General features: G+C 41.9%; 17 protein-coding genes and 1 long non-coding RNA gene across 25 annotated transcripts in view; 12 read left to right on the top strand and 6 right to left on the bottom strand.

Annotated features, from left to right (window-relative positions):
- Positions 1-2,644, top strand: part of LOC115589131 (uncharacterized) — an 11,635-nt gene extending 8,991 nt beyond the window's left edge. Inside the window, exons 7-9 of the mRNA XM_030429858.1 lie at positions 1-176; positions 1,268-1,603; positions 1,693-2,644. The exon at positions 1-176 is cut by the window's left edge and continues 148 nt beyond it. Of these exons, the coding sequence (XP_030285718.1) occupies positions 1-176; positions 1,268-1,603; positions 1,693-1,745 (565 nt within the window). The 3' untranslated portion in view covers positions 1,746-2,644. The remainder of the gene's footprint in view (positions 177-1,267; positions 1,604-1,692) is intronic.
- Positions 2,645-12,362: 9,718 nt separating this feature from the next.
- Positions 12,363-16,450, top strand: LOC115589130 (uncharacterized). 2 transcript variants are annotated; one of them, XR_003985484.1, is made up of 6 exons: positions 12,363-12,770; positions 12,871-12,972; positions 13,147-13,467; positions 14,906-15,241; positions 15,331-15,526; positions 15,630-16,450. XR_003985484.1 is itself a non-coding variant. In XM_030429857.1 (5 exons), the coding sequence occupies exons 1-5, from the start codon at positions 12,626-12,628 to the stop codon at positions 15,414-15,416; spliced, it is 990 nt and encodes a 329-aa protein (XP_030285717.1). In that variant the 5' UTR covers positions 12,363-12,625; the 3' UTR covers positions 15,417-16,450. The 2 variants fall into 2 exon arrangements, 1 of the variants encoding a protein (XP_030285717.1); XM_030429857.1 differs by having other exon boundaries at positions 15,331-16,450.
- A 3,894-nt stretch (positions 16,451-20,344) lies between these two features.
- Positions 20,345-24,585, top strand: LOC115589137 (uncharacterized). Its single transcript, XM_030429865.1, has 9 exons — positions 20,345-20,486; positions 20,575-20,622; positions 21,298-21,495; positions 21,687-21,834; positions 21,927-22,053; positions 22,221-22,384; positions 23,078-23,222; positions 23,337-23,452; positions 24,089-24,585. Exons 3-9 carry the CDS (start codon positions 21,442-21,444, stop codon positions 24,133-24,135), a joined length of 801 nt encoding a protein of 266 aa, XP_030285725.1. The 5' UTR covers positions 20,345-20,486; positions 20,575-20,622; positions 21,298-21,441; the 3' UTR covers positions 24,136-24,585.
- Positions 24,586-26,114: 1,529 nt separating this feature from the next.
- Positions 26,115-29,449, top strand: LOC115589138 (uncharacterized). Its single transcript, XR_003985487.1, has 9 exons — positions 26,115-26,290; positions 26,379-26,426; positions 26,874-27,070; positions 27,253-27,400; positions 27,493-27,616; positions 27,887-28,049; positions 28,346-28,490; positions 28,616-28,731; positions 29,305-29,449. It is a non-coding gene; the product is annotated as an uncharacterized LOC115589138 (long non-coding RNA).
- A 3,012-nt stretch (positions 29,450-32,461) lies between these two features.
- Positions 32,462-39,562, bottom strand: LOC115589217 (mucin-5AC-like). The gene is made up of 3 exons (XM_030429999.1): positions 39,431-39,562; positions 36,752-38,597; positions 32,462-34,894 (listed from the first exon to the last, which is right to left on the bottom strand). Exons 2-3 carry the CDS (start codon positions 38,544-38,546, stop codon positions 33,609-33,611), a joined length of 3,081 nt encoding a protein of 1,026 aa, XP_030285859.1. The 5' UTR covers positions 38,547-38,597; positions 39,431-39,562; the 3' UTR covers positions 32,462-33,608.
- Positions 39,563-40,406: 844 nt separating this feature from the next.
- On the top strand, positions 40,407-43,133 carry LOC115590587 (toll-like receptor 3). The gene is made up of 3 exons (XM_030431992.1): positions 40,407-40,499; positions 40,606-40,681; positions 41,725-43,133. Exon 3 carries the CDS (start codon positions 41,766-41,768, stop codon positions 43,005-43,007), a length of 1,242 nt encoding a protein of 413 aa, XP_030287852.1. The 5' UTR covers positions 40,407-40,499; positions 40,606-40,681; positions 41,725-41,765; the 3' UTR covers positions 43,008-43,133.
- A 150-nt stretch (positions 43,134-43,283) lies between these two features.
- Positions 43,284-45,742, top strand: LOC115590588 (toll-like receptor 13). The gene is made up of 3 exons (XM_030431993.1): positions 43,284-44,258; positions 44,589-44,706; positions 44,802-45,742. The coding sequence occupies exons 1-3, from the start codon at positions 43,454-43,456 to the stop codon at positions 45,043-45,045; spliced, it is 1,167 nt and encodes a 388-aa protein (XP_030287853.1). The 5' UTR covers positions 43,284-43,453; the 3' UTR covers positions 45,046-45,742.
- A 530-nt stretch (positions 45,743-46,272) lies between these two features.
- Positions 46,273-51,587, top strand: LOC115590586 (toll-like receptor 13). Of its 2 annotated transcripts, XM_030431990.1 has the most exons (5): positions 46,273-46,368; positions 46,498-46,552; positions 47,368-49,918; positions 50,951-51,068; positions 51,164-51,587. In XM_030431990.1, exons 3-5 carry the CDS (start codon positions 47,443-47,445, stop codon positions 51,405-51,407), a joined length of 2,838 nt encoding a protein of 945 aa, XP_030287850.1. In that variant the 5' UTR covers positions 46,273-46,368; positions 46,498-46,552; positions 47,368-47,442; the 3' UTR covers positions 51,408-51,587. The 2 variants fall into 2 exon arrangements, with proteins under 2 accessions (XP_030287850.1, XP_030287851.1); XM_030431991.1 differs by lacking the exons at positions 46,273-46,368; positions 46,498-46,552 and having other exon boundaries at positions 46,568-49,918.
- Positions 51,588-53,714: 2,127 nt separating this feature from the next.
- LOC115589040 (toll-like receptor 13) lies at positions 53,715-60,997 on the top strand. Its single transcript, XM_030429715.1, has 6 exons — positions 53,715-53,788; positions 53,920-53,974; positions 54,745-57,295; positions 57,626-57,743; positions 57,839-58,087; positions 60,936-60,997. Exons 3-5 carry the CDS (start codon positions 54,820-54,822, stop codon positions 58,080-58,082), a joined length of 2,838 nt encoding a protein of 945 aa, XP_030285575.1. The 5' UTR covers positions 53,715-53,788; positions 53,920-53,974; positions 54,745-54,819; the 3' UTR covers positions 58,083-58,087; positions 60,936-60,997.
- Position 60,998: 1 nt separating this feature from the next.
- On the top strand, positions 60,999-62,981 carry LOC115589041 (tripartite motif-containing protein 16-like). The gene has a single exon (XM_030429716.1). The coding sequence runs from the start codon at positions 61,107-61,109 to the stop codon at positions 62,472-62,474; it is 1,368 nt and encodes a 455-aa protein (XP_030285576.1). The 5' UTR covers positions 60,999-61,106; the 3' UTR covers positions 62,475-62,981.
- Positions 62,982-65,880: 2,899 nt separating this feature from the next.
- Positions 65,881-77,602, top strand: LOC115589042 (protein phosphatase methylesterase 1-like). 3 transcript variants are annotated; one of them, XM_030429718.1, is made up of 14 exons: positions 65,881-66,127; positions 67,349-67,538; positions 67,640-67,697; positions 67,961-68,012; positions 68,683-68,837; positions 68,960-69,050; positions 69,164-69,229; positions 69,316-69,460; positions 70,952-71,069; positions 71,229-71,273; positions 72,407-72,471; positions 75,299-75,366; positions 75,457-75,487; positions 77,394-77,602. In XM_030429718.1, the coding sequence occupies exons 1-13, from the start codon at positions 66,099-66,101 to the stop codon at positions 75,476-75,478; spliced, it is 1,104 nt and encodes a 367-aa protein (XP_030285578.1). In that variant the 5' UTR covers positions 65,881-66,098; the 3' UTR covers positions 75,479-75,487; positions 77,394-77,602. The 3 variants fall into 3 exon arrangements, with proteins under 3 accessions (XP_030285578.1, XP_030285579.1, XP_030285577.1); XM_030429719.1 differs by having other exon boundaries at positions 67,340-67,538; positions 69,316-69,439; XM_030429717.1 differs by having other exon boundaries at positions 65,883-66,127; positions 67,340-67,538.
- A 1,007-nt stretch (positions 77,603-78,609) lies between these two features.
- Positions 78,610-96,778, bottom strand: LOC115590445 (RING finger protein 150-like). Its single transcript, XM_030431807.1, has 6 exons — positions 95,808-96,778; positions 89,416-89,666; positions 88,901-89,055; positions 87,965-88,061; positions 85,809-86,073; positions 78,610-85,260 (listed from the first exon to the last, which is right to left on the bottom strand). The coding sequence occupies exons 1-6, from the start codon at positions 96,256-96,258 to the stop codon at positions 85,142-85,144; spliced, it is 1,338 nt and encodes a 445-aa protein (XP_030287667.1). The 5' UTR covers positions 96,259-96,778; the 3' UTR covers positions 78,610-85,141.
- Positions 96,779-97,942: 1,164 nt separating this feature from the next.
- LOC115590444 (type II inositol 3,4-bisphosphate 4-phosphatase-like) lies at positions 97,943-114,767 on the bottom strand. Of its 4 annotated transcripts, XM_030431803.1 has the most exons (27): positions 114,640-114,767; positions 113,960-114,162; positions 113,090-113,214; positions 112,920-113,001; positions 111,943-112,167; positions 111,006-111,053; positions 110,171-110,268; positions 109,943-110,065; positions 106,445-106,524; positions 103,948-104,041; positions 103,738-103,807; positions 103,456-103,603; positions 103,119-103,249; positions 102,868-102,975; positions 102,636-102,744; positions 102,210-102,375; positions 101,932-102,120; positions 101,529-101,673; positions 101,212-101,414; positions 100,958-101,081; positions 100,721-100,847; positions 100,182-100,322; positions 99,863-99,960; positions 99,467-99,564; positions 99,215-99,369; positions 98,736-98,989; positions 98,258-98,383 (listed from the first exon to the last, which is right to left on the bottom strand). In XM_030431803.1, the coding sequence occupies exons 2-26, from the start codon at positions 114,072-114,074 to the stop codon at positions 98,767-98,769; spliced, it is 3,225 nt and encodes a 1,074-aa protein (XP_030287663.1). In that variant the 5' UTR covers positions 114,075-114,162; positions 114,640-114,767; the 3' UTR covers positions 98,258-98,383; positions 98,736-98,766. The 4 variants fall into 4 exon arrangements, with proteins under 4 accessions (XP_030287664.1, XP_030287665.1, XP_030287663.1 ...); XM_030431804.1 differs by lacking the exon at positions 98,736-98,989 and having other exon boundaries at positions 97,943-98,383; XM_030431805.1 differs by lacking the exon at positions 98,736-98,989 and having other exon boundaries at positions 97,943-98,371.
- A 4,312-nt stretch (positions 114,768-119,079) lies between these two features.
- LOC115590447 (histone H2B-like) lies at positions 119,080-120,849 on the top strand. The gene has a single exon (XM_030431809.1). The coding sequence runs from the start codon at positions 119,099-119,101 to the stop codon at positions 119,465-119,467; it is 369 nt and encodes a 122-aa protein (XP_030287669.1). The 5' UTR covers positions 119,080-119,098; the 3' UTR covers positions 119,468-120,849.
- A 235-nt stretch (positions 120,850-121,084) lies between these two features.
- LOC115590446 (histone H2A-like) lies at positions 121,085-122,760 on the top strand. The gene has a single exon (XM_030431808.1). It carries the CDS (start codon positions 121,133-121,135, stop codon positions 121,508-121,510), a length of 378 nt encoding a protein of 125 aa, XP_030287668.1. The 5' UTR covers positions 121,085-121,132; the 3' UTR covers positions 121,511-122,760.
- Positions 122,761-123,997: 1,237 nt separating this feature from the next.
- On the bottom strand, positions 123,998-124,502 carry LOC115590448 (histone H3). Its single transcript, XM_030431810.1, has one exon. It carries the CDS (start codon positions 124,456-124,458, stop codon positions 124,048-124,050), a length of 411 nt encoding a protein of 136 aa, XP_030287670.1. The 5' UTR covers positions 124,459-124,502; the 3' UTR covers positions 123,998-124,047.
- Positions 124,503-127,248: 2,746 nt separating this feature from the next.
- LOC115589210 (E3 ubiquitin/ISG15 ligase TRIM25-like) lies at positions 127,249-129,337 on the bottom strand. The gene is made up of 2 exons (XM_030429989.1): positions 128,218-129,337; positions 127,249-127,641 (listed from the first exon to the last, which is right to left on the bottom strand). The coding sequence occupies exons 1-2, from the start codon at positions 129,240-129,242 to the stop codon at positions 127,638-127,640; spliced, it is 1,029 nt and encodes a 342-aa protein (XP_030285849.1). The 5' UTR covers positions 129,243-129,337; the 3' UTR covers positions 127,249-127,637.
- A 4,278-nt stretch (positions 129,338-133,615) lies between these two features.
- Positions 133,616-135,419, bottom strand: LOC115589226 (tripartite motif-containing protein 16-like). Its single transcript, XM_030430017.1, has 2 exons — positions 135,310-135,419; positions 133,616-135,261 (listed from the first exon to the last, which is right to left on the bottom strand). Exons 1-2 carry the CDS (start codon positions 135,417-135,419, stop codon positions 134,088-134,090), a joined length of 1,284 nt encoding a protein of 427 aa, XP_030285877.1. The 3' UTR covers positions 133,616-134,087.
- Positions 135,420-138,655: the final 3,236 nt, after the last annotated feature.

The following is a 138,655-nucleotide window of genomic DNA, read 5'->3' as shown; positions in this document are numbered from 1 at the left end:
ACAGCATTGGATTTACAGAGGCCGAACAGAGATGAAGAGAATTCCGCTGAAAACTAGAGACTTCAGTCTGACCCTGAAATACCCCACAGACATGGACAGACACGTTTACACCTGCACCGTCTACAGCAGGGAGGGAAACATCTTGATGAAGAAACAAGTGGTGCTCAAGGTGAAAGGTGAGTACTGAAAAACTGTCATCTATAAAGGACTTTTATATTGAACCAAAGCCACCTTTCCTGATCCTGTAAGTGTTTTAGTATCTAAACAGAACACATGGAGGACTCAACCTCTGACCTACGACCTCTGAGCAGTGATGGACTGGGAGCAAAAAACGGCCCTGGCATTTTCACCCACCAGCGGCCCACGGAATGGGGGTGCGCGCGCCCACGCGCACGCGCGACTTTTGACGCACGTAAAGAACAGGCACTTTTGATAGCCCCGGTGATAGTAAACGTAAATTCCCAAACAACTACACCCCAATACATAAAACACATTAACAAATCATCAGAGCCGGCCGCTCCATAATACAAACGTGTCTTACCGTCACGCAGTCATCCATGTCTACCTCTTCATCTTCCTCTTGCTCATATTCCTCACTGTCCTGTCTTTCTCCCTGGTGTGGTGCTAACAGTATTAGCGCTAGTGCTAGCTGAAGCTGCACTTGATTTTAAAAAACAAATCAGTCGGTTTGCAGCATTTTTTACCATCAACCAACAGTGCTCTCTGAGATTTCTCTCTTTTTCTCCGCTCCCACCTTGTGTCGCTTGATACCTCGATTCATTTTTTTGCTAGCTTAAACTCAGTCAACTTCCAACTTCCAACCTTCAACTTCCAACAACCACACTCAGACGGTCCACTCGATTCAGTCTTGAAATTCCCAGAAGGCATTGCTTCATTTTAACTTTCGCAAACTACTATTCAAATAAAAAAATGCAGGTAATTTGTTTTATTTCAAACCATGCATGTTTTTGAACATCTGAATAAGACATTTCGTGATTACGTGAATAAATGTAAATGTCACAAGATGAAACATTACTGTGAAGTATAACATGGACAAAAAAACAATCACGACAGCATCAAGATTTTGATCATTTCCAACAATTTATAAACCTGGTTTTAATTCTTATAGTTCTGTCCTCTGTTACCTGCTGGTCTCATCTGGTTCTGTCCATCAGCTTTCTGTACAATGTTGTAATAATTCAATAAATATATTAAAAACTGTTTCTGCTGTCTTTACAGCTGATGTTGTGGTTGGTTGTCTTTTCAGTCTGTCAGGTGGAGGTGGAGGAGGGGGTGGAGTCTGTCCAGCTGCCCTTCAAAACTACACCTGACCTGCCTGATGATACTGAAGTGAAGTGGAAATGTTATGTTCCCTCACCCACAATGACAGTCCACGTGTATCAGAATGGCTCAGACCAGCCTGAAGAACAGAACCAGGTTTACAGAGACCGGACCGAGATCAAGAAAGACCTGCTGGAAAATGGAGACTTTAGTCTGACCCTGAAAAACCCCAAACACACAGACACAGGGACATACAGGTGTAAAGTCTACAACAGGAGAGGAGAAATCCTGAGAATGAAAACAGTGCAGCTTAAAGTCAAAGGTCAGTATGAAGATACAGGTCAGAGGTCAGTCTTTGGGTTTGTTTCTGGTTGTTTGTCTCTGTCCAACTGTCCTCTGTCTCCTCTGCAGAGAGAATTCAGATTAAAGATGAAACAATCAACATCAGGACCAGAAGCAGCTAAACTGATCCAACTCCTCTGATCGGGGATCAATCTGTTTGATTGGTCTGTCGGTCACTCTGACTATTGATCTGATCTGATTTTGGATCAGAGAGACAATGAAGGTGAAGGAGCTGATGGACGATGGATGACAACATGACGCTGTATCAGCTTCTATACAATCACTATTGGTTACTGTTGATATCTGTGTGTGATGTCACATGTTGATCAGCTCTGTGATTTGGACTGAAACATGTTCTTTTTTTTTTTTTTTAGACTTTCATTATCCATAAAGGCCACTCCAGCTCCCTCTGGAGGAGACACTTGACACTAATGTTTAATTGTGTCACTATAAAACTGCAATACTATTATATTGCAGTTTTATCAGTTTCTATCAGTCTCTTTATCGGTTTTCCACCTTAATCGACCTTGTTCAACCATTTTTGTCAGTTCAAAAGGCTGTCACTCACTCTGAACTTTTAGATAATCTGTATTTAGTTTCTCTTTGAGACTTCTGTCAAGTAAATCTTGTTCACCTCCTTGAAATCAATCCAATATCTGTTTGAGCAAACTGTCTCAAACAGATGTTGGCTTGAGGAACAACACCTGATGCTGTGAGACACGATGTCAGTCATTATCTGGTTATTGATTGGTCTGATGATTTCACAGTAAAAGTGTGGATTCAAATATAATAACTGAGGAGCATCATCACAGAAAATGGGTCTATAATAGATTCAAAAGACATAAAACCTTTGTTTATCTGGCCAAAATGTGGCAGACTGGTACCATATTTCTCACAGAGGCTTATTTTATACCTGTGTGATGACTGAAGTGAGAGTTAAGTTACATATCGCTTAGATTAATGATTTCATGGTAAATGTGAAAATGCCAACAATAACTAATAAAACAGAATCACAACAGGACTTTTTGTTTGAGTTTGTTTTACCATCATAAATAACTAACATGGACAAATTTGGTAAAAAAAAATAAATAAAAAAAACTCAGAAATGTCGTCTTGTTTATTCAAACACTTTAGTACCTTTTTATGAGACTGAATTATTGAATTGGTTATCTTTATCCTTCTTCAATGGTGGTGCCCTGAGGTGATCTAATCTAAATCTTATTATCTATCATAATTAATAATTATCCCTGATAATCATTGATTAGCATTGATAGCCAAATTTAACCCAAAACTCCCTGTTAATGCTCCATGAGTACTACATAATTGTCCCTCATGTGATGCAGTGCACAACATTATGGTGCACCGTGTGAGGGATCAAAATAATGAGATCAACAAGGGTGATGACCCAAAAAAATCTTCATTATTAATAGAAGTCTATTGGTGCAGTAAGTCATTATCATCACCTCCCATGCAGGACAGGTGGAGGCTCTGTAGTGTTTCCTGTGATTAGAGGTCCCTCTACAGACGAGCTAACAACACTACACATTGAACAAAAGAGGCCGTGTGCCAGGGAAGACGTTTTTTTTAATACCAAGCATATTTGCTCAACAGTCACATCTATCACAGTAATCTTTGTGTAAAACCTGCTCAGCCTGTTACTTTACATTCCAACAGCTGCTTCATTGGAAGCAGGTTAAAGTAAAACTAAAGTTTTCTTTCAGTCAGTTTATCAGGAGGAGGAAAGTGTTGACTGCTGTAAATTGAATGTGTTTTTGCAGTGTTTAGTGTGAAACAGAGTTAAGAAGGACTTTTTGGTTCTGCTACTTTTTGTACTGGAGGATGAAGATGTTTGTGGTGTTTGTAATCCTCGTGCACGGTAAGGTAAATTTCCTCACTCTGGTCTGATCAGCACCTTATGTTTCTCCCCACTGAGTAAATTTCATTCAGGTTCTTTCTCATTTGTATGAAGTGTCTCCACATCAGTCCTGTGTTTTCACTGAGTGTTTGCTGCTTCCATTGAAGTCGTGATGAAGAGATGGATGTAAGAGATGTGACGAAAGACTTTTAATTTTAAGACCATGTTTAATCAGAAAACAAAGGGAACTAAATAATGAGAGAAAGATGACAGCTGAGTTGATTCTGTTTTTTGTCAGCTGTTACTGGTGTTTAACTTTAGAGATGTGGTTTTAAAGCAGCCACACAATCACAAACAAGACCAGATTTATACCTGAGTCACCTGAAGATCCATATGGAATAATGGTGCATTTATGTGGTGTCACAATAATCGGAAAATTAGCTCACGTCTGCAGAAAATTCACTTTAACGTCCCCTCGAGTCAGAGCAGCAATTTGGAAAGTCTCGGAAAATGTTTGGTACACAACTTCCTGATTTTGACGTCATATATGAAGAACCATGCTGAATGAAAGTACATTTTTGGTGGATGGTTAGAGCTGTAGATGTAGATTTATTTACTCACATGTAATCTGTAATATGGTATTAGGTTGTAACTGGTTGCTGTGCACAAAGGGAGACCTCGACGAGCAGGAAAAGATTTATGAGTATAAAAACCTGATAACAAGTCAGATAAAGCAGTATTTTATCAGCAGGCATTGAAAACTCATTAAGGGGAGGAGATGGATTAAAAAGGCTCTTACAGAGAGAATTTCTCTGGTTCAATGCAGTGAAGTGAGTAGCACTGCGCTACTCAGGTCTGAATCCTTTTTTATAACTCTTTTTTTCCTACCAAGGCATCTGAGGACTTAAAAGGCTGAAAAAGTAATTTTAGGCATTTCAGAAACGACTAATTGATGCTTTTCGCGTATGTATATTTTTCTATTCTCTTGCTAACATAAGTAACATGATCAGTCTTTTGATTTTAACTGCCTAATTATCGTGACAACCTGGCTATATATAAGATCATGTTACCGCTCACCTGTCCTCACTGATCATATCGCTACTTAAGGCGGGTACAAACTACAGGATTTTTCAAACCTTCACAGATTAGGAGACAACACACTTGATGATAACAAAAGACAGATCGCACAAGATCTCTCTCTGCTGATCTTATAGTGTGTGGTGTTCTCCGTAGTGCACACCACACACTAACCAATTCTTCAGCAGAGTATCAGGTTCTTCACGCTCAATATTACAAATCTCACGAGGTCAAACGTGACTTCAGTGTAAACAAACATGGTGGACGAACCGGAAGATGCAGTGGTGGTTGTTTTAGGCCTTTTACTGGCTGAAAAAGTCATGGAGACGGCGAGACTGTGGGCTGTATGCGTTACAGCGCGAGCTGGAGGTGAGTAAAAATTGTCACAAGTATTACAGATAGCTTTGAGAGCAGCGCTGTGCGCTCTGGCCCCCAGTACTGCGGGTAACCATGGCAACAGGTAAATACAGTTTTTCTCAGTCGCTTTGGTGCTTTTCTCACATCACTATTAACATTTGCACAGCAGTTAGTGCATTTCTCAAAACAATTAGTGCAAACTGCAAAACCTAGTGGATAACATGCAAAAGCACGTCACTTGCTCAAAATGGATAGTCCATTCCTCAAAAGCAAGTATTCATGTCAATGAAACTGCCAGTGTCATCAAAATGAGAAGTCTTGACACCATCGTTTATGAACAGGATAGTCAAATGGCTTTGTCATGTTTTCATTATGACAGTTTATTCTCTCAGTGTTTTCCAATGCAAAGAAAAGATCAGAACTCAGTGAAACTACCTGAAAATGCTCAAGACAGCACAATACACTACTTGTACAGCCATTTGAAAACTACAGTAAAGTTACGCATTGCTGTAGTTAGGGGAGTAAGTGAGTACAAGACACTGAATACGTATGTTTCACATGTTTACTGTATATGCTCTTTGCAATTCTACATCATTGTGCAAAAGAAAAATACACTACAGTCATTTATTTAGAACAAACATAAGAAACACCCTTTTGGTAGAGCTGTGCACAAATGTGAACAATGTAACAGTACATATTGTAACTGAACATAGGTAAATCATTCTGCACATCCAGACAGCCCTCTTCCACCTCTGCGAGGTTGTCTTTCAATCCTATGTGGTGCAGAGTAAAATTACAGTAATGTACAGTAAACATGAGGTATTATGAGATGTTGAATTACTGTCCAACACTATACATACCTGTTCTCCCTACGAAATGTTTGAATGATTGAATTCACAGTGATTCTTCCAACATTTGGTTGCACCCTCCGACCAGCCTCAGCCATTGTGAGGCCGTGATTGACAACATGGTCCACAACTGTAGCCCTAATTTCATTAGGAATCTGCCTATATATTTGGCCTCTTCTCCCTTTTCCCCTGTTTTGTCCCCTTCCCCTTCCTCCCCGCATCCTCACCCCTCTTCCACGATGCTGACCTTCCATTTCTGTGTCACAGAGTTGTAGAAATGGTACACACTATGTCCTGTTCGATTTGAGTGAAAGCTGAAGTTCACCTGTGAGCAATTGTTCAAATTAGGAGACATTTCCAGGAAAAAATTATAAAGAAAGGTATAAAATTTGCTTGACAGAATTTGATAGCTAGTTCACCAATTTGGTATTTAATGACTCAAGCAATGAAATGAAGACTATTAGTTTTATTGCAAACGACTATTCAGCACCCATAAGTATAGTTCATTTTGACTGACATGACATAAGCAAATGATAATGTTATAAAACAGCAGAGAATTGTATGAAAGCAAATAATACATGTCCAAAAGCATTTGCAATTTGTTCAGAGGAAGGAGAAATTGCAACTATGATGTGCACAAATGACTAAATGTTGTGGAGGTTGAACTAATAGTTATGAGAATTTTCATTCTGATCTGGAAAAGCACCAAAGCAACTGAGAAAAACTGTAAAAGGCTGATGGAGAAACACAGCTGACTCAGCTCGCGTCTTGATTGGCTGTTGGTCCGGTACACGTGACATCACAGGCTGTGCGTGCTCGGCTCCGCTCGGAACACCCCACACACTGCAGGATTTCTAGTCGCAAATATTAAACATGTTCATTATTTACGATCTCTCCTTCCGACGCCTTCCGAGCAGATCTGACCGGACAAAATCACTCTTAACACACCCCACACCACAGGACAATCAGACACGATGTCCTTTGCATACATCAGATAATCGGGCCTTTGCTGGCTTTGATCGTAAGGGGGAAATCGGGACGAAAATCGGCCCGATTATCCTGTATTGTGTACCCCCCTTTACCTGCTATACTGATCATGTGACCGTCTGCTAACTTATAAATGTAAGAGACCAAAAGTAACCATTTTGTACTGCTGTGATGAAGGTCTCAATGGCTGAAGTTCCTATGCATGTTTTTACTGTTGTTGTGATTCAACAGCCTTGATTAATTAAAGGCTTTTTAACTCATTAACCTCTTGAGTGCCTCAACCTCTTTCTATGGCTCTAAAAAAACAAGATCTTTAAATGATGAGCACCAGAGGGACTGTTTTCCACAACAGAGCAGCACTCCTTGCATCCTGTTTTTTGACTGGTGGCCATTTTCTTTTGATGTCACGGTCGAGGTTGGAAGTATAGTCTTCATCATACAGATGTGTTCTAGTTTGCAACTTGTATAAATGTAAGGAGTCTGACAAATCCTTATTAGTGAAAATCCAGAGAGACATCAGGCTATAATTCAACATAAATAAACATAGTTGATCAACCATTAGTTCCTGTTAGACAACAGCTACTGTTAGCATTCAACCACTTTCTAGCTAACAAGACTGTTTGATAGTGTGACGTGATATGATAGTAAAAGTGTGAATACGTTCTCAAATATCAACACACATCTTGGACTGCTGCTGTCATTTAACCTCTCTACCTGTGTGACCTCACAGTTTCCCAGCATGCCTCAGCTGTGGAGCTGTATGAGGGGGAGGAGTTTGTCCTGCTGCCCTGTGAGTTTCACACTTTTGATATGGACGGCCCCTCAGTGGTGTGGAGTCGCTTCGATCTCAATCCTTCAACCGTCCACAAGCGTCAGCAGGAAGGTGATGAACTTGGAGAACAAAACCAGCTTTACAGTGGCCGAACATCCATGATGGCTGACGCTCTGGAAAGTGGAGACCTCAGCCTTAATCTGACAAAACTCCACCTCTCTGACAGCGGGAATTACACCTGCACCGTCAGAGGAGCCTTAGGAGGCCAGTCGAGAGTGAGGGATGTACAGCTGCAGGTCAAAGGTCAGCCAAAATCCTTGAAACCGGCTCTAGAAACAGGTCTGAGGTCAGTACTGTAGATAAAGGTCAAAGGTCATGTTCATTATGTTTCTGTTTCCCACAGAACGATTTCCATCCTGGGCCACAGCTCTCCTGGTTCTCCTGGCTGTTGGTCTCATTGTTTTGGCAGGTCTTTTAGTGCATTTTCGGCAGTATTTCATGTCAGGTACGTCACTTCTACTACACTACCCAAAATGCCAATGGTTTTCATCTTTTTTCTTGTAACCTCGATTGCTGAGGCAGACTGTCGACAGTTCTGGGATTACAATAGAAGAATGAGACGGTGAGCTCCTGTTACCATCACAGTTCCTGCTCCTGTATTTACAGCTGGTGTTGTGGTTCATTGTGCTCTCAGACTACCAGGTGGAGGTGGAGGAGGGGGCGGAGTCTGTCAAGCTGCCCTGCAAAACCGTAATTCACCTGCCTAAAGACGTCAAAGCAGTGTGGACTGACAGTGATAATGATACGGTCCACGTGTATCAGAATGGCCACCTGTTTGACGAGCAGGATCAGGATTACAGAGACCGAACAAAGATGAAGAGAAACCCACTGAAAACTAAAGATTTCAGTCTGACCCTGAAATACCCCACAGCCTTGGAAAGTGCCTTTTACACCTGCATTATCTACAGCCAGGAAGGAAACATCCTGATGATGAATCGAGTGGATGTCAAGTTCAAAGGTGAGTTGCTGTAAGCGAACAGAATTCAGGCAGTTCCTTCTAAACATATTTGTCAGAAACATTTATAAGAAACTCATTTGTAGGCTGCAAATTTTATATTAACAAATCATCATCAGCAATAATCAGTGGGAGAAAATGTTATAGGGTTCATTTCCCACAAAGCCAAAATAAAATCAGATTGAAAATGACCCTTGGACCCTGATAGACTTATTACTTAAAAACATGAATAAATGTAAATATCACAGGATGAAACATTACTGTGAAGTATAACATGGACAACAACAAATAAATCAAGATGCCATCAAGATTCTGATCACTTCCAACAAATTATTAACCTGGTTTTATTTCTTATATTTCTGTCCTCTGTTACCTGCTGGTCTCATCTGGTTCTGTCCATTAGGTTTCTGTACAATGTTGTAATAATTCAATAAAGTTATTAAAAACTGCTTCTGCTGTCTTGACAGCTGATGTTGTGACTTGTTGTCCTCTCAGACTGTCAGGTGGAGGTGGAGGAGGGGGTGGAGTCTGTCCTGCTGCCCTTCAAAACGACAACTAAACTGCCTGATGGTACCAGTGAAGTGAAGTGGAAACGTTATGATCCCGAACCCACAAAGACAGTCCACGTGTATCAGCATGGCTCTGACCAGCCTGAAGAACAGAACCAGGTTTACAGAGACCGGACAGAGATGAAGAAAGACCCGCTGGAAACTGGAAATTTTAGTCTGACCCTTAAAAACCCCAAACACACAGACACAGGGAGATATGAGTGTTCTATCTACAACCAGGACGGAAACACTGTGAGAGGGAAAACAGTGCAGCTTGAAGTCAAAGGTCAGTATGAAGATACAGGTCAGAGGTCAGTCTTTGTGGTTGTCTCTGGTTGTTTGTCTCTGTCCAACTGTCCTCTGTCTCCTCTGCAGAGAGATCAAAGATGAAACAATCAACATCCGGACCAGAAGCAGCTCAACTGATGGAGGATCAATCTGTTTGATTGGTCTGTTTGTCACTCTGACTATTGATCTGATATGACTTTGGATCAGAGAGATGATGGAGGTGAAGGAGCTGATGGACGATGGATGACAACATGACGCTGTATCAGCTTCCATACAATCACTATTGGTTACTATTGATATCTGTGTGTGATGTCACATGTTTATCAACTTTGTTATTTGGACTGATTTTTGACTTTCAGTGTCCATTAAGGCCACTTGTAGTTCAGGGGCCGTATTTATCAAGCTTCTTAGAATTACTCCTAAGAACCCTGCTAAGAGTTGACTTATGAGTAAAAAAATTCTTCGCTGAAAGCTGCACTTAAAAGTTAGTTATCAAGCGTCTTACTCACACTTTCAGTGAAGTGTAGGACTGAATCTTAAGTGTCACTCTCAGAGCTGAATTACGACATTACTATGTGCCGTAAACGGAATTTTACGTGACGTCACTTCTGTGTCCATAGAAATGACCAATCACGGAAGGGAATCCCTTGTCTAAGAATAAAGAAATATCTTAGAAATATCTAAGTGGACAATGGGAGTGTATATTTTGACAATAATCTACAAAATAATACACAACATATTGGCAATTAATCAAAAATACATGTTTCCTTATCTTTCCAATTCATTAATTAGGCAACTAACTTGAAACTGGTGTGGGTGGCTCTATATATACTAGCCTACTGCAACCACATGCAGAAATCAACATGGAATCAAAAAGAAAATGCAATTGGCGAGAGGAGGCGATACTGTTCTTAGTGGAGCTAGTCGAGGAAAGGAAGCTCATCATTAAAGGCAAGTTCAGCCCAACGCTTACCAGCCATGATAAAAAAACAGGCATGGGAAGACGTAGCGAATCAACTATACGCTTCTCAAGCCTTCTGCCATCGGTCACCAGCTGACTGCGAGAAAAAGTGGTATAACGTTCTCTCGAAAAGCAGAACTGAAATCGCAGCTTTCAAGGCCTGCTCCATGCGCACTGGTATGTAGCGCTTCTTTTTCATTTGCTTGCATGCCACCCTATTCGCTCATATCTAATTAATTCATTTTTATATTCTTATGCAGGCGGAAGACCACCTGGCAAAGACTTGAGCGCAGTTGCAGAAGTTGTGCAGCGCATACTTGGAGAAGATAACCCCAGCATCTCTGTGTTGGACGGCGGCCAGGATCCAGCTGCGATGAAGCTTGAGTTGCTTTCAAAAGGGTGAGTTCACAAATTATTCCTGTTACAACTCTATAGGGATATTCCGCCGCAGCCTAGGTGCGTTTTGATGAGAGATACGTGCGTAATTGTTGTTGGATATTTGCCAGGCTACTGTTCAGTAAATGTCTAAAATGTGTGTTTGTTTAAGTTTTAACCATAACAACAATAGAACCATTTCTGATATTTCAGCCATATTCTTTATGTTTCAGTTTGGATCGAGATGCATTAAGAGAGTCTCCTGTGTCCCTGGGCATCTCTGACGCGCACTCTCCCTGTGCTTTGACGCGGTGCAGCCAGGCCCAAGCACTTCGTGTGAGGCAACGGGCATCAATCTTGCCTCAGTGCCACCCCCTGCTGGCAACTCCTAACCACTTAGGACACCTCTGGAGGTCTCTTAAATATCTGGGAGAGTAGGAGTGATTCTTAGACTTAAGAAAGTTGATAAATAGCTTTTATTCTTAAGTTTGAGAGTAGGACTAAATTTCACAAATTCTCAGGACTTAAGTGTAAAATGGCACTCTAAGACGCTTGATAAATACAGCCCCAGATTTATACCTGAGTCACCTGACAATCCACGAGGAACAATGGTGCATTTATGTGATGTGGCAATAACCTGAAAATGAGTTCACGCCTGCAGAAAATTCATGTAAACAAGTCTTTGAAAAAGTCTGGTACACCCCCCCACACACACACACACACACAAACCACACACACACACACACACACACACACACACACCTTGTTTGTACAAAAGTGGGTGCAAATGGGGGAAGGGAGGTCTGGCGACCCTCAACCAGAAAATTCTGAATTTGGTAGATGTGATTTCCTGTATTCTGGTGCATCTTTGGGATGTCCAGCTGGAGAAGGGCAATACCTAAATTCGTTCAGAATCATCTTGTTTTGAATTATTCCTTAATTCATTCATTTGTGTCACTTGTTAAATTTATTTAATATGTTAAAAAAAATGGGGCAAGCAGCCGTTTAGTTTGCTTATGCCTCCTGCCAGCCCTGGATGAAAGTAAATGTTTGGTGGATGCCTAGAGCCTTAGAATAATTCACGCGTTGCATTTAGATTTATTTAGTGACACGTAATCTGCAATATGGTATTAGGTTGTAACTGTTAGTTGCTGTGCACAAAAAGAGACCTTGATGAGCTGCAAAAGATTTATGGGCCTTAAACCCAATAAAAAGTCAGATGAAGCAGAATTTTATCAGCATAGAAGGTATCGAAAACTCAGTAAGGGGAGTAGACAGATTAAAAAGTCTATTACAGAGAGAATTTCTCTGGTTCTACGCAGTGAAAGCTTCCCAGGTCTGAACGAGGAACTAGACTCTTCTGGTTTTTTATAACAAGTTTTTTCCTACCTAGGCATCTGAGGACTTAAAAGTCTGAAAACGTTATTTTAGGCATTTGAGAAACAACTAATTGATGCTTTTCTGAGTTTGAAGCTTTTGTCTGTGTATATTTTCTATTCTCTTGCTAACTTTGTGATTTGTTTTCTGCTTAACATGTTCAGTCTTCTGATTTTAACTGCCTAGTTATGTGACGACCAACCTGCTCATACTGATCATGTGACAACCGACCTTTTCTGCATCTTCTGTCTGATGGTAATCCAGACCAATCATGTTACAGATATCAACACACATCTTGGACTGCTGCTGTAATATAACCGCTCTACCTGTGTGACCTCACAGTTTCCCAGCATGCCTCAGCTGTGGAGCTGTATGAGGGGGAGGAGTTTGTCCTGCTGCCCTGTGAGTTTCACACTTTTGATATGGACGGCCCCTCAGTGGTGTGGAGTCGCTTCGATCTCAATCCTTCAACGGTCCACAAGCGTCAGCAGGAAGCTGATGAACTTGGAGACCAAAACAAACTTTACAGCGGCTGAACATCCATGAAGGCTGACGCTCTGGAAAGTGGAGATCTCAGCCTCAATCTGTCAGAACTCCGCCTCTCTGACAGCGGGAACTACACCTGTGCTGTCACAGGAGCCTTAGGAGATGAGAAGAGAGTAAAGGACGTACAGCTGGAGGTCAAAGGTCAGCCAAAATCCTTGAAACCAGCTGTAGATACAAGTCTGAGGTCAGTGCTGTAGATAAAGGTCAAAGGTCATGTTCATTATGTTTCTGTTTCCCACAGAAAGATTTCCATCTTGGGCCAAAGCTCTCCTGGTTCTCCTGACTGTTGGTCTTATTGTATTTGTGGGTCTTTTAGTGCATTTTCAGCACTATTTAATGTCAGGTACGTCACTTCTACTACATTACCCAAAATTCGAGTGCTTGTCATTTTTAGTCTTGTAACTAGACCGCGATTGTTGAGGCAGACTGTCAACAGTTAGTTCTGGGATTACAACAGCAGAATGAGACAGTGAGCTCCTGTCTTTACAGCTGATGTTGTGGTTTGTCCTCCTCTCAGCCCATCAGGTGGCGGTGGATTCTGGGGTGGAGTCTGTCCAGCTGCCCTGTAAAACCATATTTCCCTTGCCTGAAGACTTCACAGCTGAGTGGACAACCAGTAACAGGGTGAAGCTCCATGTGTATCCAAATGACCAGCCTGAAGAGCAACATCAGGGCTACAAAGGACGAACAGAGATGAAGAATAACCCGCTGGAAACTAAAGACTTCAGTCTGATCCTGAAATACCCCACAGACTGTGACAGAGACTTTTACACCTGCACTGTCTACAACAGGAAGGGGAACATCTTGATGAAGAAACGAGTGCTGCTCAGGGTCAAAGGTGAGTACTGCAAAACTGTCATCTATAAAGGACTTTTATTGAACCAAAGCCACCTTCCCTGATCCTGTAAGTGTTTTAGTATCTAAACAGAAAACATGGAGGACTCGACCTCTGACCTACGACCTCTGAGTGAAACATGAGTTTAAAACTTCCTGGCTGATAAAAAATGCTGTCAGCGAAAAGAATCCAGGCAGTTTCCTTCAAAACATATTTGTCAGAAACGTTCAATTGTTAATTAAAAACTAATTCGTAGGCTTCAGGTTTTATGTTAACAAATCACCATCACCAATAATCAGTAGGAGACAATTGGATAGGGTTCACTTGCCCAAAGATTAGAGATTAAAAGTGAACCTTGGACCCTGATAGACTTATTACTTAAAGACACAAGTGAATGTAAATGTCACAAGATGAAACATTACTGTGAAGTATGGACAAAAAAAATTAAAAATCACGACGCCATGAAGATTCTGATAATTTCCAACAAATTACAAACCTGGTTTTAATTTTTATATTTCTGTCATCTGTTACCTGCTGGTCTCATCTGGTTCTGTCCATCAGGTTTCTGTACAATGTTGTAGTAAGTCAATAAAGTTATTGAAACTGCTTCTGCTGTTGTGATGGGAATTCCGGCTCTTTTAAAAGAGCTGGTTCTTCTGTCTCGGCTCACTAAAAAGAGCTGGCTCTTTCGGCTCCCAAAGGTCTCCTCAGATTTTTTTGTTGCCTAAATTAATTTATCAAAAATAATGAAAAATGATGTGTAAAATGAATTACTAATGAACAAAACATACATTTTATCAAATGTATATGATTTATTTGGCTTATTATACTCAACATGGAACAGAGTTCTACAAAAAATACCTTTTAAAGTACATAGACTTTAGCACAAACTGTGTCATAGAGCTCTGGGTTGTAGGTCTAGGTGGTTGTGGTGTTGTACTGTAGATACTACGGCAGCAGCAGCAACAGTAGACAAACTGGCAGCTTCATTAGCAGCAGGTTTACTTACTTGTCTTTTTCCTTCCAACTGCACTGATGGATGTACAGTTCTAATGTGCCTGTGCAGGTTAGAATCTGCTCCATATCAGATTTTAACCTTGCATACTCTACACTCAATTTTACTGCGTTTCCTGCCGTCACTCACTTTCTCACCTTTCCAGCGTGTTGTCTCTGTAGCGTCTGCACTCTCTCCCTCTCTCTCTCTGTAAGCCCCCCCCCCCACTCAGCACAGAAACAGACATCATGTAGTTGATCAATCATGTGCAGCTTGAACAGAAAAAATATAAAAGGAAAAAAAAAACAATGTGGCTCCAGCTCACAGACAGGAGCCGGCTTCGATCATTCACTTCAAAGAGCTGGCTCTAACAGCCGTTTCTCTGCGACCAACACATCACTATTCTGCTGTCTTTTCAGCTGATGTTGTCACTTGTTGTCCTCTCAGTCTGTCAGGTGGAGGTGGAGGAGGGGGTGGAGTCTGTCCAGCTGCCCTTCAAAACTACACCGTACCTTCTTGATGCTACTAAAGTGAAGTGGAAACGGTATGTTCCATCACCTGCAAAGACAGTCCACATGTATCAGCACGGCTCTGACCAGCCTAAAGAACAGAGCCAGGTTTACAGAGACCGGACAGAGATGAACAAAGACCTGCTGGAAACTGGAGACTTTAGTCTGACCCTGAAAAACCCCAAACACACAGACACAGGGTCATACAGGTGCACCGTCTGCAACAGGAGAGGAGAAGTCGTGAGATTGAGAACAGTGCAGCTTGAAGTCAAAGGTCAGTATGAAGATACAGGTCAGAGGTCAGTCTTTGTGTCTGTCTCTGGTTGTTTCTCTCCATCCAACTGTCCTCTGTCTCCTCTGCAGAGAGAATTCAGACCAAAGATGAAACAATCAGGGCCAGAAGCAGCTCAACTGATCCAACTCCTCTGATGGCAGATCAATCTGTTTGATTGGTCTATCAGTCACTTTTTGAATGTTGATCTGATATGACTTTGGATCAGAGAGATGATGGAGGTGAAGGAGCTGATGGACGATGGATGACAACATGACGCTGCATCAGGTTCTATACAATCACTATTGGTTACTATTGATATCTGTGTGTGATGTCACATGTTGATCAGCTCTGTGATTTGGACTGAAACATGTTCTTGTTTTTTCTTCAGACTTTCAGGTTCCATGCAGGCCACTTGTAGTTCTGATCCTTTGAGCTCAGACAGAGGTCTCATTCTGGAGGAGACACTTGATACTAATGTTTAATTGTGACACTCACTATATTCCAGTTTTTATCAGTTGCTTCAACATGTTTTCTTAAGTACTCATAGAGTTTTCCACCTTAATCGACCTTCTTCAACCATTTTTGTCACTGCAAAACCCCGTAACTCACTGTGAACATAAAACTTATCTGTATTTATTAGTTTCTCTTTGAGATTTCTGTCATGCAAAATCTGGTCAACATCCTTTGAATCAAGCCAACATCTGTTTGAACAAAGCGTCTCAAACAGATGTTGGCTTGAGGAACAACACCTGATGCTATGAGACATGACATCAGTGATAATCTGGTTATTGATTGGTCTGATGACTTGATTGATGATGAACTGAGGAGCATCATCACAGAAAATTGATCTAAAGCTGTGAGAATAATAGACTCAAAAGGCGTAAAACCTTTTGTTATCCGACTTTAAACTCTAGTTAATGTAATGCATATGTGTTCAATTTATGTGTTTGTTCATTGTTTTGGTGTTATTGTGATCTCAGGTCAGGTTATTGGTAGTTTGCGTTCCTAGTCGAATGATGCTTCACACAGACTCAGCGTCTTTGCATGCAACCAACCATCTTCTCTAACCTGGCATCATGTCACACACATACACACACACAGACTCACACACACACACACACACACACCTGTATATAGTACTGTTTGTTAGTTATGTTAGTTAAATTGTGTGTTTTCACCTTTGTGGTAAATTAAAGGCTTTTGAACCTTCGTGCTGTCTATTTAATATTGTACAGGAGTGAATTTTGCCAACTTCTACACTGTCAAGAACTCAAAAATCCTTCAACCATAACAGCTGTTATGGTAAATTTGGTTGTAGTTATTAATGTAATTATTAATCAGAGTGACAAACAGCTTTGTACCTTTTTATGAGACTGAATTATTGAATTGGCTATCTTTATCCTTCTACGAGGGTGGTGCCCCGAGGTGATCTAATGTAAATGGGATCATGTTATTCATCCTAATTATAATTTACCCTGATAATCGCTAATTATTATTGATAAAAAAATGTAACCTAAAACTCATGATTGCTACATAATTGTGACTTGTGTGACGCAGTGCACATCATTATGGTGCCCAATGCGAGGAAACAAACTAATGACCTCAACAAGGGCGACGACCCAAAAAATCAGCCCAAATTATAAGAAATTGGCTTGCATAGAAAAATAAGCTGTCCATCTTACTAAAATCACCCGTCTGTTAAGGCACAAGTATTCAAATATATTAATAGAAGTCTATTGGTGCGGTAAGTCATTATCATCACTTCCAATGTAAGTCAGGTGGACGCTCTGTAGTGTTTCCTGTCGTTCTAAAGGTCCCTCTACAGACGAGCTAACACTACACATTAAACAAAAGAGGCTGAGTTCCAGGGAAGACTTATTTTGAATGCCAAGCACATTTGCTCAACAGTCACATCTATCACAGTAATCTTTGTGTGAAACCTGCTAGCCAGCTGCTTCATTGGAAACAGGTTAAAGTAAAACTAAGGTTTTCTCTCAGTCAGTGGATTATCAGGAGGATGAAAGTGTTGACTGCTGTAAACTGAATGGCCCTCATTTATCAATCTTGCGTGAAAACGGGTGCAGATCTGAGCACAGAACTGGTCTTATGACAGGACACACATGTGATTTATGAAACGTTCATATCTGACCTATCCTAGCGTCTTCTTGCATCTTGGCAGCGCCGGCACATCAAAGGCAGTCCGTTCACTGAGGCAATGTTGTGCAAAACTGAACAGGCCAAAAAATATGACACACTTTCTCTGGGGTATACAGCAGCGTTCCCCCTGCTGGTCAGAGACAGAGCCACCTGCCCTTCAGCAACCTGAAGCAGCGCTCCACTGTGACTTACCTGGTGTTCTTCAAATCGTGAAGTTAGCTGGCAAGCTTTGCATCACAGCTGCTGGTGCTAATTAATTTGGAATACTAGCAGGACCTCGTGTCGCAGCGTGCAGCACTCAGCTAACAGAAGCTGTTCCCAGAAGAAAAGATGTTGAGGGCAGGCAGCCCCATGGGGGAAGATGGAGGGGAGCCCTTGAGGATATAAGTATTAGGAGCAGAGGGTGTACAGTAAGAGAGAGAGAACAAGGAAGGTGCTGGAGTTTTGACTGTCTGGTCAGTTGGGGGTCTGTCACCCTGACCAAAAATGGCTCAAAGCTGAACCAGCTCAAAGCTGGTGTGAAGAATGGGGAATTCTGAGAAACTGAGTTCAGTTCAGAGTCCATTTTGAAATCCACAATGAATGACTTCATTTGTGGATCCCAACACTCTTCAAACCCACTTTCTGTTCCTCCACCTACCTCGACCCCTCTTTCCTCATCCATCTACCACAATCCACTTCCCATTACCCTCTTTATACCTTCTGTCAATTCAAATATAATTACTGTCACGCTACACAATGGCATGGTTTTTGTTTGTTGTTTTTGTGCGTGATGAAATGAGGATATAACCTGTTTTAACGTAGGTGGATTGTGTAACCATAGTCGCACCCAAAATTCCTCCAGTAAAGTCCTGCCAACTATTCTGTCTTCTATCAAGTGTCAATTACCAGGAACTGAACTTCATGGGAACACCACAAACAGTTTTGCTTTCACATACCACATATTTGTGCAAGATGAAATGAGGATATAGTCTGGTTACAACAGCAGGTAGGTGAATTGTGTAACTATTGTCTCACCAAAAATTATTCTCTTAAGTCCAGCCAACTGTGTGTGTGTGTGTGTGTGTGTGTGTGTGTGTGTGTGTGTGTGTGTGTGTGACCTGATGCGAGTACCAGCAGCTGCAACGCAAAGTTTGCCAGTTGCGTTGCAGCTGCTAGTGCTAACTGATCTGGAATACTGGTAGGCCCTCGTGTCGCTGCAGTGAGGAGAAGTTCTTTGCAGCTTGCAGCTCTCAGCAGCTGTTAGGCCCAGGAGAAGAGATCTTGAGGGCAGGCAGCCCTGTGGGGGACTTGGAGAGGAGCCCTAGAGGATAAGAAGTTGAAGGAGTGGAGGGCGTCGATTGAGAGAAAAAGAAGAAGAAGGAAGGCTCTGGAGTTTTGACTCTCTGGTCAGAGGGGGGTCTGTCTCCCTGACCAATAGTAGAACAAAGCTGAAATTTGCACCTAGGTTTGAAGAATGGGGAATTCTGGGAAACTGACTTGAGTTCAGAGTCCGAGTAACCTCGATGTGCTGGAAAAGATTTATGAGCCTTAAACCCAATAAAAAGTCAGATTTTATTGGGTTTTAGCAAGTACTTGTGTTATTCAATACAAATGATATACTTTTTGGAGCACATGTATAGAATGTGTCAATATTTAAACTCTCAATAGAGAGAAGTCCTCTTATTCAAACAGTGGCCATTTTCTTTTGATATCACAGTCAAGGCAGGAAGTTCAAGCTTTACCATACAGATGTGTTCTATTTTGCAACAAGGGGTCTGACAAATCCTTATTAGTGAAAATCTAGAGGGATATCAGGCCATATTTCGAAATACACTGACATAGTTGTTAAGCCTTTAGCTCCCATTAGACAACAGCTACTGTTAGCATTCAACCCTTTCTAGCTAACAAGACTGTTTGATAGTGTGACGTGACATGATAGTAAAAGTGTAAATAAGATATCAACACACGTCTTGGACTGCTGCTGTAATTTAACCTCTCTACCTGTTTGCTGCTGCCCTGTGAGTTTCATACTTTTGAATTGGACGGCCCCTCAGTGGTGTGGAGTCGCTTAGACCTTAATCCTTGTGACACTCACTATATTCCAGTTTTTATCAGTTGCTTCAACATGTTTTCTAAAGCACTTGGATGGTTTTCCACCTTAATAGACCTTGATTAGAACAGCCGTCACTCACTCTGAACATATAACGTATTTGTCAAAAGCAAACCAGAATACTGTCTTTATCACTGTTGATGTCCAGAAAATAAACTTGTGCATTTATTTTCTCTTTGAGAATTCTGTTCATTAAATCTCATCCACAGATGGAGGAAGACGTCCTTAAGATCAGCCAACATCTGGTTGAACAAACAGTCTCAGACAGATGTTGGCTTGAGGAAAAACACTGCATGCTATGAGACACAATGTCACTCATTATCTGGTTGTTGATTGATCAGATGACTTGACAGTAAAAGTGATAATTCAAATATTCAAACTAACTAGCATCATCACAGAAAATGGTTCTAAAGCTGTGATAATAATAGATTCAAAAGACATAAAACCTTTGATTTTCTGGCCCACATGTGGCAGACTGGTACCATATTTCTCGCAGAGGCTTATTTTTTACCTGTGTGATGACTGAAGTGAGAGTTAAGTTACATATCACTCAGACTAATGGTTTCATGGTAAATAAGAAAATGTCAACAATAACTAATAAAATGGAATCACAACAGGAGTTTTGAGTTTGAGTTTGTTTTACCAACATAATGTAACTGACATGGACAACATGAGGTACAAGAAAACACACACAGAAATGTTCTCTTGTTTATTCAACAAAGCTTCACCTTTGATCACCACAACCAAAAATCAATCAACCACTACTAGCCAACCAATCACAGATGAGACTTCAACAGGATGAAGCAGGTTTCAGTCTTCAACCAATCACAGAGCTTGGAGTGAAGTCACATGAACCACTGAGAGCGTTTCAGGGCGATGACCAGAAAACAAACATTAAAGTTCCAGGAGCGCTCAAAGGTTTGATATTCATCAGTGTGACAGAAGAAAGACGAGACTTCAGCAGGATGAAGCAGGTTTCAGTCTCTGGGCTCCTCTGTAAGTGTGACTGCATCATTTATTACATGTTTCACTAAAACACTGTCAACAGCTGCACACTCATTGTATTCTCTCTCTCTGTTGTCAGTGCTGTTTGTCTTCTGCTTCTTTGTGAGTGCAGGATCTTCATCTCGTCGTGAGTATTGTTCAGCTGTCTATCTGTAGAAGTGTTTTTCTCAACCGTTATCCAAAACAGTTCAAAATGAGCTCCACCTTCACCAACAGCAGCTAAATCCAGCTATGCACTTTGTGCCACAGGAAGTTAATGAGCTAAGTTTTTTTTAAACATTTTCTCTGAGTGAAAAATTCAACAGCATCCATCGGTGGCATGCTAGCTGTGTAGCATATGGAGTGCATGGATATTAGTAGTGTTTCATGCGTATTTTATCAAAATATTTTACAAAAACACCTGGCAGGCCAACCCTCTCACTTATCATCCTGTTTTTTCAATAATACCCCTGGTGTGTATAAAAACAGAAGAATTATCTTCTCTCTTAGTGATGATGTTGAACACTAGGGGTGTACGTCTGTGGCCATAGAAACCGAACAAAACTTTATTGAAACGAGGCGTAAAACGTAAGCACAACGGAAAATCTGGGATCTGATCAAGTGGATGAAGGAAAGTTTGGAACAGGTTAACAGGTAGAAAGACTGAGTATTTTGGCAGGAGATGCGTGACTAAGAGTCGGCTGGAGAGAGAAAAAATAACATATGAAACATTGAAAAAGGAGATGATGATGTACAGGATTGATAAACAAGCTAATGTTATAACCTGTTAAATTAGTGGAACTTCTTCTCTTTCTAACATCAGACGTACAGCGACGGGAGACCAAAAAGTACGCTGGAGTCCTCCCAACACGGATGGTAATTTCTCCGACCCTGGTACGTCAGTGTGGGCGACACCGTACAGCTCAACTGTACCTCAGGCAATGACAAAGGGAACTACAGCAACACGATGGACATGCAACTGGTCTGGACCAAGATGGGACCCGGAGAGAAGACTAAAAAGGTTTGGGACGGACAAAAATCCTGAGATTAATGTCAGAATTGTGAAAAAAGGACCAAAATCAATTCATGAAGAAGTTAGCTGCACATGCTAACAAAGAAAATCTTATCTTAGATATGGATGAGCAGTCAGTCAGAGACTTCAGAAAATGAGATGTGAATCTCAGTTTGGTATATTTGTGTTTCTTCTCACAGGTCCTGTTGAGCCAGCGAGCGTCTTTAGGCTTCACCTATATGCTTGGCCCTGTTACCCATGAGCACCAGGGTGTTTACACCTGTCATGTCCAGAACAACAGGCCTGATATTTATGTTCATGACTGGCACTACATAATCTGGGTGGCTGGTAAATGCTTTAAATAATAAATGAATATAACAATGATTATGTTTTATTTAATGTGATATCATCATTGATCATCTCCATCATCCCGGATGCAGATGTTTCTCCTCCAGAAGCCTTGATAGATGTGATCAGCCACAACAGGAGCCAGTTCGTTAATGCTGAGATGTTCACCGTGAGCTGCCAGCTGCCCAACGACAACAGCACCCAGTGGAAGATGATGAGGTTGGCCTTTAACTTGTATCAGTGCATGCCTTGGTAAAAACACATCACAACTTTTGTAACAGAATAGTGCAGCAAGGACACAGCTTGTGTACGTTGGGTGGCCAAAAAAAAATCCATCTCATCCTCACACCTACGAGTTACAGAACATTCTACTTCTGTTGTCCAAGGTTTAATAAGTGGGAGGGAAATATGATTGAGTGTCCCAATCAAGTGTCTTCAGACCGCCGCCTGTCCTGCACCAGCCGTTCTGAAAATCCCTGGTCAGACATCCTGTACTGGTGTGAGAGTTCAACAGGGGAGAGGAGCAACGCCCTCAACATTTCCACCACTGGTACACACCTTATACAATCACATTTATTTAAAGAGATATTTCTCCTAACTTCTCACATGGTTTGAGTAAATTAATGTTTGAGGCCCAAAGAGGTAAATTATCCCATATCTCATGAACTTAACACAGATCTGTATCTGCTAACTGTGTATAAACTAAATCTAAACTATTTAAAATTAGCGTCAACGGGTACTTTTACTTTTAGTAAATTGAGCTGATACTTCTGTAGTTTTATAAAGGTGTGATTTTAAATAGATTTTTAACAGGTAAGGGAGTTTTATTTCTATGTTGTTGTATTAGTACTTAACTTAATTAAAGGATCTGAATACTTCCAGTCCTGGCAGAATGGGATTAGACACAGCAAAATGCATCTTTGCCATTCTGTATTCTCTATGACACAGCGACTTCTCACTGGACCAGCTAGCTAGATCTAACTAGATCAGTTAGCAAGATATCACCTCCAGTAGTGCTGGTAAATCAAAATGTCAGAATTTGCTTGGTTTCCTCTGTACTGTTGCATTTTTTCTCAGGATTGTAGCTAATTTATTCTATTAAGATTAAATGAAGGGCCAAAAAGCTCTCCAAGCTAGCGAGCGAGCTAACGGTCAGTAAACAAGCTCAAATGCCCGGTCATTAACAGGGTCACACAAGTTCGAACACAATAGAATTGTGTAAAGACTGTCTCTCTCTGTGCAGTTGTGAATAATGTCTTGGAGAGTCCACCGCTTCCTGTGTTGGAGGGGGAGGACGTGATGCTGCGCTGTTTGCACATTAACAAAACCACCAAGGAAGTCACCTCCAATCTCAGAGCCACCTTCTACAAGAACGACCGTGTGCTCAAGTAAACATTCCTCGACATGAGTTTATTATTCACATCAAACTTACCTTCATTGACATATTCCTTGAAACTTAATCTGTCACTCAGTTTCTTTTTCTCTGTGTGTTTTTGTGTCAGGTGGGGAACTGAGGGCAACTGGACTCTGACAGCAGTGACCAAAGCTGACGAAGGACTCTACAAATGTGTCATTCATGGACGCGGAGACACTCATGAGAGCTGGCTCACAGTTAAAGGTACGAACACGCTCATACTATATACATACTCTACAGGGCAACGTTTCATTATACAGTCCTCGTAATAAGTGTTAGTTTATCGGTAATGATGCCTGTACAACTTCTTGCAGATAGAATCAAATAGATGCTCATTGACATTAATCAGAAGTGTTAATTAGAGCATAATGACGGAAGGGTAAAAACATTTTTTGAGTTATATCTTTTTTTTTCTCAGAATTCTGAAGAAAAACTGAGAATTTTGAGACTAAAATACAAATTCTGAGATTAAGGTTCAGATTCTGAGATTAAAGTCTGAATTGTGAGAATAAAGTCAAAATTCTAAAATCAAAGTCAGAATTCTGAGATTGAAGTTCATGCTGAAATTGAAGTCCAAATTGTACGGAAAAATTGTCAGGGCCAGGGGTGAGAAGAAGAAATGTCAGGAGGATTATTTTCAGAATACACTTCAAGAAAAAAGTAAAAATGCCGAGAATAAAGTCGACATTTCAAGATTAAAATCGATCTAAACTACATCAATCAGCTCATATGACCTCCTCAACAAAATGCCTTGTGTAGGTGAACTGATTAAACTGCACACACACATACACACACGCACAATCCTATTTATATCTACTCTCCTAATTATGTCCGTGTCAGCTCGGAATGAGGAAGACCAGAAGAAGAAGGACTTGGAGACGTCGTAGATGTTCCGCTGCAACGCTTCACCTCCAGGCTCCAGACAGCTGCTCTCTGATTGGTCAACTCAACCTTACCTACTCTCACAACATTAGACATGAGAGGCTTCAACACTTCCTGAATGTGTTTTTGTTATTATTATAAATATCTACGTGTGGCAAACTTCATCCAGTTCTGCACATAATATTCAAGGTTAAAAATTAAAAGTGACTCTTGGACCCTGATAGACTTATTTCTTAAAAACATAAATGTAAATGTCCCGAGATGAAATATTACAGTGAAGAATAACATGGACAAAAAAAAAATCTCCATCAAGATCATCTGATCATTTCCTACAATTTATGAACCTGGTTTTAATTCTTATAGTTCTGTCCTCTGTTACCAGCTGGTCTCATCTAGTTCTGTCCATCATGTTTCTGTACAATGTTGTAATAATTCAATAAAGTTATTAAAAACTGCTTCTGCTGTCTTTACAGCTGATCTTGTGGTTTGTTGTCCTCTCAGACTGTCAGGTGGAGGTTAAGTAGGGGGTGGAGTCTGTCCAGCTGCCCTTCAAAACTACACCTGACCATGTAATGATCCCAAACCCACAATGATAGTCCATGTGTATCAGCACGGTTCTGACCAGCTTAAAGAACAGGACCAGGTTTACAGAAACCGGACAGAGATGAAGAAAGATCTGCTGGAAACTGGAGACCTCAGTCTGACCATGAAAAACCCCAAACACTCAGACACAGGGAGATTTGGTTGCTTGTCTCTGGTTGGTTGTTTGTCTCTGGATGGTTGTTTGTCTCCAGGTGGTTGTTTTTTTCTGGTTGTTTGTCTCTGTCCAACTGTCCTCTGTCTCTTCTGCAGGGAGTTCAAAAATGAAACAACGTACATCAGGACAAAAAGCAGCTCAACTGATCTAACTCCTCTGAACGGGGATCGATCTGTTTGATTGGTCTGTTTGTCACTCTGACTGTTGATCTGATCTGACTTTGGATCAGAGAGACAATGGAGGTGAAGGAGCTGATGGACGATGGATGACAACATGACACTGTATCAGCTTCTCCTTAACTCTGACTCTTAACACTTTTGGTTGCTATTGATATCTGTGTGTGATGTCACATGTTGATCAGCTCTGTGATTTGGACTGAAAGATGCTCTTGTTTTTCTTTAGACTTTCAGGTTCCATGAAGGCCACTTGTAGTTCTGATCCCTTGAGCTCAGACAGAGGTCTCACTCTGGAGGAGACATTTGACACAAATGTTTAATTGTGACACTCATAATATTCCAGTTTTTATCAGTTGTTTCAACATGTTTTCTGAAGCACTTGCAGTTTTCCACCTTAATTGAACTTGTTCAACCATTTTTATCACTGCAAAAAGCCGTCAGTCACTCTGAACATTTAAATTATTTGTATTTAGTTTCTCTTTGAAACTTCTGTCAAGTAAAATCCTGTCTATGTCCTTAAAATCAAGCCAACAGTCTCAAACAGATGTTGGCATAATGAACAACACCTGATACTATGCGACACGATATCAGTCATTATCTGGTTATTGATTGTTCTGATGAATTGACAGTAAACGTGAGAAATCAAATATTTAAACTGTGGAGCATCATCACAGAAAATTGATCTAAAGCCGTGACAATAACAGATTCAAAAGACATAAAACCTTTGATTCTCTGGCCCACATGTGGCAGATTGGTACCATATATCTCACAGAGGCTTATTTTATACCTGTGTGATGACTGAAGTGAGAGTTAAGTTACATTTCGCTCAGATTAATGATTTCATGGTAAATGAGAAGATTACAACAATAACTAATAAAATAGAATCACAACAGGAGTTTTGAGTTTGAGTTTGTTTTATTTATTAACATAATGTAACTGACATGGACAAAATGAGGTAAAAGAAAACACACAGAGAAATGTTCTCTTGTTTATTCAACAAAGCTTCACCTTCGATCACCAGAATCAAAAATCCATTAACCAATACTAGCCAACCAATCACAGAGCTTGGAGTGAAGTCACATGAACCACTGAGAGCGTTTCAGGGCGATGACCAGAAAACAAACATTAAAGTTCCAGGAACGCTCAAAGGTTTGATATTCATCAGTGTGACAGAAGAAAGACGAGACTTCAGCAGGATGAAGCAGGTTTCAGTCTTTGGGCTCCTCTGTAAGTGTGACTGCATCATTTATTACATGTTTCACTAAAACACTGTCAACAGCTGCACACTCATTGTATTCTCTCTCTCTGTTGTCAGTGCTGTTTGTCTTCTGCTACTTTGTGAGCACAGGATCTTCATCTCGTAGTAAGTATTGTTCAACTGTCTATCTGTTGAAGTGTTTTTCTCAACTGTTATCCAAAACAGTTCAAAATGAGCTCCACCTTCACCAACTGCAGCAGTAAAATACAACTTTGCACTTTGTGCCACAGGAAGTTAGTAAGCTAAGTGTTTTTGTTTTTTTTTATCTCTCTGAGTGAAAAATTCAACAGCATATTTAGCAAATATTTGTATCATGCTAGCTGTGTAGCATATAGAGTGCATGCATATTATTAGTGTTTTAATGCGTCTTTTATCAAAATATTTGACCACAACATCTGGCAGGCCAACCCTCTCACTTATCAACCTGTCGGCTGGAGACTGTAATACATAAAAAAATAAACACTGAGAAGAAGTCATGATGTACAGGACTGATAAACCAGCTAATGTTATAACCTGGTAAAACAGTGGAACTTCTTCTCTTTCTAACATCAGACGTACAGCGACGGGAGACCAAAAAGTACGCTGGAGTCCTCCCAACACGGATGGTAATTTCTCCGACCTGGTACGTCAGTGTGGGCGACTCCGTACAGTTCAACTGTACCTCAGGCAAAAACAAAGGGAACTACAGCAACACGATGGACATGCAACTGGTCTGGACCAAGATGGGACCCGGAGAGAAGACTAAGAAGGTTTGGGACGGACAAAAATCCTGAGATCAATGTCAGAATTGTGAAAAAAGGAACAAAAACAATTTGTGAAAAAAATTAGCTGGCCATGCTAACAGAGAAGATCTCATCTTAGATATGGATGAGCAGACTTCTGAAGATGAGATGTGAATCTCAGTTTGGTATATTTGTGTTTCTTCTCACAGGTCCTGTTGAGCCAGCGAGCGTCTTTAGGCTTCTCCTAAATGCTTGGCCCTGTTACCCAAGAGCACCAGGGTGTTTACACCTGTCATGTCCAGAACAGCAGGCCTGATATTTATGTTCATGACTGGCACTACATAATCTGGGTGGCTGGTAAATGCTTTAAATAATAAATTAATATAACCATGATTATATTTTATTTAATGTGATATCATCATTGATCATCTCCATCATCCCGGATGCAGATGTTTCTCCTCCAGAAGCCTTGATAGACGTGATCAACCACAACAGCAGCCAGTTCGTTGATGCTGAGATGTTCACTGTGAGCTGCCAGCTGCCCGACAACAGCACCCAGTGGAAGATGATGAGGTTGGCCTTTAACTTGTATCAGTGTATCCCTTTGCAAAAAGAAGCCAAAATTTCTGTAGCGGCAAGACTACATTAGACTAAAAGTTCCCACCAACAACAGCAGAAAAATTAGAAGCAAGCAAGGACACAGCCTGAGAACGTGGGGTATACACTCAAGACCAAGTGTTTGGCCTCTCAGAAAGATGTCATGCTGCTTGCGTAGCCAAAAAAAACCACCCGTCTCATCCTCACACCTACGAGTTACAGAATATTCTTCTTCTGTTTTCCAAGGTTTGATGAGTGGGAGGGAAATATTGTCGAGTGTCCCAATCAAGTGTCTTCAGACCGCCGCCTGTCCTGCACCATCCGTTCTGAATATCCCTGGTCAGACATCCTGTACTGGTGTGAGACAGGAGAGGAGAGAGGAGCAACGCCCTCAACATTACCACCACTGGTACACACCTTTTATAATCACATTTATTTAGATTTCAGATGTCTATGAAAGAGAGATTTCCTCATAACTGGGCCAGCTAGTAAGCTATAAGTTAGCAGGATATCACCTCCAGTAGTGTCATTTATTCTATTAAGATTAACTTAAGGGGCAAAAAGCTCTCCAAGCTCACAAGCAAGCTAACGGTCAGTAAACAAGCACAAATGCCCGGTCATTAAAGGGGCTCACACAAGTTCACACAAGATAGAATTGTGCCTTTCTATAATGCGTAAAATTAAAGACTGTCTCTCTCTGTGCAGTTGGGGTTACTGCATTGGAGAGTCCGCCGATTCCTGTGATGGAGGGGGAGGACGTGATGCTGCGCTGTTTGCACATAAACAAAACCACCAAGGAAGTCACCTCCAACCTCAGAGCCAACTTCTACAAGAACAACCGTGTGATCAGGTAAACATTCCTCAACCTGAGTTTATTATTCACATCAAACGTACCTTCATTAACATATTCCTTGAATCTTAATCTGAGCATGAAGTGTCAATCAGTTTCTTTTTCTCTGTGTGTTTTTGTCTCAGTTGGGGAACTCAGGGCAACTGGACTCTGACAGCAGTGACCAAAGCTGACGAAGGACTCTACAAATGTGTCATTCCTGGACACGGAGACACTCATGAGAGCTGGCTCACTGTTAAAGGTACGAACATGCTTATACTCTATATACATACTCTGTTATTGGTAATGAGGCCTTTTAACTTCTTACAGATGGAAACTAAGAGATGCTTATTGAAATTATTTAGAAATGTTAATTACGGCATAATGACGGAAGGGTAAAAACTTTTTTCGTTATAACTTTTTTCACAGAATTCTGAAGAAAAAGTGAGAATTCTGAGACAAAATTCTAGATTGTGAGATTGAAGTCTGAATTGTGAGATTAAAGTCAAAATTCTAAAATCAAAGTCAGAATCCTGAGATTAAAGTTCATTCTGAAATTGAAGTCCAAATTCTACAGGAGAGTATCAGGGCCAGGGGTGAGAAGAAAAAATGTCAAGAGGATTATTTTCATTATGCACTTCAAGAAAAAAAAATGAAATGTTGAGAATAAAGTCGACATTTCAAGATTAAAGTCGATCTTTTGAAATATCATATTTATATACGACTGCCTCATCAAAAAGCCTTGTGCAGGTGAACTGGTGAAACTGTATGCATATATAAACACACACACACACACACCTATTTATATCTACTCTCCTAATTATGTCCATGTCAGCTCGGAATGAGGAAGACCAGAAGAAGAAGGACTTGGAGACGTCGTAGATGTTCCCCTGAAACCCTCCACCTCCAGCCTCCAGTCAGCTGCACTCTGATTGGTCAACTCAACCTTACCTGCTCTCACAACGGGCCCGGTTCTAGGCATGGGCACGGGGGGGCAATGCCCCCCCAAATGCTTTGGCTGCCCCACCAAACCGACCCCGCTTCATTCCGAAAAAAAAAAAAAAAAAGTATATTCAAATATATAATATTGTAACGTATTCCCATAAATGCTGCTCAGAGTAATCACAGTCCACGGCTCTTCTGCCAACAGAGCCGGTGTCTCTCTCTCTCTCGTACCGTGCATACAGTCAGTAGCAGCTTCTCTCAGTTAGCACTCCAGGCTTGTTAGTTGTTAGCATGTCGGCTAGCAACTGCTTGTAGTAGCCTAGTCCCATCGGCGGCTGCTGCAGAGTTTGTCTCTGTCCCGCTCCGCGGCATGGGAAGCGTCACACGGGCAGGCTACGTACCAGTTGTGAAGCGGGTTTCAACTTTCAACCCTTGCCAGCCCCGCTGTTAGTCCTGTTGGCCCACGAGCCTCACCCACCCCCGCCGACAGGATTAAACAACACACGTTAGTGAGAGGGGACTCCATAACCTGTAAATTCAGGTTAGCGCCGCCGGCCACTGTTTAACGTTACTTCCTGGGGCCAGAGCCTCCAACAGCGGCGACTCTGAGGCTGCTGGCATCTGGCAGGGAGAAAGAGGGAACCCAGGCAGGCACACACGACTTTCCAAAGCGCGAGAAAGTGGTGCACAATAATATAGCATCAACCAATCAGACAAGATTTATTTATTTATTTTTATAGCGCTGTTTACAAAATTGCTTTGTCACAGATTATAAGGAAACTTACATTTTGCCCCACCACCAAATTTCCCAAACCTCCCGTCATATCTACCACAATGAATTTGGGAAATTTGGTGGTGGGGCAAAATGTATTTGACAGACTGACAATCTTAAACATTGGCAGATGCCAGAGGAACCACAAGCCCTTATGGGCCGGCTGACTAATCACTCTGTTCGCTGTCTAGTGTTATTCAAAAGCTAAATGACAATTTAGTCTCTTCAAGTCCTCCACACCTGCTATGGCAACAATTTGATCACTATTTATATACCACATAGAAGTCTCTATATCACAGTCATGGTTACCTTCTACAGTCACAAACTTTTACATCAGTCTGCATTCTTTTGTAGCGAATTCCTTATCCAGATGTTCAAAAACGTGCATGGTTTGAAATAATACAAATCTACTTCCATTTTTTTATATGATTATTTGTTTGCAAAAGTTAAAAATGAAGCAATGCCTTCTGGGAATTTCAAGACTGAATCGAGTGGACCGCGTCTGCGTGGTTGTTGGAAGTTGGAGATTGAAAACTGGAAACTGACTGAGATTAAGCTAGCAAAAAAAAGAATCGAGGCATCAAGAGACACAAGGGGTGAGCGGAGAAAAGAGAGAGAGAGAAATCTGAGAGCACTGTAGGCTGACGGTGAAAAATGCTGCAAACCAACTGATTTGTTTTTAAAATCAAGTGCAGCTTCATCTAGAAGAAGTAAACATGGATAACGAATGATGGCAAGACATTTTTATTATGGAACGGCTGGCTCTGATGATTTAGTTTTTTTTTATGCATTGGGGTTATGCATTCATGTGTCCATGTTTTGGTGCACTTGTTTATAGCATCACTGGGGCTCAAAAGTGTGTGTTCTTTCTGTGCGTCAAAAGTTCTATCTGCCAGTTGCGCAATATTTAGGTTTGGATCCATTTAATATTAGATAACTAATTCTAATTGGGCATTGATAAAGTTGTCCTACATCGGGGAGGTGGAGGTGGGCTTAAAATGTAAAATGCCAATTACATTGTAGCTTCAAATTGAAATAGAAAATATGTTAGTAGACTGACATCAATAATTTGTTGGCCACAGAATTTGTTTTCTTCGTCAATCCAGAAAAATAATTCCCGTTAGAGCTTTGCCGATGGAACCACGGCGAATCTGCGATGCTTATGTCTGGGTTGGCATCATAGACTGGTAGGCATACAAAAAAAACGTCATCTCTATGGCACTCAAAACAGTAGCAGTTGGTGACCCATCAACATTTCTTACTGCCCCCCCCAATCAAGGCAGTCTAGAACCGGGCCTGTCTCACAACATTAGACCTGAGAGGCTTCAACACTTCCTGAATGTGTTTTTGTTGTTATTATAAATACCTATGTGTGGCAAACTTTATCAAGTCCTATACATAATATTCAAGGTTAAAAATTACCAACATTTTAAATAATTTCAAGGACTGTTTATTAACCAATAGAAGCACCACACTAGAATGTGTGTCTGTGTATCCTTAAGTGTATCTGAGCCTGAATAAAACATGGCAGAGACTCTGTTGTTAACATGAGCGTGACTTTAATGTTTCTGAATAATTTAGAGAAGCTCCATCAACAACACGAGTTATGAAACAGGGTCGAGATGGAGGAACAGGAAGCGGCAGGAAAGTGAGATGAGGGAGAGGGAAGGATGGAGGACGAAACAGATGCAGGAAGTGCTAAAAGTTTATACGTCAGACTGGTTTTATAAGTAGGACATGAACTCCCAGCGTGGACGAAGATATGATGACATGAGAGCGACAGAGCAAAGAAAAACAGAAGAAGAACATTGATGTGTAATTAACGTTGTTGCTTACAGTTTTTTCAACCAACATGTGCTGTTACAACATGGCAACTGAGAAATACAAAGTAGAGAATTAAGAAAGACTTGATAGAACCTGTCAGTGTAACCTCACTGCTGCATTAATTTATGTGACAGAAGGGAAGTGACGGAGAGGAAGGAATGAAAGACTCGAAACACCAGAGAAGCAAAGGTCAAAGAAAGGAAAGCCAAAGGAAAGGAAAGGAAAATACAAAGGAAAGGAACAGAAAAGAAAGGAAAGGAATGGAAAGGAAATGAAAGGAGCAAAGAAAGGAAAGCAAAAGAAAGGAAGGCCCAGGACAGGAAACGAAAGGAAAGGAAAGGAAAGGAAAGGAAAGGAAAGGAAAGGAAATGAAAGGAAAAGACAGGAAAGGAAAGGAAAGGAAAGGAAACACGTCTTTTCTATTCCTTCCCTCTCCTCAGGACAGGAAAAGAAAAGACAAGAAAGGAAAGGAAACAACAGGGAAGGAAAGGACAGGAAAGGACAAGGGGTGAAGGAAGTGAAGTAACTTTCCACCTGATAAATTTGCAAGAACAATTAAACACACACACACACACACTCTCTGTCTTGGCCTCCCGAGTGCTTGAGTGGTTTGTGCGACATTTCATTTTCATGAAAAAGGAAGTAGATGAAATATTTACCAGCAGTGAGGAGCAGGGAGCTGCTGTCCTCCTCACTACTCTTCAAAGAGTCGAAGTAAACTCTCACTCTCATGAAAGTCTTCTTGTCTAACTCTCGAAAAGAAAGCAAGAAAGTATCATTCATAAAATGTTTGAACAATGTTTTAAAGAACATTTACGTTGCCCTGTAATCTCACTAAATCTTTGTATTAAAAACCCATTTCCCTTTTTAAAAATAGCCCCATTTATCTAACAGAATGGATCCTAAAGCTGTCGTAACATGAACTCCCTGTTATTTAATTGTTTTACTTCTGTAGAATAAATGCTCCTCTCTGTTTGAATTGACAAACGTCTCCCACATTTGATCATTTCAGAGCCTTTAAAAACTAAAAATTGACTTAAAATCTATATATTTCCCCTTCATAGGACGTGAATTCGATTGCTCTTCTGTGTGAGGAAGTATTAAAGATACAATATCTGACTTTATCACATTAAGACATTAACATTTTCACATTGAAATGCTTGTAAAACAACTAGAGCTTTGTTAGATGTTCTGTTTAGTTGCGCGTCTACATTATTGCAAATGTTCACGACTGTGTTCACAGAGAGATTTTACTTGGTTAAGAAAATATCAGATGAGACATCAGAGACCGAGGAAGGAAGTCAGTGAATGTGACTAAAGGTGGATAAAACTTTAAAATATTATCTCATGTGTGCATATTTATGTCTGATATGATGGTGGGCGTGGAACCACCATCTTAATGATCCCATTATACTTCACAACGTCATCAAACTTCACCTTTCCATATTGTTTTCATTGAGACAACCCTTGTGCCAGAAATCATATTAATCAGAGCAGGTATATACGATGCAACACATGCAGACCTGTCAGACGAAACGTGTGCAGTACACAGTATAAGTGTATTTACAATTGTGTTGTCAAGATTTGAACTATCTGGACTAGTCTGCCACAGCCGGCGCCTTCCCGCAGCATCCCAGAATCCCTCCTCGCCTCTTCTTCCTCTTCTTCATCTTACAAATTCCGGTGCTGCTGTTGGAGCAGATGGACTTCCTCAGAGTGGTGATGTGTTTCTGCTGCTCCCGAATCTTTGTCTCCAGGTGGGACTGGATCGCCGAGCCGAGGCACTCCAGGTCCACCGTGGCGCCGTACACCTCCCACGTCATCCCCTGTTTGTCCCACGCCACCTCCTGTGGCCTCACCGTCTCATCCTCTTCCTCCTTGTTTTGCTCCCTTGTTACTTTGTCCTCATCCTCCTCCCAGATGCTGTCTGCACTCGCGTCTCTGTCTTGGCTTTGTCCGTGTTGAAGCTCTGATGTGAGGGCTGGGTTCTGCTGGAAGCTGTATGTACGTAGGCAGGCGGGGAGGGAACTCGCCTTGTCAGACACAGCAGAGGGAAGCACCGACTGGCTGCGCAGCTCTATGTCGATCTTGCAGATATGCTTGAGTGGTTGCTCACCGTCAGGGCCGCAGCACAGCAACGGGACCGTCGGTGAGGTCAAACTACCTGACTGACCGCTAGAAGAGCCAATCAGAGAGGAGGTGGGAGTTCCCCTGAGCAGGCTGGAGCTGGTGGATGCCGAGCGCTCGACCACCTCCACCTCCACTTGGACACCCACCTCTCTCTGCTCTCTTCCCTGCAGATGGAGCCCCTCACTGGGGTTGGTCATGGTGGCAGTCTCCTTTAGGGCCTTGGAGCTCGGTTGATGAGTAGACATCTGAGGAAGAGGAGGCAGAGAAGAAGAACTCCCGGGACCATCTTTCTGTTTAACCATCTCCTGCTTCTTCTTCTCTTCCTTCTTACTCTCTACACCCGTTGCCCTTGACAACGTGATGGTGCTACTAGCGGTGGTGGCATTTGTGTCTCCCAGGTGACTTGGTTTGCTCAGCGGGCTGTGCGGCGCCAACCCTGCCTTATCAGTCAAATTTACCCCTCGCACGGCCCCCTGGGATACCCCCGATCCTCCTGCAGCTGTTGCTCTGGTCTCCGGCAGTTTCACGTGCTGCTCCTCATTGGCAGCACCTGCTTTCAACGATGTCTTAGTGATCGAATCAAAGGTGAGGCCCCGAGTAAGACTGGTATTATGGGGTGTCTCTCTGAGGTTAGTTTCCACAGCAACATATCCAACTGCCACAGGCTCTGGTGTGGATCCTCCCTTCATTGTGATGGCAACAGTGGTTCTGTTTTTGGGGCTGGAGCTGGACAGAGGAGCCAGCAGACCAGAACCTGCAAACGGGAAACAAATCTTAGCACAGCAGACTGAATTATTATTGTTTTGAAAAATGACATAATTTTTTATCCATAATTTACACAGCTGTAATGACTACAACTCAATTCTTCGAGGCAACTCCAGCCATTAAAGATACGTCCATTAATGCTAATTCTGCTTCTGTCAGGCTGAGGTAAGTGTCTGACAACATTATGGAAACAATTCCTACAGAGAGAGACCTTTTTGGTAAATAATAGGATTGTTTTTGTAGCCAGGAACACAAGTCTCGCTGGTGAGTTGTTACTGGAAGATGACATGGAAACATGAGAGTAGTCGTTTAGAGTTTACTTAAAGGTCCACTTCGCAAGAAAGTTGATTTTTTGAGTTTCATTTCCAACTCGTCAAATACTAATGCTTTTGGATTGTAGGTTGGTTCGGTCAATATCCCAAGACGCCAGTATCTGACAAGTTCGGAAAACCAAAGCATCAGTGTTTGATGAGATGTGAATGAAGCTCAAAAATCTACTTTCTTATAAATTGGATCCTTTAAAGTGAAACTCTCGCCAAAAAGCAACCGAGGCTTTATTTGGGATTGAATATGAGTCAAACCTTCATGTGAAAGCATAATTACGACGAAAGAGGCACTTTTAAGATTTACTGTAGTTTTGGTTTTGGGTACGTTCATTTTGAACGGGAGTGCATGGGGCAAGACATGCTAGCATCAAAATAGCTATTTTTAGAACACTAAGAAGGCTCGACACAACATGAAACTTTGCTCATAGCATCACTAGGGTCTCTACTCATGAACAAGAGCATTGAGAACATTGTTTGTGTACACAGAGTTTACTAAAAAGAAGGTTTTTTAACTACTCACGGCAAAAAGTGTCGATCCCTGAGTGTGACCTGACAGGCGCGCTTGAGGAGCGGTTCACCATTACTCTCCTGCCTGTCAGGTCGCACTCGGGGATCGAGAAAAACCTTCTTTTTAGTAAACTCTGTGTACACAAACAATGTTCTCAATGCTCGTGTTCATGAGTAGAGACCCTGGTGATGCTACGAGCAAAGTTTCATGTTGTGTCGAGCCTTCTTAGTGTTCTAAAAATAGCGATTTTGGTGCTAGCATGTCCTGCCCCATGCACTCCCATTCAAAATTAACGTGCCCAAAACTGAAACTACGGTAAATCTTAAAAGTGCCTCTTTCGTCGTAATTATGCTTTTACACGAAGGTTTGACTCATATTCAATCCCAAATAAAGCCTTGGTTGCTTTTTGGCGAGAGTTTCACTTTAAGGAACTGCCAACAAGGATTTGTCTCCAAAGTCATGGCTTAGTCATTATTGTTTGTTTTCAGAGATTTAGAACAACAACCTCGGCCCAAGTTTTGGTAAGTATGAATCATTTTACACACCTAAACATGTAAATACTAGAATGGCCTCTCGCCAGGTTCAACAGTCCCCTTTTGTGCTCATTTACAAATCCCAGCCACCTAAATACGCTGAATCCATTGAGTAGTTTTGTGTAATCTTGCTGACAAAACAACCAACCAACATTTGTTCAACACAGATCACTATAAAGTTCATTCTTGACTTAAAAATAATAGCGAGATGAAATATTCTTAAATAAAGGTCCACTGACAAGACTTTTCTGGAGCTTTACAATCATATGACTTTCACACTAAGGTGATGTAATGATAACCAAGTAAACTCTATAGACTGATGAAACCACGAGATGCAGCTGAAAGTGGACTTTGAGTTGATATTTCCTGTTGTCATATTTATATCTTGTTATGTGAACAGTGTCATTACTTGAAGAACTGAGAATCAGCTGATCTCAGTTTTGGATCATTGATTGATCCGACTCTGTGAATGTAATTACCTGGAGCAGAACCAGGACTCCTCAGGACCTCCCTGTTTGGTCCAGCTCGAACAGAACCAAGAGTTTTACCAGGACCAGACCCAGGACTCCTACTTGCTGAATTTGGTCTAGGAGAGAGCAAAAAATCTGCCAGAGCTGTCTTTGAACTCGATCGAACTGGTCCAGGTTTGGAAGAATCCGAACCAGCTTTAGGATCAGGACTGGGTTTGGAAGTGGAGGTTGTGGTGTTGAGGTTGTTAGACAGACCAGTTCTAGAGGACGATGGGGAGACAGATCCAACGAGGGCCATGTTGGAGCCAGAGACCAGCAGAGATGGTTTAGAAGTTGAACGTGTTGGACCAGGTTTAGAACTGGAGAGGGCATCAGAATTAGAGCTTTGATTTAACTCGGGAATCTGCGTTTTAGGATCCAGGTTGTCCTTTGACCCCATTCCAGATTTAGAACCCACAACTGTCTTTGGATTTGGACTGGTTTTGCTTTCCTTGATTTCTGTTGTAGTTTTAGAATCAAGGCTATCTCCGGAACCCATCCCAGACTTAGAATTGGGACTGGCTTTGGAATTGGAGCCAGTTTTGGAGTCTAAGCTGTCTTTTGATCCCAAACTGGTTTTGGAAGCAGAGCCACTTTTAGAATCCAGACTGTCTTTGGAGCCCATTGTGGTTTTCGTGATGGGACTGGGTTTGGAATCTGAGCCAATTTTTGAATCAAGACTGTCCTTGGTTGTTGTCACTTTAGAATTTGAATTGGATTTGGATCCAGAACCAACACTTGAATCTTGGCTATCAAGATTTTCCTTAGAACCTGATGCATTATTGTTTCTGGTCCCAGGGGCTTTCCTCTGAGTGGACGGTTTAGGACTCAGAGAACTAGGTTGAGGGGTCTTGTTGCTGAGCAGAGCCACATCAGCCCTCTGATTTTGAGTTCTTGAGTCATTTCTGGTCTGCTCATTCGACTTTGTGCCTGCTGGGGCTGGTTTTGGGGTTTTGGCCGTCATTGTTGGGGTTCGATTGGCCGATTTTGGGCTGATAACGTTTGAATCTCCTTTCTGATGCTGGACTCTCGGGCTAACAGGAAGATGAAGTGTTTTAGGTGACTGTGTAGCGAGGCCAACTTCTTTTTCACCCTCTTCTTTCCTTTTTGTTAGTATTTTTGGGCTAACTGTTACTTTATTTGTAGTCTTTGTTGTCACTTCAGTTGTCAGTGTATGTGGTTTGGGGTTAGAGACACTTGCAGATTCCGCTCTTGATATTTGTATTTTGACTCTTTCAGTCGTTCTGGGGCTGTTGGCGACCATCGTTTGTTCCAACCGGTGGGGTTTTGGACTTACAGCCATGTTGCTGTGCGTGTGCGTCTTGGGGCTGAGTGTCGGAGTGTGTTTGGCGTTGGGGGATTTCAGCCGATGCTCGCCTCTGCTGTTCAGTGAAGCCTCGACTGTTGGTGAGCGAGACAGCGCTGGAATTTTGCTTTTTTGCCGTGATGGATCATCTCTTTCCCCTGGTGACATCACAGGGCTGCTTGCTGACTTGCCAGTTTCCATAGTAACTGCCCCTTTTGCCCCAGGTTTCCCACCTCCTTTATTCCCATCGTCCTTTTTGTTGCCTCCATGCAGCTTTGAGGTCTCCGTGGAAGGGCGGGGGTTTCTTGGCAAAGCCAGGTTGAGGTTAAAGTTAGGCTCCATCCCCCAGTTGGCATTGGGATCTGTGTTGCCAAGGGCATCTGCAGGCTCCTCCTCCCCTAGAATCGGGCATTCGGATTCGTCCTTCTTGCGCTTGTGAGCATTTGGGGATACTTCCATGGTGTCAGAATTTTGTTGATTTTTAGAATTTGGTGCAGAAAGAGTTAGAACCTGATGGACAGATGAAACAAATAAACAACACAAGTCAGGAATATTTCCCCGAACATGTACCACTCATCAATCCAGATGAAAACAATGACTTGATTTTATTCCGACCAGTGTTGGGTAGCTTTACATTACAAGATCACTGCCCTTAACAATTTATTATGTTGTAGCGTCATCTACTGTGAACTACATGCTTAGTCAAAACTAAGTTTGTGCATTTCTCATGACAACAAGAAAGTAATTTGCGTACTGTCTGTCTGACACTGGTTCAGGTTTTTTTTTATTTGTCATGCTCACACCAAAGTACATTTTCCTGCCTGCTTGATATCAACTCAGTCAACGGTGATTCTGATCTTTCTGGCAGCTATTTTCTGCAAAACAGATGAATCCTCTCGAGATCAGATTTGCTTTTGTCCTGCTGTGCCAGACACATCCACATTCATGGCAAGATATGCAAAATGTCAGTGATGCAATGAAGCAAGTGTTGAAGATGGAATGAAGCAAGGGTCGAAGAATAACTGATCAACTATACTTAAAATACTATAAATCCCCTTCAAGATAATACATTTATTACAATCTTTAAAATGTTCTTAGTTATGGCATCAAATTATAATGTTATAATATTTTCCATCAGGATTATCAAAATACATCTACCTGTCTATCGATCTATCTTACAACAGCATTATCAAAGACATATTTTAGTGATTTAATAAAAGATAAAATATCATTAAGCATAACACAATATAAATTTACAATAAAAAACACAAATCAGCATCAGGTCAACTCACTACAGTCATACCACAGTTATCTTAACCTCATTGAATTGATTCTCTTCATACCTGTTCAGAGTCCACGGACAACAGCGTCGGTCGACAGCAACGTGATCAACGCTGGAAATCCCATCATGGTGTATGGAGACCGCCTGCCAGGTCAGAGAGGAACGCTTCAGCTGCTCCCTCTCTTGTAGCTCCTCGGTGCTCTACCACAGGACGTATTTATGAATTAATTAAAGAAGGAGTGAGAGAGGGGAGAGATTTCCATCCTCTTCTTCCTCTTTATGCGTTCGTCTTAGGTTGTTCCCATTTTTCTTCCTTAAACCAACTCCTCCATCCGCCTCTTTGTCGTCCTACTTCCTCCTTCTGAAATCTCCCCCTTTTTCTTTTCCTTTCAGTCCTCTTCTTGTTTTCTATCCTCTTCAGGCATTCACCTCCTTCTTTCATACACAGAATGAATGGGATCTTAAAAAGATGACAACTTTCAAAACAGTCAAAAAAAAGGCCTGCATAGTATCAAACCATCTCTCAAAATCACTAAATGTTTGTTTAATTAATTTACTACAACACTGGGGTCGGTGAGATTAGAGAAACCGGCTAGACTTTTGTAGTTATCCAAGAAAAGAAAATCACACCTCCTCCCCTCAGGCCTTTTTTATTTTTTGATGGAGCATTTGATTTATTGACTGCTGTCCCAGTGTTAAGAGATTTTCTACAAATATACCAAAAATGCTTCTAAAATTATAGTCTACACTAGCTTTTTAATTAATTTCCTCTGGAAAAAGGTCCATTCCTGTCTTGATGTTGGCTCTATTGCAATTGATCTGCTTTTTTGACAGAAGGAAAAGACACAATCAAGATGCAGAAACTATTTTGATAGTGATAAAACCCATCGACAACTTGTTTGTACTTTTTAATTAATTGATTAAAGTGTTCCCTCTATGCTGCCGCCGCCTTCATGGTCAAGAGTTCCTCTATTTTTGTTGCCTTACATGTCAAAGTTAAAAGTACACAGCACTTCCACATTTCACTTCTTGTTAGCCCAAAGTTTAAGCTGACCAGAGGGAAACTGGAGTCCGATAGTCACCTGAGTCCTTTTCTGTCAAACTGATGAAACTTGGCTGAGAAAAGATCTGTAAGCGTCCGGTAACATACAACAGATACTCAATACATTTACATTATTTTTGTCTGCAGCGTCAAATTAACTCTTAATTTTTTTCTCACTACCTCCTTGATGTCAGGATAAATTCATCCATCAAGACTGGAGATTGTTTTGGACCTTGAGGATGTATTTGTGATCCTCTCTGTGACCAAAAGGTACGTAAAGCTCTTCAGTAAATCATACAGAGGCAGAAGTATTCAGATTACTTAAATAAAAGCAGCGTTTGTTCTGCATTCAAAATCTTAACCTTAAGTAAATAAGTGTTATCAGTAAAAACTCAGAAACTCAGAAAAAAAGTCTAATGAGTGCTATATTATCAAATGCACTCATTTATACACTTTAAATATAATTTAACGCATTTAATGTAAAATATGAATTAGCAAAGTGACCAGAAACAAGTTGTCAAGTACTATAGTACTTGCTGTATTTAGAGTACTTGAGTTGATGTCCATGATAGGTAATTTTTGTTAATAATTATCAAGGTTTAATGATGGCACTTTTGGTTAGCAGCTTTTTGTTGGAGCTGTATGTACACTGATCTGATCATAAAACATTTTTCTGTCTCTTTTGCATATATTTTTTGTATCTTTAGCCTATTTTTTTCTGCTGCTGTAACATGAAACTTCTCTGCGGGGATAAGATAGGTATATCAAAGTAATAATGTAAAGTCAGGAGGTTAAGTCTGATGGATCTGACAAGAATTACTCTGTTAAAGAAGCTTAGAAACAAGATCTGCAGCCTGCTCACAGCTCTGTGAGGCTGTAGTTAGACACAGTGGTGCTTTGAGCTAAATGCTAAGATCAGCATGCTAACATTCTCACCATGTTAACATGCCAATTAACCACTATTTTTAGTTTGGAGAATAAGAAATACTACATGGTCCTCAAAAGGGGTATTGAGTCATATTACAAGTGCGTCCTCTACACTTTATCTTTGACGGTTCATATGTAAACAATACTAGAAATAGAAATATGTAAAGGTACATGTCTTATACTCCTTCTCCTCTGGCAAACATATATGTCTTTGCAAAATTGATTAACATTAAGACAGGACAGGATGATTGAAAACTTTGATTTTTTTCTGACAAAAAGCTCATATTAACCAGTTCTCAATCTCATTGAGCATCTGTCCAATAACAAGTCCAAAGAAATTGCCACTAGATTGGCTCAAAATTACTTTCTTCTCTCATCTTCCTCAGATGTGAATAGTCTCCACCTCCAAGTGACTGAAGATAGGGAAATGAAACAGCCAAACTTTAACATGAGAGCTACAGGAAGTTGTTCTCTGCTCCTTGTGTTTCTTTTCTCTTGCCTGCTTCATCTTCATCCTTCACTGACTTTCTCACTGAAAAACTGCATGATTGTCTTTCCTGAAAGTCCAAATAATCTGACAGTTACATGCATCAATCGTGACCTCACTGCTGTTCCAGATGACATTCCAAGAAATGTGACATCAATAGATCTCAGCACAAACCAGATTTTAAAGATCACCGACACAGATTTGAGATGTTTATCAAAGCTCATGTACATGCAAGTTACCTTTAACTCGATTTCACACATTGATGATGGAGCGTTTGTCGACTTGATTGAGTTAAGGACCCTGAGCATGCTCAAGAATGAACTCACAAACCTGACAGACAACATCTTTAAAGGGCTCCGCAAACTGGTCACACTTACTCTGTCCAGTAACCGTATCTCATATATATCCCCGGTGGCCTTTCAGTCCCTGGTCAGCATACAGAGCGTAGAGCTCAATAACAATCGCCTACATCGAATTACAAACATTACTCCAATCTTAAAACTACCAACTTTACATAAATTGTCCATTTCTTGCAACAAGCTCACCTCTTTTCGATCAGATGACATGCATCTTAATGTTTCAAACCTGAGGTCCCTGGAGCTAGATATGAACCCAGTGAGAAAGTTCAGCATTAGAAAAGATATCTTTCCTCATCTGCAGTTTCTCAACCTGGGCAGTTCTGGACATGAGATGAAGTGGGACGTAGCAAACAAGACCTTTCTGAGGAGTGTAAGTAGTTTGTCACTGAGTCATGCTGATAAAAGCTTTCAGCCATACAGCGCAGTACTGAAGACCACTGAATCACTAAAAATACTTCAGCTAGAATTCATGAAGACATTGATAGAAAAAGGTCTCATAGATGTTGCCTGCCAAATCCCCTCTCTAAGACTTCTTAGTGTATCGTTTAGTGATATTCACACCATCAACGATACGCTGCTGCGATCTTGTTCTCAGGTAACTGAACTTGGTTTTTCTTATGATATCCTGTCAGAGCTGTCTGAGCATTCACTCAGATCAATGACACAGCTCCGACTTCTGGCACTGAACAATAATGCTTTATCTCAAGTGCCACTTGCCCTCCGAGGACTCTCCACACTGGAAGTCTTGGATCTGAGCGCCAACAAGATCACTGAGCTTGACTGTCACGACTTCCTGGATTTAACTAAAACTTACAAAACTTAACCTCGAAAATAATTACATTTCAAAACTTCAAGGATGCGTTTTTCAAAATCTGACCAATTTGAAGGTCCTTAATATTCAAGATAATTCTGTTTTCAGTTTTGACAGTGCCTTCAAAGTTAATTTGCACAAATTAGAATCTCTGAACTTGCACAATAATCGTCTTTCAGGTCTTCAATACGGTGCCTTTAGGAATCTTTCTTCCCTTTGTGTTTTGGATTTAGAATCAGAAGCACCTTACATTGTACATGACGGGGCTTTTGAAGGACTTGGTAATCTCCAAACTCTCAGTTTTTCCGTTCGTGATGTCTATGACGAGCTTTTCATTGGAATGCCACAATTAAAAAATCTGACAGTACTTTTCAACTGGAACCAGAAGAGTTCAGGACAAAACGATGATCCAACTTTCTCAAATTTACCCAATTTGAGGAGGCTTGTACTCAAAGTTTATGAGGAACCTCTTGAAAGTTTTCTCACCAGATCTGCTCAAAGGTCTGAATTATCTGGAATACTTTTGGGTTGAGCAATTACAAGTAAACTCATTGCACCCAGACACATTTAAATACACTCCTAAACTAAAGGATCTTCATATAGTTGACAGTGATCTCTCAGATTTAACCTCTGAACTGTTCTGGCCAATCCCAAACCTGCAGACGCTCGATCTCTCCAACAATAACTTCAGGTCTTTGGATTTCCTGGTCAGGGCCAACCTGGCAGCACTCAGCTGGCTAGAAATCAGTGGGAATGAGTTGTCAACTATAAACGAGACAGTCTTCCAATCCCTCCCTGCCTTGACGTATCTTGACATGACTGGTAACCCTTTAACATGTGAATGCTCTAACGCTGGCTTTAACCAATGGGTGCAGAGCAACAAACAGACACAGGTTGTCAACGGCCACCAGTATACTTGTGCCTTTCCTCTGAGCCAACAGGGAAACAAGTTCCTGGACTTTGACACCCACTCCTGTTGGATAGACGGCAGCTTTCTTTACTTCCTTTCCAGCACTTGTCTGGTAGTGTTTACTGTGCTCGCATCCTTCATCTACCACTTCCTCAGATGGCACTTGGCCTACTCCTACTACCTCTTCCTGGCCTTCCTCTATGACAAGAGGAGGAAGGCCTCACCTCACCGCTATGATGCTTTTGTCTCCTACAACATTCACGACGAGGCCTGGGTCTACAAGGAGATGCTTCCAGTCCTGGAGGGGGAGCAAGGCTGGAGACTGTGTCTGCATCACAGAGACTTTGAACCAGGTACAGACACAATCTGTCTTTAAGCTCTGAATCTGTCATGAAACAAGACTGATCACAGTGTTTTGCCCTGGTCTTGTTCTCTTTTCTCTGCTTCCTGTCTCACTTTCCTCTCCAGTGTTGTCTTCTTCCTCTTAAAGTCATTTGCAAACTTTGACTGTTGCCACGTTTTTCATAGTTCATTCATAGTTACAATTTCACATCCCCTTTAGGGTTCATCTGAACTTCAGAGTATGACAACAGGATGTTGAGTTCACACTTTCAGACAGAAAGCAGTACCGCCTTAAACAAAAGCACAAAAACAAAGGGCATCTTTTGCTGTTGTTTTCACAGGTAAGCCCATCGTGGAGAACATCACAGACGCCATCTATGGCAGCAGGAAGACCATCTGTGTGATCAGCCGGCACTACCTGCAGAGTGAGTGGTGCTCCAGAGAGATCCAGATGGCCAGGTGGGGGCGCCGTCTCTCTATCTGCACGCTTCAAGCTCTCATCTCACTGATTCCCAAACTGATTCCAGCTAATTTCCTGTATGTGGTGTCCACAGCTACCGTCTGTTTGATGAGCAGGAGGACGTGTTGATCCTGCTGTTCATGGAGGACATCCCGGCCCATCAGCTGTCTCCGTATTACCGAATGAGGAGTCTGGTGAAGAGACGCAGCTACCTGAGCTGGCCACAAGCCGCTCAACACACCGGAGTCTTCTGGGAGAACATACGGCGAGCTCTGGACACAGCTGACAGACCCGCTGACAACAGGCACCTCCTCACCGGACGCCCAAACTACATTTAGTGATGGTTTCTATTTGACTTGGAAGTCCAAAAATTACAAATGAAAAACAATAATGTTTTTGTTTAGAACGTCGAAAAAGAGCAAATTAAAAAGGATTCAAAGTGACATGTTTAACATGTAAAGACCATTTAAACTTATAAAAACAGTTTTATGTATGAGTTTCTAATAATGTCAGATAAACTAATACATCAGTCACAGGTGGCCTTTGCCTCCAGAATATCTTGTATATACTTTTACAAGTAGTAGACAATTTTTACATAATTAGATCTGGAAAGACCTACATTTATCAAGCAAGGAGGGGTTTGATCAATTATGGGAAATGTACAATCCAGAGCTTTTATAACTCAACAGATGCTAGAAACTAAAATGTATAAGTAAGTCTAATTATTTTACGTTCAGCAAAATGTAATCGCTTGTTAACTGCTATATTTTTTGCTTTACTTGCAATGAAATTGTATTTTTAATCTGTAAACTGAAATCTTGTTAATTCTTTAATGATAATTGTAACAAACAAGATTTCACTGTGCTCAATTGCAATTCAGTCTTGTTCCTTCAGCATGTATTGCTCATCAAACCAGTACAAAATGATGACTTGATTTATTCAAATTCAATTTTATCAATGTTTATGTTGCTAATGGTGAGATAACCTTTGTTGTAATGCCTACTCTGAAATAAAAGAAGTTCTTAAACCTTCAAATGTGTTTTCCTACTAAAGATCGACTTTGTTACTGACAATTCTGTTCTTTTCAGCAGCTATTCCCTGTCAAACAGACAAATCCTCTCGGGGTCAGAGTTTGCCAGTTGCTTTTCCCCTGCTGTGCCAGACACATCCACATTCATGACTGGATTTGTAAAATATTACTAATGGTTTACATGATTTTACTTGTCTGGTACACAGGTCTGATAGCGTTCACACCAAACACAAAGCCTTGCATAGCTTGCATGACTTTGTGTTTAGTCATTTGTGTTTATTCGCCACAAACTGCCGGAATACTTTACTGTAAGATAACAGACGACTGCACGTACAAACATTTGTGTGTCAGCATATTTGAAGGTTTATGACTGAACTTAAAACAACACACATTAAAGACACATACACTTTTTTGATTATGAGAACCCTGTAATCAACTTTATGTCCTTTTTTTTCTCAAGAACTTAAATGTTTGAGCAAGAGTGAGGTCATCATTGTGATGATGCAGCTTCCTCTTTTTCAGTTTCCTTGAAATACAAAATTAGACACGCAGCTCTTCAACTTTACCCCTCTCAACATTCGTCAGTCTCAAGTGTTAGCTGTTAGATTGAGAAACGTTATGGAAGAGGCTGGTAAGTATGCTGTACGGAACCAATGTCATGTCATGAGTCAACATGTGGTTAAATTATATTTAAATTTTACCTTTTCGCTAACAGTTTCATGTGACTCACATTTGTAACTTGCTCTTTCCGTACTGTCAGGGTTTACTTCATCCACCAACATAACTGGAGATTGCTTTTGACCTTGAGAGTGAAGGTACGTAAAGTTTTTCATTAGAGGAAGCAAAGTTTGAAGAAATATTTAAATCCTTTGAACTCTGATGATGAATTTTATTTTCTAAAGTATAGATATGAAATGTTTTATGTAAAATACTTATCAGATAAGTGACAAGAGAGCAGCTGTGAAGCACTTGATTTTCTTCCAAAATGCAGTAGATCAAAAGTAGCTCAAGGAAATACTCACGTACTACAAGTTCTTGTACTTAAGGTACTTGAGTTGTTGACCTTGAACAACAATGGTTGCCACTTTTGTAAAAGCTAGCAAAATCAGTGCAATGTTGGAATGTATCACTTGTTTTGCTGTACATGTCTTACTTTTCATAATGGCACTGTCAGTTAGCAGCTTGTTGTTCGATGTCTACCTACACAGGTCGAATACTTTATTGTTGAAAATCTGGTTCAGAAGTGTTTAAAATCGTGAAAAAATATCTGTGTATTAATCTGAATTGCTAAAATCAATTTGTCCAGAAACACAAAACAAGGTGACATCTTCTAGTGTGAAACAAATTAAATTGTTACAAACTTGCAAATTCCTGAACCCAATTAAAAACAGGCTCACTGGGTATCACAGGGATAGAAATCCTTGAAGTGGACACAGTACAAAAATGTACCTATGAAGAAAAAAATGTGAATTTAACATTACAGCTGGTGAAAAGTAAAACAAAATTAGCTATTTTCAAAACATCATTAAATGATTCAGTAAAGAAAGGTTGTGAAAGTCCCTTAACATGGTCAAAAACTTACTGTATGAGTGATGCTCTCGTCCTTACTTTGTTCTTTCATACTCTTCAGGTGTGCATTGTGAAGAAAAAAAATCTTCACCTCTAAGTGACAGAAGAAAGTAAACGAAACAGCCAGACTTAAAACATGAGAGCTACAGGAAGTTGTCCGCTGATCCTTGTGTTTCTTTTCTCTTGCCTGCTTCATCTTCATCCTTCACTGGCTTTCTCACTAAAAAACTGCATGATTGTTTTTCCTGAAAGTGCAAATAATCTGAGGGTTTCGTGCAAAAAGGGTGACCTCACTGCTGTTCCAGATGACATTCCCAGAAATGCGACATCAATAGATCTCAGCACAAATCAGATTTTAAAGATCACCGACACAGATTTGAGATGTTTATCAAAGCTCATCTCTTTAGAAGTCTACTATAATTCAATTTCATACATTGATGATGGAGCTTTTGTTGACTTGGTTAAGTTGAGGACCCTGAGCATGAGTAACAATAAACTCACAAACCTGACAGACAACATCTTTAAAGGGCTCAGCAAACTGGTCAAACTTACTCTGTCCAGTAACCGTATCTCATATATCTCCCCGGTGGCCTTTCAGTCCCTGATCAGTGTACAGAGTGTAGAGCTCAATAACAATCACCTACATCGAATTACAGACATTACTCCGATCTTAAAACTACCAACTTTACACAGTCTGTTCCTCGGGCTTAACCAGTTCACCTCTTTTCAATCAGATGACCTGCCTCTTAATGTCTCAAACCTGAGGTTACTCATGCTAGACCTGAACCCACTGAGAAGTTTCAGCATTACAAAAGACATCTTCCCCTATCTGAAGACACTCGACTTGCGCAGGTGTAGCAGCGACATGGAGTGGGACGTAGCAAACAAGACCTTCCTGAGGAGCCTAACTAGTTTGGCCTTGGCAGGAACTGATGTAAGCTTTGAGCCGTACAGTGCGGTGCTGCAGACCACTGAATCACTACAAACACTAACACTGTATTCAGTGAAGACGTGGATAGACGAAGGTCTCGTGGAATTTGTCTGCCAGATTCCTTCTCTGAGAGCTCTGTTTGTGACAGCTAGTGATATGGGAACCATCAACGATAGTCTGCTGCGAGCTTGTTCTCAGGTAACAGACCTCACTTTGTCTTCTAATCACCTGTGTAAACTGTCTGAGCATTCATTTAGATCAATGACACAGCTCAGACTTCTCTCACTGGACGGTAACGATCTGTCTCAAGTGCCACTTGCCCTCCGAGGACTCTCCACTCTGGAAATCGTGGATCTGAGCTTCAACTTCATCAGTGATCTTGGCTGTCACGACTTCCTGAATTTGACAAAACTTACAAAACTTAATCTCAAACACAATCGCATTTCAAAACTTCAAGGATGTGTTTTTATGTATCTGACCAATTTGAAAGTCCTAAATATTGAAGATAATTCTGTTTACAATTTTTACAGTGCCTTCAAAATGAATTTACATAAATTAGAATCTTTGAATTTGCACAATCATCATCTTCTAAACATCATGCAAGGAGACTTTATGGGTCTGTCTTCCCTCCGTGTTTTGGATTTAGAATCTGATACATCTGCTTGGGCAGACGATGGGTTTTTCGAAGGACTAGATAATCTCCAAACTCTCAGTGTTTCACTTGGTGGTTACCGAAAAGAGCTTTTCATAGGAATACCACAATTAGAAAATCTGATACTCCATCTTACCGATGACGGGAACCAGAAGAGTTACCAACAAAAAGATGATGCACCTTTCTCAAATTTACCCAACCTGAGGAGGCTTATAATGAAAGTTTACGACCAACGTCAAGAAGTTATCTCACCATATCTGCTAAAGGGTCTGAAATCACTTGAGTACTTTACAGCTGAGAAGTTCTTCATGAGCTCATTGCAGCCAGACACATTTAAATACACTCCTAAACTAACGGATCTTCATATAGTTGACAGTCATCTGTCAGATTTAATGCCTGAACTGTTCTGGCCAATCCCAAACCTGCAGACGCTCGATCTTTCCAAGAATAACTTCAGGTCTTTGGATTTCCTGGTCAGGGCCAAACTGGCAGCACTCAGCTGGCTAAAAATCAGTGAGAATAAGTTGTCAACTATAAAAGAGACAGTCTTCCAATCCCTCCCTGCCTTGACGTATCTTGACATGATTGGTAACCCTTTAGCATGTGAATGCTCCAATTATGGCTTTATCCAATGGGTGCAAAGCAACAGCCAGACACAGGTTGTCAACGGCCACCAGTTTACTTGTGCCTTTCCTCTGAGCCAACAGGGAAACAAGTTCCTGGACTTTGACACCCACTCCTGTTGGATAGACGGCAGCTTTCTTTACTTCCTTTCTAGCACTTCTCTGGTTGTGTTTACTGTGCTCGCATCCTTCATCTACCACTTCCTCAGATGGCACTTGGCCTACTCCTACTACCTCTTCCTGGCCTTCCTCTATGACAAGAGGAGGAAGGCCTCACCTCACCGCTATGATGCTTTTGTCTCCTACAACATTCACGATGAGGCTTGGGTCTACAAGGAGATGCTTCCAGTCCTGGAGGGGGAGCAAGGCTGGAGACTGTGTCTGCATCACAGAGACTTTGAACCAGGTACAGACACAATCTGACTCTAAACTCTGAATCTGTCTTGAAACAAGACTGATCACGGTGTTTTGCCCTGGTCTTGTTCTCTTTTCTCTGCTTCGTCTCTCACTTTCCTCTCCGGTGTTGTCTTCTTCCCCTTAAAGTAATTTGCAAACTTTGACTGTTGCCACATTTTTCATAGTTCATTTTTAGTTAGAATTTCACATCCCCTTTAGAGTTCATCTGAACTTTAGAGTGTGATAACAGAATGCTGAGTTCACACTTTCAGACAGCAAGCCGTACCGCCTTAAAGGGATAGTCTGGGTTTTTTGAAGTGGGGTCATATAAAGTACATATCTATAGTCGATCTGTTTCCTACAGTAATCACCGATCAGCGCAGCTTCAGTTTGGAGAAGTAGAGTGCCGCTCCAGCCCAGACGCTCAGCTTGGTACTGCAGTGAACGGGGTCCAGCAAAAAAGCGAAATTAACCACCTAAAACAAGACTCACCTAAAAAAATCTATATCAGGTTAAGTGTACGTTGTATAGGTAATATTCATACCGCTTTACATCGCCGTCAGTCCGCGCTTTCTTTTGGCACTACATTTTCTTAACCACAGAACCTCCGTATCCCTACGCATGAGCGCTAATGCGGAAGATCAGCTGTTGCCCAGTTACGCTAGTGCATAGGGATACAGAGGTTCTGTGGTTGAGAAAATGTAGTGCCAAAAGAAAGCGCGGTCTGACAGTGATGTAAAGCGGTGTGAATTTTACCTATACAACGTACACTTGAACTGATGTAAACATTTTTACGTGAGCCTTGTTTTAGGTGGTTAATTTCGCTTTTTTGCTGAACCCCGTTCACTGCAGTACAAAGCTGACCATCTGGGCTGGAGCGGCTCTCTACTTCTCCAAACTGAGGCTGCGCTGATCGGTGATTACGGTAGGAAACAGATCGACTATAGATATGTACTTTATATGACCCCACTTCAAAAACCTGAACTATCCCTTTAAACGAAAGCGCAACAACAAAGGACTTCTTTTGCTGTTGTTTTCACAGGTAAGCCTATCGTGGAGAACATCACAGACGCCATCTATGGCAGCAGGAAGACCATCTGTGTGATCAGCCGGCACTACCTGCAGAGTGAGTGGTGCTCCAGAGAGATCCAGATGGCCAGGTGGGGGCGCCGTCTCTCTATCTGCACACTTTAAGCTCTCATCTCACTTGTTCCAAAGCTGATTCCAGCTAACTTCCGGTATGTGGTGTCCACAGCTACCGTCTGTTTGATGAGCAGGAGGACGTGTTGATCCTGCTGTTCATGGAGGACATCCCGGCCCATCAGCTGTCTCCGTACTACCAAATGAGGAGTCTGGTGAAGAGACGCAGCTACCTGAGCTGGCCACAAGCCGCTCAACACACCGGAGTCTTCTGGGAGAACATACGGCGAGCTCTGGACACAGCTGACAGACCCGAAGACAACAGGCACCTCCTCACCGGACGCCAAAACTACATTTAGAGAAGGTTTTTATTTGACTTGGAAGTCCAAAAATGACAAATGAAAAAAAGAACGCTATTGTTTGGAACGTTACAAAGAGCAAATTAAAAAGGATTCAAAGTGACATGTTTAACGTGTAAAGACCATATAGGGCTCTATCTTAACGATCTGAAACGCAAGTATCAAACGCAAAGCGCAAGTAGCTTTGTGGGCGGATCTCAGGCGCTGTTGCTATTATGCCGGCGGGATAAATGACTCTTGCGCCCGACGCAAATTTAAAATGGGTTGGTCTGAAGTAGCTACATTAGTCATAGGTGTGGTGTGGGCATAACGTGCAATAAACCAATCAGAGCGTCATCTCACATTCCCTTTAAAAGCAGGCGCGCTTGTTCCATGGCGCATTGCTATTATAATGGCGAATTTGCCAGGCGCACCCCAGGAGCGGTTCACAGCCGAGGAGACCGACGTTCTCGTCTGGGCTGTAAAATACCAAGAAGTGGCATTGTATGGGGATGGGAGAAATCCATCCAAATTAGCTTTGGTTAAACGGCCGTGGGAGTAAATTTCCACAATTGTTTCTAAGGCTGGCATCCCCAGGACATCGCAGCTGGCCTCGGGAGCAGTGCGCACGGGCTGAGCAGTGCGCAACGGCCAGCTGATGAGGGAGCAGCGCAAACACCAAGGTGCAGAGGATCCAGACCCACTACACGCCGTGGCAGCATTGTCAGACCGGACTTCACTGTCTGGGATGTGGCAAGGTATTAATGCCCTTCTTGACCGGGTGGCGATGTTGCTGCGGCCTCTCAGGCACATCACCTCAAGTCTCCAAACGCACCACCTGCTCCTGTTGTGCCCCTTCCTCCTTCCTCCTCCTCCCCTAACTCCATCTCCGCTCCACTAGGAGCACATCGCGCATTGCCACTCCCGGACCCTCGCGGCTACGGCGGGCGCGTCGCATATCAGAGGGAAAAAGAATTAGTTCTTCTGTTTAAATCTTTTCAACTTTTTTTTGTATGGTTTGCAAAAACGGGAACTGCTTCATTGTAGATGAGAGAAGCAAAATGTATGTACGTTGAGCACACGCTACATTATGGCCAAACATGCGCCCTTAAAATAGCATCTGAATAAGCGCCACTGACTTTAGACTAGGTTTTTCCTGGTCTGTGGCGGAAGTGTTTTCTGAAACTGAATAGCACCAGTGATCGTTTGCGCCGGAACACACCTCCTCTTTTCGCTGAACCGCCCCGGGAGCGCAAAGTCATTCCCTAATTTAAGGACGCGCCTCTGTGGAGGGAAAATTCCAATGTGCGCCGAATGCAAAATAGGAATTACACAAGCGCCAGTGTACAAAGTCAATTGCGCTGAGTGCAAGATAGAGCCCTTAAACTGTCATGGGTCTATAAAAACAGTTTGATGTATGAGTTTCTAATGATGTCAGATAAACTAACACATCAGTCGTAGGGGACCTTTTTCTCGAGAATACCTTGGACACACCGATGATACCTTTGTGTACTTTTGAATCTTTAATGCAGGACTTTTACAAGTGGAGAATTTTTACATAATTAGATCTGGAAAGACATTTATCATGCAAAGAGGGTTTTGATCAATTATGGGAAATGTACGATCCAGAGCTTTTAAAACTCAACACATGCTAGAACCTTGAAGTTATGAGAAAGTCTCATTTTTTATCTTCTAGCAAAATGCAGTCACTTGTTAACTGCTTTATTTTTTTGCTTTATTTGCAAAGAAATTGTATTTTTAATCTGTAAACTGAAATCTTGTTTATTCTTTAGTGATAATTGTAACAAACATGTGTATATGCACTTAATTGTAATTCAGTTGTGTTCCCTCAGCATGTACTGCTCATCAAACCAGTACAAAATGAAGACTTGATTTATTCAAATAAAATTTTAACAATGTTCATGGTGCTAATGGTGAGATATCCTTCTTTGTAATGCCTATTCTGAAATAAAAGAAGTTCTTAAACCTCTAGATGTGTTTTCTTGCTAAAGAATGACTTTGTTACAGACAATTCTGTTCTTTTCAGCAGCTATTTCCTGTCAAACAGACGAATCCTCTCGGGGTCAGAGTTTGCCAGTTGCTTTTCCCCTGCCGTGACACATTAAAGACACTCAAATATCTTTAATGTGTGTTGTTTTATTTTCAGTGATAAACCTGTCTTTTTTGATTATGAAAATCCTTACATACATTTTATGTAATTCGTTCTCAAGAACTTAGACATTTGAGCAAGAGTGAGGTCATCATTGTGATGATGCAGCTTCCTCTTTTTCAGTTTCCTCGAAATACAAAATTAGACATGCAGCTCTTCTACTTTTCCCCTCTTAACATTCGTCAGTCTTAAGTGTTAGCTGTCAGATTGAGAAACGTTATGGAAGAGGCTGGTAAGTCTGCTGAACGGAACCAATATCACGTCATGAGCCAACATGTACTTAAAATTAAATTAAAATATTACCCTTTTCGCTAACATTTTCACGTCACTCACATTTGTAACTTGATCTTTCCTTACTTTCAGGGTTTACTTCATCCACCAACAAGACTGGAGACTGCTTTGGACCTTGAGAGTGAAGGTACGTAAAGTTTTTATTAAAGGAAGCAAAGTTTGAAGAAGTATTGAAATCCCTTGAACTCTCACAATGCATTTTATTTTCTAAAGTATAGATATAAAATGTTTTATGTAAAATACTTATCAGGTAAGTGACAAGAGAGCAGTTGAGAAGCACTTGATTTGCTTCCAAAATGCACTAGATCAAAAGTAGCTCAAGGAAATACTCACGTACTCCAAGTTCTTGTACTTAAGGTACTTGAGTTGTTGCCCTTGAACAACAATGGTTGTCACTGTTGTAAAAGCTAGCAAAATCAGGGCAATGATTGAATTGATAACTTGTTTTTCTGTATATTTCTTACTCTTTACGATGGCACTGTCAGTTAGCAGCTTGTTGTTGGACGTCTACCTACACAGGTCGAATGCTTTATTGTTGAAAATCTGGTTCAGAAATGTTTAAAATCATGTTACAAACTTGCAAATTCCTGAACCCAATTAAAAACCGGCTCAATGGGTATCACAGGGAGAGAAAACCTTGAAGTGGACACAATAAAAACATTTACCTATGAAGAAAAAACACTGAACTTAACATTGCAGCTGGTGAAAAGTAAAAAAAATATATATCTATTTTCAAAAAATAATTAAATGATTGAGTAGTAAAAAAAACCTTTATTTGTTGTTTTTAAAGGATTGTCCTGGGTTAAGAATATGCATTGTGAAAAGTCCTTAACATGGTCAAAAACGTGCCGTATGAGTAATGCTTTCTTCATTACCGTCTTCTTTCATTCTCTTCAGATGTGCATTGTTAAACAAAAATAATCTCCACCTCCAAGTGACAGAAGAAAGTAAACAAAACAGCCAAACTTCAACATGCAAGCTACAGGAAGTTTTTCTCTGCTCCTTGTGTTTCTTTTCTCTTGCCTGCTTCATCTTCATCCTTCACTGGCTTTCTCACTGAAAAACTGCACGATGGTCTTTCCTGAAAGTGCAAATAATCTGACGGTTTTGTGCAAAAAGCGTGACCTCACTGCTGTTCCAGATGACATTCCCAGACACGTGACATCACTAGATCTCAGCACAAATCAGATTTTAAAGATCACCAACACAGATTTGAGATGTTTATCAAAGCTCATGTCCGTACGAGTTAACTTTAACTCAATTTCACACATTGATGACGGAGCTTTTGTCGACTTGGTTAAGTTAAGGACCCTGAGCATGAGTAACAATAAACTCACAAACCTGACAGACAACATCTTTAAAGGGCTGTTCAAACTGGTCACACTTACTCTGTCCAGTAACCGTATCTCATATATATCCCCGGTGGCCTTTCAGTCCCTGGTAAGCATACAGAGCATAGAGCTCAATAACAATCGCCTACATCGAATTACAAACATTACTCCAATCTTAAAACTACCAACTTTACATAAATTGTCCATTGCTTGCAACAAGTTCACCTCTTTTCGATCAGATGACCTGCCTCTTAATGTCTCAAACCTGAGGTCTCTGGAGCTAGATATGAACCCAGTGAGAAAGTTCAGCATCAGGAAAGACATCTTTCCTTATCTGCAGTTTCTCAACTTGGGCAGTTCTGGACGTGAGATGGAGTGGGACGTAGCAAACAAGACCTTTCTGAGGAGCGTAAGTAGTTTGTCCCTGAGACAAGCTGATGTTAGCTTTCAGCCATACAACGTGGTGCTGCAGACCACTGAATCACTAAAAGTACTTGAGCTGAAATCCATGAAGACATTGATTGAAAAAGGTCTCATAAACATTGCTTGCCAAATCCCCTCTCTAAGATTTCTTAGTGTAATATTCAGTGATATTCACGCCTTCAATGATACGCTGTTGCGATCTTGTTCTCAGGTAACTGACCTCACTTTGTCTTATAATCACCTGTGTAAGCTCTCTGAGCATTCATTCAGATCAATGACACAACTCAAACTTCTGGCATTGGATGGCAACGATCTGTCTCAAGTGCCACTTGCCCTCCGAGGACTCTCCACTCTGGAAATCGTGGATCTGAGCTTCAACTTCATCAGTGATCTTGACTGTCACGACTTCCTGAATTTGACAAAACTTACAAAACTTACTCTCAAACACAATCGCATTTCAAAACTTCAAGGATGTGTTTTTATGTATCTGACCAATTTGAAAGTCCTGAATATTGAAGATAATTCTGTTTACAATTTTTACAGTGCCTTCAAAATTAATTTACGTAAGTTAGAATCTTTGAATTTGCATAATCATCGTCTTCTAAACATCATGCAAGGAGACTTTATGGGTCTGTCTTCCATCCATGTTTTGGATTTAGAATCTGATACAGATGCGGCGGTAGAGGATGGGGCCTTTGAAGGACTAGGTAATCTCCAAACTCTTAGTGTTTCACTTGGTAGTTACCGAACAGAGCTTTTCATAGGAATACCACAATTAGAAAATCTGACACTCCATCTTACCTATGACCTTAACCAGAGGAGTTACCAACAAAAAGATGATGCACCTTTCTCAAATTTACCCAACCTGAGGAAGCTTGTACTCAAAGTTTACGACCAACGTCAAGAAGTTCTTTCACCACATCTGCTCAAAGGTCTGAAATCACTTGAGTACTTCATGGCTGAGAAGTTCTTCATGAGCTCATTGCACTCAGACACATTTAAATACACTCCTAAACTAAAGGATCTTCATATAGTCGACAGTCATCTGTCAGATTTAACCCCTGAACTGTTCTGGCCAATCCCAAACCTGCAGACGCTCGACCTCTCCAAAAATGACTTCAGGTCTTTGGATTTCCTGACCAGGGCCAACCTGGCAGCACTCAGCTGGCTAAAAATCAGTGAGAATAAGTTGTCAACTTTAAAAGAGACAGTCTTCCAATCCCTCCCTGCCTTGACATATCTGAACCTGACTGGTAACCCTTTAGCATGTGAATGCTCTAATGCTGGCTTTAGCGAATGGGTGCAAAGCAACAAACAGACACAGGTTGTCAACGGCCACCAGTATACTTGTACCTTTCCTCGGAGCAAACAGGGAAACAAGTTCCTGGACTTTGACACCCACTCCTGTTGGATAGACGGCAGCTTTCTTTACTTCCTTTCTAGCACTTGTCTGGTTGTGTTTAGTCTGCTGGCATCCTTCATCTACCACTTCCTCAGATGGCACTTGGCCTACTCCTACTACCTCTGCCTGGCCTTCGTCTGTGGTAAGAGGAGGAGGGCCTCACCTCACCGCTATGATGCTTTTGTCTCCTACAACATTCACGACGAGGCCTGGGTCTACAAGGAGATGCTTCCAGTCCTGGAGGGGGAGCAAGGCTGGAGACTGTGTCTGCACCACAGAGACTTTGAACCAGGTACAGACACAATCTGTCTTTAAGCTCTGAATCTGTCATGAAACAAGACTGATCACAGTGTTTTGCCCTGGTCTTGTTCTCTTTTCTCTGCTTCCTCTCTCACTTTCCTCTCCAGTGTTGTCTTCTTCCTGTTAAAGTCATTTGCAAACTTTGACTGTTGCCACATTTTTCATAGTTCATTCATAGTTAGAATTTCACATCCCCTTTAGGGTTCATCTGAACTTCAGAGTATAACGACAAAATGCTGAGTTCACACTTTCAGACAGAAAGCAGTACCGCCTTAAACAAAAGCACAACAACAAAGGGCATCTTTTGCTGTTGTTTCCACAGGTAAGCCCATAGTGGAGAACATCACAGACGCCATCTATGGCAGCAGGAAGACCATCTGTGTGATCAGCCGGCACTACCTGCAGAGTGAGTGGTGCTCCAGAGAGATCCAGATGGCCAGGTGGGGGCGCCGCCTCTCTATCTGCACACTTCAAGCTCTCATCTCACTGATTCCCAAACTGATTCCAGCTAACTTCCTGTGTGTGGTGTCCACAGCTACCGTCTGTTTGATGAGCAGGAGGACGTGTTGATCCTGCTGTTCATGGAGGACATCCCGGCCCATCAGCTGTCTCCGTATTACCGGATGAGGAGGCTGGTGAAGAGACGCAGCTACCTGAGCTGGCCACAAGCCGCTCAACACACCGGAGTCTTCTGGGAGAACATACGGCGAGCTCTGGACACAGCTGACAGACCCGCTGACAACAGGCACCTCCTCACCGGACGCCCAAACTACATTTAGTGAAGGTTGTTATTTGACTTGGAAGTCCAAAAATTACAAATGAAAGACAAGAACATTATTTTTTAAATCAGTAGCATTTAAAAACAGTTGTATATTCTGTCTAATCTTTTATCTCTAGAACACTTTGGCCCAATCCCATTACCCAGTATTACCCCTACCACTCATTTTCAAGTTAATGGTTGACATATGCTGTTTTCAAGAGCCTCACTGGTCATTAGTTACATTAACGACCAGAACTTTCCAACATAGCGTCATCCTCTGTGCTGAATTCTCCTGTGTTACTGTGGCAATCCAATTATCACTATGCCATTCTGATGGAGAAAAGACCTTCACAAATTCTGGCACAATCAAGTCATCAAATGAAAATTAACACTGCTAACTAGAGGTTGCTTAGCAGTGCTTTATAGGCTAACATTAGCAACCTGTGGTCCTAACCTGCCAGTATGCACTGACACAGAGTCATGTTGGGACGATGTATTTTTGTAGGCCAACCCTGAATTTAGCATCACCCTGGTTCCCTTCCACAAAAGCCTATGAGATTCTTTTAATTCAGATGATTGTAGGAACACATTCTCTTCTCTGAATCTCACAGAGACCCTGTCTCTTTCTCAGGTCAATCGAGGTCAAGCACACATTATAAAGGCAAGAACACACCAGCCCAACCGTTGGACGTCTGAAGTGTGCATTCCGTTCAGTCATCTCATGTTTACATCTAGCACCACCCGCTTGTTGCATCTCGCGCAAGTGCAGAATGTACACGCTGCTGTGGAGCTGGCAGCACGTTGAAGCGGTGTGTTCAATGCAATTTTTCTGCCGAACGGGTCAGACAAGAGGCAACAGAGTTGTCGGATAAAGGCAGTTGGCTGTTGGTTTCAGTCTGGGCGGTGTGTGGGGGCCTTAAGGAACAGAACTGTTTCGAGAACTGTTTGTGACAAAGATGGTTATGATTGAATGTCGTTGGAATTGTAAATTAGGGAATGACGGCTGCTGTCCTTTCTCTTTGAAATCAACACATACATTCTCCAGAGGGAGAGATTTTTGAAAGCTTGATTCCTGTATCTTCCCCGTCAGGTGTCAAACTATTATTTATGGCGGTGTTGTTCTGTGTCTGACATTCCAATGGAACAGCGGTTCCTGTACTCATCTAGATTCCCTACAAAGTTTCAAATAACCATTAAACCAGGATCTCATCGTCTTAATTTTGACAAATTAAGGAACAGTTGAAGATGTCAATAAAACTAATGTTTTCCACATTTCTCTATTTTATTGTAGAGCTAAGGACAAGTTTTGTTGTTTAAAGAGTTTAATGTTTGAGGTTAAACCACAGCCTCTCCAGATGGTGAGTCCTGGTGATTGGAACAGACTTTCAGAAGATCTTTTTGTTTAAAACTCTCGTTATTTAACAGTAAAATGTCTCTGATATGTTTGTGTTACCAAGTATTAATCTAGAACTAGAGGGAATATGTACACTATATTGCCAAAAGTATTTGCTCACCTGCGTTGACTCGCATATGAACGTAAGTGACATCCAATTCTCAATCCAAGGGGTTTAATATGACGCCGGTTCCTTTGCAGTTATAACAGCTTCAACTCTCCTGGGAAGGCCTTCCACAAGGTGTGAGGTCACACACTGATGTTGGACAGGGAGGCCTGGCTCTCAGTCTTTGCTCTAATTCATCCCAAAGGTGTTCTATCAGGTTGAGGTCAGGACTCTGTGCAGGCCAGCCAAGTTCATCCATACCAAACTTTCTCATCCAGTCTTTATGGACCTGCTTTGTGCACTGGTGCACAGTCATGTTGGAACAGGAAGGGTCCATCCCCAAACTGTTCCCACAAAGTTGAGAGCATAGAATTGTCCAACATCTTTTGGTATGCTGAGGCATTCAGAGTTCCTTTCACTGGAACTAAGGGGCCAAGCCGAGCTCCTGAACAACCCCACACCATAATCCCCCCTCCACCAAACTTTACACTTGACACTGTGCATTGCACTTGCTGATGTATGGCTTGGATGCAGCTGCTCGGCCATGGAAACCCATTCCATGAAGCTCTCTATGAACTGTTCTGGAGCTAATCTGAAGGCCACATGAAGTTTGGAGATCTGTAGCCATTGACTCTGCAGAAAGTTGGCGACCGCTGAACACTATGCACCTCAGCATTCGCTGACCCCACTCCGTCATTTTACGTAGCCTACCACTTTGTGGCTGAGTTGCTGTTGTTCCCAATCGCTTCCACTGTGTTTTAATACCACTGACAGTTGACTGTTTAATATTTAGGAGTGAGGAAATTTTACGACTGGACTTGTTGCACAGGTGGCACCCTATCACAGTACCACGCTGGAATTCACTGAGCTCCTGAGAGCGACCCATTCTTTCACAAATGTTTGTAGGAACAGACTGCATGCCTAGGTGCTTACTAATATACACCTGTGGCCATAGAAGTCATTGGAACACCTGATTTCAATTATTTGGATGGGTGAGTGAACACTTTTGGCGATATAGTGTATATACAAACTTCCAGTGAAGAAGGAAATAAAGAAGCATAAAAAGTATTTTGAGTTCATTAAATGACCTCTTTAAGACTTGTAACAGCCTAGGAAGAAAATTCAGCATATAAAAGAGCCCAAAACCACGTCTGGACTCCGATGACTCAACAACAGCTCTGGAGTTACTCTGGACTACACTGAAAGCTGCTGAGGACAATGTAATGTACATTTCCAGGGTGAAGACGAGGTTAAAGGAGTGCAGAACACACTGCCAAAGTTCAGCCCGACTGTAAACGTGTAGATAAGAGTCATAAATATCTGCAAAGTTCAAGCTGCTCCCTTTCTGATGGTATATTTCCCTCCTCTCACAGATCGGCCGGTTCAGGGATTGATGGTCTCACCACGCTCCAAAGTGCAACAGCTGACGAGACAAATCGCTGCAATTTAAAGAGCCATAAAGGAAGGTTTGTTTCCTGCTCGATGCTTTTACTGGCTGTGAGGAGGTGAAACTCTTCAGACGCTCTCTGTGGTTTGAAGGTGAGATGGATGATCTCTGCTATGCTGGAGCTGAAGATGTGGCCTGTGATGTCTGCACTGGGAGGAAGCTGAGAGCTGCCAAGTCCTGTCTGCAGTGTGTGGCCTCTTACTGTGAGCAACACCTGCAGCATCACTTTGAATCAGCTGCTTTAAAGAAACACAAGCTGGTGGAGCCGTCCAAGAAGCTCCAGGAGAACATCTGCTCCCGTCACGATGAGGTGATGAAGATTTTCTGCCGCACTGATCAGAAGTGTATCTGCCTCGTCTGCTCAATGGACGACCATAAAGGCCACGACACAGTGTCAGCTAACACAGAGAGGGCAGAGAAGCAGAAGCAGCTCGCTCAAAGTCGGCACAACGTCCAGCAGAGAATCCAGGACAGAGAGAAAGACATGAAGGAGCTTCAGCAGGAGGTGGAGACGACCAATCGCTCTGCTGATGAAGCAGTGGAGCACAGTGAGAAGATCTTCACCCAGCTGATCCGTCTGGTGGAGACCAGACGCTCTGATGTGAAGCAGCGGATCAGATCCCAGCAGGAACTGGATGTTAGTTTGGCCAAAGAGCGTCAGGAGAAGCTGAACCAGGAGATCACTGAGCTGAAGAAGAAAGACGCTGAGCTGGAGAAGCTTTCGCTCACAGAGGACAACACCCAGTTTCTTCACAGCTACCCCTCACTGTCAACACTGACTGAGTCTACAATCTCACCCAGACCAAACATCGACCGCCTGCAGGCCTTTAAGGACGTGACAGCAGCTGTGACAGCAGCCAGAGATCTAATGCAGCTGATTCTTACAGAGAAATTATGTCTAAGAGCTGAGTTCTTACAATATTCACGTCAGATCACACTGGATCCAAACACAGCAAACACACATCTGATTTTATCAGAGGAGAACAGAAAAGTAACATTTAATGATAAAGGTACACCATATCCTCATCATCCAGACAGATTCACTGACACACCTCAAGTGTTGAGTAAAGAAGGACTGACTGGACGTTGTTACTGGGAGGTGGAGAAGAAGAAGAGCTGGAATGTTGGAGTAGCAGTCGCTTACAAGAGTGTTGATAGATCATTAACATCATTATCAAGTGGGTTAGGACAGAATAAGGAGTCTTGGTCATTACTTTGTTGCTGTGATGGCAGTTATACCTTCTATCATGACGGACAGCAGACTTTCATCTCCGGCCCTGTACCCTCCAGAATAGGAGTGTACCTGGATCACAGTGCAGGTATTCTGTCCTTCTACAGCATCTCATCCGACACCATGAGACTCCTCCACAGAGTCCAGACCACATTCACTGAGCCGCTCCATGCTGGATTTTATCTTTATGGTCCTGATGGAAACACTGTTGAAGTGTGTAAAGTGAAGCAGTGATTAAAGAGGCAGAGGAGAGTTTAACATCAGAGAAATGTGTTGTAGCTTCTCTCTCTTTACAGGGGGAACTGAAGTGATGTGAGCCCGGATGGTTCTGCTGATTGGACCTCTTGTGTGTGTTGTATCAGATGCAGAATGTGTAAATATGTGTGATGGTGATGAGCTGCTGAGCTGCTACGTCCTTATTGAAGCAGCAGTGAGTTCAGCTGACAGGCGTTCAGTTGATGCTTCAGATAGTTCCACTATATATTCAAGTGTGTTTTATGTTTGATCAATGTCAATGTTTTATGTTTGATTATATTTCCTTTTGAATGATTGAATGAAATGATTTTAAGCATGTCATATTCTTTCATGTAGACAAAGTCGACCTTAATTAGGCCGTGGTGAAATTGTGGGAAAGGGGAATCTCTTCACTTTATTTTATTTTTGCGACAAGCCTTTTAGACAAGTGATTTTTCACAGAAACTACGTGTTGATTTGTTTTTGATTTTTTTAATTTGCGGGATTGAATCACTGCTTTAAGTGCTTCACCTGTTATCAAAGATCTAACAGAACAAAGTTCTGTTACTTTTTTAATCTTTTTTATCATTAAGTATCATAGCATGATTCAGAGAATCATGTTAGTTAATTAAGTTAATTAATCTTTTATTAAGTGAATTACTTTACGAGTGAGAGCTTAAGAACTACCACTCGAAGCAACAAAGAAGAAACCTTTATCAAGAGCATCATCACTGATGAAGTCGTAGCAGTAATTGGCTGCTTCAGAAGCCCTACAAGCGGTTTCTAACAAAAGAAAAGAGAGACGTTGTGTGCTCCAGGCGGAGACAACTCTGCCCCCAGCGTACTTAAAGCTGACTTGCCTTTGGACCGAGAGTTCCTCAACAGAGTACCGGCCTTCCCTCTGGCTTTTGGACCGTCAGAGCAAGCCCCCAGTCAAACCCAGAACACTTGAGGAAACCAAAACTTAAGGATTTTCCGACTCCAAGACAAAGCAGGCTGAACCTCTCCATATAGTTGGATTCACACATGTGAGTTTTGAGTGGTGTCTTAAGTTATGTTAAGTTATTTTTTATCTTTTAAGCTTAAGAGAAATTCTGTTAGGGTCTTGTTAGTATTAAAATAACTCCTGTAATGTTTGAAGGCTTATTACTTTACTCATTATAGTCTCTCCATTTTCTATTATCTATTGTTGTTCATTTAAATTGTCATTTCATTTATTTACCCTTAATTATTTATTTGATAAAGATATAAAACCATTTGTCCTTGTCTGTGCAAGATGGAACTGTGCAGAATTCATTGCTTCAGAATATGAAATTGAATATATCAATTTGAAATTGATTTGAACTGTTCAAAGCTAAACTTGTCCATTCAGATTTGATTAATTTCCTCTGGATTATTCAAATAGATCAAACAAGGGAGATAGTGCCCCATTTACAAGTGTGTTATCAATTGCCAGTGATTAATTACATTTATTACTTAGTATTGTATCTCCTACATGATGATGCTTACACATTTTGTTTACCAAGATAATCTCCAAAGATGAACACCACTTTGCGATGTTTGAAGCTTAAATTAAATGTGTAGCAGTAAGAAGCTAATGTTAGGCTACAAACAGACGACATCACGGTCACATGACTTCAATGTCACCACCACTAAGAGTCTTACTACACAATTACTATACAGGTTTTCTATAAACTGATCAATGTTGTAAAGTCAGAGTTAGAATAGTGTGCAACTAAAGTTGGCCTGTAAAGACGGACTAGTGAGTAGATGAGTCTCCGTGTTCACTGTGAGGACGTTTAATGTCACCAACAACCTCTGTAGTCTCATTCAGACACTGGTTAGCAACCGCTAACTGCTTTTAACACCTGAAGAGCTTCAGAATAAAACTGTGGGACATTTAATGATGAATTTCATGTCAACAAAACCTGTAAATGTATTTCAGACATGTAACCAGAAACCAATTAAAAACACTCACAGACTTTGGATGAGGGAACTGTATGTGCAAACATGCTAACTGATCTCCGGGTTGTGGAGGAGCAGAACCAACTGCAGAAACTCCTCTGATGGACTTAAGTAACATTTCACGCGTCATCAAAGGGGAGAATGCAGATTTAAAATATGTGAAATTGTGGGACTCTCATGCACAAATCAGCAATAACAATGCAACGTAAGCGAGCTAGCTAGCATCAGCAAACTAGCTGTGATTGTTTTTTGTTTTTTTTTCTTGTTATAAAAAAATATATACCGTAATGCATGAAATTAGAAGACAGTTGTTGTACCTGGTGGTCGACCAATTTGTTTTTTTTCAGGTCTGATATTAGTAATCATGAAGACGATTACATTGAAATTAAATTGTATTTTTAGTCTGAATACAGAAATCCTCTTCCTCTGATTAACAAGATAGATTACTGACACTGTCACTTTTCATCAAATCAAATGTGAATTCTTATTCACATTCTTTTATTGTGTATATTTACAGACAGAAGCGTGTTTTTCTGAATGACAGTTCGTCTCATTTATCTACAACAGCACATTGCTGGTTACCTGGATACTAAAACTGTCTGTCACCGCCACCTGAGGGCTGTGTGTGTGTGTGTGTGTGTGTGTGTCAGAGAGAGTGATAGCGGCTTGAAATGTTCTCATCAGATATATATATTTAAAAAAAACACAGAATTCTAAACCAAATATTAAGATTTCAGAGTAAAAATCTTAAGGTAGTGAAAAATTTTTTTTGAGTGATAACATGTTTGTATGTTTTGCTCAACTCTGAAAATCTACGGCTCTTAAAAGATCTGAAATTTGGAGATTTTGTACCTGCTGTTGACATTACTAACAAATGATTAATGTTGACAATAAACTCAAACATGAAAGAATGCAACACGGTGGCTTTCAGGCGTGTCACTGCAAACTTTTTCTAATCTGGCGGCACTTTCACAGCGTTTGTTTTCATTCACAGGGAAGTGTGGTTGTTGTGGCGACAGGAAAGTGATGTGTGTCTCTAATTTTGGTGTGATCCTGCTGAAAATCAAATTTTTTTAGATGTATGCAGTTCAAATCATAACCTCCAATAATAATGGAAACCATTGATGTCCCAGACAGCAGTATAACCGTAGGAACTAAAGACCTCGGTCAGTTCTGGGCTAACCAGTGATTCTTTGGAGAACGGGGCTTCGACCACGACAACACTGACTTACTTTACCAGTGGTGACACATCACACCGTTAACTACCAGAAACTTCTCCAAAGTTCTGCCAACTTCTCCAAAGTTCTGCCGACACGTCACCAACTGATGCTGTCAGCTCATCTATGACGTAACTACGGACTCATTTCAGAAAGACAGTTTCGACTTGTCTGTCACGCCCACTTCAGCGCTCTCAGCCAACAGGACGCCGCTGCATTGATGCTACATGACAACAACAGCTGACAGGGTATTGTCTGACTGTGTGTTTGTGTTTAAATCAGCAGTCGGTCTTCTTATTTGGCTGGTGGATGTTGCAGCAGCTCTCACTGCCGTGTAGTTCTTATTGATAGAGACCTGCTAAACAGACAGACTGAATATATACAACACATATATATACAGGAGACTGAAGCCTGTTTGGACGTCTTTCTGCTGAGACAAAGCATGTGGGAGGAGAGCTTCTATACAGAGCAGTAAGTCACCTCTTCAAAACACTGGGGACACTTTTCAGGTTTTATGTGAAGTTCAGACAGATTACTGACTGAATCTGATGTTTGCAGCTGGGACTGTGACTCTTCCAGGACCAGGACAATTTCACTCTTTTGAATTGTTTTTCTGTTTCTGCTGACAATCGCAGGATATTAGACAATTGTCAAGAAATATAGAAGAAATAGCCATGATTTAGTTTTTAAAGGTGCAATATGTAAGAATTTCAGTTAAAAACTTACTTACATACAGTTCCGATGTTTTGCAACTATCTGTATGGTGTTGAAAAGTTATGCACTGAAGTTAGCATGCTAACCAGCTAATCCCCTAACCAGTCATGGCTCCTGTACTAGTGGTGTAAACACCAACATATGAGCAACAATACTCCTAGTGGGGACTGCTAGCAGAGCAGCTAACTGAGCTAACTAGCATACACCAGCTACAGTTAGAATCAGCCCTCACGATATGCCACCTTATTGTGAGTAAGCATTGGACTATATATTTGGCAGCTGGTCAATTCTGACATAATGCACCTTAAAAACCTTAAAGAGTTTGTGGTGCAGAGATATCTACTGAAGTTAGCATGCTAACCAGCTTGCCACAGTGTGTCCTGGTTGAAAGCCTCTGGGCTAGTGGTGTGAACACCATCTGCTAGCTGCATTGCTAACTAGTTAACAGCAGCTAGCACAGTTGGCAGTAGTTATTGGTTAACTACAGCTGGGACGATGATGAATTGTGATGGTGATGAATCAATGATGTTCAAAGGACAGGAAGAAGTAACAACTATGGAGCATTGTGCTCTGTTACCAACTAAAAAAGTTATTAGTTAGCTAGTTAACCTGGCTCTCTAAATTTAGATTTGTCACCGATGCATTTAGCTAGCTAGGTTAGATATTTCGCTGACCTTCTAACATTTTTTTTTTATTTATTTATTTTGTTTATTTAACAGGGGCATTGCTCGGCTCTCAGCCGTACCAGAATAAGCTCCTAGCTAAATTTCATCAACATCAAAAATACCTTGTTGTAAATGGTAAAAGATGGAACTGTCCAAATCTCAGTTCCTGTCATGCCGCTTTGCTAGTTAGCTAACGTAGAATTTAACAAGATTGACTATCTGCTGGTGTGTTTGGGGCTATTATGCTGAAAGAATACAGTTTGTGTAGGTTTTATAAAGTGTGTGTGTCTCTGTGTGTCTACATGTCGACCAGTGAGGTTGGCGGTAAGCTTGACTACTCGCCGGTGTCCTGGCAGGAGTATTATGACGAGATGGAGGACGTGAACGTTGGGCCGGCCGACAGCAAGGACGTCTTCAGGATTTATAAAGCAGGAAGTGAAGGACCACTGCTGGTTCTGCTGCATGGAGGAGGACACTCGGCCCTGTCCTGGGCCGTCTTCACTGTGAGTATCTGTACAGTCAGCTGGTTGACTGAACCCCTGACAGGTCGATTGATTAACGATGGCTACATCCTGAATAATATCTGTGTTTTTCTGTGTTGCAGACAGCCATCACCCGCAGAGTGAACTGTAGGGTGCTCGCCATGGACCTCAGGGGTCATGGTGAGTAATCTTTATCTGACAGATTCAGTCATGTTTATCCAAAATTACTTGTTTCTGAGATAGTAGATTGTGTTTGATCTGGTCTGGTGTCAGTGATCAAGGCAACTTTCTCTGCCACTGAATAGGCTAGGAGGGTTTCCCTACTGTGATATTAATTTATTTTGTCAGTCTGGCTTCTTGGTTATTCTTAGTTTTAATGTCTAATATTGAATTAACAGAGAAATTGAGTTGCGTTTTTACAAGATTTGATTTTCTTTGTTAAGGCGAGACCCTGGTTTGCCATCCTGACGACTTCTCAACTCAAACTATGTCCAGGTAACAGCACATGACAAACTCACACATACTAACAAAAATGTGAAATTTCCAGCTTCCACTTATCCTTTTACCTCGATGAATAAAGCGGTTAACACCTGTGTTTAAAACAGGGTACTTCATGAAATAAGTACCCACTAGTATGAACTAGTACTAGTCAGTCAACGTTTATCTCTTAAACATTTAAAAATTGTCAGTAGTTCTTACCAAAACATCCTCAAACCAAAACTACTGAATAGGTTGATCACCAGTGACTCCACGGCGTACCAGCTTCAAACGTACCAGACCTTTGTTGTATGGTTGCAGTTTGGTAGCTTTAGGAAGAGATTGTGGTTGGCATTAAAATAAGTATGTAAGATCCGTACAGTACATAAATTGACAATGTTAGTACGTTTGAATAACTAATGGTTGACTTTTGGTTTCACACGGGACACAAACAGTGGTCTCTTGGGGTTTTTTTTCCCCACCCATCCTCCTGACTTCCTCCTTTGCAGCTGTAATAATGAAAACAGCCACCAAAATCAAAAACAAGAAAATGTGTTTTATTGAGCAGCTTGTACAGTCGACCTATGGTTGTTGTCTGATGAGGTCAGGACTGATGACGCTACAAATACTGCCACTCCATTAACCAGTACTGTTTCTACCTGCTGCTGTCCTGTTTGCCCCCCTTCAGTGATGTAGCTAATGTGATTCAAGCCTGCTACGGTGAGACTCCTCCCCCCATCGTCCTGATTGGCCATGGAGTTGGTGGAGCGATCGCAGTGCACGCAGTCGGCAACATGGTGATCCCGACCACCGTGGGCCTGGTGGCTATAGACGTCGTGGAAGGTAAGAACATCAGAGTACGAGCAGGGGCTGACATACATACAAGATGTATGTCAGCACACATACAGAGACATACACCTTGTTTTATAATCGGAACATTTTCTTGTCGTCTTCTCCTCCTGTAGGCAGCGCAATGGAGGCACTCCACAGTATACAGAACTTCCTGAAGGGAAGACCCAAGTCCTTCAAGTCCATGGACCACGCCATAGAGTGGAGGTGAGCGTTTACATTCACACCAGGCCGACACAAACAGTTCCTTCAACCGTTGTCAGCTATGACCCAAAGATTAAAGAATTGGAGCGCTAACAAATCGTTTTTACTTTTTCTAGCGTGAAGAGCGGACAAATCAGGAACCTGGAATCTGCCAGAGTCTCAATGGTTGGTCAGATCAAAAGGTAGGCTGCCTATTGATTGGCGAATGTCTCATACTGTCTTTCCAGTGTAGTATTAGATCACAATATGTCCACTTCCTGTCTGTTAGATGTGAGGTGGAGGAGGCCGACACTCTGGAGCAGGCCAGCCCGGTACCAGACGTGGTCGTCGAGCGCAGTGAAGAGTTCTACGATCAGAGCTACGTCAACGACAAAGAGAACGCTGCCTCAGAGGTGAGCCTCAACGAAGGCCAGGTATGAAAACGACCACACAGAAACACTAATGGTAATTGACTTCCATTCATTATCAAGTATCCAACTCTCACCCTTATTTACCCTTGATGTCAAACTTTGTGTTATACTTTGTCATTATATTCATTCATTCATGTTCATTACCAAAGAACTTAATAAAATAAGTATAGATTGGGACACATTAAGCCAATCCATTGACTTGCATTCATTATAGCACCTCAAATTTTAACATGAACCAGTATCATTAAAATATTAAGTAGACTTGTTCCAACATGAATCCCAACAACTATGAACTTCAATACAAAAACATGAATAACAGCACTTCCATTGACTTTCATTAATCCTCTTGATGTCAATCTCTGTTTTGTACTGTGTGTTTTCAGGGATGTATCATAATCATTACAAAATAACTTATTTTATCAAGGTGTGTCATGAGGTATATGTAATTTGACACTTTAAAACCAATCCATTGACTTACATTGATTATGGAACCCCAGACTTTAAAATGAACTAGTACCATTATACTAGCAAATACTTGAATTCCAACATCCATTTCAATGTTCTCGAAAAACAAACATAACAGCACTTCCATTTAATTTTATTAATCCTCTTGATGTCAATCTCTGTTTTATACTTTGTGTTTGCAATTGCAATTGCCTTTAATTCCGTCATTCATCACAACAACTACGAACTTCTACCAAAAGACTCACTGACGAAAACATGAAAGATAGCACTTCCATTGACTTTCATTAATCCTCTTGATGTCAAACTCTGTTTTATACTGTGTGTTTGATGCTTTCAGGGATGTATCATATTCATTATGAATTAGTTATCTTATCAAGGTGTGTCATATATGTAATGTGACATTTTATAACCAATCCACTGACTTACATTGATTATGGAACCCCAAATTTTAACATGAACCAGTACCATTAAAATAGCAAATACATTAACTCCAACATTCATCACAGCTACGAATTTAACGAAATCACCTAAAAAAACATAAAAGATGGCACTTCCATTGACTTTCATTAATCCTCTTGATGTAAATCTCAAACACATACATAATCATTCATACCTGCAGGAGCATCATTGACTTGCATTCCTTTGCAAAGTTGAACAGTACCGTCTTAACAGGCAGATTTTCTTCGCCCTCCTAAGAAGACCTGCCATTGACTTCACTCCAACATCCCTGAACTTTTAAATGAAAACATATCTTTACATACATAAAACATAACAGCACTTCCATTGACTTCCATTAATCTTCAATCATCTAAACCCTACCTATACTCTTGAGGTCCATAACAACACATAATGTGACTGTGATTCCACTGACTCGCATTTTTTTTTGCCCACTCCACAGTATAACTTGATAACATGCACACATGACTGTCTTAATGTTTTCTTCCTGCTGTTGTCAACATTATTGTGAATGTTCAACCAACCACAGTGTGTTTGTGTGTGTGTGTGTGTGTGTGTGTGTGTGTGTGTCAGAGTGTGTATAAGTGGCGTATTGACCTGTCAAAATCAGAGAAGTACTGGGACGGCTGGTTTAGAGGAACCTCCAACCTCTTCCTGGCTTGCAACCTGCCCAAACTCCTGCTTTTGGCCGGTATGTATTAAAACAAAACACCAAAGTACTACTGTGTGTGTTCTCGCTGGTGTAAAATGTTACCTTGAAATATGATTTATTAAGTTAAGTTATTGTTTTGTGCAAGTATTTATTAAAATAAGTATTTGCACTAACCTGAAGCTGCTTCTGCTTCTCTAGGAATCGACCGACTAGACAGAGATCTGACGATCGGCCAGATGCAAGGTGAGAAGCCGACTCGAAAGTAACAACCACCATTGTTGTTAAGATTAATCTGACATTACACACAGACAAGGAAATCCTCAAAGGTTTTATTCACGTATGTTAAGTCTTGTTCAACAACTTGCTTCCACCAGCTGAGCTGGCTAAAGATGGAAGGCTGTAGCTCAGTCAGTAGAGACTTGGCTTGGGGACTGGAGGGTGGCTGGTTCAAGTCCAGCTATGGACCACAATATGGAAGTGGACTGGTAGCTGAAGAGGCAGAGCTGAAGAGAGGCCAGTTCACTTCCTTGACTCCTGCTGAGGTGCCCTTGAGCAAGGCACATATGCTCCTAGCTTGCAGTGTTACAATATATATGCAGCTAGTGATGGGTCAAATGCAGAGAATAATTTCCCCTCAGGGATTAATAAAGTATGAAAAAAAAAGATGAAATCATTTAATCTGGCATCTCTTCAAGACTTGACTCGGACCAATGGACTGAAGTTCTGATAGTGAGTCATTTCATGAGGGTTGTGAGGCTGAAAATAACGTATCATACGCTTCTTTCAACATGTAAGCTCATGGTAAAAAGTATTTGTGTCTGAAAGTTTGTTTTAAATCCTTGTGTTCCTCCTGGAGCTTCAACGAAGAGCGCAGAAATCTAACTTTCCATGAGGAAATATGACCCGACGACATTTTAAATTTAGACACAATCAGCACAAAAGATTTGCTTCCTCATCTTTGGCAGCCCTCATTTACGTTGGTTCTCGACAAAGAGGGAGGGCAACAGAAGAAGGGGTTAACGGGACTGATGGGAAATGTAGTCTGAGAGAAATGAAACGCCTCACGCAGAGAAACGCTGTGATTTTGGGAATAGTTGGCATATTTCACGCTGTGTTTCAACACTGACTGTGAGGGAAAAGGTGACAGGACGTCTTCACACACACACACACACACACACACACATTCACAGTCAGATACACACACAGACACACACACACCTTGAGGCGGCAGTTCCTCTCCAGAGACAGCTGCTCCTGTCAGTCAACGACCACGCTGGAAGTGACAGCATGGGAGTGGTGTGTGTGTGTGTGTGTGTGTGTGTGTGTGTGACAGGCGGCAGTTCACAGTGTGTACCTGTCTCACTGTTTGTCTCCAGGTAGATTCATGATGCAGGTGCTGCCCCCATGTGGCCACGCAGTGCAAGAAGACAAACCAGAAAGAGTAAGAACACTGAAACTTAAGTTTTTATATTCTACGGAGCCCCTTAAGGGACATGGGGAAAAAAAAAAATGATGGGTGAAAAAAAAAAAAAAGATGTCATTTTTGCGGGATCTCGCAAAGGTTTTGCGAGATCTCGCAAAGGTTTTGCGAGATCTCGCAAAAAGTTTTGCGGGATCTCGCAAAGGTTTTGCGAGATCTCGCAAACGTTTTGCAGGATCTCGCAAAGATTTTTTGCAAGATCTCGCAAAACCTTTGCGAGATCTTGCAAAACCTTTGCGAGATCTCGCAAAGACAATTCTCATCTTTAGCTGACAGGAACTCAAAATAATGACTATATTTCCAGCTAGAAAATGCGCATCTCTCTCCTCCCTTCATTGTTGTTTGCGTTTGTATCGCTGCGTGGTGTTACACGTGAGTTGTGCTCATGCTGAAAACGTGAATTATGGCACACGTGACATCACTCCCCGAGTCAGGAAGAAAGCAGAACTATATATTTTTACTAAGGAAAATAACAGAAATAATGATAAGTAACTTTAATCTGATTACTAGTTTGTAAATGTTGACGTGTTAGATTACTCGTTAATGAAAAAAGTGGTCAGATACCGGCATCACTGCGCAGAGAGTCTTTTTTTAAGGGGTCCGGGGAAATTTCGAACATTTTGAAAACTGGGCTGTTTAAAGATGCAATTTCAACATAGTTTGAGAAGGAAAGGAAGGCCAATCGTTGGGTCCTCATCGTCATATTTTAATCACAAATAAAGCTAATTTTCCCTCACTATAGGCCTACTGAGTATTTTTTATATATTACAGCCTATAATAAGACCTGCGCTGTGTGCATAGGCTATAAGAGCAGGTAGAACATTCCTTATTATAATTTCTTGGCTTCATTGACTATCTGCATCAGGCCTGCAGGAGGCTTTGTAGGTAATAAGAGACAAATATCGTCATTTAACATCGTCAGTAAACCCACAAACGTAATAAAAATCTGCAGCATTTAATGTTATAAACCCACAAATATAATATATTTTCCACAAACGTAAGAGCCGCCGCCTACTACAAACGTAACATGCTATTTTCTACACATGTAATAACTATTACGTCAATGATTTATTTGTGGGGACGTGAAAATCTTTATTGTAATAACTTCCCACAAATGTAATAATACAATGAATAATGGTCGGGGTCGTTGTTTTTTGTATGTTTGCCTATACACCTACTAATACTACTGACCGTGGGCGCAAAATCCAGCTGCTGACTCTCCGCTGTCACACAGCGGACCCCTGTGACCAAAGTGTCAGCTGGACTTCAGAAGGGCCAGAATTCAAAACTACTAGAGCGGCCGTAAGCTGTCATTTGGACCGCTAGATTTAAACTCTATAATCTGTCATGTAAATACCCAACTGAGTGATGAATGCATTCATGTGTCATGATATTTAAAAAAACAAAAAAACAACAACGAAATAACTCCAAAATTAACACGTTAAGAAGTTTAATTATACATTTATCAATATTCACATCATCGCACATAGTAAACTGTAATCATTGCATATTTACACAAGATTTTAATAGAGAAACACATAGAAAATTAACAACTAAAAGTAACTTACTTGACTCTGAAACATTTTATTTTAACACTTAATATATAATAAAACAATAATAGTAAAATAATTATCGAAAAAGCTGGAAACGAGCTGATCTAAAACAAACAAAGAGCCGTAGTGATCACTGGTCACATCTCCGCACATTACCTCCCCTCTCGTACAGTTACACACGGGCTTGTGGCATTTCAAGTGTCCGGTGTTTGGTTCCGTTTGCAGCGGACCGGCACTGCCTCCGTGTCCGTGTCAGCGAAGATGGCCAGTTGCGATCTTCTATAACATCCTCCTCGACCTGGCTGGGATCAATGCCCGCATCTTGTTCAAGGAGTGCTCAAAGTGATCGAAACGGCTCTTTTTCTTTGTTTGTTTTAGATCAGCTCGTTTCCAGCTTTTTCGATTATCATTATTTATTTTATTATATATTAAGTGTTAAAATAAAATGCTTCATAATCATTTATGAATTACTTTTCTTGTTCTGGGTTTTCTCTATTAAAGCCTTGTGCAATAATTACGGTTTACTATGAAATCGATTAATGTATAATTAAACTAGTTAAAATGTACACTTTGGTGTTATTTCGTTTTTTAAAAAAATATCATGACACAATGCATGCATTCATCACTCAGTTGGGTATTTATATGAGACATTATAGGGTGTAAATCCAGCGGTCCAAATGACCGCTTACGGCCGTTCCCTGCGCACTCGCCCGGCTGCCGGCTGCGCATAGAGATCGATGTTGTCCGTCGAGCTCGGAGGACGGCTTATTTTAGTACATAATCGGGGTTTTGGTCCTTGTAGCTCATAGTCTATGCTATTATGGTGGGACAGAGGCATCATTTGTGTTTGAAAAACGTTTCACTTCAGATTTATTGATCATCCATTGAAGTTCGAATCTGTGAATATCTTTCCAACTTTACCCAACGACCAGCAGTGTTGCAGCTTTTGCGGGATGTCGCAAAGGTTTTGCGACATCCCGCAAAAACTCTTTGCGAGATCTCGCAAAACTTTTTGCGAGATCTCGCAAAACCTTTGCGAGATCCCGCAAAAATGACATCTTTTTTTTTTTTTCACCCATCATTTTTTTTTCCCCCATGTCCCTTAAGGGGCTCCGTAATATTCTGAGTATTTCTGCTGTCTGTTACTTTATACTTTAATTACACTACATTTGAATATATGTGAATCAAAGTGTGTGTGTGTGTGTGTGTGTGTGTGTGTGTGTGTGTGTGTGTAGGTGGCCGAAGCCGTGGCCTCCTTCCTGCAGAGACACAAGTTTGCTGAAGCCAGAAGAGAAACCAGGAGGTAAAACATTCGGACTCTGTCTTCTGTCTTCGGTCTGGTCGGTCTGTAAACACACAACAATCTGAACCTTGTTCTCTGTTCTGTCTTCAGCTCCAACTCTCTGTCACAGTGACGTCTGCAGGTGAGACTCAAACACAAACTCATTATATGTAGCGACGGAGCTGAAGACGAGTTCACATTTATCCATTTATTGATCTAAGTAAAAGTACTGATGTTGTTCTACTGAAGCCCAGAGGAGCAAGAAGAGAATTATTTCTTATGGTGATCCATTTTCTGTGTTTATGACCCGAGAACAAAACAAAAACGTTTTGCTAGAATAAATAATTAATCATATTTTTGTTTTCCATCAGGAGAAAAAAAAAGCTTTTCATGTGTGAAACTAAGTGAAAATAACGTCTTATAGAGATTTTTTTCTTTAATATTTAGAGATATTTTATCCCAGGAAATTTTTTTTTACAAGATTTTATATATTCTTTAAAAGAATAGTTGAAATATGAAATGAAGAATTCTTGTGAGAGAAAAAAATATTTATGATTTTTTGGGGTAAAACCAAGAACATTTTTTTAAATTAAATCTTTTTTTGTTTTTTGTGAGGCTCTTTTCTACATCATAAATCATTTTTCTAAGTCTGAGCTAAAAGGTTTTTCTCTCCTGTGTTCAAGACCTGAAAACTGGTGGAACAATTTTGCCAGAATAATTAATTAAAAAATATTTTAAAAATCCATCTGGCAAAAAAAAAACAACTTTTCATGTGTGAAACCAAGTGTGATGGAAATGTTGTACTTCAAAGAGAGATGTAAACTTAAGTCCTACAAAGGAATGTTCAATGTAACTGTTTAACATGACATGTAACCTGTGACCTTGTTTTAGGCCATTTTATTACCTATGTCTGGTATTGAGTGACCACTGAAGCTTAACTCTTCCTTATCACTTCCTTCTCTGTGGAGTATTCCTTTAAGTGCAGGTCATACATTAGGAACTAATTGAGTGAAAACACACCCACAAAGAGGGATAAATACCATGCTATTCTCTTCAGATATTGAGTCTTCACTTTGTAACAGACCTGTGTGTTGCTCTGTGAATGCTCCTCTTGTACAAGATTAAAACCTTGTTTGAACCTTGAGCTGACTCCGATCTCCTTCCTCCAGTTCTAAATTATCGCAGAATTATTTTAACACCAAGTGAAATAAAATCTTTCAAGGAAAATAATAATGTTTTGTAAAAAAAAAAAAAAAATAGTCAAAGATGTTTTATGTCCTGGGAAAAAAAAGTCCAAAAAACAAATTAAATGATCAAAAAAATCTCCTGAGACAACTGTCAAATTTCAGGAGAGAAACGTGTTTTAATGAATGAAACTTTTTTTAATGCTTTTAATTACAAAATGAATAAATTTAACCTCTGACCTAAATTGTTTTCCCTCATGTGTGTAAGACCTGATTTTTTTTAATAATCTTCATAAAATTATATATTTTCTATTTTATTTTACTATGTTTTATTTATTGATAATTACTATTAATAATAATATTATAAGGGTTTTTTTCATGTTAAATTTTCTTTTGTTTTCAGGAGAACTGAATTCTTCTTCTTTCACACAAAAAAAAAAAAAGTTTGAGCAGGAGGAAAGAATGTTTTGTTTTTAAGGCTTCTTTTTCTAAATGTTTGTTATTGTAATACTCATTTTGACCACCAGAGGCTGAAGCGCTCCACCACCTCCTCATCCTGAAGCACTCATGTTGTCTCTCAGGGCAGTTTTAATTAACACAACATCCACTGAGTGGCCTCATCCTGATGTCTGAGTGTCTTCATGTTACATCACAGTTTATTGTTCTGATGGTGACGGTCGGCTGCAGCAGTCGGAGCTCAGCACCACCTTAGAAACACCATCAGCTTCATCCTGTCGCTCATTCAACACATTAACACTCTGTCCATGTCGGTCGAGTGTGTCATGACTGAAAGGATGAAGCAGGTTTATTAAATATACATATGATAATTAATTAATGTAAGAATCTGTGTTCTCTCTCTCTCAGGTTCCAAAGAGCAGCTCCAGATTCTGACCCGTCTGTCCAGAACTGCAGTCAGAACACGTCTCCAGTTTCATTTCCCTCTTCGTCCTTCAGCTGCTGATGTCTCCATGTTTAACCCTCCAGATCGTAGACGGACAGTCGCTGTGATCCAGCTGTTGTAGTTCTGTTGTGTAGGTTCTGTTATTATTAAAAACACCACATGAACACAACAACTCTCAAGTGTGTGTCACTTCCTGTCTCTGCACTGGACATGTTCTGTGTCCAAAGACTCATGAAAAAATACTCAGCTTAAAACAAAATTATATAAATGTACAAGAGATTCTGTCAAAGATTCCCAACTGTCCGGATCAAAATGATCACATGTACTGAGTCAAAACTATGATTCAAGTCAAATTATTGGTTTGTGATAATAATAATTAAAACAGGAAAATATAATGGGGACAATAAACACACGTCAATGGACGACTACGACACTGCGACGTGTCCTCATAACGTTCTGTATCTTCATCTTGACTTAAATCAATTTCTAAAGAATATAAATATGAGCGTCAATGACAAAATTCTGAATTCTTCTCACAATTCTTACTTTTCTTAAAAATTCAATTCATAAAAAAATCCCGCCCCCCAAAAAATCTTGTAACATTTTTAAATGTATTCCTTCAATATTTTGACTGAAATGCAACTTGAAAATTCACTTTTTTCTTTGGAATTATTCCTCGGTTCCTTTAAAAGTTGGAATTTTTTTTCTAAATTCTAACTTTTCAGAATAATCAGAATTCAGAGGTTTTCTTTACAAAAGTTTTAGAAGTTTTGTTAATTTTTTTTTTTTTTAAAAAGTCAACATTTTAAGTGTCTTTTCCTCTTAAAAATGTCTTTTCTTTACTTAAAATTAAGATTTCCTGCACCAAAACTTGCCTCTTTTTACCTACAAATCAGATGTTCCGCCTTAAAATTTTTAGTTTTTTGTGTTGACTTTATTCTGCTTTAATCTAAATTCACTTTTTTCCCTTCCAATTCTTACTTTTTCTCAGAATAATCAGAATACAATTTTGACTGTTTCCTTCAAAATTCTGACCTCTCTCTTGAATCTGGAAGCGGAACATAAAACTGCAGAGTATTAATATCGTAAATTAACTTGGAAAACCAAAACACAATCCAAACATTCCCTCATGTTCTTTTCTTTTAAGATATAAGACACCATCAGGCTAAAATAAAAACAAAAACTTGCAATAAAATTTTATTTAAATTCTGTCCTGCATCAGAACACGTGCAACAACTGAAACACAGAAACAACATCGTATTTACACGTGTGTATGTAGGTACTTTTGTGTTTGCGTGCACAGGACAACCACACAAACAGACGCTCTGTAAAACAATTAATATCGTAGAAACACACACGACACCGCTTCACACCCTGTTGTTACGTAGCAGAGGAGCTAACATCGCTACAAACACATCAGATCGTCTGTCGTCGTCTCTCTGGAAGGATCTGAACTTTCTGTTTCGCTCTTCGTTAACTTTCTCTCAGCGGTGATTAAAATCCTCCCGCAGTTACTGAAATTATTTAAATCACCTGTTGGGATTAAAACGTATAATCTCAGTCAGATTACGTGGTTCAGGATTCACCTGCTTCAGGAGAGAGTTCAGAAACCACAACAAAAATCACAATATATGGCAAAATATATGGCAGTCGGTCTACAAACACGTGATTTGTAGTTTAATATGGACCAGCTAACATCTTCCAGAACTTTTTGTTTTTACATCTAAAATAAAAAAAACATAGAAGAGAGAAAAAAAGTGGAAAACAACAGAAATCAGTGTGAGGAAAATAGAAGAAAAGCAACAAAAGACTCGTCCAGAACCTTCCAGAGAAACAGAGTTAAAGTGCATTATTAACAAAAGAGCGACCAATCAGAACACAGCATCCAGGGAGGAGCACTGGAGAGAGCCAATCAGACGTCATTACTGGCAGTGACACGAGGGTCCCACATCAGCTGACCGAACACCCCTAAAAAGACCTAATAATAATAATTAACATAATAATTATAAGTTCTTCTTTGATGAATTATATTCTTTTAATTCCAGTTCTGTCCTACGAAGCGTCATCACGTTGATAGAGTCAGAAACACAAAATAAAAGCTCACGATTCTAGAATGTAACGCTTCAAAATAAAAAAAACAACGCAACAACACTATACTTGAGACTGTAGTAGCTGAAGTAGCTGCAGATGTAAAAACAAACAAACAAACTTGTTTTATAAAGTGTTAACGAGGCTCCGTACAGCTCGTCTGTCTCCAGAAGTCCTGATGTCACTGTAGCAGCGACGCTAACAGTGTTAGCATTCAGCCCGTCTGAGGACGCTGCACGAGCTCCAACGTTGATGGTGAAGATAAATAACGTCTCGTCAGAAAAGTTTATGGGTCCAGACTTCTGGAGAGAGACGAGCTGTACGGAGACATTTCATGTTTGTTTGTTTGTGTCTGCAGCTGCTTCAGTTGTTTAGCAGAATGCAGCAACTCAGTTTTACTGTGAAGCTCCAGAAACGTTTTGTAGACGACGACACTTCACTTTATATCAACATGTTGAAGAGATGATGACTGGATTATAAATTCAGGGTGAACTGAAAATCTGATAAACGATCTGATTTGTGTTTCATTTTCACTGCTTCAGCTCTTTGGATATCGCAGGCTGATGTTTTATCATTTTAAACAAGTGGTATCGAAACTTTACACAACCTTGGACACTAAAGAACAATCAGTTTCTGTCTGATGACTAACAGGTTAAAATTAACCCGCTAACTGTAGCTAGCGGTTCGGGAACTGTAGCTAGCGGTTCGGGTAACAATGCTGAAGAGAAAGTTCCTTAAACTTTTAAGAATTTAACAAACAAAAGACGTCAAAGTTTTGTAAAGTTACATTTTATCTGACCACAGGCGGGTGAACATGTCAGACGCATCATATCGGACTTTAAATCACACGCCAGATTGACGTTTTCTGACAGTTTTCGCTCCTCGCCGCTTCACTTGTTAACAGACGAGCTGCTAACGACACTAACGAGGGACCGACGTGCCACAGCAGCCTCAGTCTGCAGCAGAACAAGAGAAATGGATCCAGACGCGCGTCGAGTTCAACCCGGCGGCAGAATTTGCAGTCACACAAACAAAGTGAGCGGATGAAAACAGTGCAAACATGAAAATAACACCACACTCAATTAAATCCCTTGAAAATAAAGCTTATAAACACAAAGAAGTGACTTTAATTCAAACATTATTCACTGAAAATTGGCCAAGACAAGGCGTACAAATCCACCGTCATCATTCATATATTACAGCACATTTACTCTCAGGACCCAGCAGGTTCATTAACTAGTGTTCGTTGTTCTACCGACGGAACTGAGAACTGTGAGGAAAGTGAGGAAGCAACCGAAGACGACGCTCTGGATCCTGAGAGGAAGTGAAGTCGGTGACGGGACGGAAACACCGACGGCAGCGCGGCGTCTCCACCGAGTCTCTGAGGAGGTTTGTTTCATTTGGAGGGTTGATGTCAGATTACATCGAGTCTGCAGGTTGTTTTTTAAAAACAAAGCTACATAAATGTAAAATCGTTTAAAGGCATTGATGTTAATTTGTTGTTTTGTGTCTTTAATTCAGTTTCAGAAGTCAGATGTAATGAAACACAAATCGTTTTCATGATTAATTGATTCATCGTTTAGTCTGTAAGATGTCAGAAAACTGCAAAACGTTCATCGAGTCAGAAACAACAAGGAAAAGTATTAATTCTTCACATTTAAGAAGCTCAAAAAGACGATTTTGGCAATTTTCTTCAGCTCGACGAATCAATTAATCAATGAAACATTTAGTAAAGATTAAGTTTCCATCTTCCTGTTTTTATCTGTGTTGTCAACTTCAGTTTAACTAAGAAAAATTTAAGTGGAAACATAAAAATAATAAAAATGTTAAAAACAAAAATCAAGTTCTGACTTTTCTAAAAGAAACTTTGAACTTGAAAAAGTTCAGATTTTTTTCTGTAATTATCAACGATCGCGTCGAAACAAAAAACCTTCAATATTCACAATTCAAAATCTAAGAAATTGCAAAACTTTTACTTGTTTGTGTATCAATAAAATCAAAGTGACTCAGTGAATTAATCATAACGTTCATTTTCTTACTGACGGTTTAACGGCACAAACTGTTTAATTCTTATTTTATTTTGCCAATTTTTCAACGTCAACGTTTTTCAACATTTGCTACATTTGGATGGAAACACAGCGTGACGTCTTTAAATCACTTCTTTTGTACAAAACCAAAGTATAAAAACCATCAAAATAATCTTCTTTCAATTGATTTATTGATAAATCAACTGATCATTCTCTAAAGATGAAGTGTTTCCATCTTCCTGCTTTTATGTTTCTGTTCAATTTGAAGGTGAAACAAACAAAATCAGATAAAAAAAAAAAAATTCACAGCTTGACAGACAGCTGATCAATTTTCTTGTGATCGACTTATTGATTAATCAACCGATCGCTGCGGCTCTGCAGGTTTCAGAGCGTCGGTCGTCACCGAGCTTCACTCCTCTCAGGTCGGTTTTCAACAAGCGGCGTCGATCGAACGCTGAATGTTCACCGACAAACTTTAGAGTTTAGATTCAGATCATCGAGGTGTTCTGAGCGTATGTACAATCACACAAGTAATCAACAGTTAATCTGCCCGATCAATACTCAATCACATTGAGAACCAGCAGGTGAAGCGAGGAGGGGGCGGGGTCAGTCTCTGCTGCTGGGTGTCTTCATTACAAAAATAAACGTCTCCTCTGGTATCAAAATAGACGACAATCTTTATCTCTCTTAGTTTTCGGGGAAGCTTCACGGGCGCCCGGCGACGACGTGACCGCGGCCGCACGTTCACGCCGTCTGCACGCCGGTTTGGCAAAACGGTCAGCGAAGCCGCGCGGCGTCGTGAGTCTGTGGATGCTTTTATATTTACACGCTCTGAGCTGAACTACACTCACTGCAGCCGGGAGGTGCGACTGTAACTTCTCGTCTCTCAGCTCAGGTTTGTTCACGCGGTGGAGATGTGACGGCAGCCTGTCGTGTTCACACATGCAGGTTTGAGTAACGCTGGAGTTCAGAGAACCAGCGGGTGAAAGATCTGATCCTTGATTGTCAGAGTTAAAGGTCAACGTTTGTAACAAGGCAGCACGAGGCCACGGTGACGGACGCGTGGACGGACAGGAAACACAACAAGGCAACACGATGGACGTGGACAGAGTTCCTACACGGTGGAAGACTGAGGAGGGGAGAGAGTCCGACCTCCAGCTCCAGCTGAGCAGACACTGAACGCACCACGTTCTCGACTCGTTTCAGATCACATCCCGGATGAATCACCTGAACGTTTAACGAGACGACTGTCAGAACTCGTCGTCGGTCGTCTCCACAGTCTGACGTCCCAAAACAGCCGCTAAAAAAGACTTTAATTGTAAAGTCTGATGCAAGAAAACTAAAATAAACTAATAAAGACGGTCGTGTTTTCTACACTTTCAGAAAAGAAACTTAAAATATGATTGGCAGTCTCGATGAACTGACGTCCAACCACCAGTAATCATTATTTTCTCTCGCCGGATTTTCTCGACTCGTTTCAGATCACATCCCGGATGAATCACCTGAACGGTTAACTAGACGACTGTCAGAACTCGTCGTCAGAACAGTCTGACTTCACTGTGAATGACTTCGTTCGTAAAACTAAACTAAAATAAACTCGGTTCAGTTTAGAACAGACGGCCGTCTTTTCTTTTCGATACAAACTCTCAGGAAAGAAACTTGACATATCGCAAAAATATTCACACTTGGCTGGAAAATATCTGAGATGTCGGCGTGTCGAACGTGACAAAGTGCCAAACCAGACTTAACGAATTAATCGGGTCATACATCTTCGTCCTGCAGTGTTTTATTGACTGTCTCGATGAACCGACGTCCGACCACCAGTAATCGTTATTTTCTCTTGCCAGATTTTTGTGACACTTTAAAGGAAACTCAGCCAACGTGACGTCTTGAGTTCTCTTTCTCTAACGTGGTGAGATGAGACACCTTCCTACATTTTCATTAATATCTCAGGGATTCATTCAGGGATCCTGACGAGACAAATCAGGCGTATTCAGTTGGTCTTTGAGCTCAACCCATCAATATTTACTGGACTGTTGGTGGAGGTGTGATGTTGAGGACGTGACGATCGGGATCCACCAAGATGTTTGTTTCTGAGCCGATACAACATCGATTATTAGTAACCAAGGAGACCAGTGACCGATATTTAGCTTTTTATCAGAAGTTAGAATAATGCAGTAATAATTTTAGGGTTCTTTTTTACTTTTACGTTCAAACGGACACAAAAAACAAAAAAACAACAGATTCCTCTGATCGGAAAAAATGCTTAAACTCGACCCTTGTTACGTCCGGTGTGATCGTAAATGTTCGAGCTTCCAGACGAAACGTACGCGGTGGATAAAAACGCGCGGTGTCTGCTCAGCGGAGGGTTTACGTCGCGTAAAGACAGAAACTGTTGAAAGAGGAGTAAAGATGGAGGTGAATGATTTGTTACGAGTTTCACACCTTTTACCTCAAAATCTGCATTAATGGTTGTAGTGATTTCTACATTAGGTTGAGCTCTCTCTTAGTTTATAGTCTGTACAGTCCTGCAAACAGTCGGGAGCGTTTCTGTCTGACACCCTGCGTGGAACCACATCCGAGGACAGGAAGCATCCAAAACAAATACTGTCGGAGCATTTTAAAAGATAAAGGCGCCTGGATTTATACAGACAGGCGAAAAGAGAAGAAACAAAACACTGTCGTCGCTGATCAATACTGCAGTCAAACTGTAATACTGTCAAAATAAACTGTCCGAAACATCTGTAGTGCGTGTGTCCTTTCAAAGTAAAAGTCTTCCTTTCCAAAAAACAAGAGTCAGTCACCGCAGACGTCACACGTGTCAGAAAAACAGCGCCAGAAAAAATAAGAACAGAGTTAAAGTAACCGCGTGGAATCTTTCCAGGATCAGCAGTTCTGATGTCGAGTTCTGTCCGGTTCTGTTCAGCCGCTCCACCTGAAGACCAGGTGACAGAATATTCCACAAGCGTCCCGAGACAGGAAGTAGAACAGGTAGAACTACACAGGTAAGTCTCCACTCCTGGACTGGACTCGCTCTAAAAACACACCACCGGCTTTCTGAAGCGTTTGTCGTGATTCCTCCAGGTTTTGCTGATGAAGATGAGTTTGGATCCTCTTTTTGGCTGACGTCCTCGAGGTCGACCCGGTTTGACACCAGGTGAGTTTGAGTCAGTCACAACAAGAGACGAACGTCGAGAAAAAGATCCACGATATCTGAAGATGAAGAACTTTCTCTCCGTCGCTTCAGGAGGAACGACAGCTGAGGAGACCGAAGAGAAGTCGGGTCGTCTACGTCTAGAAACAGCACGAACAGGTTAACATCCTCAGAACCACCTGGTCGGACCGAGGACAGCCACAGGTGAGACACACTGGAAGACACCCATGTCAGCCCAGGTCCGGTCCTGGGTCCAACCGGTCCAATAGGAGACTAAAAACGAAGCCAAACCAGGTCCAGATTAGAACCAACACACACGTCTGAAAGAGAAGAGAGCCCAGCGAAGACCAGAACCAGGTCCTTTGTCAGTCTGGTATAATCTGAACCTGATCTGAGTCTGTTTTGACCCCGGGGGTTCTGGTTCGGTTCTGTTGGGCTCCTCTCAGGACTTGTCCGCCAGCTGAGACTGCTCCATGGACCCCTCCTCGTCCGAGAGACCCGTTTCCACGGTGATGACCAGGGACGCCACCGAGGCGCTGCTCGCCATCGGCTGCAGCTCACCTGGAAGACAGAAGACGAGGTTCTGTTGAAGGACTCGACCCAAACAACACTTCAGTCACTACTCGTTTGGTGAAGTCAGTTAAATCTGGCTAAAAGTGACTGGAGTCAAGAACTGGATCTTTAAATATTTTTCTCCAGCTGAAAACATAAAAACAACAAAGACAGAAATTGAGATTGTTACAAAGTTCGGTTTCTAAAATCCGTCCAGAGTGAAGCCTCCTCCCAAACACGTCAATAAAGGATCTCTGAGAAAGATGATTCACATAAAAGGAGAAAAATGTTTTGTTGTTGTGACTTTTACGGAGTGTCGTGTGGCAGAATCACCACCAGGTGTCAGTGTAACATCACAACAACTGTGTGTGTGTGTGTGTGTGTGTGTGTGTGTGTGTGTGTGTTACCTGTGTGTGTTACCTGTGTGTGTGTGTGTGTTACCTGTGTGTGTGTGTGTGTGTGTGTTACCTGTGTGTGTTACCTGTGTGTGTGTGTGTGTTACCTGTGTGTGTGTGTGTGTGTGTGTGTGTGTGTGTGTGTGTGTGTGTGTGTGTTACCTGTGTGTGTGTCCGTGGTGGCCGTCACCGGGCTGTCTCTCAGGGTGTCGGGGTCCTGGTAGTCCTGCGGGAGTCCCACCCGTCTCACGCCGGGGTCCAGCACCACCGAGGAGCTGCCCTCGCTCAGCGTGCCGTCGCTGGACGCCCCCGACACCACGGCCTCCAGCGCCAGAGCCCCGACTCCGCCCACACCCACCCCACCGCCCACGCCGCCCAGGGCAAGGTCGTAGTCCAGCGGGAGGTCGTCCAAACAATCTGCGTTCAGCTGTAGACAGAGAAGAAGAAGATAAGACCAAATATCCTTTCAGTTTATAGCAGCTGAAGTTAAAGATTCTCAATTTAAATATCTTTTCAGCGGCGACGGTTCTTTCTTTGTCAGACTGTCACATCTGGATCAGTACACATCAACAGATCGCTGGTTTCATGTTCTGAGAAGCATTCAACTTGTCAGACTTTCTTTAAAGGGACGGAGGTTTTTATAACAACAGTTTAACTTTCTGCAGGTTTGTTCAAATAATCATCAAACATAAAGAGTTCAACAGGAAACAACAAAAGATTCCGTTTCTTAGATCTGCCCAGAGTGAACCCTCCTCACAAACAGTGTTGTTTTCATCGACGATGGTGAAATTATTTCGTTGACAATTTCATGACGATAACGAGACGGTGGCTAGATAAACATGGCTTTTTCATGTCTAAAACATGACGAGACGTGAATGGACGTAAACGTTAGTAGGCGGTCTGTCAGACATCTCTGCTGAATGTTGGTGTAGCAGCTGGACAGCCGCTGAGACGCGGGAGATGCAGCGTCTCTTCGGTCTCTGTCTTCTTCGTTGTTCACTTGCTGTTGTAGCAGCAAGCTAGTAACGGTCGCTACTTTCAAATTAAAAGCTCCCCGCTAAGACCCCAGTTCTAAACTCAAATAGGGTGCAATGTAAAGCTCTTATTTTGAAGACAAATTTGTTGTCACTTTTTTATTTTTTTATTTAACAATTTAAGTGTACAAAACCACAACGTATGGAATAACAATCAGCACATTTCAGCTGTTTTTTCATGAATTGATGCCAGACTTCATCATACAAGAGTGTCACACAAAAGTTGTGAAAATAGCAGATCTACAAGTTCAACACATTGCAACACATTGTGAGCTTGTAGATCTTTTTATTGACCTAAACTAATTTGATAAAAGACTATACTTCTTCGTTTGTTTTTAACTTAAACTGACTAAAACCTGTTTGAGATTTCGTCGACTAGAACTGGACCAAACTATCGCATATAGAAGTGACTAAAATTTGACTAAAACTAAAAAGCATTTTAGTCCAAAAGACTAAGACTAAATCTAAAATGGCTGCCAAAAAACAACACTGCTCACAAACAAAAGGACGTGTGAGGATGTTGGCTTCCTTTTCTTTTTCAGTACGCTGATCGTCTTTGTCGTTTGATTTCAATAATCAAAATGTAAAGCTCGTTTCAGCTGGTTCTGCTCGAGGGTTACTGCGGTTAAAGGCAGAAATATTGGGTCTGTAAATCAATCAATCGAGGAGTCGAGAGCTGCTCTAGTTGGAAAGTGTGATGAGATGACTTGTGCTGTGAGTACAAATGTACTGATTAAGATTGAGTCACTGGCTGATTGATTGAAATTGGACTATTGTCATGTGGACTGAACAGCTTCTACACTCTGACGGAGATTTTCAAGTGATGACATCAGAATAAAAACTTGTTAGTTTATAGTTTGCGCTCTTATTTTGATGCTCAAGCGTTCAAACTATGTGAATCTGTTGACTGTTAAGAGTTTATTCAAATATTAAAAGGTCTCATATTGTCTTTTTTATTATAGAACGGGTCTTGGTTCTGTATCAAACACTCAATCCAAACAGAAAACCCGTATTCAGACTCAGTCAGGACGTCTGTAACATTGTGATGTCACTGCCTCGGTTGTGAAAACACTGACCAATCAGAGCAGACTGGGCCTTAAAGAGACAGGCACTAAAACAGAGCGTTCAGACGGAGGGTGATGTGTTTTTTAAAATTAAAGTATGTCAACTTCTTGAGCAGAATATTCAACTCTTAATATATAATATCAGTGCTGACGGCTTCATCTCGCACTGTCCTGATGAACACAAGTTACAAACATCCTCCGTGTTTCCTGTGAGACTCACAGCGATGCCGAGAGCTTTCAGGATGTTCATCTTGCACATGGGACACGTGCGATGATCCAGCAGCCACGGATCCACGCAGCTCTTATGGAACAAATGTCTGCAAAGAGAGAAAACACAGAAGAAGAAATCTGTTATTCTGCTTTCACACGTTAGAAAAACTGCTGCGGGAGAAACACGTCCACATCTGCTTTCAGTTTGAGTTGTTACACAAGACCACGAAGAATCTGAGTAAACACCCTTTTTGTTTTTTTTATCTCGTGGAACACATTTTGTAATCTGGAGCGTAACAACCGCCGTCTTCAAGACAAACAGAAAGTCATTGTAGTCACAACCTTCTTCTTTCCACACGACCCCTGAAAGATTTTTCCGTCTTATCAGGTGAAACAGTTTGTCCTTATCTGAACTCTGTAAACAGAGAGCTGCTTCCATCGTCACAACGCCACTGTGTGATCACATGGAGACAAAGACGAAGACAACAAGGACACAAAGTCCCTCTGTTCACAACCAGGACCACAACCAGGACCACAACCAGGACCACAACCAGGATCAAACACTCAGGTTTTAGTTTGTGAAACCTGTTGAGGAGTCAAACACACGAGAGCAAAGTCTTCTTCCCTTTTTTTAAGATGTGATGACGTCTAAAGTTTGAATCTGATCTCAATAAAAGGCCTAAAATAGTTTACTGCTGAACCGACACGTTGTTTATTTTTACATCGTCCTCATTCTTCTGTGCAGAAAAACAGACTTTCATTCTCGTCCTCGGTTCAGTATTTATGAAGCTGTATGAAACTGGACTTTCAATGAACACAAAATGTTGGTCAGATGATGTTCGATGTTCGTCTGAAATTAAAAACTACTTTATGAGTCAACTATCTCAATAAAGTCCCTGTTGCTTCAGTCAGAACCAGGTGCAGTTCTTGTGTTCTGCGTGTTCACCTGCAGGGCAGGATGCGGACCACGTCGTTGGCCTTGTAGCCTTCGATGCAGACTGCACAGTTGTCGAAGTCGGCCTCCGTCTCCTGGTCGCCCTTCCTGATGGTTCGGACCTGCAGCTTGCTGATGGCTTTCTTCGCCGCGTCGCCGAGACGACGCTGTGGGACGGAGAGAGGAGGAGATTATTATCGATTCATTGATCAGTTGTATAAAGTGAAGTCTCATCGGAGTGTTGCGAGGAGGAAGACAGAAACCTTCGTTTTCTACAGACAAAAGAAGAAATATTCAAACAATTGTGTCTTTTCTTTTAAATGGATATAAACAGGAACATGTAAACAACATCCTGTCACGTCAAATATATTTTATATATAAAGACCAAAATCACAATCACATCGCCTCAGTGGACTTTACGATCTGTCCTCAGACCCTCGACTTGTTTGTTTGTGTGTGTGTGTGTGTGTGTGTGTGTGTGTGTGTGTGTGTGTGTGTGTGTGTGTGTGTGTGTGTTTGTTGTGTACCTGGTTCCGGTCCCGGGCGTTGGCGTATCTGAACCTCTGGATGTAGTAGAAGACGAGCCAGGCGAGCGAGATGATCATCAGCACGATGAAGGAGATGGACACGAACACCACCGACGTCCGGCTGACGTACTTCTGCAGGTTCCTCGTCCCGATGGTGATCGTCATGGTGACCGTCACGTTGCGCTCCAGCAGCGACACCACCTCGCGGCCCTTTGGCTCCGGGATCATGATGGCGATGACCTCGCCCGTACCTGGAGAGGACGGAGAAGGACCCGATAATCAAACTGTGTCGTTTACTTTTAATGGTTTATTGTCTGAACGACAGTCAGAGATCACAAACATCTGGAGCTGGAAATGTTTTAGCTGAAACACATTCTCATGTTTCTGATTGTGAGGTGAAACGTGTGTGTTTCTTTGAATCTTATAATAAATACACTTCTGTAGGCTGATCATCGATCCAGTGAAAGCTTCCCCCTGATCACCATGACGACCAGCTCCTCGCCCACGCACCAGAGACGCCTCTCTAAAAATAAACAGTAAACCCCGACACGGTGGTGACGAGTCGCTCAGCCCGAGTCCAGATTATATAAGAGACTCCTGATCAGTGTTCAGATACTTCAGAGTGATTATAGATCTACGATCACACAGCAGAACTGATCACAGACGTTCATCTCCTTGTTTTCATTCATATCAGAGCTGAAAGACTTCGTTCTTCTCTGTGCTGGAGCTCAACACACAGCAGCACATTTAACTGACCTGTTATTAATCTCTTCTGTTACAAATATGTTGAAAAATGTAAACATGTAGGAAGTAGGGCTGGGACGACGCCTCAACGTAATCGACGACATAAATTCGTCGACATGAATAATTTGCGTCGTCCCAAACAGGAAGTGGTAGTACCTGCGGAGGCTGAGAATGGCCCCTCTCACACACAGACGCTGCATTAACGTTGCAGCGGCGGTTCTTCAATTCTCCGCCATTATTCGTTCACACAGAGCGAAGCACCGCTGGAATAAAGATGAACCGCCATGTAACTCACACAGAAAGCTGCGCTGCCACTCCTAAAGAGACGTGACGGTACACGTCATGATGATGACGTCGGGGTGTTTCCCAGGTGTCCCCCTGTCAATCTAAACCCGCGGACCGTTTATAATGTGTAGTGATTGAGAACCCGGCCCCCTAAACATCCTGGAAGGTGAAAGAGTTACGTTTTCATGCTAAATGACATCATTACATAATAGCCATCAGTAAACAGGTCACTCGCGGGGACGGAGGCTGTTTTCTGGGGGAAAGTTCACGGAAGTCTCGGTCCGGAGGGCTGACGGTCGCGGTGATTTCTATCAACACAACCACGTGAGTGAGTTAAAGGTTTTTGCTGGTGACAGACTCTGTTTTTCGGGCAGAAATGTGATGAAGAGTTGGTAGGACAGGCGGGAGGACAGACGCTGCTCTGTTCACAACTGCAGTATTTTTAACTCATATAAGTTACCAACAACAGTTACAGTTACTACGTTACTTTTGTTTGGTCATGTAACGTTAAATTAATTGTTAGATTAGTCGACTAATCGAAAAAATAATCGCTAGATTAAACGTTTGAAAAATAATCGTTTTGGTCAGCTCTAGTAGGAAGTAAAGATTCATCAGTCTCGTAGAAGTCGTTTGGATTTGTTTCAAAACATAAAAAACAACCTATAATAACATAAAGTGGTTCCATGCAGCTTCTTCCAAGTCCCGAGATCCCTAAACCCCTTTTTTAATTTGAAACCTTCACCGTAGCTGCTAAGCTAACAGTGTTAGCGTGCACCACATCTGAGCTCGACCTCTCATCGAGGGTGTAAATAACATCTTTTCAGATCTTCAGGAGACTTCGATCACAGCAGACGAGCTGCAAGGAGTCATGTTGTGTTCTTCTGGCTGCTTCAGTTGTTCAGGACGACGCTGATCTATGATCTTTACGTCACCATTAAAGGTTTGGCGGTGTGTAATTTGAGAGGCGCTCCACACAGCTATGAAAGCTCAAGTGTGCGTGAGGGAGACATTGATCCCTGGGGTGTATTTTTAGGCAGAGACTGATCGATTCTGTTGTTGGCTGCTGTTTGAAGGGTTGTGAGAGTTCAGCGTCGGCCTCGAGGGAACTGATCCAACACTGGAGTCTTGTGTCGTTTATTAAACCCTCCATCTGTGACGAAGTTTCTATCTGAGTGAGCTTTAATGTGCTCAATCTGATCCAGTCACATGAAATCACACACTCGACTGTTGCTGATAAATATTACATATACTAATCAATTGTTTCCCTCCTCTGAGGTTCAGTGAGGATGTTTCCGTCGGTCGCGAGGAAAACCTCAAACGGATCAGTAGAGTCGAATCAAAGCAGCCGACACATGTTTCCTCTTCACACCTGCAGCCGGTCGTGTTCACACGTCTCCATGAATACAGACGGCGTTCATGTGCGATGTGTTTCCATCGGCGACCTCAGAGAGCAGCTGCTGACGGTCTGAGTCATCACCAGCTGCACGCGCCGACCTTTGACCTCTGATTAACATGTGTAGGCGCGAGATGTGTTTCTTAATACGACACAAACACATTCTTACTTCTGCTTTCCTCCTCCAGACTCCTCATTCATCACTTTCAGTCTGAGTTCCCAGAAATCACACCTGACCGTCGACACAGACCAACTCCTGGTTATATCAACAGAGTCTGCAGATCTAAACACACAAACCTAAACTGAAACAAACAGTTAAATGTTTATTTAGAGTGTTTTTCTTTCTATTTTTACTCAAAACTGAACAGAAAACATGGAGTTTTTCTCTCTCTGAGCTCTCGAACAGTCACGTCTCACATTTATCTCCTGATTTCAAATGTCACTCCTCTCCTGAGATATTAATGTAGGATGTTGGACTTTTGATCACTTTTTGTTCATTTTTCATGTTTTTTATTGAACTTGTTGTACTGCCAGCGTTGGGTTTGGGCGTAGATCACAACACTGTCCAGCCAAAATATCCAAATATCTGGATAGTGAGATCATGTTGTAGTTAAATAATACTGTCCATGTCTTTGTCGGCTTCCAAGATGGTGTTTTATTACTGTATTTTTAGTGTTTTAAAAAGCTGGAAGTCATTATCAAGTAACAGACGCTGCTGGGTGCTATAGTGAAATACAGAGTGGGTGCTCAAAAAGACATTAAATAAGATGTTTAGTGTAAATAATGAATTGTAAACAGAACAGACGAGTCTACAACATTCAGTCTGTCACTGGTGCACGACTCTACTAACGGTTCTTTTCAAAATAAAAGCCCGAAGATGCTGTAACAGCTGTTCGATATTCTGTATCGCAGAAATATCACATTTGACAGCAGATATCGTGATATTCAATAATATCTAATATCAGCTGAAGCCTCGTGAGCTTTAAAATCTGCCTCAGAAGTGAAACCTCGACGTGTCAGAGTTTCTAACAGAGTGGAGGTTTGTTGTTGTGAGCAGCTCTGAACTAATCTGTGGGATGAAGCCAGGAATGATAAACCCAGCTGATTACACACACACACACACACACACACACACACACACACGCAGTGGATTAACACTCATTCACAGCTGACGGGTCGGACTGGACCTGTGAAGCTCCCGGTCCTGATTCTGCTCCAGCGCCTCGTGTTTAAACTCTCCCCCGACCAAAAAGTTGCTTTTTTCATGCGTTTTATTTAAATAACTAAAACATGTTGGAGGTTCTTCTGTTAGAAAACTGTTTGTAGGCGACGTTAGAACTGAAAAACACTTTAATAATAAACTAAATCAAACAAAATAACAGACTTTTAGGCAATTTATCAAGAAAATAAAACAACTGAACAGCACATATTTTCCATATTCTTATTGAATGGATCATCGTATTTAGGTGATTTAGATTTGTGACTGTTGCAATAACTGTTTCTTCTTTTTCTCTATGGTTACTTTATTTTGACAGTTATTGACAAAAATATTAAAGAATATTCTTTGTGTGCTGAAGCCTTTCTTTGTAGGAAAACATGATCCTGAGTGAGTGATTTTTACTGTTTATGCAAAAAGAGGGCCACAACTAATGATTAATATGATTATTTATTATTTTCTTGATTAATCAGTCAGCTGTTTGGTTCCTAATATGTCACAAAATGGTGAAAAAAGGTGAGGTGACGTCTTTGTACGACTGCAGGACCTGAAGATATTCAGTTTAGTGTCACAGAGGAGGAAAGAAACCAGGAAATATTCACGTTTAACAAGCTGGAATCAGAAAACATTTACTAACTTTTCTTTAAAATGACCCCAGCTGATTAAAAACTACATCAGCTCTTATCAACACCAGATAAAATCCAAACAGATCCACGTCATCTGGGTAAACATTGGCTCCTGAACGCAGCACAGATTCTATTTCTGGGTGAAATGATTGAACGTGTCTGCAGAAAGACTCCCGGGAGGTTCAGCTCGGTCACAAAACGACCCCGGCGCTCCTGAGAAAGCTGATTTAAAGTAAACAGTTTCTCTGAGTGTGGGGACGTCCGGAGATCCTGACGGAGTCTCCAGCTGACGGAGAAGCAGCTGTGAGTCTGTTTGTTCTCTGACACACTGAATAACAACAAGCTGAGACTGGAGGAGCTACTACGGCTCACTTCACTCCGTTATGTAACTCAACACTTGATGGGAGCTGCTGACAAACACGATCCGCTCAGCCGAGCGTTTCATGTCTCCGGATGTGGACACAGTCGCTCAGGGACTCCCCTGGATGTCAGCGAGCAGGAACACGTCCGACATGTGACCGAATCAGATGTTGTTACGACACAGCAGCACAGCAGGACGCCGGTCCAGCACTGACAGAGAGCTGCAGTCAGCAGTTTGTCTGCTGGCACCAGGAACTGGTCTGATAACCAGTTCAGACAGACTGGGATCAGTTCAGGCCGCCGGCTCGCTTGACTCAGCACTATTCTGCAACTCTGCATTATTCTAATTACTGATTAATCTCCATGTGTCCATTAATAGCTCATCTATAAAAAGAGCTGACAAAATGTTCCTCGTTAGTTTCATGAGATCTTCAAAGTTGATTTTCTGTCTGATATGTTTATGAAATGTGTCGTGATGTGAGAGCAGAAGTCACATCAGTGTGACGGTCAGGTTTCACCACATTCTGACAATTTAAAGACAAAATCAGTCGATTTAATCAATTTACTGAGATGATATATGTTTTATGATGACGCAAATAATTATTAGTTGCATCTAATAAATGCATAAATCCATTCTAATGATTACTGCTCATGTAAATCAGAAAATATGTCATTATTCATTGCAACTTGTATTATATTACTAAGTCTGCTCTGCTGAATGTAAATATCAGAGCTGCAGATATCATGTATTATTCTCATTAGTGATCAGTCTGCAAGTTCTTTTAACATTCAGTTAATTACATCTTCAAATGTCTTGTTCTGTCTGACAAACAGTAAAAAAACATAAACTGGAAATGACATTAATTAAACTGAACGTTGGTGCAAAGAACCAGTTAGAACAGAACAGAACAGAACAGAACAGAACAGAACAGAACAGACAGTAACTGGGTCGCTTCACTTTAAACTCCCGCTGGTCAGAAATAACCTTGTTAATGAAAATGCAGTCGGAGAAGAATCACGCGACTGTTTGTTGTTGTGAAAATGATCAAATATTGTATTTTCGTTAATATCTAATATCGACCCGTCCCTAGTTTTCATCTGCAATCATTGTGGAGTAAATTAATACCAGCTCCTGCAACGATCAGTTGATTAGTTGTCAACTATTAAATCAAACACCAACTATTCTGATAATCAATTAATTAGTAAAATGAGTCAAATTTCTCTGATTCCAGCTTCTTTATATGTGAATATTGTTTTGGTTTTGTTTCCTACTCTGGGACAGTAAATGATTATATCTATGTTGTGGACAAAACAAGATATTTAGGGGAACAGCGATAGATATGCGTCACTATTTTCTGACATGCTATTGACCAAACAACTGATCAATTAATTGAGAAAGTAACCTACTGATTAGCCATTAATGATGAAAATAATATCATGATATGTTTAGGCCACATCGCGATATTTACCTCGATATTCTTAAATCTTAACAATAACAATCATCAGTATTAAGTATTTAATGACTAAGTGGGTAAAGGAAAGTATTAAAATGAGAGGAGAAGTCTCACAAGTTTATAAAATGGCATCACAAAACTGTAATACGGACTTTAAAACCAGTAACAGACAACACTTTTCACGATATCCACGATTTCAGGCGATATACAGCTTTATGTCACGATATCGATATATCGTGTATATCGCCCGGCCCAGTTTAGCCCGACATCTGTAACACTGCGCACTACAATAATAATAAAGGTGCACCAGTTACCTGAATGGGGCATCGTGATGGTGTCGTTAGCATTAGTCGACCCCACGTTGAAGATCACCACGGCCGAGGCGTTGTGCGCTGCTGCGTGGCGGATCTTGTCCTTGTAGGTGCAGTTGCCCCGGGCAATGAGCGCCACCCAGGCCCCGGCCTGTGCGGGCACAGCGAACCGGGTATTGGGGTCGCAGGCATGGTGCGGGGCTGCGGGCAGGACCACCACTCCCTTGGCGTCCCGCTTCGGAGAGTGCTCCCCGTACCGCCCGCACTCCGTCTTCTCGGTGCGGAGCTCCGAGGTGGCCGGGTCCACGTAGGTGATGTTGACGAAGGCGGTGTACCACTCCTCCCGCTCGGCCACGGTGAAGTCCAGGCACAGCAGGTGGACGAAGCAGAAGGAGAGCAGCCAGGTGGAGAGGGCCAGGCTGCGGCAGGCCGCCACCAGAGAGCCCGGGGCCATGGTGAGCCTCCGCGGTGAGAGCGAGCCGTCGGTCGGTCGATCCAGTCGGAGGAGCGCAGACGCCTACTCCTCCATGACACCAGCCGACCGACCTGGAGCTTTACTGAATCCGCCTCTCTGGTTAAAGTCGACGCCCTCTGCTCCCCGCTTCTCTTCTCGGCTCCTCTCTGATCTCGTCTCCGTGTTTTCAGCCGCTCCCCGCTGCCGCTCTCAGGCCGCCGAGCAGCTCTCTCACATTAGCCGACTCCATTTCCAGCACAACAAAAACACCCACGGGACGAGCCCGCGCGCACAAACAGCCGACTGGACCAACCGCCGCGAAGACGACACGAATAAATCACCCCGAAGTGAAAAAACTGCATGCAGCGAATTAACTTTTCCACAAAGTTATCAGATAATAAACGTTGAATGTTTGCAGCTAGCTAACCGCAGCAGGCCAGCTACACGGCTACACTGCTACATGCTACACTGCTTTGTTTTGACTGGCCGGAGCGGACCAGCGTCAAGCTAGCGCGGGGCGGACACAGCACTTCCGGCGGTTAAATCTAAAATAAGAGCCGTTGTTATCTGATTTAACGCTTATACTGCGAAATTATCATCCTAAATTACGTACCGCGTGATGACGTCACCACGATTTATATCAGATGTCTGTTATTAAAACGTCTTATCCAATTATATCCAAACTGTGTGTCAGTTTCGTTTTAATTTGAAAGACAGAACGTTGTATTTCCGCTGTGCGCCTGTGTGATTCTGTCTGACTTGACGCAGCTGTGTGTGTGAGGTCATCCCGAGCGGCGCCACCTGGCGGCCCGGCAGAGACACTGCAGCTGCTGCACGGCCCAACAACACAACACACTGCATGGCCTCTAATCTGACAGAAATCAAGCTTTAAACACACCTTGTGACAATGAACAGTGGTGAAAAAAGTATTCAGATATGTTGCCAAAATACCAAAAGTGAAAGTACTCATGTCTATATGTCATTTCACTGGATTATTATATCTTATTATGTTCATGTTTATATTTTGTTTACTTGACTAATAATAATGCAACATGGTTTTATGAGCTCTTTTGCCTCTGAGATGTGCTGGAGTCGAGGTAGAAAGTACCATAAAATATAAATACTTAAGTAAATATAGCAATGGTTATAATGTAGATCAAACGAAAGCTGAGACAATAAATACATTTATTTACATTTTCAATACTTGTGCTACTTTTATTTTTATATTTGTATAACTCCTGTGTGGTCATTCCACTTACTGCACCATGTATTTGCACCCTGCTTGAATCTTGTTTTGTGTTTCTTCTCATGTCATCTGAATGTTGCATCATTCACTCCTTTTGATTCGGAATCAAGAGAAACACAATTTAGTTTCTTTACGTTACTGAACTGCGATCTGTTTTAGTATTTACTGTAATGTAACTTAAAGCAGCGAACACCACAGCTGAATGTCATGAACATGTTTTTGGTTATTTTAAGGTGGCATGTAAGAATTTTAGATGAAAATATTAACCAGAATGATCAACAGAATGTGAAGAAATGAGACTTTTTGACATCGTGTTATTGATATCTAATGAAGTAACATGCTAACCAGGTAGCAATAACCTGTTCTGGTCCGACACTCCTGTGTTTGCAATGTGAGCACAACAACATCATTATAAAACACACAATAAGAGACATGCAACAAACCTTAGGCAGGGTTTTAATCCAGCATAAGAATATAATACTGCCTGGTTCTGAGAACACATGGGCCTCCTACAGGTGTGATGGTTCTGATCCGGCCCCGCATCAGTAAACTTTTGTTTCAAACATTTTTATATTTGTCATTTATTGCAGAAACGTGTTTGTAATCAAACACCTGCAGCGACAGTGAACAGCTGAGACGATCATCAGGAACATACAAACAACATTCACATTTTTATAAAACAAACACACACTTTACATGATTAAAACAAACAATCTTGAAATAAAAACGCTAAAAAAGATAAAGTGTCAGTGTGTCGACGACCCGAAGCTGCCGTCTGGAGGTCGGTACAGTTTGGGGAAGGTGAGGAGCTGAACGCCGCTGAAGGCGAACTTCCTGCTGCCCACGTTCTTCTGCACGTTCTCCATCCTGCAGCCATCCCTGCACACACACACACACACACACACACACACACACACACACACACACACACACACACACACACACACACACACACACACACACAGTAGAAAGACGTGCACACAGTCAACAGTGAGTGCTTCAACATTCTGCTGAATAGCAAAATAATATACACACACAGAAGTGCAGGCATGATAAATTAAAGGAACAGGTCACCCAAAAATAAATAATTCAGTCTTCATCTCCTCCCTCCATGATGATAGTAAGTCAGGTGAAGTCTCATATTTCTGGAGCTTCACAATAAAACAGAGTTGCAGCATTCTGGAAAACAAAACCTCCCCAGACTACAGTGGTAGTTAATATATATATATACTTTGTTCCCAGTGTTCCCAGTGTGTGCTGCTCTACTGGTATTTGGCCATCAGTATAACCAGGCTGAGGATGAGCCAAACCACCAGCAGGTGAGAGGTCACCAGGAGGAAGGCCACCGGGTACAGGTGTCGTCTGGGAGCTTTGGGGGCCAGACACAGCGGGACCCCCGAGGGAGGCTCCCCGGGCTCTAACCCACAGACTGTGAACCCTGACTGGGCATAACAGCCCAGCATCTGCCCCAAGGACAGACGAGACCTGGAGGAGTGTGTGTGAGCAAGAGAAGGAGACAGGAAGAAGAGAAAAGAAACATGATGGTGAAAGAAAAAGAAGAAGAGAAACCAAGGAAACAGGCGTAAAAACAAATGAAAGGCTGAACTGAGAACAAAAATAATAAGAGGAAAGGAAATAAGGACAAAGGAGGAAGGTGAGGAGGAAGAAGTGAGGAAGAGTGTGGTGGTTAGATTCAGGATGTAAACGAACCTCCTCATGCAGTCGAGGGCGGTGCTGAAGTGCTGCTGGCTGAGTGTGTGTCGCTCTCTCAGTAACACACACTGCTCCAGCGTCACCGACATCGCCGTGCGGTCCTTCGCACTCTTACAGCTCGTCAGACGCACGCCGTTCACCTTACGACACACCTGAACACACACACACACACAAGCATTTCATCAGGAGAAACATGTCTCTCCGTTACTCAGCCGAGCAGGTCTCGTACAGACCGTCCACTCGTCCTACCATAGCAGCGATCCACAGAACCTCCACGTTCTTCCTCTTCCTGGTTTCTATGCTGCGATCCAAAGACGACAACAGGTCCGATAGTGACTGGATACCAGCTGACACAGAGAGAGAGAGAGACAGACAGAGAGAGAGACAGACAGAGAGAGACAGAGACAGAGAGAGAGAGAGAGAGAGAGAGAGAGAGAGAGAGAGACAGAGAGAGAGGGTCAGTCTGACTCCTTCTTCTTCTTCTCATCAGTTTCTTTTCTGCATCCATCTTAAATCCTTTTCGCACAATAATTCCAAAAAAAGATTTTATGGCTTCTCATTAACGTACATCACCGCCTAACATTGGTGCATAACATACAGACTCTCCAGGGACTGAAAACACTTTAGAACAGTCCTGAGTCTCACCCGTGTGAGGCAGCGTGTCTCTCAGACTGTGACAGAACGCTCGGAGACGCTCACAGCTCTGTTGGTTCACTCTCTCCTGCAGCGAGCTGTCGCCAAACCTGAAACACAAATCAAATGTTCTGTTCTGTAAACCAGCATGTGCATTTATCCTCCAGACGAAGTGTACATCTTATTTTTCCATCACATTGGTCAAATTTTCTACCTCGATACTCTAAATCGATCACATCAGGCAGCAGTGGATCGATCACGATAGAGGCGATACTGATCAATATGTTTGTCGTGTGTGTGTGTGTGTGTGTGTGTGTGCGTGTGTGTGTACCTCTCAGCCAGACTCTGCTGCTGGTTGATTCCGATGTTGAACAGAACCGGATGAACTCGTATCAAATGTCCCTCTCTCAGTTCCCGGGGCAACGACCCGAAGGTCTCCGGGGGCAACGGGACCTCGACAACCAAACTGCCCCTGAAGAGAGATCAAGACCAGAGATCTGTTAGAGAAAGTATGGGAGCTATGAGAGCTGCTCAGTGGAAGCCAAGAAGGTTTGACCTCCAGGGGAATAAAGTTACCCAGAATAGAAACTGGGCAGCCCGAAGTGTGTTTGTGAACTCTAAACTCCACCGGTCCAGCTGCTAACTTCCTGTTCAGCCCTCTGCTAACTTAAAAGACGGAGTGAAACAATTTAATTGAGCGACTTTCCAAATGTTATCAGACTGAATGGATCAAATTCTGACAGAGAAATAAGTCATTTCAGGAGGTTCTGATGCTCAGAAAAACACGGTTAACAGACACTTCCTGGTGGCTTCACAAACACACACAGTGCTGAGGGTGTGTGTGTGTGTGTGTGTGTGTGTGTGTCTCACCATGTTCCCCTGAGCGTCGGCAGCAGGTCGTCTGGTTGTTCTGTTTTGGCCTCGGTGACAGTGAACGCAACACTGCTCAGGTCAGCCACGCCCACCTCCATGTCCTCCAGCATCCCCACCTCGTCACCTGACACACACACACACACACACACACACACACACACACAGTAAGTCTATATACAGCATGTAGAGCAGGTTAATGTGTGTGTGTGTGTGTGTGTGTGTGTGTTTGCATACCGTAAGTGCTGAGCAGGCCTTCAAACTGAGCCAGAACTCCGACAGAGTGAAGCTGCTGCAGGAAGTCCGGATCCTCCAGACCTCCGTACAGCTTCAACACGAAGCCACACACCACTGCTGACAGCTGAGACACACACACACACACACATACACACGCACACACACACACACACACACACACACACGATTGATTGATGATTGATAGGGATAAACAGGGGATCTGATCCTCCAGCCTGTAAAAAAAGATGCCTCACCGCCTGGCTGAAGACGGCGTGGCGTCTCTGCACGATGTGGGCCGGTCCCTGAGCGACTGTCCCCGTCACCGCCCCCTGCAGGACCACGAAGGTCATGGCGGTCCGGGCCTTATCCACCGCCTCACGCACACAGTCCCTGAGAGTGACCACCAGGGGGAGCAGCTGCTCCTGCCAGGAGGAGGCCGAGGAGGAGGACGGGGAGGCTGAAGGAGACGGACCACTTCATTACCACAAAATCAAACCAATCAGCGTCGTTTTAAAGGTTCGCTTGTAGTTTTGGTTAAATACTGTTGTATTCAGTTTGTATAAAGTCTCACCGGTGTTCTGAGAGTTTGTGTCCCCGGTGGTTTCCTGCTGCTCTGATGATGTCATCTCCTGTGGGCGGTCCTCCCGCCCCTGCAGCCGGTCACCCATGGCGATGATGCAATTGAGGCTCATGGCGACGTTCGCCCACGCTCTGTCCTACACAAACACACACGTGTTAATTTGGCAAACGTGGTGATCAAACACTTTGGACGGAGGCAGTATAACAAGATTAACAATAAAGTTGATTAACATCACAGCACTGAAACTTCACAGAGGAAATAATCTGCATCATAATCTCTCTCTAAAAACAAAAACAATGTGACCGATCTAATATGTGAAGGGCCGACATCAGTCACCTGATTTATCACTCTAATCAAAACAAGTATCACAACAACATCAACAAACACAACTTGCCCATTCCTCCTCGTCGTACTCGTCTTGTTGCCATAGCGAGGTCTGTCCCTCCTGATTGGCTGTCGCGCTGTCACTCAGCGACCCGTTGCTGTGGGCGTGGCTGCTGGCGCTGTCCGAGCGCTGGCTGCGGATCAGCAGCAGGGCGCTTTTCACCAGCTCGTCTTTGAGCGCGTGAACAAACAGTTCTGTCTGAGTGAGAGGGAGGGAAACACGTTGTGTCACGTCTCTGTGTCGTCATGATGTCACCTGTGTTCTTCTTCTTCTTCTTCTCTCCTCACCTGCTGCGTCAGACCGTCCAGAACCTCCTGCAGCCGGGTCACGTTCAGCTCCAGAGAGACTGACAGCAGCTCCTCAGCCAGCCCGAACACCAGAGGCTGCAGCTGGGCCACGCTGGACAGCAGCTCCCTCGCTCTGGAGCTCTCATCCCGGGAGTAAGAGACAGATCTGAGGGGGAGAGAGAGAGAGGGAGAGGAGAGAGAGAGGGAGAGAGGGAGTTTAACACGATCGTCTTCAGCTTCTCTCCTCTTCAGATCTTCCAGCTGATGTTTTCAAACCTTCTGACAAATAATGTCTGAACAAAAAGTCACGTGTGTTCTGATCCACAACACAGCGCCACTAATCCTGACAGAGATTATAGAGATTATAATCCACAGGCAACAATATCAAGAGAGCACACACACACACACACACACACACACACACACCTGTCTCTGTGGCTGGTGTGTTTGCTCAGCAGTCTCTTCAGTCCTCCGTGTTTGAAGGACTGATGGTGATCAGCCGGAGCTCCGACTGTCATCACCTCGTACCAAACACCTGGAGAGAGACGATGTTACAGAGTCACAAACACTGAAGAAATCGAGTGAAGAAATGACGGAGCGTGAGGAAAAATTTAAACAAGCGTCATAAAAAAAGAAGAAGAAGAAGAGGAGTGTGTACCTGAGCTGTCAGGACTGGTGACCTCCATCCTCTGTGAGTGCAGGTTGGTTGGAACAAACTGAAGGTGTTTGTCTGATTTACTGGTGCTGGACTTGAAACAGGACGACGCTGCAAACAAATGTACAAGAAACATAAACCAACAAACTCAAACTAATCAATTATCAAAATAGCTGAGAACTAATGAATTCATCATTGCTGCTTTCACCCCCGACAGCTAAAGTTTGATGGTTTGGCCCTTTAATCCACCTCACCTGAGAGTTTGTCGAGCTCAGCGAGCATTTCCTGATAACAGCCAATCAGGTGGTTACAGTGATTGATGACGTCATGGCGGAGCTCGTTCCAGTGAGGTGAAAGGTCACCAAGCTCCTTCACTTCCTTGATCCTGAGGAAGACGATCACAGGCTGTTTTCTTTTTTCCCATAAGCATCAACATTGTGAAAGAAGCGTCTGGATTCATGTTTTTGAGCCTCACGACAGTAAAACGAGCAAAACGACTTGTTTTCCTGTCAGAATCTGAGCCATTCTGTCCAATAAAACTTTAAAACACTCTCCGTAGCCTCTCAACAGAAGACAAACACAAACACTGACCTGCTCGTGTGCTCGCGTATGAGCGCGCTCAGTAGCTGTTTGGGTAAAGAGAACGACAGTGGCGTCTCTGACATCTGTTCCCTGACCAGCAGCCATCTTTGATCCACCGTCTGAAACCTGTACACCTTACACACCTGAGCACACAGCACTGCACACACACACACACACACACACACACACACACACACACACACAAAGGTTATATTAAGGACCATAAACATGTTTTTATCACTAAGAGCTCCTTCCCTGCAGAACAACACTGTGATGGTGTTTGTGTCTCACCTGCTCTCATCATCGGACTGTTTTCTTTGTCTTGGAAGGAGCTGTGAAGGCTGTCGCACAGCGCCAGACACTGAGGACAGGAAGACGATATACAGCAGGTGAAATTAGAAAGAAATACGTCTTTATTTCCTTCTTCTTCACCTCATTCTTGCCCTCTGTGTGTCCTGTGATCTAGAGTTGAAGGTAACTTTCTTCTTCTTCTTGTCTCACCTTGTGTTCAGGAGGAGTTTTGTCCTCGCTCTCTCCTTCCATCTGCAGACGGGACACCTTCACCTCCCCGACCTCGTTCACTCCGTCCATCGTCCTGATGAGAAGAGTGAAAAGAAGAGAAGAATAACTCGTGATGTCTGGAAACACAAACATGTCTGAATGCTCAGGAAGAGTTTTACCTTCAGCAGGACAATAAATCCTCCAGACTTTGACTGATAATAACTTTTACTTCCTCTTCATGTGCATTTTTTTCCTCCCAGCTCAGTTCCATGAACCTCAGTTAAATATAGGTTCAAAACTAACTATCCTATCTAACAAGAAATACAGCGTTATAACTAGCAACCTCAGATAACCACTTAGCTTGACTAGTAAAGAGAAAACTAGAGAGAAATATTAGCATCACTAAAAAGGTGACAAACTACATGAAATACAAATTACAGGGGACAAAATGTGGGACAAAGCTGGTCTTTGTAGTTGTGAAGGCACCATTAACCTGAAACAAGATAATTAGCAAAACCAGGCTAACCGGAAATATGATAACTACGAAGTGAACGCTAACTAGAACCAAGACAGCGCTAACGAGAACAACATAGCTAATGGGAAAAAGCTAACTAGAAACAACTTAATAACAAAAGTTAACAACAAACAACGTAATTAACAGGACAAAGTTAACTAGAAGAAGACAACTAGCAAGATAAAGCTAACTAGAAACAACGATGGCTAGTAGGACAAGGTTAAACAGAAACAAGATAACTAGAGATACTTTACTAAAGACGGGATATTGAACAGAAACAGAACAACAAGCAAGACAAGTTAACTACAGACCAGATAACCAGAACAGAAAGCTAACACGTGTACATGTATCTTTACTCCTCTACCAGCACAACGAGATATCCAACTCTGTTACGTGATGTTGTCAAAGATCATCAGCGAGACAAAGTGAAAAGAAGAGTGAGACAACACTACCTCCTGTTTCCTCTCTGAGAACATATCAAGCAGCAGCATGAAGCTCCATAACTGCCAACCTGCCCCAGAGGTATGTACTAACAATCGGACACACCTGGATGAAGCGTGCCAGCATGGACACGCCTTCTGACAGACGCTACACAGATCACACCTCACACTCCTTCTGTCCACCCTGTCTCTGTCTCTGTCTCTCCGACTATGACTCCCTGTCTCATCCTCTGAAGGTGTTGTCATGTAAAAGCAGGAAGAGACGGACGTTTCTACTCTCTGCGGAGGTGGAGCAACACACTCCCCATCTCACTTCCTCATGTGGCAACAGGTATCCAGGCAACAGACAATCAGGTGACATTGACAACTGTGTGAAACCTCGATGAGGTGACTTTCATTCATGTCACTTGGGAACAGAGCATGGAGGATATGTATGGTGGTTAAAGATGAATACAGTAAACCTTTGTGTGTTTTCAGATTCAGATTCAGCATTTAGGAGCTTTCATGTTTCTGGGTTGTCTCTTAAACAAGATGAGTAGCTAGATGAAGCTAACTAGAAACAAAATAACAACAAGGACAAAGTTTACTAAAAACAAGTGACTCGTAAGGCAAAGCTAACTAGAAACAAGATAACTAGCAAGACAAAGTTTACTAGAAACAAGATAACTAGCAAGACAAGCTAACTAGAAACAAGATAACTAGCAAGACAAAGCTAAGTAGAAACAAGACAACTAGCAAGACAAGCTAACTAGAAACAAGATAACTAGCAAGACAAGCTAACTAGAAACAAGATAACTAGCAAGACAAAGCTAACTAGAAACAAGACAACTAGCAAGACAAGCTAACTAGAAACAAGATAACTAGCAAGACAAGCTAACTAGAAACAAGATAACTAGCAAGACAAAGCTAACTAGAAACAAGATAACTAGCAAGACAAAGCTAACTAGAAACAAGATAACTAGCAAGACAAAGCTAACTAGAAACAAGATAACTAGCAAGACAAAGCTAACTAGAAACAAGATAACCAGCAAGAAAACGCTAACTAGAAACAAGACAACTAGCAAGACAAAGCTAACTAGAAACAAGATAAGTAGAAGGACAAAGCTAACTAGAAACAAGATATCTAGCAAGACAAAGCTAACTAGAAACAAGATATCTAGCAAGACAAAGCTAACTAGAAACAAGATAACTAGCAAGACAAAGCTAACTAGAAACAAGATAACTAGCAAGACAAAGCTAACTAGAAACAAGATGATGAGTAGGACAACGCTAACTAGAAATAAGATGATGAGTAGGACAACGCTAACTAGAAACAAAGCTAGACAAAGAAAAGATAACTATCAAGACAGAGCTAACTAGGAACAAAACAAGTCAGAGAAGACTACACAGAAACACAAAATTAGTAGCTAGACAACTTGACCTAGAGACAAAATCGCTAACAAGATGAAGCTATGTTAGCTAGAGGAGGAACTAGGAGCTGTTTTTGCTGAGAATAACAGATGTAAGGGTGTTTAGTGGGAGAAAATAAGAGGAGGTGTGTTACCTGAGGCTCATGGAGATGTGAGGCTCCTTGGACCTGAGCAGATCTCTGATGGAGAAGGAGGTGAAGCCCAGAAAGCTCCTCTGACAAAGAGAGAGAGAGAGAGAGATGTTTTTATCTTACATTAAGCTGGGACATTCTGGTGCTTTGGGCACATTTTACTGCTCTAATCCAGATATAATCCAGCTATGAGACGTGTCCAGACAGTGTAGGGTCGCAGCAGACTGTCTGCAGGAAGAAGCTCCTTGTAGAAACACAGGCGAGCTCGTCGCTGCCACGACTGAAGAGCCTCACGTTACATCAAACTTCAGGTTACATAAAGGGGCTGTCACACAGGTTTAATCTCCCTCTAAATGTTCTGTAATATTAATTAATAAATGTCCCATTCTGTCTGACTCACACACACACACATACTCACACACACTCGTCAAGGCCACGCACCAAAGACGGACGCAGTGAAGGCATTAAACTCATCACTCTGTTGCCATGAGGATAATCAGAAGCTCAGAGGATTACCTTGATGAGTGAAAAGCACTCATCAGCCAACAGATTCACTCACAGTCACTGAATGTTCATCAAACTGAGCTCAGACACACATTCAACTTCTTTTATTCTTGTGTTTCTCATGTCTTTATTCTATTCCGGTTAAACAACACTGATATTCGAGAGAAATTAAGCTGAAAAGGTTTTTAAGCTAATAACTTTTCTGCCTCCAGCTTCTCAGACATTGTTTCCGCCCCCAAAACAGACTCTAGTACAAGTAGAAGTACTGATTCATCTTCTTTACTCCAGTAAAGTAATAGATTACAGGCTCTGACATGTACTCAGAGTATCAGAGTAAAAAGTCTCCCTCTGAAGGACATTTGTGGTAAAAGCTAACTGAAGCTCACGTCATATTAATAGAGTTCAAAGACTATTAAAGTTAAAGGTAGAATCAGTAGGATTTGTCCCAGCTGTTCCTGAACGCACCACAAAGACAGTTGATTGTTGAGTCTCATTCCCAGGACGTCAAATAGACACATGTTGGGTTGGTAAAGCGTCCCGAGCAGCAACAAAGAGAGAAAATCAGAAACTCTCTGCAGATACGAGACACTAACACGCCTTTTCTCCTCGTTCCAGTCTCCCTCTCTGTCTGTTTACGGCTTCTTACATCTTTGTCTCGTCTCGTCTGCCGCAATATACTGATAATAATGCATAATTCACCTCGAATGCATCAAACTAAAGTGACGAGCGCGTAGAGAGAGAAAGTGTCAGAGAAATAAATACTCAAGAAATACAGAAGTACTGAAACTACAAGAAGAAGTGTTTGTTACATCCCCTCTCTGATCTTCTGTGAAGGGAAACTTCACATCTTTGTGTTTTGGACTGTTTATCAAACTAAACCAGACTTCTGAGGGAAACTTTTGTGGCCATTTTTCCTTTTACTGACGTTTTACAACAAATTATTGATCAGTAACAAGAATTATTTGTTACCGTTGGTCAAAAAAAGTCATTTCGTAGTTTGACAGAGGAGAAACTACGAATCACTGATCAGCAACACATTCTGCTGTGAACGTCTCAGCTGTCGTCAGCGAGACATCCTCAAACACAGAACCACCGTCAGACAGAAGGAAACAAACAAACAGGATGTCGAGATGTTAACACCACACACACCACACACACACACACACACAGACACACACACACACACACACACACACACACACACACACACACACACACACACACACACACAGTTGCCTCATTTCCTCATTTGCAGTTGAAGGTTTAGGTAACACACACGCTCAGTGAGCTAATCCTTCCCACTGAGTTCTTGAACAAAACAAGAGGCTTTAAGATTAAATGTTAATCCCAAACAAACCTACACACACACACACACACACACACACGCACACTCTCTACCTGTCCAGCAGAGGAGCTGTTCTCTCCTGGTGGACAGAAACATTTGGTGCAGGTGATCATCGCTTTCTGCATCTCCGGAAATTAATTAAAAAAAAAAAAAACTGAAAAAAACAAAGAAACAAAGAAAGACTTCCTTCCTGTTTACTTCCTGTTGTGTTTCCTGTTTTTTTTTTACATCAGCTGATGAGTCATGTTAATATGAACGTCACACGCTGCCGTCTGCAGGTTTCACAGCCAATCCTACAAAATAAAAACAGGCTCTTCTTTTTACCTACACGGAAAGTTTGAACAAAAACTGCTTCACGTAACCAAAACACCTCGATAACTAAAAAAGTTCTTAAAAATAAAAAGAAGGAAAACAGACGTAAAACCAGTAAACCAAGCACACTATTTAATACGTGTGTTAAAATGATAAAGTGTCAGAGAGCTTAAAACTGTAAGATGCATTAACAAATCGTCCTACAAAGTGCAGCTGTGCTTTTACATTAAGAAACTCCAATTTAGAGAATCAGAGTTGGACATGGATTTTATTCTTTTATCAGTCTGAAAGTAACTGCTACTTTGTTCTATAAAGTTTGTCCGATCCGTCGTGAGCTGATCTTTGTCCTCCTCTCACTGCTGGTTGCTTTTATATGAGTCTTTTAACCGGCAGTTATAAACAACTTTATATAGTTAAATTAGAAAATGTTGACGTGGTCTTCAGGAAAAGACGACGAACAGAGCGAGAGAGACCACTGAAATTCTACAGCACCATTATAGACACACTGCTTTCAAAACGGCACTTTTCTTGTGAATTATCATATTTTTCGTTGAACAAAATAACAAAAAGTTCTCAAATCTAAATCTTAGCTGCACCTGAACGCACTGTCGGAATTAAATCTTATTCTACGATCTCAGAGAGTCAAACAAACGACCGAGCGTGAAGTGAAATCTGTCGCCAGCTGCAGCTAAAAGACGGCTTCTCCTGCTCTCTTCCTGCCACATGATGGATTAACAGACAGTAAAAATGCAGACGAAGAAGAAAGAAAAGCAACAACCGAGGAAAAAGACGAATCCGGACAAAATAATCCATTAACGGTGAAAAATCCTGCAGTCGTCTCGTCTGCAGCAGACTAACACACACCGGCCCAGCATCTCTCCGCTCCCTCCATCACCTTTTCCTCCGCCTCTTCGGTCATGGCCGACAGGATTAAAACCCCGCTGGCATCATGGGAAATATGCAGATTAGCGAAGCGCCCAGTGGGCAGGTCGGGCCGAGGGGCACAAAGAAAAGAGAGAAAAGAGGAAAAAAAAACGGAAATAACCATTTAACTAAAAATCTCTTTCTCTCTCTGGCTGTCCTCGTTTCACCTTCTCTCTCCGTCTCTTTGTGTGTGTGTGTGTGTGTGTGTGTGTGTATGTGTGTGTGTGTGTGTGTGTGTGTGTGGAGATTAACTGAATTGAGAGAGAGAGTGTGTGTTGGAAATCTACCACCACTGGTATTACACATGAACACATCCTTTGCTCTAATCCTCTTATATACACTATTTTTTCAGACACACACACACACACACACACACACAGACACACACACACACACACACACACACACACACTCACTGCGGTGTGTGTCGTCGGCTCCTCTGCGTGGTAAACGGTAACTTTGATCCTGCTGTGATGGTAGAGAGGACAGTCGCCACAGAAACTCACTGATGTCAGAAACACACCGCCATCATCCGCCCCCTGAAACACACACACACACACACACACTTTTAAATACAGCCTGATGTTACTAAGTCCTATTGTGTGTGTGTGTGTGTGTGTGTGTGTGTGTGTGTGTGTTAGTACCTGCACTGCCTCAGCACAGCAGTACTTCCTGAGTGTGTGAGTGTGTGTGTCGATCACTGAAACTTGAATCTGGACTCTGGCTGCCACGGTAACCACACCTACAGAGAGAGAGAGTGTGTTGACATAGGAAAGTGTGTGTGTGTGTGTGTGTAGAAGTACTAATACTACAGTGTAGAAATACTCTGTTACGAATGTATAACGTCCTGCATTCAAAACACCTTAAAAGGGGCATTCTGTAGTTTTAGAGAAGAAATTCAAACTCAGAATTTTAATATTTACAACAAACTTTTCTCCATCAGTGAATGAACAAAACTGTTCTCAGAGGAAGATAAGGTCCCAGAACACTGATAGAAACTAGAGAGGTGGCAGGGTCCGCCACATATAAACAAAGTAAAACAGTATAAAGTGTTCTTAAAGGTCAGTATGTTTACTCAGTCATGTAAACAAAGAGAGTTTGTTTATTTAGTTTGTTTAGACAGAAAATAATGAGTCAGGGAAGAACTTTCTCAGCTGAAAACATCAGAGTGCTCCTTTAAAGGAAAACCAGTCATCATACTGTTACACTTCGGATGATATTCGGCGGACCCTGCCACCTTTCTAGCTTACAAACTAGCCGTGGGCTAACTGGTTAGCATGCTAAATCCTATATGTCTCTGCAATGCATTGAAAGACGTCTTCGACATAACAACGACACTGTTATTTCTTTATATTCTGTTGATGATAACAAACTGATACTTTCCACCATTGTGTGTGTGTGTGTGTGTGTGTGTGTGTGTGTCTGTGTGTGTGTCTGTGTGTGTGTGTCTGTGTGCTTGTGTGTGTGTGTGTCACATACCGACCCTCAGGTGCAGTGGAGTGACTTTAGCAGCAGGTTCAGCTCCACCTTGTGGCAACACAACAACATTACATCAACACACAGGCTGCAACACTGCAGACTGAACTCTGATCAAACATGTTGAACAGTCACAAACAGTTTATACGTCGACGACTGAAGGTTAGACAAACATCTTGTAACTTTAATCAGCCTGCAGCAAAATGTTTGTTCACTGCAGTGTGAACCCATCAGTCAGCTCGTGTTTGTCTCAACATGTTTATGAAGGTTCTCAGTCATCGAGTGTAACAGACACAGTCGTCTCAGCCTGAGCAGGAGCTGGTTTACACACAGTAACCCACTACTGTGTGTGTGTGTGTGTGTGTGTGTGTGTGTGTGTGTGTGTGTGTGTGTGTGGTTCAGCTGGCACTAACTTTTCTTGTTTTGTGTGTTTACTTCTGCAAAACCCAACAGGAAGTAGATTTCGTCCCCGGCTGCACATGTGGGATGTTTTCTAAACTCTAGAAGTGACTGCACTGTTTCCTGTGACGCCTCTAAAAATATCTGCAACACTTTTTACACACTCAGAAAATAGAACTGCAGTCAAGGTTCACTTACTTCACCCGCAAACATAAAGATTAGAATACATACAAGACAGACTATTCTAACTGAGTAACCTTTATTACTCCTTATCTGTTAAGTCCATTATTAGACACATAAACAGATATTATCACTATATAACCACATGCTACAGCTTCACTGCATGTAGCACCAAACTGACTGACAGCTGTTTAAATGAAAGAACTACGACTGGATGACAACTACATCTTAATTATTGATGTTCTCAGAAGAGTTTTATTAGCAGGCAAAGAAGAAAACTGATATTTAAAGTTACAATCAGCTGATTGACAGAAATAATAACACATAAAATATGTTTTCTAATCTTTAAACTAATACTGACCTGCAGCTGCAGCGTCCTCCAGGCTCTCATCTCCCCCACAGACAGAAGCCGTGTGTGTGTGTTGTTGGGTGCGCTGGGCAGTGTGTGTGTCGATGAGTGTGCGGAGGTGTGTGATGCGTCGTCTCAGCATCTCGGTGTTGGCGTCTCGCAGGACCTCCAGCCAGGAAGTACAATCTGCAGAGCTGCCGCACTCGATGAACACGCGGGGGTCGCCGCTGTCAAAGCCTGGACACACACACACACACACACACACACACACACACACACACACACACACACAACCACACACTTGCTTAAAAAGGTACACTATGTAAGAATTCTACTAAAATTATCAACAGAATGAGAAGAAATAACAGTGTGGTCAGAGATGTTTATGAATCATGTTGCAGACACATCGACTCAAGTTAGCATGCTAGCACACAGTGCGGGCACAGGCAGCTAATAGGACCACTAGCTAAAAAGCTAACTGAGCTATCTAGCTAATGGCAGCTACAAACAATAGAGAATTGTAGAAATCAAAAGGGAACAGAGGATAACAAGAAGAACAGCGAAAGAGAGGAGAAAGAACCAGAACAAAACCAAAGGGGAGAGTAGAGAGGGGAGAAGAAAGAACAATAAAGGAGAGCAGTGGAACAAAAGAGAACAGCAGAGAAGAGAAAGAAACAGACGAGAACAAAATGAAAGAGAGCAGAAAGGAACACAAGGGAACAGAGGAGAACATGAGGGAACACATGAGAAGAAAGGGAAGAGAGGAGGGTAAAAGGCAACAATAAAGGAGCGTATGAGAACAGAACAGAGGGGAGCGGAAGAGAACAATAAAGGAACAGAGAAAAGAACACAGAACAGAGAAAAAGATAAAGGCATGAAACCGAAAAAAAACAAATGAGAGCAGAAGAGAATAAAACACAACACAAACGAGAGCAGAGAAGAAGAGAAGAGAACCAGCAGACATCAGAGTGTCGGTGTGTGTTACTCACTGACAGCCAGTCGTCTGTCGTCATCAGGAAGCTTCATTACTTCACATCTCTCCAACAGCAGAACCTCCTCCAGCTTTCCACCCTGCACACTCACACACACACTTTGGGTTGATGTTCTCTCATGTTACAGAACACAAACACAGGTCGCGCCCCGTCTCCGCCTCTCTCACCTGCTTGTTGAGGATGAAGAGCAGGTTTCCTCTCAGCCGGCAGAACTTCTTGCCGAGATCTGACACAGAGGAGGACGTTAGAACACACACAGAGGAACCTTCACGTTCTATTAGCGGCTGTTCTTCTGTCGCACACACAGACGTTCCAGGAAGTAAAGTCAGAGTGAGTCAGGGGACGGATATAGACGGAGACGGTGAAGGGATGAGGGCTGCCGAGGAGCCGTGGAGCAAGGCCACTGAGAGTGAGGGGAGAGAAGAACAAGGGAACAAAGGGAACGAAGGAGAACAGAGGAGGATGGAAAAAATACAAAAGAAGTCAAGAGAAGAGGAGACAACACAAAAGAGGATAGAGGAGAATAAAAAAGACAAAAAAGAAAAGAAAAAGAACAGAACAAACATTAGAACTCGACAGAACAACAGAGAACACAAATACAAGAGAACAAAAATGAACAAAGGAGAGTGGAAAACGCAGAAGGAACCATGGAGAACAGATCGGAGGAGGAAGAACGACAATCAAAGAGAACCACTCAGAACAGGACAGAACAAAAGAGAAGAGAACACAGAAGGAAATCGAGGGGAGAGAGAGAGAGCCGAGAAGAACAGAGGAGAAGAGAACAGGACAGAACAAAAGAGAACCAAACAGAACAGAAAAGAACAAGAGAATGATTGAGAACAGACGAGAACACAGAAGAATAAAGGAGAATGAAAAGGAACAGTAGAAAACAAAACAACAGAATGAAGTAGAACAGATGAGGACGACAAAAAACAAAAGAGAACAAAACACAGAGGAGAACCCAAAGACAACAGAACCACAGAGGGTAAAAGAGAAGAGACGGGGACACGAGCAGAACCGAGCAGAGCGTGTCGGACCTCTCTCCTGTCGTCCCACTCGCAGCGTTCCCTCTCTCTGGAAGTTTCCAGATGTTTCCTCTCTGGACAGAAACAGCAGCTGTCTGTGGTTCACCCTCAGCTTCATCCTCCTCATCTTCACTCATCTTCCTCAGGACACATCAACTGTCTGCTGGCTCCATCATCATCATCACCACCACCACCACCATCCTCATCCTCAGGGTCTGAATACAGTCACAGAAGAGTATAAATACATGTATATGATGACAGCATTATGAGCATGTTACCAAGAACATGGAGGATATGTCGTCACTGTCTGTATATGAAAGTATGATGAGAGTATTCTGTCTGATGAAGGTTACAGTAACTAGCAAGAAAACAAATACACGAACACTAAGACAAGAACAAAACGTCAGAAACATACTCATTACATTATGAAACGACACCGGCGGTGGACGCTGCAGTCAGTGTGAGTTTAAATTAAAGTAAATTAAATTAAGTAAATTAAATAACGTAAAGTTTAAATGAGCAGGACTCAGATCCCTGACAGCCGTTAGCGTTCAAACCGTTAATGCTAGTCTGTTGACACAAGTGAAACCTCGTTTAAAACAACCTTAAACGTCATAAAACAGCTTCATATGACACAGAGTGTACATAATCCAACATTTCTGACACTGTAGAGGTTAAACGGCAGCTCTTACCGGCAGAAAAAGCAGGTTTCTGGGCTCAGAATCAACTTGTAACCGTAGTTTGGTCTGAGAGGAAGCCATAGCGTGAAAACCGCTGGACTGCTCAAGTCTCGCGAGAAGTGCCTGTCCTCCCGTTGCGCTGCTCACGGAGCACCACAAGATGGCGGATTTGTTCAGTGTTGTCCTTCGTTTTGTCTGTTTCAAAGTTCATCGATTACAGTGAAAAAGGTGTCATATTCCTTGTATATGTGCACATGTCTGCTCAGTAAAGATGATTCTGAGTCTGAAATATATGAAAGCAACAACTTTTTGGCGGTTCAATGTGTAAATTAGTCCAAAAATACACAGTTAGACAGACAAGTACTTGTACTTTACTCGAGTATTTGCATTTTCTGCCACTTTATTCTTCCTCTCTACAACCTTCTGGAGGCAAATATTGTACATTTTACTTAACCTTACTACATTTATTTAATAGCAGAGATGGAAAGTAACGAAATACATTTACTCAAGTTACTGTATTGAGTACTTTTTTGTGTATTTTGTACTTTTTAAAGTCGTTTTTTAAAATGGGTAATTTTATTCTTACTTGATTACATTTTGAGTTAAATATTGTACTTTGCTACATTAAAAATACCAATCCGTTTCTGAGTAAAAGGAGACAGTGGACCTAGAACCTAGAACTCATAAATGACAAAAACCCTCGGCCACCTTTAAAAGAGTGTTTTTCCTTCAAAAAACAAGAAGCCAGCAGCGTCGTCATGCAGTGAAGATGTGGCCTCAGCTGCAACTCACTGTGAAAATCAACTGCTGCTCAAACCAAACACCATGTTTGTAGACTAATGCTCTTAAGCAAATGGTTTTACAAAAACTTGCCATTTTGTGTCCCTCAACAGAACTGCTCTGTAGATCTGAATAAACAATAAACATTATATATATACATATATAGTTTAATTTCTTTGATATGTCTAGTGACATAAAATAATAATCAATAGTTTTTAGAGTTTTAAATCCTTTTTGTGCAAAGCATCTTGCAAGAAATGTAAAAAGGTCCTGTCCCACAGAATGATTTTTCTACCTTCACTATGAAGGCCAGAAAAGTCAAACTGTCATATAAAAACTTTATCTTATATAAAGCCTCAAGTGTTGTTTCATTACTCATGAATGGGTTTTATTCTTAATATGTGTCAAATGTTGAAGATTTACACAATTTACTCGGTCCCTGGGTTTTTTGTAAACCCTGTTACTGTCAATGAAAACACCTCTTCAGAGATTATGGACTGTTCCAAAAGTCGCATCCTTCCAGGAGTTGAAATCACCTGCCTGTTATTAAGTTGATGGTGAAAAGACAAGTGAGTGTCTTCTTCTTTTAATGAATTTTCTTTGAGTTATGCAGAGGGGGACAGAGGAACAAGCTCATTGTGTCAGTCCTGTTACCACAAAGCATACTTTAAAATGTTATTTGTTGGAAATGTCATGAATGCACACTATGTGGAGTCATGACATTTACCACATGGTCAGTTATGGCTGCCAATGACATTTTTCGTCATCCCTGTTACCATTCTGTTGTAACAGGGATGGCGAAAGTATATGCTTCTGTGTGCACATGAAAATATACTTTTCTTTCCAAAAGTATTTACATAATTTACATGTTTTTGCAGGTTTCATACCTAAATATCATGTTTTTCTATTTATTCTACTGGTAGGCGGGCTACAGTTATCCTGCCTCTGACCTGACACCACACCAAGATCCAGAAATCAATCAACTCGAAACAGAAACATGCTCCTGAACACTTTCTGGAGGAATTACTTTTTCTCTGAAACTTTGTCAAAGTTCATCTCAAATCCTTCTAATTCATTTGCAAACCTGCCTCCGACCTAACCCTTCCCCAAGGTAAAAGAAAATGTCAATACAAATATGTCCCAATTAACTCAAAGTTCTGAAAATCTCATACCCATCTAGGAAAGGTGTGGATTCCTCTGACATTTGTCACTGTATTCCACTACAGTTCATTTCTGAGATTGTTGATACGGAGGTTGTTCAGCTGTCGCTCGTCACAGAGTTTCACCGCTTTAACTGGGAGCCACTGATTACACTGTGGGGCACAGCAGATATAACATTAGGCCAAACATGTTCAATACATCATTTATTTATGATTTAATTTCAATGTCTTCATGTTTTGAATAAAATAATCGGAATACATTTACATACAGAGCATCATCATCATTTTTCACCATCCTCAATAAATCTGTCTCCAAAATATTCAGATTAGTCATGTTTAATGAAAGATTTATGAATGTCCCATTATAACTTGATTATAACCATAACTGTAACTTAAACAAGCAGTATAATCAATACAGTATAATGTCAACCCTGTTACTTGTATTTTATTCTAATATAATGTAAAAAATGAAAAGACAAATGTAAAATCAACTCATTTTATATGTTAAGTAAAAGAGACCAGTAATCCACTCAAACAAACTGGGGTATTATTATTTTGTTTTCATAACTTTGTCTTGAAACAGAAGCTGCTGTGAGAGAGTCAGTTGTTAATGAGTAAATTCATTCATGGAAAAAAGTGAAATCTTCAATATTCTCACTTTGTAAACACACTCACTGTAACAAGGGGGATTGTATCTTTCACGGATCTGTTTTACATTTGGATCTGAAACCTTTTCAAACAGTAACTGATATGTCAGTAACAGGGTTAAAAAAACACATGTATGTTGTTTATATGTTAAACTAAGATGGCCTGAGATGGCACGGCACATTTTTCTAAGAGATATACTTCATCCAGAAAGGGCCTTAAAGACGTTTAAAACAGTACATTGAAAATCAAACATTAAGAACGGTAAATGGCACGTTTTCGTATACCGAGCTGGGACTGAGCCTTTTTAAGTCTTTAAGTTCATAGCAGCTGCCACTGAGTTTAACAAGTCAGGAGTTTATTTAAACATGTTTTATCAGTACTAAGCGCTCAGCCTGCCATCAGAACATGTTTCTGACACATAGATTTGAGTTTTGTGTTGATAATTTATGATGATTTCACTTGATTTGATTTGTGTTAATGTTGTTGATGTGTTTGAAGAAAAGAAGGATGACACTCAGAAAACACAATTTATTGCACTTTCACTTGAGGTATTGTTTGAAAATGTTTTCTGGGATGGTCTGAAGTAAAAGTGGCACATTAAACCTTAACAAGGGTCTTTAATGTGCTGTGTTGACAACTTAATATTGCTCTTACATGTATAAAGATTTTTCTTTAATTAAAAACGAAATAGTTCTGGATTTATGAGCCCTTGTCCTGTTTTCACTACATGCCCGGCTGGTTTTATCATTTTTTTTAAATGTAACTAAGTAACTTTTACTAAAAGTAGATTTTAAATTAACTACTTTTTACTTTTACTTGAGTATATTTTGAGACAGGTCATGTGCTTGACTAATATGTCATCAAAGTATTGGTACTTTTACTTGCGTTCAATATTTTATTATTTTTTCCACCTCTGTTTAAGATACTAATAACTGTATCAGAGCTGAAGCAGCACTTTTAAATTTAATCAACACTGACTTTGAAATGTTGATTATGCAAATCCTAAAACATATTAAATTATAGAGCAGATTCTGTACATTTAAAGATATGTATAATTTACTTTCACTTGTACTTTGGATACTGAGCACAAGTTTATGGCAGCAGTTGTGTTGTAACGGTCATGACACCTCCCACCACACCCAGAGAACGGTTTGTTTTGGAGGGCAGATAACAGACTGAAGGAGGCGGGTTAAAACATTTGTGGTTTCAGGGCCGTTGTTCTTATCTGTGTCACCTTTTTTAAATAAATTCAATATGTTCTGACTTTTACTCAAGGACTATTCATATGGGAGACTTTAAGTTATACAAGTCATCATTTTACACCATGTCTTGTATTCAAATATCGGGGGAACATTTAACATCTCTGGCCTTTTTTTTTTAAATTTTCACTTTATTCTATATTTTTAAGAACAGTCATTGATGAAGCAGCACCCTTAAACAAAGAAATAATAATAAAACAGTAACAAATTCACAAAAAAAACTGATAAAAAGCTAAATTAATTAAATTAGGGGGATTTAATCTACATGTAACTAGTAATTCAGAGTCATTTCTGATACAAAGAGAGAAATTAAGTATTTTTTAAGTGCTGCAAAGTTCGGAGGAAGTGTATCTACATCTTTATTCATATTTGTGAATGTGAAATGAAGAAATAGTTTGATGATAATGACACAGTGAGTGGATCTGTCAGCTCAGCTCTTTCTTACTTTCACATTTTGGCGCTTCATGTTTTCCCGCCTGTGGGCGTGGTTTGTATTGTCTGAGGCGTCGCCCTCGGCCAATCAGGTGCACGCAACAGCACACTCCGGTTTGCATTGAGCAGATAAATACAGAGCGTGCTTTCACTGGTAACTCACTCGTTTCAGAATATTCCAACTGAAGCAAAATGCCTGAACCAGGAAAAGCACCGAAGAAGGGCTCCAAGAAGGCCGCGTCCAAGGGCTCTAAGCCCGGCAAGAAGAGGAGAGCCAGGAGGAAGGAGAGCTACGCCATCTACGTCTACAAGGTCCTGAAGCAGGTCCACCCCGACACCGGGATCTCCTCCAAGGCGATGGGCATCATGAACTCCTTCGTGAGCGACATCTTCGAGCGCATCGCCGGTGAGTCCTCTCGCCTGGCGCAGTACAACAAGCGCTCCACCATCACCTCCAGGGAGATCCAGACCGCCGTCCGCCTGCTGCTGCCCGGGGAGCTGGCCAAGCACGCCGTGTCCGAGGGCACCAAGGCCGTCACCAAGTACACCAGCTCCAAGTAGACGCTGCTGACAGCCACAACACAACGGTCCTTTTCAGGACCACACACTTTATCTGAGAGCCGCTTCCTGCTACCTCACTGTCACCTACAGATACATCAATCAATCTGACATTTTAATGTTTTCAGAGTGCAGATCAGACTGCACAGGATAATGAGTTTAAATGAGAAAATAGCATGTAGGCTCATTAGAGGCAAATGTGTTGCCATCTACTGTCACACAGTCAGCCATATTTAGATATTTACAACAGTGCTAACAAAACATATTTTAATGTTGTACCTTCATCAGGGTGCTAGTTTTTATTCTTTGTTTTCATATGTATGTTCCACTTTAAGTGTCCTTTGGTACCCTGAAAGGTGCTATATAAATTAAGTGTACCATTATTAAAGACAGTACAGGACATGTTTAAACTCATGCTCACACTAGAATTGACAAATATTCAGTTTAAAATGACCGCAGCAGTTGTGACTGTCATGAAAACCACCCCCCACTGTAGAACTGTACTACAGGACATGTTACACTCATGCATACCGTCAGATTTAAAACTCATCTTGACACTTTATTTTCAAGATGACAGCAGCAGTTGTGTGCTGACTCATGAAACCTCCCGACAACCACTGACGGTTTGTTTTGGAGGGAAAAGCTCTGAACACTGAATGTGGTGCGTTAGAATATTTGAGATATAATCAGGCCTGTTGTGTTTTTACGTGTCGCCTGTTTCTGAATTAAAAATGTTTTTCTACATGTTTGACCTTATTTGTTGACTGTACACCTGGGCCAGTGTATTCTGTTTAATGTTACTGTGTTATACACAAAGGTTGTGCTAATTACGTGGATTTAAAATACTGACTGATGACAGAAATATGATATAAACTGTTCAGTGAGAGGCTCCACAGTTCGTATGATCAGAGTCCTGTCTGTCTCAGAGCATGAAGTTAATATATCAGTCACATGTTGAGATGAGATGTTTGATTATCTACACACCACTTACATGTGATGGGCGCCAGTTCAGTGAAAAGACAGAAATACATTGATTAAAGTGAATTTTACTGACAAATTAAAAGCATTTTCAAAAAAAGTACAGAGACGTTTTAAACAACTTATTAGTTCTAATTATCTTTATTTAAGATAAAACGTGTTTTCCAGGAGAAGACATGTGTGTTGTCAACACCACCTGGCAAATGTATCATGTTAGAATAAATAAATAATACTGACCTCAAAATAAAAACATGTTTAAAAGCAGCACAAGACCAATACAAACCTTTTATTATTGTAATTATCCACACTGAAAATTAAATCGACCATTTGATGTCCAAAGAAAGTGACTGTCAACATTGATGAAAGTCTTTATATCGAAACGTTGTTAATAAAAGTGATTAATATAAGTGTGTCTTTCTCTTCTACATATACTGTGGGTGGGTTTTAATTTGAAAGGGATGAAAATATTGCAAGCGAATCACACTTGTATCTTATTCTGAAACTCCCAAACAGCGCGGAGCAGGAGCGCTGCAGTAAAAACATGACGTTGAGACCAGCTCTCATCCGATTGGTCGATCACAGCAACGACCAAGCGGGCCAATGAGCGAGCAGCAGGGTTTCTGATATAAGCTGAGCTGGGGGCGTTGAAAAGGTATTCTTCTTCGACTCTCTACAGAAACAAGAAAGAAAATGTCTGGACGTGGAAAGACCGGAAAGGTTAAGGCCAAGGCGAAGAGCCGCTCCTCCCGTGCCGGGCTCCAGTTCCCGGTGGGTCGTGTCCACAGGCTGCTCAGGAAGGGTAACTACGCTCAGCGTGTCGGTGCCGGAGCCCCGGTTTACCTGGCCGCTGTGCTGGAGTACCTGACCGCTGAGATCCTGGAGTTGGCCGGAAACGCCGCCCGTGACAACAAGAAGACCAGGATCATCCCCCGCCATCTGCAGCTGGCCGTCCGCAACGACGAGGAGCTGAACAAGCTGCTCGGCGGAGTGACCATCGCTCAGGGAGGCGTGCTGCCCAACATCCAGGCCGTCCTGCTGCCCAAGAAGACCGAGAAGGCCAAGAAGTAAGCACCCGGAAACCTTCACAACAAAACGGCTCTTTTAAGAGCCACCCACCTGAAACTAAAGACAAAGTTCCTCCGGTACTACAGACGCCTGATGTGTCTATAACATATTATATATTCGGTTGTATCCTGATTCAGTAAACACATACGTGACTGAGGTGATTATAAAACGGGTTTCATAAGTCAGACCGGTTGTACATGTAGGAATTTGTAGATGCTCCACATGCAAAACTCGTTGTGTACAGGTCAGGAGGTGAGAAATAAATCATGTACAAACTGTTAATGTAAAACATATTTCTGTCTGGAGGAAGTACACGATCACTTGGTGAGTACGTTCCAGATTCATCACAATCCACTCATCTCTCGTTTGATATGTACTTTATTTGAAAAGTTTTATAAGTGAAGTTTGAAGAGTTTTGTGTGTCGTTGATCGTTAAACCCCGCGTTAACCTTTTTCAAACACACGTTCATATAAAATACAGCGGGTCTTCCTCTTCCGGCTTTTCAAACGGACACGCCCACAGCCGTTGGTAAACACGGTGACGTCACTGCTCAGGGCGCCTTGAAGTGCCAACATTTGAACATCAGAACAAACTGGAGGATTCAACAGAGACTGTTTTATATAGTCCTCTGTGTCTGTTACATGTTTTCATCATGTTATTTGTTTTCATGAATTTTATAATATTTTCTTTTTTGTGTGTGTGTTTGAGACCTCCTCTGGTGTTGTGTTGACATGTTTGTACCTTGCTCTGCTACTAAACAAAGAAGAAAGACTACTACAGACATCACAGCATCATAAACACACACATGTAACGATAATAAGGAGTTTAAGTTTAACATCAGAGTAGCTGTCAAATGAAAACGGTATGGAGGACTTGACTGATCCTAACAGGGACACAGAGCAGACAGCAGTGTGTGTTTTTAAATAAAACTTTATTTAATCAACTCAGAATGACAGTACAGGAGGGATACTTACCGGTACTTCTGTGGGTGTTATTTATTTACTTATTAATATCATGCATACTCATATTTGTTTCTAAATGTGTATATTTTCTATGGAGGTCCTGCACAGGAAGCTTTGACACATGTATGTATGTATCTTTTATTATATGTGTGTTTATAAACCAGGCACTCATGTTGACATGAACAGAAACATCTCTTGTTGTGTAAACACACTTTTTATACATTCATTAATAAGAGATGTTTGTTTATAACCTTCAAAATAAAAGCTTGTTCAACAGTTCAAACACTGTATCACTTTGTTTTGCGTAGTAATATAGTATTGGTCATTGTGCCTGATCACAAACATGTTTTTAACTGTTTGGTTATTTTAGCTGTACAGAAGCTGCCCGGTCACATCCCACCACTAATGGTTTGTTACAGAGATGAAGGTGAAAAAAAAACTTGTTGCTAAAACTCTTAAAATCTGATTCTTGTTTGGTGGGAAATAGTTTTAAATACCTTGTGTCACTCTAACAATAGATGGTCACACTGACAAGATGTTAGAGTGCACAGGCATGTCAGGCATTTGTATTCATTTGCATCAATGCTTTTAAAATATTCAAATATTGTTAATGTTTACCTGTCTGCAGGGTACAGGTAGAGAGCAGCTGCTACAGGACACTCATGCACATTATTATCATATTATATGTCTAGTGTGACAAAACCGTTAATTTTAACTGTCCTTGAATTGGCAAAACATCCTGTTTTCAAGATGATAGTAGCAGCTGTGTGGCGACAACACTCCCACTGAACGGTTTGTTTTGGAGGGAAAGACTGAACGAGGCGAGTTACAACATTTAGGCCTGTTGTGCTTTCTGTGTTGCCTTTGAATAAAAGTGTTTTGTACATGTTTGACCTTATTTCTTGGAATTACAGCTGTCCTAATGTATTCTCTCTAAACATGTTTTGCTAACTTTGGGGATTGAAAACACTACCATAAAAAACAAATGTAATTTAAATAGTGTACAAAAAAAGTACAAAGACATTTTAAACAACGTATTAGTTCTAATTGTCTTTAAGATAAAACTTGTTTCCAGGCAAAGAGATGTGTTGTCAACACCACCTAATGTAATTTAAATGGTGTACCATGGGAGGCTCACTACACATCTACACCACAGACATGTGGAGGGAGCAAATGTAAAAATACAGTGTTAATGTGCGTTTTACCTTCAAATTAAAAGCATTCTCAAAACCTCAAACAGCTCCTCAGTGTGACTGCTGGTGCTTCTGTGACCACGTGGAAGCAAAGACGCCTTTAAGCTACAAGTAATTAGATTTTCATGCATTAATGAGACTATTCAAACATTAACATTTGCCGTGTTGCTGACTAATGTTGATGCCTCATGTTTAAAACTGGGGTCAGATAAGCAGCCTTAAGAAGCACGTGGTCTCAGCCGTGTTGAATCTCACCTACAGATTAATACATTTTAACACATTCCTCCATCTTCATGTCTAATAACAAAGGAACCTGCAGCTCTCAGATTGAAGGTATGTGGCTCTTAAAAGAGCCGTTGTGTTGTTAACAGGTCTGGGGTCAGTCTAAGCGCGCTCTCCGCGGATGCGGCGGGCCAGCTGGATGTCTTTGGGCATGATGGTGACCCTCTTGGCGTGGATGGCGCACAGGTTGGTGTCCTCGAACAGGCCGACCAGGTAAGCCTCGCTGGACTCCTGCAGCGCCATGACGGCGGAGCTCTGGAAGCGCAGGTCGGTCTTGAAGTCCTGGGCGATCTCACGGACCAGGCGCTGGAAGGGCAGCTTGCGGATCAGCAGCTCGGTGGATTTCTGGTAGCGGCGGATCTCTCTCAGAGCCACGGTACCGGGTCGGTACCTGTGGGGCTTCTTCACGCCGCCGGTGGCCGGGGCGCTCTTACGGGCAGCCTTGGTGGCGAGCTGCTTCCTGGGAGCTTTACCTCCGGTGGATTTACGGGCGGTCTGCTTGGTTCTGGCCATCTTTAGACGATCTTCTCTGGAGTCACAGGGAAAGAATGAAGTTCTGCTGCGAGCAGCGGGGTTATAAAGAGAGCGCCGGAGCGACGGCAGCGCTGATTGGTCAGAGCGGAGAGAAGGCGCGCGCTGCAGCTGGTAGCTGACTATTGGAGGAAGACAGTTTGAAGTAACCAATCAAACCGCGGCGGCCGTATTCAAACAAGCCCCGCCTCCACAACGGCTGATGACAAAGAAAGGAGGAAGTGCTGTTTGTTTACAGCTCACAGGAAGAAGATGTTAGTGTCTTAATGTACAATATAAACAGTTATTTCCAGCTGTAAACGTAAAATATCTTTGTTCTGCTTCAAGGTACGAATGTCTGATTTTATATTAATTTATGTCCTGCTGACATTTGTTCTCTGAGCTGTGTAACAAAGAGAAAAACATACAAGTGGATTAAACTTCCTGTCCAATGAAGTTGAATCTGATTCTGAAATGTTTGTAATATTTTATATTTAAGTGTATCCCTCCTTTCTTACTACATCAGACCTAATTACAGCCAATTTAATGTATTTGTTCGGCTTTTCTATCAGATTGAACATTTTACTGCTTTTTTCATTCTTATTCCTTGAATAGAAATATAAATGAAACAGCTCTTCTGCATTTATATAGATTTCAAAGAGTCATGATGAGCCTGTTACATTCAAATGTATATATTTTACAGTGACAGTGACACCCCCGTGGTGTTTCCATGTGGTATTATTGTTGACATGCTGTTGCAAAGAAACCTGGATCGTTTCTTTTTCAGTCACAAATACAACAACATGGTTCATAACGTGAGTTTATTTAATCATTTAGTCTGTAATAGAAATAGATCAACACTTAACCTCCTTTATGGTTTCTTTATTATATACATTCTGCAGATATCATCACAATGTACAATCAGTAGCCGTTTTTAGACAGAGCACAAAGCCGCCAATTTGCCCGTCCTTTTGGCGGCTCGGTCCGCAGTTTTAGACAGAGGGCGGCAAATTGGGGGTCCGATTTTCCGCCTTGAAGGGTACACCTATTGCCGCCTCGCCTGCTATCTAAAAACGAGGTGTCAATGTGGCGGCCTCTGCGTGAGGTGGGCGGTGGTGTCAATGACCTGCACTGTTGTGCGACTCACAGCCGGGGAGTTTTAAAACCAGGAAACAGCTGATCACAGCAGTCAGTCCATCATTTCACCCGCAGACATTAAGATGAACAACTGGACAGCCGCTGAGATCCAGGAGATGCTAGCGTCTCCTCGGTGTCTGTGGCTGTTTTGTTGTGTTAGCTTGTTGTTGTGTAGGAAAGCTAAGGATGGTCGCTACTTTCAAATTAAAAGCCCCCCGCTAAGAAACCAGCTCTAAACTCCAATGGGGTGCAATGTAAAGCTCTTATTTTGAAGACTAATTCTATTTTCTCCGTTCACAGCCCAACTCGAGCTTCACGTCACGTCACATGTTTACGCCTACCTCAGAGGCGGCTTTTAGAAAAGGAGGAATATTAAGCCTCCGTTTTAGAAAGACAGGCCGGTAAATTGCCGCCCTTACCTTGGAGCAAATGTGCCGCCTTTTCTGTCTAAAAAGGGCTAGTATTTACTACATGATGATACACAGAAGCAGAAAACATGTCTGCTGTCAGTTTAATGTGAGAAACCTCATCCAGCCAGAAGATGTCAGTGTTGTTTGAGTAAATGTACTCAGTTACTTTGCTGTGTGACTGACAGAAGGAAAGCTTTGAATGTCAGTGTGACTCAGTGGTGTGTGTGCTCTGTCTCTGTCCTCCATGACGGCTGCAGGTGTTGAACCTGATGTAACAGACTGAACACTGTCTGCAGTCGCTGGTGGAGACCAGCTGATCGTCATGGCAGCAAGACGACAGGAACAAAGACCCAGCAGCTGATTCACCTGCATCACTGTGACGCTCACACCTGACCGCTCATTCCGCTATTATTTTATTTCTTGTTGATTTACTTTGTTTCTTTATATTTTTTATTTTCTATCTGTTTTATTTTGTATTTTATTTTAAAAAAATGATTTTCTTTATTTTTATGAATTTCATTTTTATATAATTGTTTTCTGTCTTTTATATTTTTCAATTTGTTGTCTGTCTTACTTTTAATAATAATTTAGTTTGAACGTTTGTCTTTTAAAAAAAAAAATTCCTAACATTATTATTATTTAATTAGTGTTTTTAATTACTTATAATTTATTTTCTTTATGTATGTTTTTATCATTTTCTTTACTTTCATTATTTTCTTTGATGATATAATTTTCTGTCTATTTAAAAAAGATATTTTCCTAATTTGATTATTATTTTCTTAGTTTTTGTTATGTTTTTGATCTTTGATCTTTTTTATCTTTATTATTTTGAATTCATTTTCTTAGTTTTTCATATTTTCTTTTTTCTTTTGTTTTTTATTTTCTAAAATTATTTTTTGTCTTTTTCATTTTTAATTGTTGTGTTTTTTATGAATTAATTTTTTAGGTGTTTTCTATTTCTGTCTCTTTTATCGCTTTTTTATGATTTTCTGTCTTTATTTTCAACATTTTCTTGACTTCATTATTTTCTTATTTTTTCTTTCTGTCTTTCTACCTTTTTTAAATTATTTTTAAATGTATTTTATTAACTTTATGATCATTTTCTTGGTTTCATTTTTTTTTCTTTCACGTATTTGGATGTTTGTGCGTCAGTGGTTCAACAGACGAAAAAAAGCAGCAGTTTGAACTTTGGTTTTCTGACGAAGAATGAAAGTTTGAGCAGAGCAGAAACAAACACACAGTCTGATTCCAGCATCACGTCACACATTTATTAGATTGTACAAACTGATCACAGTTACACACTGATACACGACGTCACGTCAATAAAACTGGACCCAGATCAGATTCCATCCAGAGGAAAACACAACACTCTATAATATGTGAGGCATCCAGCTGAACGCCTGTCAGCTGAACTCACTGCTGCTTCAATAAGGACGTGGCAGCTCAGCAGCTCATCACCATCACACATATATACACATTCTGCATCTGATACAACACACACAAGAAGTCCAATCAGCAGAACCATCCGGGCTCACATCTCTTCAGTTCTCCCTGTAAAGAGAGAGAAGCTACAACACATTTCTCTGATGTTAAACTCTCCTCTGCCTCTTTAATCACTGCTGCACTTTACACACTTCAGCAGTGTTTCCATCAGAACCATGAAGCCAAAATCCAGCATGGAGCGGCTCAGTGAATGTGGTCTGGACTCTGTGGAGGAGTCTCATGGTGTCGGATGAGACGCTGTAGAAGGACAGAATACCTGCACTGTGATCCAGGTACACTCCTATTCTGGAGGATACAGGGCCGGAGATATATAGTAGACTGACTGTCATGATAGAAGGCATGATAACTACTACAACGTAATGACCAAGACTTCTTATTGTGTCCAAACCAACCTAATCTATCAACACTCTTGTAAGCAACTGCTACCTCAACTCTCTCACTCTTGTTCGTCTCCACCTCCCAGTAACAACGTCCAGTCAGTCCTTCTTTACTCAACACCTGATAATATACAGTGAATCTGTCTAGATGATCAGGATATGGTGAATTTTTACTATTATATGTGATTTTTCTGCTCTCATCTGATAAAACCAGATATCTGTGTGCTGTGTTTGGATCCAGTGTGATCTGACGTGAATATTGTAAGAACTCAGTTCTGCTTCTTGGCTCCAGGAAACGTAATTTCTCTGTAAGAATCAGCTGCATTAGATCTCTGGCTGCTGTCACAGCTGCTGTCACGTCCTTAAAGGCCTGCAGGCGGTCGATGTTTGGTCTGGGTGAGATTGTAGACTCAGTCAGTGTTGACAGTGAGGGGTAGCTGTGAAGAAACTGGGTGTGGTCCTCTGTGAGCGAGAACTTCTCCAGCTCAGCGTCTTTCTTCTTCAGCTCAGTGATCTCCTGGTTCAGCTTCTCCTGACGCTCTTTGGCCAAACTAACATCCAGTTCCTGCTGGGATCTGATCCGCTGCTTCACATCAGAGCGTCTGGTCTCCACCAGACGGATCAGCTGGGTGAAGATCTTCTCGCTGTGCTCCACTGCTTCATCAGCAGAGCGATTGGTCGTCTCCACCTCCTGCTGAAGCTCCTTCACGTCTTTCTCTCCTTCCTGGATTCTCTGCTGGACGTTCTGCCGACTTTGAGCGAGCTGCTTCTGCTTCTCTGCCCTCTCTGTGGCAGCTGACACTGTGTCGTGGCCTTTATGGTCGTCCATTGAGCAGACGAGGCAGATACACTTCTGATCAGTGCGGCAGAAAATCTTCATCACCTCATCGTGACGGGAGCAGATGTTCTCCTGGAGCTTCTTGGACGGCTCCACCAGCTTGTGTTTCTTTAAAGCGGCTGATTCAAAGTGATGCTGCAGGTGTTGCTCACAGTAAGAGGCCACACACTGCAGACAGGACTTGGCAGCTCTCAGCTTCCTCCCAGTGCAGACATCACAGGCCACATCTTCAGCTCCAGCATAGCAGAGATCAGCAGGAGCAGCTTGGAGTCCAGTCTTCTTCAGCTCCTCCACTAACTCTGCCAACATGGTGTTTTTCAGCAGCTCAGGCCTCGGTGTGAAGCTCCTCCTGCACTGAGGGCAGCTGTGGGTTTTCTCCTGATCCTCTTCACCCCACGTGTCTTTAATACACTTCATGCAGTAGTTGTGTCCACAGGGAATAGTCACCGGATCCTTCAGTAGATCCAGACAGATCGAACAGCTGAATTTGAGATCGTCCGCACGGTTTCCTCGCTGCGCCATCTCACCTCCGAACAACAGAGAGCGTCTGAAGAGTTTCACTTCCTCTCAGTCAGTAAAAGCATCGAGCAGGAAAGAAACCCTCTTTTATGGCTCTTTGAATTGCAGCGATTTGTCTCTGTTGCACTTTGGAGCATGGTGAGATCACCAATCCCTGAACTGGCCCATCTGTGAGAGGAGGGAAATATACATACCATAAGGGAAGGAGCAGCTTGAACTTTGGAAACATTTATGACTCTTATCTACACGTTTACAGTCAGGCTGAACTTTGGCAGCATGTTCTGCACTCCTTTAACCTCGTCTTCATCCTGGAAATGTTTGTGACATTGTCCTCAGCAGCTTTCAGTGTAGTCCAGAGTAACTCCAGAGCTGTTGTTTGGTCATCGGAATCCAGATGTGGTTTTGGGCTCTTTTATACGATGAATTTTCTTCCCAGGCTGGCAGAAGTGCTAATGAGGCCATTTAATGAGCTCAAAATGCTTTTTATACTTATTCATTCCGTCTTCACGTGAACTTTGTACATACACTATATTGCCAAAAGTGTTCACTCACCCATCCAAATAATTGAAATCAGGTGTTTCAATCACTTCCATGGCCACAGGTGTATAAAAGCAGCACCTAGTCATGCAGACTATTCCAACAAACATTTGTGAAAGAATGGGTCGCTCTCAGGAGCTCAGTGAATTCCAGTGTGGTACTGTGATAGGATGCCACTTGTGCAACAAGTCCAGTTGTGAAATTTCCTCACTCCTAAATATTCCACAGTCTGTTGTCAGTGGTATTATAACAAAGTGGAAGTGATTGGGAACGACACCAACTCAGCCACGAAGTGGTAGACTACGCAAAATGACGGAGTGGGGTGAGCGGATGCTGAGGCGCATAATGTACAGAGGTCGCCAATCCCTACAGACCTCCAAACTTCATGTGGCCTTCAGATTAGCTCAAGAACAGTGTGTAGAGAGCTTCATGGAATGGGTTTCCATGGCTGAGCAGCTGCATACAAGCCATACATCAGCAAGTGCAATGCAAAACGCTGGATGCAGTGGTGTAAAGCACGCCTTCTCTGGAGTCATGAATCGCGCTTCTCCATCTGGCAATCTCATGGATGAGTTTGGGTTTGGCGGTTGCCAGGAGAACAGTACGTGTCTGACTGCATTGTGCAAAGTCTATAGTTTGGTTGGGGGGGGGGGATTATGGTATGGGGTTGTTTGTCAGGAGCTGGGCTTGGCCCCTTAGTTCCAGTGAAAGGAACTCTGAATGCCTCAGCACACCAAGAGATGTTGGACAATTCCATGCTCCCAACTTTGTGGGAAACGTTTGGGAATGCCCCCTTCCTGTTCCAACATGACTGTGCACCAGTGCACAAAGCAAGGTCCATAAAGACATGAGCCATTCTTATTTTGGGCAGCAAGCCACCAATTTGGCCGTCCTTTTTGCAGCTAGGTCTGCGGATTTAGACAGAGGGCGGTATATTGGTCTGTTTTGGTCCACCAATTTGACGCCTCGGAGGGTACACTTAATTCCACCTCCATTGCCATGTAAATCCGGTACGTCAATGTGCCGACGATTGCGTGAGACGGGCGGAGGTGTCGATGACGTGCACTGTCGCGCGACTGACAGCCGGGGAGTTTGAAAACCAGGAAAAAGCTGATCACAGCAGTGAGTCCATCACTTCATCTGCGGACATCAAGATGAGCAACTGGACAGCCGGGAGATGCTAGCGTCTCCTCGGTCTCTGTAGCTGTCTTCGTTGTCTGAATGTTGTTGTAGCAGCAAGCTATTGTTGGTGTGTATGTAGTGTCAGTTGTCGTCTGAGATGTGTAATGTATTGTCAGTGAAGACAAATCAAATCAAATCAAATACGAACGGTCGCTACTTTCAAATTAAAAGCCCTTCGCTAAGAACCTAGCTCTACACTCCAATGGGGTGCAATGTAAAGCTCTTATTTTGAAGACAAATTCATTGTCACTGTTCACAGCCAAACTTTGAGCTTCACGTCATGTTACATGTTTACGCCTACCCCAGTGGTGGCCAAGTGGCGGCTTTTGGAAAAGGAGGAATATTACACCTTTGTTTTAGAAAGACAGGGCGACACATTGCAGCCTTTACCTTGCAGCAAATGTGCAGTCTTTTCTATCCAAAACAGGCTATGGATGAGAGAGTTTGGTGTGGATGAACTTGAGTGGCCTGCACAGAGTCCTGATGTCAACCCGATTCATTTTGGATGAATTAGAGCGGAGACTGAGAGCCAGGCCTTTTCGTGCAACATCTGTGTATGACCTCACAAATGCGCTTCTGGAAAAATGGTCAAAATTTCCCATAAACACTCCTAAACCTTTTGGAAAGCCTTCCCAGAAGAGCTGAACCTGTTATAGCTACAAAGGGTGGACCGAGGTTGGGAGAGCAGTGGTGATAAAGGTGGTGAAAGTGGATGAACAAGGAAATAAAGGAGTGATTTATGGGATTCCTTTAGCAGCTGAGATGACGGAGCTGGTTAAAAATGTAAAAGAAAAGTGTGATGCTGTTTAGAGTGCAAAGCGTTTAACCAAGGGAGGTGAAAAAAAAGAAACTGAGTCAGTTTTGGTACAGTTCAGCACAAAAGAGTTGCCTGCAGAGCTATATTATGGATTTATGAGATACAGGGTAAGAGAGTTCACTCATAAGCCAATAAAATGCTACAGTGTCAGAAGTTTGGTCATGTAGCTGAAGTGTGTAAAGGGACTAAAAGGTGTTCTATATGTGGTGGGGAGCATGACTATGGGGATTTTGGCGAGGGGGTAAGGGGGTGTGGAGTGATGAGAAAGGAGACTGAGGCCATGTCCACACGTACCAAAACTATCTTTTTTTCCCAAGTCTTCCTTGGCATCATTTCAAGAATATTTGTGTCTAAATGGATCCATTGTAAATGACTCAACATGCTGTTGTTCATATCCCAGGCCTATAGGTGGCGCTTGAAACCTACCAAAAACTGAGAGGAAGAGAAAGAGCATGCCTATAAAGCTTGCGCACTGTTTACAAGCAGAAAGTAGAAGAAGGAACCAAACAAAACAAGTAGAAGTCGAAATTGGCTACTTGGCTAGCGGCTCTCCACCAGCTCCCAGGTCGACAGCTGTCAGCGAAACTTCTGCCGGCTCCCAGGCCAATCACTTCCAGTGAACTTCTGCCGGCTCCCAGGCCGATATCTTCCAGCGAACGTCCGCCGGCTCCCAGACCGACCACTTCTGGCGACACTCTGCCAGCTCCCAGGCCGACTGCTTCCAGCGACACTCTGCCGGCTCCCAGGCCAACAGCTGCCAGCATCTCTCCGCCGGTTCCCAGGCCGACAGCTGCCGGCTCCAGGGAATCCTCTGTTGGCCCCCAGGCTGTCGGCTCCCGGTGAACCTCCGCCGGCTTCCAGGCCGACTGCTTCCAGCAAACCTCCGCTGGCTCCCAGGCTGAGAGCTGCCAGCGACTATCCGTCGGTTCCCAGGCCGACAGCTGTCAGCATCTCCCAGATCCCGGCTCCCTGAAATCCTCCGTTGGCTCCCAGGCCGCCGGCTCCTGATGAACCTCGGTTGGCTCCCCGGCCGACAGCAACCACTGATCCTTTGCCGGTTTCCAGGCCGACACCTCCCGGTGGTTCTCCGACGGTGGGCTCGCCAAGGTTCAGGAGGGTGTTCCAGTCAGCTGTTCAACCACCAGTGGACCTCAGCCTTCATCTTTGCCGATGGTCCCCGGAAGGACTCAGCCTTCACCTACGACTTCCTGAGGGCCCCGGACTACGCCACCGCTGCTGTATATTATATATGCGTGATATATTTATTTTTAACTGTATATCTGTTTCTGTCCAGCTGACATTTGTTCTCTGAGCTGCATAACAAGGAGAAAAACTTACAAGAGGATCAATCTTCCTGTCCAATAAATCTAATTCTTAATTGTTTTTAAAATATTATATTTAAGTGTATCCCACCTTTCGTACTAATTACAGCCGATAGAATGTGTTTGTTCGGCATTTCTATCAGATTGAACACTTTACTTTTTTAAATTCATATTCCTTGAAGAGAAATCTAAATTAAACAGCTCTTCTGCATTTGTATAGATTTAAATGAGTCGTGATGAGCCTGTTACATTCAAATGTATATATGTTTAGAGTTACAGCAGACAGGTTTCTTTGCGACACAGCACCAGATTTCTTTGCAACAGGATGTTGCAAAGAAACCTGGATCGTTTGTTTTTCCGTCACTAATGGAACAACATGGTTCAAAACATCAGTTTATTTAATCATTTAGTCTGTAATAGAAATGGATCAACACTAAACCTCCTTCTCCTGAGTGACTGTGTGACAAAGGGAAGCAATATAAACACAGATGGTTTCATTATTATATACATTCTGCAGATATCATCACAATGTACAATCAATATTTACTACATGATGATACACAGAAGCAGAAAACATGTCTACTGTCAGTTTAATGTGAGAAACCTCATCCTTGACATGTTTTTGCTCAGATATCTGAACCTGTATAAACAGCACACCCTGGTGTTCATCAAACAAATGAAAGCCTCTGCCTCTTTAATCACTGCTTCACTTTACACACTTCAGCAGTGTTTCCATTAGGAGGACAAAGCCAAAGTCCAGCATGGAGCGGCTCAGTGAATGCGGTCTGGACTCTGTGGAGGAGTCTCATGGTGTCGGATGAGACGCTGTAGAAGGAGAGAATACCTGCACTGTGATCCAGGTACACTCCTATTCTGGAGGATACAGGGACAGAGATGGAAGTAGACTGACTGTCATGATAGAGGATATAAATACCATCACTGCGACAACGTAATGACCAAGACTTCTTATTGTATCTCAAAGCACATGATCTACTCAACACTCTTGTAAGCGACTGCTACATCAACACTCCAGCTCTTCTTCTTCTTTTCCACCTCCCAGTAACAACGTCCAGTCAGTCCTTCTTTACTCAACACCTGCTGTCTGTGGACAGTGAATCTGTCTGGATGATGAGGATATGGTGGATTTTTATCATTATATGTTATTTTTCTGTTCTCCTCTGATAAAACCAGATGTGTGTGTGCTGTGTTTGGATCCAGTGTGATCTGACGTGAATATTGTAAGAACTCAGCTCTTAAAGGTAACTTGTCTGTAAGAATCAGCTGCATTAGATCTCTGACTGCTGTCACAGCTGCTGTCACGTCCTTAAAGGCCTGCAGGCGGTCGATGTTTGGTCTGGGTGAGATTGTAGACTCAGTCAGTGTTGACAGTGAGGGGTAGCTGTGAAGAAACTGGGTGTGGTCCTCTGTGAGCGAGAGCTTCTCCAGCTCAGCGTCTTTCTTCTTCAGCTCAGTGATCTCCTGGTTCAGCTTCTCCTGACGCTCTTTGGCCAAACTAACATCCAGTTCCTGCTGGGATCTGATCCGCTGCTTCACATCAGAGCGTCTGGTCTCCACCAGACGGATCAGCTGGGTGAAGATCTTCTCACTGTGCTCCACTGCTTCATCAGCAGAGCGATTGGTCGTCTCCACCTCCTGCTGAAGCTCCTTCACGTCTTTCTCTCTGTCCTGGATTCTCTGCTGGACATTCTGCCGACTTTGAGCGAGCTGCTTCTGCTTCTCTGCCCTCTCTGTGGCAGCTGACACTGTGTCGTGGCCTTTATGGTCGTCCATTGAGCAGACGAGGCAGATACACTTCTGGTCAGTGCAGCAGAAAATCTTCATCACCTCATCGTGACGGGAGCAGATGTTCTCCTGTAGCTTCTTGGACGGCTCCACCAGCTTGTGTTTCTTTAAAGCGGCTGATTCAAAGTGATGCTGCAGGTGTTGCTCACAGTAAGAGGCCACACACTGCAGACAGGACTTGGCAGCTCTCAGCTTCCTCCCAGTGCAGACATCACAGGCCACATCTTCAGCTCCAGCATAGCAGAGATCAGCAGGAGCAGCTTGGAGTCCAGTCTTCTTCAGCTCCTCCACTAACTCTGCCAACATGGTGTTTTTCAGCAGCTCAGGCCTCGGTGTGAAGCTCCTCCTGCACTGAGGGCAGCTGTGGGTTTTCTCCTGATGCTCTTCACCCCACGCGGCTTTAATACACTTCATGCAGTAGTTGTGTCCACAGGGAATAGTCACCGGATCCTTCAGTAGATCCAGACAGATCGAACAGCTGAATTTCAGCTCGTCCCCCCGGTTTGTTTGCTGCGCCATCTCACCTCCGAACAACAGAGAGCGTCTGAAGAGTTTCTCTTCCTCACAGCCAGTAAAAGCATCGAGCAGGAAACAAACCCTCTTTTATGGCTCTTTGAATTGCAGCCTTTTGTTTGTCAGCTGTTGCACTTTGGAGCATGGTGAGATCACCAATCCCTGAACTGGCCCATCTGTGAGAGGAGGGAAATATACCGTCAGGAAAGGAGCACCTTGAACTTTGGAAACATTTATGACTCTTATCTACACGTTTACAGTCAGGCTGAACTCTGGCAGTGTGTTCTGTGCTCCTTTAACCTCGTCTTCATCCTGGAAATGTACGTGACATTGTCCTCAGCAGCTTTCAGTGTAGTCCAGAGTAACTCCAGAGCTGTTGTTGAGTCACTGGAGTCCAGACGTGGTTTTGGGCTCTTTCTTACGCTGAATTTTCTTCCACAAGTGCTAATGATGCCATTTAATGAGCTCAAAATACTTGCTATACTTCTTTATTTCCTTCTTCACATGAACTTTTTTACATATATAATAGCTGAAAACAAGTGTTCAGGTGGAAAAACAGACTATTCAGAGAGCAAAACACATAAAATGATAAACTTGCATAATTTCCGAGTTTGTAGTTCGAAAACTGATATAAACTACATATTACTGGATCTGAAATCTCATTGGCTACATGATATATCAATCATCTGGAGGCTGGCATGTGAGTGGCTCAGGAGAGAGGAGGCAAAACAGAGAGTGGGACACTACACGACCACTCATTGGCCGTTGCAGGCTCTTGGGCGGGCACAGAAGCTCGTACCTGTACTTTGCCTTTTTTGTTGTCACTTTGGTTTCTGAGTTTTTTTCTACTTAGTTTCTTTTTGTTCCTTGGACTCTTTTTCTTTTCTGCTCCTGGTTTTTGTGAATTTCGGCTTTTGTTTAATAAAGCTTGCTTTTTGTTTCCGCCTTATCCTGCCTTCTGAGTCTGCTCTGCATTTGGGTCCACCTCCTATTTCCTGAATCCCTGTAACAGGATTATCGTAGCTCAACTGGAAGTACTATTGATATAAATGATGTGTGGGAAATGATTGAAAAAATGGAAGGTGATAGAAGAGAGTGGAATTATCCAGTCCTGTCAGATGGAGAACAGTTGTCTGTATCAAACCTAGAGAAAGCAGAAATGATGGTGAACACACTGAGTAAGGTACATACTTCAAGTAATTTATCAGAAGAAGTAAGAACGGGTAGGAAAGAAACAAGGAGACTATATGCTGAGGTTATACAGGTTAAATATAATGTTCCATTCACATTGAGAGAGTTAAGAAATGCTTTGGATAAGTGTAAGAATTCAGCTCCTGGTAAAGATGAAATTGGCTTGAAAGAAGTTTCTCTGAAAAATATTTCAGAAGGGTCAAGCAGGAGGGGAAAGTGCTGTTTTTCCCTATTCTTAATAGATACTTTTAGTATGTACTGTATTTATTCAGCTTTTCTATCAGATTGAACACTTAACTCCTTTTTTATCGTTATTCCTTGAAGAGAAATCTATATGAAACACTTCTTCTGCATTTATATAGATTTAAATTAGTCATGATGAGCCTGTTGCATTCAAATTTATATCATTTACAGTGACAACAGACAGAATTTTCCCCCCTGGTGTTTCCATGTGGTATTATTGTTGACATCCTGTTGCAAAGAAACCTGGATCATTTGTTTTTCATTCACAAAAACAACAACATGGTTCATAACATGAGTTTATTTAATCATTTAGTCTGTAATAGAAATGGATCAACACTTAACCTCCTCTCCTGAGTGACTGTGTGACAAAGGGAAGCAATATAAACACAGATGTTTCATTATTACATTCTGCAGATATCATCACAATGTACAATCAATATTTACTACATGATGATACACAGAAGCAGAAAACATGTCTGCTGTCAGTTTAATGTGAGAAACCTCATCCTTGACATGTATTGGCTCAGATATCTGTATGAACAGCACACCCTGGTGTTCATGAAACAAATGGAAGAGAGACTTTAACACTTTGTTAACAGTGTTCACATGTGTGACTGCTTGTCTTCCTTGCACTATGATAGTTGTCCTTCTGTGTGTGTGGCATACTCGAGTATCCAAAGCTAACACACTTGCTGAAGTTCAGTGTCACTGTCGGCTGTGAACTTTGAGGGGTTTTGGTGCTTTCAGATCAGCCGGAGAAGAAAAGTGATGAGAAGAACTGAAGGAGAGAAGAAAGAAAGAGTAGGAGGGACGAGGAGGGACAGAAGGAAACAAGTCAGTCGACTGGATTCATCAGCTTGATGCTCGGTGAGCTCTGTTTAATGTGTGGTGTGAAATGTAAATGTGCAGAGTCAGCAGTAACTTCAGCCAGAAGATGTCAGTGTTGTTTGAGTTAATGTACTTGTATTATTCACTACTCACAATAAGTTAGGGATATTGTGAGAGACTCGGCCGATCGGCCTTTCATATATACAGTGTTTGTTTCACTTCAGAGAGTTTTGGGATAGGGAGGCAATTGTATGGGGTGATGGGACACACCTCATTTTGTGTTTTCCACGTACTGGTCTCACTGTGTACAGTGTGCCTTACATATTGGGGCCAATACCAAAAAACTAAAAGACAACCCTTTTCAATGTGGCATCAATTTCAGCATTCTGTGGGTATAAAAAGCTGGTATTGTCAGTAAGTCATTCCAAGTTCATCATTCAAACAGCCATGAACACACGACGTCACTTAATGGACGAGCAGCGCCACCTGGCCATAGCGCGCCTTCGGGTCGGTGGCAGGCAGTCAGATGTTGCTCATGAACTTGGTGTGTCTCAAAGTGTGATCAGCAGACTTGCATCAAGACACAGAACTACTGGCAGAGTCCATGACAGACCCAGGAGTGGAGCCCCACGAGTGACAGACCACAACGATGACCAGTACCTAAGGACCTATGCACTCAGACATCGTTATGCAACTGCCACACAGCTGCAGGCCCAGTTACGAGATGTGAGGGGTACTAGGGTTTCCAGACAAACCATTCGAAACCGACTCCACCGCTCTGACTTGAATGCCAGACGACCGTTGCAGGTGACTCCACTGACACCAAGACACCGCCGTGAACGTTTGCAGTGGGCACAAGACCATGTGACCTGGACAATGCAGCAGTGGTCTACCGTCCTGTTCACTGATGAGTGTCGGGTCACCTTGCACAGAAATGATGGTCGTCAGCGTTGCTGGAGAAGGCGAGGTGAGCGATACGC

The sequence above is a fragment of the Sparus aurata genome, chromosome 10 (genome assembly GCF_900880675.1).
Source record: "Sparus aurata chromosome 10, fSpaAur1.1, whole genome shotgun sequence".
Classification (NCBI taxonomy): Eukaryota; Metazoa; Chordata; class Actinopteri; order Spariformes; family Sparidae; genus Sparus; species Sparus aurata.
The sequence above is the reverse complement of the archived record's forward strand: the minus strand, read 5'-3'. Positions and strand labels throughout refer to the sequence as shown.

What these genes read in the sequence shown, in the direction of transcription:
- LOC115589130 (XM_030429857.1), top strand. Translation starts at nt 12,626, where the DNA reads ATGAAGGCTGACGCTCTGGAAAGTGGAGATCTCAGCCTCAATCTGTCA. An exon ending in TCAGCACTATTTAATGTCAG is followed by an intron (nt 12,973 to 13,146) that starts GTACGTCACTTC and finishes TCCTCCTCTCAG; the next exon opens with CCCATCAGGTGGCGGTGGAT. An exon ending in AGTGCAGCTTGAAGTCAAAG is followed by an intron (nt 15,242 to 15,330) that starts GTCAGTATGAAG and finishes TCTCCTCTGCAG; the next exon opens with AGAGAATTCAGACCAAAGAT.
- LOC115589137 (XM_030429865.1), top strand. Translation starts at nt 21,442, where the DNA reads ATGGACATGCAACTGGTCTGGACCAAGATGGGACCCGGAGAGAAGACT. An exon ending in CCGGAGAGAAGACTAAAAAG is followed by an intron (nt 21,496 to 21,686) that starts GTTTGGGACGGA and finishes TTCTTCTCACAG; the next exon opens with GTCCTGTTGAGCCAGCGAGC. An exon ending in ACCCAGTGGAAGATGATGAG is followed by an intron (nt 22,054 to 22,220) that starts GTTGGCCTTTAA and finishes CTGTTGTCCAAG; the next exon opens with GTTTAATAAGTGGGAGGGAA.
- LOC115589217 (XM_030429999.1), bottom strand. Translation starts at nt 38,546, where the DNA reads ATGGAAGTATCCCCAAATGCTCACAAGCGCAAGAAGGACGAATCCGAA. An exon ending in GAGTCCTGGTTCTGCTCCAG is followed by an intron (nt 34,895 to 36,751) that starts GTAATTACATTC and finishes TCCCGTTTGCAG; the next exon opens with GTTCTGGTCTGCTGGCTCCT.
- LOC115590587 (XM_030431992.1), top strand. Translation starts at nt 41,766, where the DNA reads ATGAAACAGCCAAACTTTAACATGAGAGCTACAGGAAGTTGTTCTCTG.
- LOC115590588 (XM_030431993.1), top strand. Translation starts at nt 43,454, where the DNA reads ATGAGGAACCTCTTGAAAGTTTTCTCACCAGATCTGCTCAAAGGTCTG. An exon ending in TCACAGAGACTTTGAACCAG is followed by an intron (nt 44,259 to 44,588) that starts GTACAGACACAA and finishes TTGTTTTCACAG; the next exon opens with GTAAGCCCATCGTGGAGAAC. An exon ending in AGAGAGATCCAGATGGCCAG is followed by an intron (nt 44,707 to 44,801) that starts GTGGGGGCGCCG and finishes TGGTGTCCACAG; the next exon opens with CTACCGTCTGTTTGATGAGC.
- LOC115590586 (XM_030431990.1), top strand. Translation starts at nt 47,443, where the DNA reads ATGAGAGCTACAGGAAGTTGTCCGCTGATCCTTGTGTTTCTTTTCTCT. An exon ending in TCACAGAGACTTTGAACCAG is followed by an intron (nt 49,919 to 50,950) that starts GTACAGACACAA and finishes TTGTTTTCACAG; the next exon opens with GTAAGCCTATCGTGGAGAAC. An exon ending in AGAGAGATCCAGATGGCCAG is followed by an intron (nt 51,069 to 51,163) that starts GTGGGGGCGCCG and finishes TGGTGTCCACAG; the next exon opens with CTACCGTCTGTTTGATGAGC.
- LOC115589040 (XM_030429715.1), top strand. Translation starts at nt 54,820, where the DNA reads ATGCAAGCTACAGGAAGTTTTTCTCTGCTCCTTGTGTTTCTTTTCTCT. An exon ending in CCACAGAGACTTTGAACCAG is followed by an intron (nt 57,296 to 57,625) that starts GTACAGACACAA and finishes TTGTTTCCACAG; the next exon opens with GTAAGCCCATAGTGGAGAAC. An exon ending in AGAGAGATCCAGATGGCCAG is followed by an intron (nt 57,744 to 57,838) that starts GTGGGGGCGCCG and finishes TGGTGTCCACAG; the next exon opens with CTACCGTCTGTTTGATGAGC.
- LOC115589041 (XM_030429716.1), top strand. Translation starts at nt 61,107, where the DNA reads ATGGATGATCTCTGCTATGCTGGAGCTGAAGATGTGGCCTGTGATGTC.
- LOC115589042 (XM_030429717.1), top strand. Translation starts at nt 66,099, where the DNA reads ATGTGGGAGGAGAGCTTCTATACAGAGCA. An exon ending in CATGGACCTCAGGGGTCATG is followed by an intron (nt 67,698 to 67,960) that starts GTGAGTAATCTT and finishes TTCTTTGTTAAG; the next exon opens with GCGAGACCCTGGTTTGCCAT. An exon ending in GACGATCGGCCAGATGCAAG is followed by an intron (nt 71,274 to 72,406) that starts GTGAGAAGCCGA and finishes GTTTGTCTCCAG; the next exon opens with GTAGATTCATGATGCAGGTG.
- LOC115590445 (XM_030431807.1), bottom strand. Translation starts at nt 96,258, where the DNA reads ATGGCCCCGGGCTCTCTGGTGGCGGCCTGCCGCAGCCTGGCCCTCTCC. An exon ending in GTCCGCATCCTGCCCTGCAG is followed by an intron (nt 88,062 to 88,900) that starts GTGAACACGCAG and finishes CTCTCTTTGCAG; the next exon opens with ACATTTGTTCCATAAGAGCT. An exon ending in CACCACGGACACACACACAG is followed by an intron (nt 85,261 to 85,808) that starts GTAACACACACA and finishes TCTGTCTTCCAG; the next exon opens with GTGAGCTGCAGCCGATGGCG.
- LOC115590444 (XM_030431803.1), bottom strand. Translation starts at nt 114,074, where the DNA reads ATGAGGAGGATGAAGCTGAGGGTGAACCACAGACAGCTGCTGTTTCTG. An exon ending in AGTGGGACGACAGGAGAGAG is followed by an intron (nt 113,215 to 113,959) that starts GTCCGACACGCT and finishes TGTGTGCGACAG; the next exon opens with AAGAACAGCCGCTAATAGAA. An exon ending in AGCCGACGACACACACCGCA is followed by an intron (nt 106,525 to 109,942) that starts GTGAGTGTGTGT and finishes TCTCTTTGTCAG; the next exon opens with AGGAGCTTTCTGGGCTTCAC.
- LOC115590447 (XM_030431809.1), top strand. Translation starts at nt 119,099, where the DNA reads ATGCCTGAACCAGGAAAAGCACCGAAGAAGGGCTCCAAGAAGGCCGCG.
- LOC115590446 (XM_030431808.1), top strand. Translation starts at nt 121,133, where the DNA reads ATGTCTGGACGTGGAAAGACCGGAAAGGTTAAGGCCAAGGCGAAGAGC.
- LOC115590448 (XM_030431810.1), bottom strand. Translation starts at nt 124,458, where the DNA reads ATGGCCAGAACCAAGCAGACCGCCCGTAAATCCACCGGAGGTAAAGCT.
- LOC115589210 (XM_030429989.1), bottom strand. Translation starts at nt 129,242, where the DNA reads ATGGCGCAGCGAGGAAACCGTGCGGACGATCTCAAATTCAGCTGTTCG.
- LOC115589226 (XM_030430017.1), bottom strand. Translation starts at nt 135,419, where the DNA reads ATGGCGCAGCAAACAAACCGGGGGGACGAGCTGAAATTCAGCTGTTCG. An exon ending in GGACACAACTACTGCATGAA is followed by an intron (nt 135,262 to 135,309) that starts GTGTATTAAAGC and finishes GAAAACCCACAG; the next exon opens with CTGCCCTCAGTGCAGGAGGA.